General features: G+C 50.6%; 7 protein-coding genes across 11 annotated transcripts in view; 3 read left to right on the plus strand and 4 right to left on the minus strand.

Moving 5' to 3' along the window:
* Positions 1 to 6,263: 6,263 nt before the first annotated feature.
* Positions 6,264 to 16,324, minus strand: CUNH1orf116 (chromosome unknown C1orf116 homolog). 3 transcript variants are annotated; one of them, XM_039699423.1, is made up of 4 exons: positions 16,166 to 16,324; positions 12,964 to 13,093; positions 9,136 to 9,298; positions 6,264 to 8,168 (listed from the first exon to the last, which is right to left on the minus strand). In XM_039699423.1, the coding sequence occupies exons 1-4, from the start codon at positions 16,189 to 16,191 to the stop codon at positions 7,027 to 7,029; spliced, it is 1,461 nt and encodes a 486-aa protein (XP_039555357.1). In that variant the 5' UTR covers positions 16,192 to 16,324; the 3' UTR covers positions 6,264 to 7,026. The 3 variants fall into 3 exon arrangements, with proteins under 3 accessions (XP_039555357.1, XP_039555359.1, XP_039555358.1); XM_039699425.1 differs by lacking the exon at positions 16,166 to 16,324 and adding an exon at positions 15,990 to 16,159; XM_039699424.1 differs by lacking the exon at positions 16,166 to 16,324 and adding an exon at positions 15,887 to 16,159.
* A 5,623-nt stretch (positions 16,325 to 21,947) lies between these two features.
* On the minus strand, positions 21,948 to 24,022 carry YOD1 (YOD1 deubiquitinase). The gene is made up of 2 exons (XM_039699356.1): positions 23,751 to 24,022; positions 21,948 to 23,300 (listed from the first exon to the last, which is right to left on the minus strand). The coding sequence occupies exons 1-2, from the start codon at positions 23,956 to 23,958 to the stop codon at positions 22,594 to 22,596; spliced, it is 915 nt and encodes a 304-aa protein (XP_039555290.1). The 5' UTR covers positions 23,959 to 24,022; the 3' UTR covers positions 21,948 to 22,593.
* A 706-nt stretch (positions 24,023 to 24,728) lies between these two features.
* Positions 24,729 to 38,895, plus strand: PFKFB2 (6-phosphofructo-2-kinase/fructose-2,6-biphosphatase 2). 3 transcript variants are annotated; one of them, XM_039699353.1, is made up of 16 exons: positions 24,729 to 24,921; positions 25,420 to 25,545; positions 25,635 to 25,731; positions 26,057 to 26,123; positions 26,252 to 26,326; positions 26,435 to 26,491; positions 26,918 to 27,042; positions 27,467 to 27,674; positions 27,845 to 27,991; positions 30,430 to 30,534; positions 31,848 to 31,977; positions 32,919 to 32,981; positions 33,491 to 33,564; positions 34,902 to 35,144; positions 35,663 to 35,726; positions 36,821 to 38,895. In XM_039699353.1, exons 1-15 carry the CDS (start codon positions 24,858 to 24,860, stop codon positions 35,687 to 35,689), a joined length of 1,608 nt encoding a protein of 535 aa, XP_039555287.1. In that variant the 5' UTR covers positions 24,729 to 24,857; the 3' UTR covers positions 35,690 to 35,726; positions 36,821 to 38,895. The 3 variants fall into 3 exon arrangements, with proteins under 3 accessions (XP_039555287.1, XP_039555288.1, XP_039555289.1); XM_039699354.1 differs by having other exon boundaries at positions 34,926 to 35,144; XM_039699355.1 differs by lacking the exons at positions 34,902 to 35,144; positions 35,663 to 35,726.
* A 2,399-nt stretch (positions 38,896 to 41,294) lies between these two features.
* On the plus strand, positions 41,295 to 59,379 carry LOC120497637 (complement receptor type 1-like). The gene is made up of 19 exons (XM_039699382.1): positions 41,295 to 41,459; positions 42,283 to 42,428; positions 43,554 to 43,745; positions 44,699 to 44,798; positions 45,318 to 45,403; positions 45,829 to 46,041; positions 46,712 to 46,894; positions 47,462 to 47,650; positions 48,029 to 48,226; positions 48,866 to 49,048; positions 49,477 to 49,665; positions 50,721 to 50,900; positions 51,017 to 51,186; positions 51,601 to 51,751; positions 54,662 to 54,835; positions 56,666 to 56,845; positions 58,091 to 58,273; positions 58,730 to 58,918; positions 59,267 to 59,379. The coding sequence occupies exons 2-19, from the start codon at positions 42,341 to 42,343 to the stop codon at positions 59,377 to 59,379; spliced, it is 2,961 nt and encodes a 986-aa protein (XP_039555316.1). The 5' UTR covers positions 41,295 to 41,459; positions 42,283 to 42,340.
* A 195-nt stretch (positions 59,380 to 59,574) lies between these two features.
* On the plus strand, positions 59,575 to 65,442 carry OLFML3 (olfactomedin like 3). The gene is made up of 3 exons (XM_039699410.1): positions 59,575 to 59,745; positions 63,743 to 64,028; positions 64,445 to 65,442. Exons 1-3 carry the CDS (start codon positions 59,638 to 59,640, stop codon positions 65,230 to 65,232), a joined length of 1,182 nt encoding a protein of 393 aa, XP_039555344.1. The 5' UTR covers positions 59,575 to 59,637; the 3' UTR covers positions 65,233 to 65,442.
* A 12,600-nt stretch (positions 65,443 to 78,042) lies between these two features.
* On the minus strand, positions 78,043 to 113,822 carry SYT6 (synaptotagmin 6). The gene is made up of 7 exons (XM_039699426.1): positions 113,492 to 113,822; positions 94,543 to 94,876; positions 90,659 to 91,217; positions 86,333 to 86,453; positions 85,310 to 85,481; positions 84,419 to 84,569; positions 78,043 to 79,090 (listed from the first exon to the last, which is right to left on the minus strand). The coding sequence occupies exons 1-7, from the start codon at positions 113,643 to 113,645 to the stop codon at positions 79,019 to 79,021; spliced, it is 1,563 nt and encodes a 520-aa protein (XP_039555360.1). The 5' UTR covers positions 113,646 to 113,822; the 3' UTR covers positions 78,043 to 79,018.
* A 17,327-nt stretch (positions 113,823 to 131,149) lies between these two features.
* TRIM33 (tripartite motif containing 33) overlaps positions 131,150 to 138,737 on the minus strand; it is a 43,142-nt gene continuing 35,554 nt past the window's right edge. The window contains exons 17-22 of the mRNA XM_039699383.1: positions 138,251 to 138,597; positions 137,280 to 137,403; positions 136,276 to 136,350; positions 135,242 to 135,394; positions 133,526 to 133,576; positions 131,150 to 133,443 (exon numbers count right to left, since the gene is read on the minus strand). Coding sequence (XP_039555317.1) covers positions 133,231 to 133,443; positions 133,526 to 133,576; positions 135,242 to 135,394; positions 136,276 to 136,350; positions 137,280 to 137,403; positions 138,251 to 138,597 — 963 coding nt within the window. The 3' untranslated portion in view covers positions 131,150 to 133,230. The remainder of the gene's footprint in view (positions 133,444 to 133,525; positions 133,577 to 135,241; positions 135,395 to 136,275; positions 136,351 to 137,279; positions 137,404 to 138,250; positions 138,598 to 138,737) is intronic.

The raw sequence follows: 138,737 nt of genomic DNA on the forward strand, positions 1-138,737 counted from the left end.
TTGCTTTTCTCTTGATGTCTAATTTTTTTTTTTTGTATATTGATGTGTAGATCTTAAAATGGGTGCACTAAAAATCTTCAGAGGGCTTGATGTGCATTGCTGAGCAAAGTGGAGATGATCAAAATGCTCAGAGGAGTGGCAGAGATGCCTCAAAAAGACCCAAAATGGTCTTTTTTAGCTATCTAGGGATGTGATGACACCATGGAAGGGGGGAAAAAAGGGTGAAGAGGCCAGGAGCAGAAACTGCAGATTTGGGAGGAATTCCCCTGCTCTACAGACAAAATGCTTTAATATAAAACATGCAGTATGTCACAAAATGCTGTTTGCTGCGAGCCACTTCCAGGCAGAAGTTCCCACCAAGAACTTGGTGGAAGGTTCCTCAGACACCTGTGGTTTGGCTGGCCCTTCACTGAGCTCATGTCTGTGTTTTCATCCTGTTTTGGGGCCAAAAAAGCAGATTTCTGCTTCCATGTTTGCCCTAAACCAGTCCCTGAAACGTGAACAAGGTGGGTTCAGACCACGGGGTGTGAAGCTCTGCAGAACAAACAGGGGGTGAAGAACAAACTCAAGGCAGTTTGTTCCAAAAACACAATTCCTCTTTTGCACCAACCAAAGATTGAGAGGACTTTGGATGTGCTGATAGCTCCAAAGCTCCAGAGGCATTCCAGTTACTGCCAGGGACTTGGGGCTGCTTTGCCTTCCATTAAAAATTGATTAAAAATTGATTAAAAATGAAAAATGCCCTCCCGTGGCACCTCTGGGCTGGCCCCAGCACCCTGAGTGTCCCAGGACCTGCAGGACAGCATTCCCTGGGTGATGTGTGACTCCTGAGCTCTGAGAGGAACCCATCCCACCCGAGACAGCTCTGCTGCTCCAAACAGCACAAAATCAGCAGGACGGCTTCTGAGGTAGTGCTGGGAACAGAAAAAGGTTTAATGAAAGGTGAAATAACAAAGCTCTTATAGAGAAAAACTGAGCCAGGGGCAAGAGGTCCTTGCTCCTGCTAAAACACCCCACAAAATTATTTCCTTTATTATTATTTCCTTTATTATTATGTCCTTTATTATTATGTCCTTTATTATTATTTCCTTTATTCTCTCCTTTTTCTGGTGAATTACCCAGGCTGGACCTCTTGGCCTCTGTCCAACGGGCAGCCCCAGGTCTGAGGTGAAGTCCCAAAGGTCCTATGAGGTGTCTTTGTACCAAATTAAGGAGAGAAACTTCTGGGATTTTTACCTTTTTAAGCAGACACAAAATAATTTGGTCACTCCATCAACAGGGGGCACATTCCTACCCCTGGGTGAGGAGTGGGAAGGGTTCAGAGGGAGATTTAGAGGAATCCTTTTCTTCTCAGTCCTGTGGTGTCCAGGGCCTTGATCTCCCCTTCTGGGTCAGATTGTTTTCTGTGTGAGACAAACCCTGAAGCACTTTGGAATCTCCCTGGCTGGGGATAAATTTCCACGGAGCTGTTAATGGTGATATGATTGATCTTGTATTGCAGTAATTGTTGTGTTTTGTACCAAACCTGTGCCATAAATTCCCCAATCTTGGCTGGGCTCCAGCAGAACTGAGGGCATTTACTGCCCTGAGAGCAGCAAAACACCAGATTGGCTTTGGAGGAGCAATAAAATGGGATACAGGTGCTGGTGGGAACCCCCTGGGAATAATCTGTTATTTCAGAGAATCATAAAAGCATGGAATTCCAGGAGACCCTCCTGGGGCAGAACCACTGCCTTGCACCTTCCACTGCTAAAGAAGCATTAATTTAATTAAATTTAAGTTTTAAAAGTTTAAAAGTAAAATTTAATTTAAAATTTTAATTTTAAACGTAATTTTAAGTTTAAAGTTACATTTAATTGAGATAATTAAAGGAGAGTTAAATTCTTCTGGGCTGTGCTTGTAAAGGAAATTCCTCTTCCTTGCTCTGACAGAGGTGCTGGAGGGGGAATCTCCTCCCCGGGAGGCTCCATCCCACCAGCTCCATCCCTGGGCAGATCTGGAGGTCTCTGCCAGCACCTCAGCCCAGCCTGCCTGTGCTCAGAGCTGTAATTAATTAATGAGAACAACCCCTGGCTGCTCCTCGGTGCCCAGTTAATGATTAAACCCCTGCTTGGAGCCAGCCAGGGATGGCTCTGCTGCACATAAACCTCTCTGCAAGGAACAACACTGCCCCTGTCTGTCTCCTCCTGGACTCCCAGACCCTGGAGTGCTGGGAAGAAAAGAGATCTCGGGGAGGTGGGGACCCTGCAGGGTGATCATCCCAGACCCACCAGGATTTAGGAGCAGGAACACTGCTAGCTCTGATTTAGGATATTATCAGGTAAATTTGCATCACTGGTAAACAGAGGAAAGCAAAAGCCAAGCCAATAAAATCTGGTTGCTCTAACACAGCAGTAAAGGTCTGCAATGCCCTGGTGGGGCCTCTCTTTGCAGGCTCTTGGTCCTGTGGGGCCAAGCACAGCTTGGGTGGGAGCTGCAGCGATGAGGTTGGGCCTTTTTCATTTACACTTCCACCAGAAACAAAGAACAGGGGCAAAAAAAGAAAAAAAATTAAAATTGAGAGAAGCATAGTGGGGTTGGAGAGGATCCTTGTCTCCTTGTGGGCAGGGAAAGGGCAGAGCCTCAGCTGCTGGTTATTGCCCAAACTGTGCTGGAACGGGGTTAAAAACCCTCAGACACCTCCAGCATCTCCCACAGGGCTGGAGAGAGCCCAGCTGGATCCTGGGATGAGCCCAGCTGGATCCAGAGTGATCCCAGCTCCATCCTTGAGCCCAGCTCCATCCTGGAGAGAGCCCAGCTGGATCCTGGAATGAACACAGCTGGATCCTGGAGAGAGCCCAGCTGGATTCTGGAGAGAGCCTAGCTGGATCCTGGAGTGATCCCAGCTCAGTCCTGGAGAGAGCCCAGCTGGATTCTGGAGAGAGCCCAGCTGGATTCTGGAATGAGCCCAGCTGGATCATGCAGGGAGCCAAACTTGATCCTGGAGTGATCCCAGCTCCATCTTGGAGTGATAACAGCTGGATCCTGGAATGAGCCAAACTTGATCCTGGAGCGATCTCAGCTGGATCCTGGGGAGAGCCCAGATGGATCCTGCAGTGATCCCAGCTCCATCCTGGAGTGATCCCAGCTCCATCCTGGAGTGATCCCAGCTGGATCCTGGAGTCAGGTTTGGTGTTCCCCACCTTGGCTCAGCAGCATCCCAGCCTCACTCTCAGCCCCAAGGCTCCCCTGCTGCAGCCCCAGAGGGGCTGTAATTAGCTGTAATTAACACAAATGATTTCTGCTGGGGCCTGGTGCAGCTGCTGCTCGCTGACACTGCCAGAATCCCACCAGCCACTGCTCCTGAGTTTGATCTTTGTAATGAAAGATGTGCACAAGGATGTTTGTAACTGGGACAGGAGGTCTTGACAGGCTCACGTAGACATGGAAATGACAGGTCTGAGCCAGGGTGGGACTGATGGCTGGGAATTAGATGAATATTCTGTGCAAAATGCAAAGCTGGGTGTTTTCCTTGTTGTTTTTAACATTGTTAACACACAAACTCAGTCTGGATAATCTGCCTGAAGACACTGAGGGTACATTTACCAACCCTTCTGAGACTTGTTTCTTCTGCAAGGCTGTGATCTCTCTTCATGGCTGTTTTGTGTCTGGGCTCTGCTGGGATTTTGCCTTCCAGGCACAAATCAAGTTAAATATGCCCAGAATTAGATTCCCAGAATCACAGAATGGTTTGGATTGGAAGGGCCATTAAAGCTCATCTCATTCCTGCCAGTGTGCAGCCTGATTTTGATTTCAGGGGTCCCCAAACAAGACCCCAGGAGTTCTGCTGGGCTCTGCCTCAAGCTGGGGGGAGATTCTGTTTGTGTTGCCTCTACCCAGACTTGCAGCAAGCTGGGATAGTGAAAGCGGATGAAACTGGAGGCCTTTAAGGTCCCTTCCAACCCAAACCATTCCATGATTTTATCATGATGACAAAGCAAGAGCCTTTGTTCCTTACAGGCAATTTAATTTCCAAACTAATGCAGGCTTTCTTTAGAGGGAGGGGCTGACCTGTGGAGGCAATTGCACTGAACAATTAACTGCTGTTAATGAACTGCTTGCAGCACTGAGCTGCACTCAATCCTTGCCATGGCTGACCTTGCAGCAGCAGCACCTTTCCAGGCCAGGCTGTGAACACCAAGCAGGCTCAGGCTGGCACAGCCCACGCCAGGCTCAGTGCCTCTGCAAACATCCCCGGAGCTGCTCTGCCTGGAGAGAAGGGCAGGGCACCCTCCTGAGAGCTGCACCACACCAAAGGTGGGCACAGGGTGCTGACCCTCGGAAAGAATCCAAGGAATGGAAGGCTCTGAGGCAGGGGAAGGAGCAGGGAAATGCTGGATTGTAGCTGAGCAATGCATCCAGTCATTGTGGGGCTGGCCAGCCTGATGCCAACCCCTGCACCAGCAGGAGAAAAGTGCCCAGCAGCAGCAGCAGCAGCAGGAGGCACTGCAGGGGCTCCAGGGGAGCTGAGGTCGGCAGGAGAAAAGTCCCCAGCAGCAGCAGGCACAGGAGCAGCAGGAGGCACTGCAGGGGCTCCAGGGGAGCTGAGGTCCAAGATCCCTGCAGGAGTAGAGTAGGAGCAGGAATAGGAACAGGGGCAGGAGAAGGAGCAGGGCAGGAGCAGGAGTAGGAGCAGGGGAAGGAGTAGGAACGGGAGCAGGAGCAGGATCCCTCTGCCAGGAGCAGGAGTAGGACAGGAGCAGAGTAGGAGAAGGGGAAGAAGAAGAAGAAGGAGCCTGGGAAGGAGCAGGAGCAAGAGAAGGAGTGGGAGCAGGAGCAGGATCCCTCTGACAGGAGGAGCAGCAGGATCCCTCTGCCAGGCGCAGGAGCAGGAAAAGGAGCAGGATCCCGCTGCCAACAGCAGCAGTAGGAGCAGGAGCAGGATCCATCCTCTGCCAGGAACAGGAGCAGGAGCGGGATCCCTCTGCCAGGAGCAGGAACAGAAGCAGGAGCAGGATCCCTCTGCCAGGAGCAGGATCCCTCTGCCAGGAGCAGGAACAGAAGCAGGAGCAGGATCCCTCTGCCAGGAGCAGGAACAGAAGCAGGAGCAGGATCCCTCTGCCAGGAGCAGGAGCAGGATGCCTCTGCCAGCAGCAGGATCCCTCTGCCAGCAGCAGGGCTCAGCTCTGGGTGGCACCAGGCACAGTCATGGGCCTGCTCTTGCACAAGGCCCCAGCCCTGGGGCACAAACAGCTCAGTTTCTAAGGGCTACAAACACATCCAGCAGGTAAAATTCCATATTCCCCTGGCAGGATTAGGCAGCTCGTGGAATGGGGCTTGCCTGTGGTGAGTGATTCAGCCCAGAGCAGCTGGCAGCTCCAGGGAAGGCACAGAGATGTGGAGTTCATGCCCAGAGGAATGACCCTGCTGCTCTCTGGCTGTTGCTTTAATTTGTTCTCTTTTGTTTCCACTTCATACCAGCTCCTGTTTGTGAGCACCACCACGTCACAGACTGGTAAGGGATCTTTGGGAGTGAGAGTTCTCCTTGGAAATCTGAACAAAACTCAGCCTTCGTGACACCAGCACACAATGGCTCTGACTAAAGCCAAGGATTGGAAGAGAAGCCTTTTGTTTCCAAAACAATCTGGTTTTAAGAGATATTTAGGTTCTATTTCAGGGCAAAAATGCTTGGAGAGAGTCCTTAATGCTCTCCTCCTTTCTCATGAGATGAACAAGGTGAGGTTTCCCCTGGGACTTGCACCATGCAGGTGCTGAGCACTCAGGCAGTAAACAGAGAGGTCAGAGGAGAGGAGCACAGGGGTGAAAACACAACTTTAACCCAGGCAGGGGCTTGGCTGACCCTTTTATCTCCCCCTCCTCTCCTCACGGTGCTCCTACTGCCTTTAAAATCAAACTTTTTCAGCTGGAAGTGCCCAGCCTGAGCAGCTGGGGCTGGGGGAACCTCTGGGGCTGGCAGGAATTCCATCTTCCCTCTTTGTGCCTGCAGGGAGAGCTGGCAATTACAGACCCATGGAACACTTTGGGTTGGAAGGAACCTTAAAAGTCTCCTTGTTCCTGCCCTTGTCACAGGCAGGGCCACCTTCCACCATCCCAGGTTGCTCCATGGAAGAATTTGCCTGTGCTGATCAAATAATTCCATTTTCTAGGTGGGACAGACCTGACCTGGCTCATCTTTTCTCTCAGAACTCTTTGTTTTAAACCCCACTATTTAGGGGCATTTATTATTTACCTGACTGTGACATAAATCTGTACCACATGGCACTTTCTGATCACACACAGGTTTATTAGGGACATCAGCCACCTCTGTTCCCCAAGGTGAGCAGCAAGGTGTTGGCAGCATCAGCTGGGCCTCAGAGGTGCCAGGACAGCTCGGAAGGGAGGAGCTGGAGCTGTCCCAGCCTTGCCTCTGCCCCATTTTGGGCAGCACTTCTGGATCTGACACCAGCACAGCCTCTGGCCTCCTCAGCTGTGTCCTCCTGCAGCTCAAGCCTCTTCCAGGTGCTGGGTGCTGGTGGTCAGGGCTGGGTGGGAGAGCAGAGTGTGCCAGGGAGGCAGTGGGATGTCTGGACAGCCCACCCAGCAGGCAGTGATGGTTTTGCAAGGCACTTTCACATGGCAGGTGAGTGCTCAGGCCTCAGAGGCTGTGATAAAATCATTTTAAAAACCCCAAAAAGTCCTAAAGGAGCAGCAAAGTCCAGCAGTTCTTCCCAGAGACGCTTTATCCACAGGCAACCCCTTTGAAAACAAGCCAAACCCGAATTCCACGGCTTCCCTGTTTTGATGAATCCCCAAATGCAGTAAAGCCCTTGCAGGAGAACACACCCCATCCACGCTGAGAGATGCTCTGTATAAATAGCTCATGTACATCTGCTATATACAAAATATTCTGTACACGCCGCCTTCCTTTATTTGGTGTGAAGCTCCCCCGAGCCGCTGGGGCAGCAGCTGGCAGCAGATTCTCATGCCCAAGGCAGTGCAGGCCGCTGGATTTGGGGTGAAAACCCCCTTTTCCACCAGCCCCACGAGCTATTCCTTCAGCAGCCCCAACTTCTTGAGCGCCTCGCGCCGGTTCTCGTCGGCCGCGCCCTTGGGCGAGATCTTGACGCTGACGGCGGAGCGCGGCGGCCTGGGGAAGCTGGGCAGAGGGTGGGATCTCCTCTTGCTGCTCTTGTCCTTCTCCTCCTGCTCCTTCAGGCCGCCGAAGTCCTTCCCTGCGGCGAGGGAGGCGGGCCGGGCGCGGCTGCGGAGGAAGCTGGGCGCCAGGCGCTCGATGAAGGACATCTTGCCCAGGGAGCTGCTGCTGCTGCGCCCGTTCTGCTCCTTGGCACTGCCCATGGAGCTGCCCAGCCCCACCCCAGAGCGCTCCAGGGTGTTGGATTTGAAGGGGATCTGGCGGATCCCTGGCACGGAGCCCTCCCCAGGCTGCCCGGGGATGGGCAGTGGTGGCTCCCCAGGGTGGGGATGGAGGTGGGCGCTGGGCTCCCTCCTGTCCTGGGACAGTCCCAGCTTCTCCAGGGCCTCCCTTCGGGCCTTCTCCTTCTCCCTGGGGTCCAGGTGGCCTGGATTCCCCTTCTCAGCAGTGCTGTCGCTGGCAGGGCTGGGCTGGGAGCTGGCTGGGGCTGCAGGTGCTGCTTTCACCTTCTGGTTGTGCTCCGGCACGGGGCTGCTCCTGCTGGTTTTCAGGATGATGTTTGGTGGCAATTTCCGCGGTTTGGGGGCGGTTGGAGGCCCACGCTTGGCATCGGGGTCCTGAGGGGCCTCTTCCAGGGTGGGTTTCTCCAGGTGGTCCCAGGAAGTCCGAATCTTGGTCTCCTTGGCTGCTTCCCCCTTGGCATCTGAGCGATGGCTGCGTGACCACTCCAGGTCCTCCTGGAAGGGGTCTGGAGGTTGGATGATCACGGACTTGGTGTGGCTTCCTGCGCTGGCATGGTCCAGCCTGCCCTCCCTGGGCACCTCCTGGGCAGGTTTTCCTGCTGGCACCGTGTGGACACCTCCTTTGCTGCCAGAAGCTCCATTTGCTGCAGGGATGTTCCTGGGAAGGCTGGAGTAACCTGGGCCTGGGGCAGCTGCTGGGGTTGAGCTGGATGGGGCAGAGATGCTTTTACCACTCCTCTGTTCAGCCCCACGCTGCTGATCTCTGCTTGCAGGGGGAGTCCTGCTCCCCAAATCTGGGAAGAGAGGGAGTTGGAGTCATTCTCTGGACACAGAACACCCCTCACCCCTTGTGGGCCAGCACACCCAGGGCTCCCCCAGCTCCTCTGATTGTGGAAACCCAGGGCACCAGGAATATTTCTCTGTCTGCTCTGGGATGCCCTGACCCCCAGGGGAGCTCTGACTTATAGATTCGTTCCTGGAGAAAGTTTCCTAGACTTCAGATAAACTAGAATCCACAAAAGTGTGAAATAGATTCTAGAGAGTGGTGTAGGTGCGTCACTTGTGAGAAATTGAGGTTTTGGGATTTTCAGTGTGTTGTGGACAGAAGCAAGATGGAGGGCACAGGGTGCTGTCCTGGGTTTCTTCTTCATGCTGCTTCTTCCTTCCTCTTCTTGGGTTTGGGTGGCACTGTGTAATTGGGCAGAACAGTCTGCACTGGGGCTCTGTGGGATCAGTTATTGGGTTAAAAGGGAAAACAATCTAGGTGCCAGTTCTTATTTGGATGGTTTAGTCTTAAAAGACCTTGTAACAAGAGATTTTTGGCCATTTTGTGCCTTTAATGAAAAGCTGCAGAACTGACAGCAGTGAGACTGTTTTACTGATAAGGAATAATAAACACCTGAGTCTGAGCATGAACTGTCATCTTCTGTGCCTTCAATCCAGAGCCAGAGAAACCCACAACTGGTACCCCCATACTCTGATCCATCACTGCTGGGGAAATTGGATTCTTTGGGCCCTGTTAATCTGTGTGGTTACTGACACCAAGCAGGATCCCTGCAAGATATTTATATATTGTAGGATTTCGAAGCCATTGAGTTGTGGTATCAGAAAATTCCGTAAAATATTCATGCCTAGGTAAGGCGTGTATTCTACATATCTCTACTTGAGAGTAAGGCCTGTATGAAAGTATTTTGGGGAAGAAACAAATAGATTTTTACGTTTTATGCTAAAATCTTATCTGCAGAAGGGTTTCCAGCTCACCCCGGGGCACAGGGCCTCTCCTGGGCTTGGAGGGCTCCCCGTAGTCGGTGTCATCCGTGGACACCCCACTGTCCCCCTCTGCATCCAGGGAGCCAATGGTTTCCTCCAGGAACATCAAACACTCCTTCTCTTCCACAGATAAATAGTCATAGCTGTTGTCACTCTGGAAAAAAAAAGATAAAGCAGAGCAGGTAAGAAAAAGTGGTTTACTTTATACTACATATATATATACACACACACACATATATATATACACATATATAAATATCTATGTAGTGTGTATATAAATATATATGTATCTATTTATTATATATACATATAGAATCTACAAATATATGTATATATTTATAATATATATGTGTATATAAATATATATAAAAATATATAAAAGTTTTACTTTATACTACATATATACACAAACAAAAATATATATGTAGTATATATAGTAAATATAAATATATACAAAGTGGTTTACTTTATACTACATAGATATATACACACACATATATATATATACACATATATAAATATCTATGTAGTGTGTATATAAATATATATGTATCTATTTATTATATATACATATAGAATCTACAAATATATGTATATATTTATAATATATATGTGTATATAAATATATATAAAAATATATAAAAGTTTTACTTTATACTACATATATACACAAACAAAAATATATATGTAGTGTATATAGTAAATATAAATATATAAATATATATTTATATATTTATTATATATAAAAATATATTTAAGAAAGAGGTTTACTTTATAGTACATATATATAAATATATATCTAGTATATAAATATTAATATATATTCATATATATGTATATATTTATAATACATGTGTATACAAATATATAAAAATATTATATATTTTTAAATGTATTATATATTATTTTAATCTTTAAATATATATTTATATATTTATTATATATAAAATATATTTAAGAAAGAGGTTTACTTTATAGTACATATATATAAATATATATGTAGTATATAAATATTAATATATATTCATATATATGTATATATTTATAATACATGTGTATACAAATATATAAAAATATTATATATTTTTAAATGTATTATATATTATTTTAATCTTTTATATATTTATATTTAATTTCCAGGTGGTTCAGAGAGCCTGTGACAGCTGCTTGGCCAGTGGCTGTTCAATGATGAGCATTTACAGCTCCAGATAACTAGCCAACCTCCTCTAAAAATAAGAAAAAGATAGATACTTAAAGCCTTTTATATTCGCCTCCTCTATGGGTCAGAAGGTGGATTATTCTGCATTTGGGAACTTGGCCTCTAACTTTCAGTTCTTTAAACTGAAATGTGAGCAGATGTGTAACAAATCTGTAGGTACAGACACCTTCAGCACTGCTGAACCTTAGAAAACACCACAACCCTGAAGGGCTCTGTGCAGGTGATGAACTCTCCTTGTTCTCCCCTCCATTCCTGAGCCAGAATTGTTTGATTTTTGTTGTATTTTGAGCACCAGGAGATGTTACTGCAATATCAGATATCAAGGTGATTCCTGCAGTCTGTCATGAACAGAGGCACAGGACAGGCTGGAATGTGCATCAGATCAACAAGCACGGGGCAGGAATTATCCCAGGTGGAGTTGTTTTGCAGAGACACCTTATCCAAATCTTTTACCATGCAGTATCACAACCAGTTCTTCCATCCCCATTAAACTGCGAGGGTTTGGTTCTGGTTTGCAATACATCAAATGGAAAAGCTGCCAGGGCTGAGCTGCTCTCACACGTATCAATTATGCTCCAAGTCGGGCAGGATGTAATTAGCCCATCAATCTTGGGATCAGTGTTGGGACACAAACAAGCTTTAATGGACAGATAGTGAAAAATTACACATCTACACCCATGGTCCAAACTCATCCCTGCCTTAACTGGGGAATTCATCTGGTGCCAGGCAGGAGGAGCTCAGCTCGCTGTCTCCTGCAGGTGTTGTCACTGCTTGGGGCCGGCGTGACCCAGTTCCCCAGCTGCTCTGATCCCTGCACCCCTGGCAGCACAGGAGCCTCTCCAGGGACGGGATCCCCTCTGCAGGGACAGGATCCCCCCTCCAGGGATGGGATCCCCTCTGCAGGGACGGGATCCCCTCTCCAGGGGCAGGATTCCCTCTCCAGGGTAGGATCCCCCCTCCAGGGACGGGATCCCCTCTGCAGGGACAGGATCCCCCCTCCAGGGATGGGATCCCCTCTGCAGGGACGGGATCCCCCATCAATCTTGGGATCAGTGTTGGGACACAAACAAGCTTTAATGGACAGATAGTGAAAAATTACACATCTACACCCATGGTCCAAACTCATCCCTGCCTTAACTGGGGAATTCATCTGGTGCCAGGCAGGAGGAGCTCAGCTCGCTGTCTCCTGCAGGTGTTGTCACTGCTTGGGGCCGGCGTGACCCAGTTCCCCAGCTGCTCTGATCCCTGCACCCCTGGCAGCACAGGAGCCTCTCCAGGGCCGGGATCCCCTCTCCAGGGACAGGATTCCCTCTCCAGGGATCCCCTCTCCAGGGCAGGATTCCCTCTCCAGGGATCTCCTCTCCAGGGATCCCTCTGCAGGGACAGGATCCCTCCTCCAGGACAGGATCCCCTCCCCAGGAATCCCCTCTCCAGGGATCCCTTCTCCAGGGACAGGATCCCCTCTCCAGGGATCTCCTCTCCAGGGACGGGATCCCCTCTGCAGGGACGGGATCCCTTCTCCAGGGACAGGATTCCCTCTGCAGGGATCCCCTCTCCAGGGCAGGATTCCCTCTCCAGGGATCTCCTCTCCAGGGACGGGATCCCCTCTCCAGGGATCCCTCTGCAGGGACAGGATCCCTCCTCCAGGACAGGATCCCCTCCCCAGGAATCCCCTCTCCAGGGATCCCTTCTCCAGGGACAGGATCCCCTCTCCAGGGATCTCCTCTCCACGGCAGGATCCCCTCTCCAGGGACTGGATCCCCCCTCCAGGGACTGGATCCTCCCCAGGGATCCCCTCCCCAGGGATCCCCTCCCCAGGGACAGGATCCCATCTCCAGAGATCTTCTCTCCAGGACAGGCAGGGACGGGATCCCCTCTGCAGGGACGGGATCCCTTCTCCAGGGACAGGATTCCCTCTGCAGGGATCCCCTCTCCAGGGCAGGATTCCCTCTCCAGGGATCTCCTCTCCAGGGACGGGATCCCCTCTCCAGGGATCCCTCTGCAGGGACAGGATCCCTCCTCCAGGACAGGATCCCCTCCCCAGGAATCCCCTCTCCAGGGACAGGATCCCCCCTCCAGGAGAGGATCCCCCCTCCAGGGACAGGATCCCCTCTCCAGGGACAGGATCCCCTCTCCAGGGACTGGATCCCCCCTCCAGGGACTGGATCCTCCCCAGGGATCCCCTCCCCAGGGATCCCCTCCCCAGGGACAGGATCCCATCTCCAGAGATCTTCTCTCCAGGACAGGATCCCCCCTCCAGGGCAGGATCCCTTCTTCAGGGACAGGATCCCCTCCCCAGTGATCCCCTCTCCAGGACAGGATCCCCGCTCCAGGAATCCCCTCCCCAGGAATCCCCTCCAGGGATCTGTCCTGCCCAGAGCAGCCCCTGCAGCACCGAGGGCTCCCCACACACCTGGCAGGGTGGGAAGGCTGGGAGTGCTCTGGAGCAGCAATTCAGGAATCCACCTGGTCCTGCTGCTGCCTCAGGGCCTCCGGCTGCCCCCAAAGCACCAGCAGAGAGCAGATTTGGGCTGAGATCTGCCCCAAATCCTTCCCCAGCCCGGAGGGGCGAGCTGGGCTGGGCACCCGGGGTTACTCACCCGCTGTGAGTGGTTGGAGGCCGTGCTGACCATGCTGTCACAGCTGCCAGAGTTGTAGCCAGCCATCCCCAGCTCCTTCCTAGGCATAGCCCGGGCTGCCCTGGAGGCTGGCACGGTGGGAATGTCCCGGCTGGAGCAGGAGAAAGGAGAAGCATTTAGTTGTGAGGTTCCCCCAGGGGTGACTCAAGCACGCTGGGAGGGAGGGCAGGCAGGCTCTGAAGCTGCTGGATGGGGGAATTGTGCTCCATCTCCAGCTGCTGTCTCCAGGAGAAGGCACAGCTGGGCTTTTAAAAATCATCCTTGAAGTTTTCCTCAAAATAACTGGGAATGGGGTAACTTCTGCACGGCCAGCTCATGTTGGTGGCTCTCTGCTCACCTCAGAGGGGTGGGTAAGGCACAAGAAAAGCTGTGAGCCTGGCTCAGAAACCCCAGCACAGCCCCAGCCCCGACTCGTGGGACCTCTTTCCTCTGCCACACCCTGTGCCAGCCCTGCAGCTTGAACTTGTGAACTCTCTGCCCAGCCAGCTCGTGTTGGTGGCTCTCTGCCTGCTCACCTCAGAGGGGTGGGTAAGGCACAAGAAAAGCTGTGAGCCTGGCTCAGAAACCCCAGCACAGCCCCAGCCCCGACTCGTGGGACCTCTTTCCTCTGCCACACCCTGTGCCAGCCCTGCAGCTTGAACTTGTGAACGTGCTGGCCCAAAACGCTGCTGGTTACTCACATCCTTGCTCTGTCAGGAGCTTCCTCCTGGCACGGAGCTGCCTCTGCCACCCTTCCTTGGGGGCCCCGGGGAGGTGTCCCCAGGGAGGTGTCCCCGGGCCTTTGGGGCACGCCTGGGTGTGTTTGGGCACACGGCTGGCACAGGCTGTGGGGCTGTGCCCAGGGGGGGTCAAGCAGCACCCCAATGTCCCCTCTGCTCACAGCAGTGTCCCCCTGATGCAGCCCAGACCCCACATCACCTGTGGGAGCCCAGGGTGGCAGCAGCTGCCCCAAAACCAGCCTGGATTTGGGTTTCCCACACTGGGACGGGGCAGAGGGGACAGTTATCCCTGCCCAGAGCTCTGCTGAGCACCCACAAAGTGCCATTACTGAGGGATGCAGAGCACCGAGCTCCCAAAATTCCTGGCACCACCAATGAGTCTCCTGTTCTTGGGGAGGGAATTCCTGGCACCACCCTGTTCTTGGGAAGGGAGCTGGGCTGTGGGGGCGAGAGGGAGCAGCAAAACCATCACCAACACCCCCTGCAAGACACAGGGAGCAGCAAAACCATCACCAACACCCCCTGCAAGACACAGGGAGCAGCAAAACCATCACCAACACCCCCTGCAAGACACACAGAGCCACGCGAGAGGATTTTCTCCTCGGGAGACAGAGGAGCCCTTTGTGCTGTAACCTGCAGGCAGGAACACACTGCTGCTTTTTTCCCCCTTGTAGCAGGATCAGGGAATTAGATCCAGTGATAAGTGAGCAGAACTGGCTGCTTGTTCAGAGCCTTAGACCCTGAAAGAATTCCTTTGTAATTGGAATACGCCGCAAAAATCAGATTTCAACACCCACGCCCTGACAGGCCTAATCCTTCCACGCAGGAGGAGTTCAATATTTCAGTCTCAGCTTTGCATTATTTACTGCTTAAGTGACGCTGAAGTAAGTGGTGGCTCTGGAACAGCAGTTCCCTGGATTCTTTGGATTCAGATCTCTTCATAGCCAGGGATGTGAGCTGTCAGGAAGCACAGCTGAGCTTGGGGGACTTCAGGCCTCTGCAGGGTTTTGCTGTGCACTGGAACATCCACAGCGTGAAATTTAGATTTCTATCAAAAATAGAGATACAGATCTCTAGGTTTACATCGACTCCTCAGTAGCAGGAGGCTTGGCCGTGGTTGTTGTGCTGCTCCTGGCTGCCTCCCTCCCAAATTTCAGCAAAACACTCCTGGGGAAGTGAAAACCTTGCTGGAACTGGGTTGTGCAGCTGCTTGGGGCCAGCAGGGAGGCATTTTCTCTGTGAGGATCCCCCCCACCACCAGCCCACTAAAGAAATCATTTTCTCTCATTCAAAAGCAGCATTTGCAGGGACCTCAAGCAGCTGCCCAGGCTTTGGCACCCACCGAGCCCCAGCTCATGGGAGGCAAAGTCCAGCCCGAGCCCGCCGGGCACTGCAGAGGATCTGCACCGAAACAAGAAGTTCCTTTTCCTGCCCATTGGTTCTCTGATGTGATTACGGCTCCAGCACACTCATCCAGCTCAGGAAAGGGGGAAAAAAATCAGTGTTGAAACCCCCAGTTTTAATGGTTCAGAAGGATTTTAGTTCCTTCTTTGTGGTGAGTAACAGCCACAAACTAAAAACGTGACTGAGCGTTTAATTTAAAAGACACAGTACTCAAAAAGCTGTTTTATAGCTGGGTTTCAGTGGTGTAGCTCTCTTTCCCAACTAAAAACATATTTGGAAGAAGCTATTTTTTACCAAAATCCAAAGGCCAGGTCCCTCAGCTCTTGTGGCCGCTGCCATAACTGTCCTTTAAAAGCCCACGGGGCCATCCAAGAGGCGCCGGGTAGCAATTAATGCTAATTGCTTCAGAGAAGAGGCTACTTTCTTTCAGCCAGCACCACTCCAAGCTCTTCATCCCGGCTCAGAACACCTCGGTTTTGCTGTCTGGGGCACAGCAGCCAGACCCTCCTGCCTGGAAAGGCTTTGTCCTGGCCAGCCCCAAACATGAACCCCTCTCTGCCCATCCCAGCTCTGAGCAGCCCAGGGGATGATCCCAGCTCAGGGGCAAGGGGTCGGGGGCAGATCTGAATTTCCTCCCGTCTCAACAGGTAAATGAAGCGCCCCAGCAGCTGCCTGAGCTGTTTGCTGTCCCGAGCACAGGTTTCCCCAGCTTTCCTCCCACCACTTCCAAACCAGCTGGTGAATCCCCCACCACATCTCACCTTTACACAGCAGAGCCCTGCAGGCACCCAGAGCCCCCCAGCAGGAAAAGCAGGAGAGCAAAGCAGGAACAGAAATTATTATTAATCTATTCCGTCGCTTTACCAGGCTGTCCGTTGCTCCGTGCTGCCCAACTCCTTGTCCCGGCCGTGCCTATCCCAGGACTTCTTTGCTTTTCTGGGCTAACCAAACACGGCCGGGTTACACATTAACCCCGCTGCGCTGCAGATAAGGCTGCGCTGCCCAGGTGGGCGCTCGGCAGGTGCTCCCTGGCCCCTCACCTGCAGCCAGGACCAGTGCAATTCATCCTTCCGTGCCCGGGCCCGGCGTGGCTGAGCCCCCAAGGCTGGGTGTGAGCTGCGGGCAGCCCTGCTCGGTGCCACCCAGCTCCCTCACTTCCCTGCTGTCCCCTGCTGTCCCGGGCACGGCTTTGGCCGCAGACTCCTTAATCCGGCATCCTGTTCTGCAGCATAGCTGCTCGCTGACAGCGGAGCCCTGAGCCCAGCCTTGCACACGGTAATTATTCCCCAGCCCCAGCAGGTTTCTGCTCTCGGTGGTTTGGCCGGGATGCCGCAGCTCGGCTCTGCAAACAGCCTGGCCCGGGACAGGCTGCTGCTCGCATTTCACCGCAGCTTCCCAGGGGCCAAAAGTTTGCTGCTTGCAAAGGAAGGAGGTTGGAAAGACAGGCAGAAAGTGTTTTGGGAGGGAAGCTTCGGCACAGATTTATTGACGTGCTACAGGAAGCTTTTTCTTTATTTTTAATTTATTTTTTTTTTAATTTACGTGCCCAGGTCTGTGCAGCTCAGAGGCTCCTTTGCCTGTCCCGACCTGCAGCTGCTTTTGCCCCACTTGGCACCAAAACCCTGCAAGCTCCTTCCCCGTGCTGGGGACTCCTTCCTGGGGCTCTGGTGAAAGCTGAAGCCCCCAAGGTGCCCACCAGGCTCATCCTCACACTGGCACCGTCTCAGAACCTCTGCTGGGGCATTTCTCCAGCAGCAGCTCCTGGGGCCACCTCTGCTGCCCAGGTGTCCCCTCCCTGTGCAGGGTGACACCGACCCCAGCCCGGGTGGGGCTGCAGGGGCAGGCAGAGAACAGCAGAGCCTCCTTCTTACTCTGCCTTTGGGCTCTGTTGTTAAAATTGGAGCTTTTCCTGCTGATTAACAACGCTTTGGCCATTCCCCGCACACAGCGTGGACTTGTACCTGCTTGACAAGGTGCTGCTCACTGCAAATCTACAAACACCCTGCAGGAAATTTCCAGGGCTGACACAGCTGCCGGATTCATTCACATTTCCACGCTCCAATGATTTTTTTTTTTCAATTGGTATTTTTAGCAAAAGGATTTGTTACTACACATGTTCCCTGCTCCACAGAACAGAGAAGTGGAAACATCAGCTAATTAAAGCCAGGGGAAGATGGAGAGAGAGCAGATGAGCCAGAGGCTCCCAGTGGCAGTGCTGAGCCCAGCCAAGTGCTGCTCCAGAATGTGCTGGAGAGTAAATCAACAAAGCAGAGGCTGCTGAGGGTCCCAGCCTGCCCCAGCCCCAGCCCCAGCCCTCCCTGCTGTCCCACACTGGCCTGCAGCACGTGAGGGATGGGGATGCACCAGAGCTGCTGGAGCCTTGGGACAGCCAGGGATTGAGGGCAGGATTGGTGCCAGTGCTTCAGGAGCTGTGCTGGCACAGCATCGGCAGAGTTTAAACGTGGTATTAATGAATGAAGTGGGTTTGATTGTAAACTAATGAATTCGTTTTAATTTGAAGTGGAAGCTTTAGAGCTGTGCGGGTTTTGTCGAGTTGTGCCCGGTGCTGAGGTTGCTCTGAGAGGGAGGGAACCAGAGCTGGGGTAATTTTGTTCTTGCACTGCCAGCAGGGTGTGAGTGAGCAGCAGCACAGGGCAGGGGTGTCCTGACAGCAGCAGGGCTCCAGTCTGGGCAGTCCAACAGGCAGAGCTGGCTGCCTGCAGCCCCCGTGGGTCAGGAAAGTGTCAGCACCCACCAGGAGAAATCTCCAGCTCCTCTGAATCAGGAGCCCAGAAAGAACCTGTTCTTTTTCCACATTCCTCTCCCTCCAACAAATATAAATAGCTGCAACCCAAAATAAGGTGTGATTTCACACAGATGGCATGAAGGATATGCCAAGAGTCAAATGATGCAGAGAAAACTTCCCAGTGCCCTGGAAGGACTTTGGCAGCTTCACAGCCCTGCTGAGCCTCACCCTGTTCCTAAACACGAGGGCACAAGTGACTCAGGCCTGGCCCTGAAGGAAAAGCATCCACACGGCGTCACTGATAAGATTCCTGTCAAGGTAAGGAGGTTTTTTTGACTCTGTGGGACTCCTGGGCACTTTCCTTCACCCAAATTGCAGGCACAGCCTGTGTGCTGATAAATCAGTTATGGAAAATAGCTTGTAGTTAATGGCTCCTGTTGCACAGCACTCATCAAACCTTCCTATGATCAAAGCAGGCTCTATTTATTTATTAAATAAATATTTATTATCTATTATTTATATAGTATTTATTATCTCTGTTTCACAGAAAGGGGCTGGAGAAGGGAGCTGAAGTGTTCCCATAGCTTGCTTACTATGAACACCAGAAGTGAGAAGGCAGCTCTCAAGCTTTAATAGTTCCCCAATATTTTCCTCAAGACTTTAATTTAAAATAATAGACAAGGGCACTGGGATCTTGGACAACCTGATTTTGTTAACTGCTCTGCTGTATTCCTGTTTCAGGGAGGAGCTGGTGCTCAGACAGCTGAAACAGCAGGAGTGATGTCACCCAATTTGAAGGAATTTTATTTGGAGCAAACCTGATGGCAGTTTTAAAGCTGGATGCAAAGTTTGATTTAAAATGCAGGCAGACATTTAATTGCATGGCAGCTGCAATTTTCCAAACAGCAAGCTGTCAACTTTTTAGTTCCTCTTCTGGAGAGTTTCCTTGGCAGGGAGAGGCTCCCAGGGCTGGCCCATGGGTGGGTTCTGCAGTGAAATCAGCCACACACAGATGATTCAGCACTGGTGTGTCAGTCTGATTGCTCAGAACCTCCCCCAGCTCCAGGCTCTGTGCCCCAGGCAGCAGCAGCAGAGAACTTCTGCTCTCCTTGCTCTCCTCCTCCTGCTCTCCTTGTTCTCCTCTCCTCCTCCTGCTCTCCTCCTCCTCCTCTCCTCCTCCTGCTCTCCTTGTTCTCCTCTCCTCCTCCTGCTCTCCTCCTCCTGCTCTCCTTGTTTTGTTCTCGTTCTCCTTCTGCTCTCCTCATTCTCCTCCTATTCTCCTCGTTCTCTCCTCGTTCTCCTCCTCCTGCACTCCCCATTCTCCTCCTCCTGCTCTCCTCATTCTCCTCTCCTCGTTCTCCTCCTCCTGCTCTCCTCCTCCTGTTCTCGTTCTCCTCCTGCTCTCCTCATTCTCCTCCTCCTGCTCTCCTCGTTCTCCTCCTGCTCTCCTCTTCAGCCCCAGCCCCTCCCCAGAGGAGAAGGGCAAACCCCACACTGCGGGGTCAGAGAGGTTTCAGCCTCCCTGGGGGTGGCTGCCCCAGAGCAGATCCCAGTTCCAGAGCTGGATATTCTCCAGGAGAGCAGGAGGGGCACAGGACAGTGTCCCCAAAGTGTCCCAATGGCCCCCCCGTGCTGTGCTCAGGGAAAGGTGCTGACTGGAGATGTACCACGGAACAGGATGTTCCTTTTCTCAGCGCTCTCCCCAGAAACTGCTCTTTTGATAGGAGTTTACTCACAACTTCAGAATTAGGTTTGTCCTTCAGAAATTCCAGTTATTACTGATTTTCTCCCCAGACTGCTCTTTCAGTCTACTGCATCCATGGAAAAGATCTGTGTAATACTGGACAGAAATATTTGTAAAGTCAGCTTAATAACTTGTATATTTCAATGCATGAAAGATTCTGAAGGGATGTAAAACTCTCTTTACAGCTGAGTCCTGATATCTCAGGTACCAAATTTCATAGAATCCCAGAGTGGTTTGGCTTGGAAAGGATCTTGAAGCTGATCTCATCCCATTCTGATATTCAGAGTTCACCCCCACACTAGAAGGATGCCATTTTTTGGATCATTCCCTGACTGTGTCATTAAGGGCAGGAAAATCCTAGTTAAAACATACTAAAAACACTCTAGTAAGAATTTTTAAAAGGGAAAATAGTTGTACTTTAAATCTATCCAGACTTTACATTTTAAATAACAGAGATAACTTTTTGTTTGGGAAAGTTTAGGAGAGTAAGGAGAAATTTTTCTTGCAGTCAAGGAGTTGTTGTTTGTCAGCCTGTAACAATATCAACTTTTACAACCATGAATTACAGGTATATCTTTTTTATCCAAAGAGATTTTATTTTCTAGGCAACAAAAGAGAACATCCAAGCAGTGATAGTGACACGTCTCCCTCCAAGGGAACTGATTCCCTGGTAGCAGATTCCCAATGCAAACATGATCTAGCAAAGCTCAACACTCTGGATTAAATAAAGCTCATTTTTCAAATACTGCAACTGAGAAATACCAGGGGAAAAAAAAAAAAAAAAAAAAAAGGAAAAGGTTTCACACACTTTGAGAAATCCATCCAGGACACAAAGCTAAAATCTAAGGGTTGCTCCCCAAAGTCAAGGCAGACAATAAATATGCATCTTCCACTTGTGTTTCAGAGACACCTGGTGCACCTCTCTGAGGTAGGTATTGTGTCCGTGTCAGAGGGCAAAGGGGAGGATCACTCCTGGGCCCAGGCAGCCCCTGCTCCCCTGGGACAGCCGGGAGCACGCCTGGGCCTTGCCAGTCTTGGTCTCGTTCCTAGCCACAATTTCAGCTCAAGTAGTTATAACACAGTGTCATCTTCAAGTTCCTTTGAACTGTCAGGTATTTCTGGAGGTTTTTAAGCATCAGCTTCTACAGGGCTGGGTTTAGTGTTGGGGTTTGGGGGGTTTTTACCTTCCTTTCCTAATGACAGGCTAAAAGCAGAGTGGGGTTTAACACTGGAAGCTAAGTGGCTTTCTACAGGGAACACCCAACAGTGCTAATGTGTGTTTTAATACTGAATTAAAAACAAACCCAGGTCCACAGTGCTCTGGGTGATCCTAGGCTGTTTAATTATTCATGCCTTAATTCAGCAAAGCACTTAAGTAATTATGTTCTTTCTTCAGTAAAACCCTCCTGTATTTCAAGGTCCAGCTGGGAGCCTCTGCTGAGAACTGGAAATATGATTTTTGCAGAAAAGGTGGTGTTGCTGCACCAGTTTGGTCAGGTGCCTGAGGGAACAGAGCCCTTCCAAACTGGGTTTTAGGTTAAACCCACGTGCAAAGTGGGTTCATTTCTGCCTCAGTCTGAGGATGCCCCTTCTTGTTCCCCAGTCTAAAAGTGCAAGGAAGGTCAGTCCAAACAGTAACAGAAGAATGGCAGGCAAAGGATATTTTAAAATTCAAGAAACAAGGATATGTTGCAGGCATTTCAAAGAAAAAAAAAACAAAAATCCCCTTCAGTAATATGCACCTTTACAGCACCTTTTAACAGCCCTCAAAAGCACTTGCTGTTAAGCTTCACAACCCCACTGTGAGGTAAAATATTCCAATTAAACCAATTTCATCCTTCCCTGATTCTGAACAGTCCAAGGAGTGGGGCACTTCCCCCAGCTTATTTTCATCTGAATATTCAGCTGTGATATTTCATTATCACAATGAAAGTCTTGCTACTCCACAGTCAGTGGTGACAAATCAAACACATTAAGGCAGAAAGCAGATGGAATTTCAAGCCTCCCTTCTGGCTCTGGCCTTCAGAGGGCAAAACATTTTACCAGCAAAGAGTGAGAACTCAACCTTAAAGTGCTTATTCACAGTATTTGGAAACTGGAACAGCTTAGTAACACCATGGCCGTGATTGGCTCTGCTCAAGTAAAATATTCAAAGTATTTAACAGATGCAAATTAAGTCACTTCCCTAACTACTCACTTCCCTCTTGCAGGAATTTCCAATGCTATTATGAAGAAGAATCCCAAGTATTCCAGGAAGCATGCTTATGCTCTGATGCAGTGTAAACACCAGGGGGTTCAGAGTTATTTTTCAAGCAACTAAAAACTACCTACGGAGGATTAATAAGTTTTATTCAACACTTATCCATCTAGTCATTAATTTAAAGGCTACCTTAAAGCTTAGAGGCCATTGCTTTCCCTAAAGTTCTCTGCACACAAACTACACAGTCTATTCCTGATGGTGCAGGGCAGCTCAGAGATCCTCTTTCCACTACAAACTGTATTTTGACTTTGTACTTGGTATTTCCATTACCAATCATGCACCACACGAGCAGTTTCCCCTCTGAGAGCTGCACATATGTGCAGAGCCCAGTTCTCAGTGTAAGAGATGATGTGTGTGTGTTTCCCAAAGCCTCAGGTTCATTGAGTTACCCTGAAAACGAACATTCAGCACCTCAGAGGTGGATTTCACACCAGTGCTGGACGAGCCTGGCTGTGTGTGTCTGCTCAGATCACTCACACGCACACAGAAGGTGATGCAATCAAGGTGTGGCTGCCACTGTCCACCACCAGCCCGAGTGCCATCCCTACTCCCCACCCCTACCCCCAAACCTGCGCGTTGGCCACCACGAAGCTAATTCGCTTTTCGAGCTCTGTGAACGGAATTTTATCATTACAAACAGCTTATCTGGGACCCCAGAATCTGATTCCGGAGCGCTGAGGTAGTCGATGGCACCCTCCTCCTCCTCCTCAGGCCGAGCTCACACCTCCCCGAAGTTGGTGTGCCCCGTCTCCCTGGCGTGCTCCCTGGCCTCCAGCTGCCCCGTCAGTCCCTTCTGGCACACCATGCAGCGCAGGGCGAAGCGGTTCACGTCCGTGAACTGCCTCTTCCTGCGCGCCTCGTCCGCCAGCTCCAGCGCCTGCGCCAGCACCACGTCGTCGCTGCTGGGGAAGATGGTCTGGGGAGGGAGGTCGGAGCCGGGCAGGCGGCGCTCCAGCGGGTCGTAGTGGATGCCGTCGTAGATGAGCAGCACGCGCCGGCTGTAGCCCGCGTCCTCGCCGAAGCGGTCGATGCGCACGGTCTGCGTGTCCACCACGCAGATCTCGCACTGGTAGAACTTGGAGAGGATGGACACCTCGATGGCGCCGCCCCACGTCTCCTCCCTGCGGATCCAGTCGCAGTACTCCCGGTTGCTCTTGCCCAGCACGGCCTCGCAGTACGACTCGGGGTCGCTGGCCACGATCTGGGCGATGAGGTTGCGCATCTCCGGGGCGCAGCCCGGGTCGTACACACCGCCCTCCACCACGTAGAACACGCTGGTGAACAGGCAGGAGTTGTCTGCTGGCACCACCCTCCTGGCCAGCACAGGCACGGCTTCCCTCACGGGCTGGGACATGGCTTTTTTGGCGACCACCGGCGAGCCGGGCTCGGGTTTGGAGGTGTCCTCTTCCACTATGAGAGTGTCACCTGCCAGAGGGGGGGAGGGACACAAAGGGGACAACTGAAGCCGCTGCTGCTCCTCCAACGCAACAACGCGGCCGTGCTGTCATTGCCGGAGGTCACGGAGGAGAACCGTGGAATGGTTTGGGGTCTTAAACACCACCCAGCCCCGCCCGCCCGTTTTTACCCCGGCTCGGCGTCCCGCCGGGAAACAGCCCCGGCCAACAGCCGCCGGCAGCACAACGGCCCCCGCGGGACTCACCTGGCGTGGCCCGGACCCCGTCCCCTCACGCCCCGCGCGCCTCTCCCTCGGCACCCCCGGGACGCGGCCAAAGCCCCGGCGGCGCCGGCAGCGAGAGCACGAACCGGCCCGACGGCCGCCCGAGGAGGGGCGTGTGCGCCACGGCCTCTTTAATTAACGCGATTGCAGGCGGCGCGGCCCGCAGAGCGCCGCCCTGCTCCCCGCGGGGCCCTCACCCGAGTGGATGCCGAGCTCGCCGAGCCGCCGCTCGCCGTCGCTGAGGTCGAGGCTGCGCGGCGGGAAGCCGTGCAGGAGGCGCTGGGCGGGCGCGGGCACTCCGGTGAGCGCGGCGAGCGCGGCCTGCATGTCGCGGAGGCGGGAGTGCGGCGACAGCCCCGGCAGCGCGTGCGAGCCGCTCCGGGCCTTGCAGCGCAGCCGCAGCATCCTCGGGGCCGCCGCCGCACCGGCCGCCGCCGCTTCCGCTTCCGGCCGTGCCCGCCCCGCTCTCGCGAGAGCACGCCGATCCCACCCCCCCCACCAACCCCGAGCGGGCGGCCAATCAGAGTGCGGGCGGGGCGGGGCGCGCGCGGCGCCCGCTCATTTGCATAGCGCGCGGCTCATTTGCATAGAGCCGGGCGCCGCGGCCGCGTCATCGGCACGGCACGCCGGGCGTCTGATTTGCATACAGGAGCTGGCCCCGCCCACTTAATTTGCACGCAGCCGGACACCCCCTGCCGTCTCATTTGCATGGCGCGAGGCGTCGCCGTGAATTCCCGCCCCCTCCCTTCCCCGCTGATTACCTCCCGTTTGATTTGCATAGCCCGCCTGAATTTGCATAGAGGCGCGAGCTCTCCCGTCTCATTTGCATCGCGCGCGCGCGCTCCCGTTCCCCTCTCGCCCCGCCCACCGCCCTTTCGGCCTCATTTACATACAGCGCGCGGTTGCCCTGCCCTCCCGGTCTCATTTACATACAGCGCGCGGCTGCCCCGCCCTCCCAGTTTATTTACATACAGCGCGCGGCTCTCCCTCCCTCCCTGTCTTATTTGCATACAGCGCGCGGCTGCCCCGCCCTCCAGATCTCATTTGCATACAGCGCGCGGCTCTCCCTCCCTCCCAGTCTCATCTGCATACAGCGCGGCAGCTCCGCCCTCCAGATTCATTTGCATACAGCGCGCGGCTGCCCCGCCCTCCCGGCCTCATCTGCATACAGCGCGCGCCCCCGCGCGCGTGACGCGGGCCCGTTTTCCCGCCCCGCCGCTCCCCTCTTCCCGCGTGTGCGGTGCCCGCTCCCGGTTTCCGTTCCCGCTCCGCCGCTCTGCGGGCGCGGGGCGCGGCGCGGAGCCATGTCGGCGGCGCCGCGGGGCTGCGGCGGGGCCCCGCGGGGCCGGGCCGGCGACAAGCAGTGCTGTGAGTAGCCCCGGTGCGGAGGGACGGAGCCGGTAACGGGAGGGGGACGGGGCTGCGCGCGGTGCCCCCGAGCCTCCTGCCTGTCCCCTCCCGCCGCTCCCCGGCTGCCGCGTCCATCCCTCTCCCCTGCTTTTCGCCCCAAATCCGCCTGTCCCGGGCGCTTCGGGAGCCGGCTCGGGCTGCTGGCTGGGGGAACGTGACCGCTTTGTTAAAAACATCTTTCGTTCGCCCTTGGCGGCGCTGCCCGGCGGTGGATGCTGTTAACGCTGCGAGCCCCGTTAGGCAGCGGTGCTGCCGGTCCGCCTCGTTAGCGGACACCGGCAGAGCACAGAGTGCTCGCAGCCGGTTATTAACCACGGGGACACACGGCGAGCCCGTCCTGCGATGCTTTATCCCGGGGTGATGCTGTGCTGGGTGACACTTTATGCTCTGCAGCGCCCCTGATGCTGTTTTGGGGTGGTTTGGGGTTGTTTTGGGGTGTTGTTTTTTTTTTTGCAGCATGGGCTTCCTACATGACCAACTCCCCGACGCTGATCGTGATGATCGGGCTGCCTGCGAGGGGCAAGACCTACATGTCCAAAAAGCTCACCCGCTACCTCAACTGGATCGGGGTGCCCACCAAAGGTGGGTGGGTGTGCGGGGGGACACCCCTGCCCCGTGCTGTGCCACCTGCCAGTGGAACGCCCTCACCCTGTCCTCTCCTGTGTGTGAAGTGTTCAATTTAGGGGTGTACCGGCGCGAGGCAGTGAAGTCCTACAAGTCCTACGACTTCTTCAGGCACGACAACAAGGAGGCCATGGAAATCCGCAAGTGAGCCCTGGCACGGGCTGGGTGGCTCCCTGCAGGGCTGGGGTCTTGGCAGGCTGCGTGTGAGGAGCAGAAAATAACCCAGAGTCCCCAGGGAAGGGAGAAGGAACGGCACAGCCCGTGCAGGCATCCTGTGTGGGAGTTTGGGGCTGGCACAAAGCTCAGGGGCTGCAAGGGTCGGGTCACAGCGAGGTGCCCCAGGATCTGTGGGGCTCTTAGGGCAGCTCAGGGTGTGAGGGAGGTGTTTGAATCCCTCCCTGCTGGCTCAGAAGCTGTGCTGTGGGAATGCTTTCCATCAGCTGTGACCATCCCTATTTCTGTCCTGCAGACGCTGTGCCCTGGTGGCTCTGGAGGATGTGAAGTGTTATCTCCTGGAGGAGTGCGGGCAAATAGCTGTAAGATCCTCTGCACTAAAAATAGTCTTGTATCAGTTCAAAGCTGCCGGCAGCGTTCAGGGACCTGATTTGGGGTGTAAAAGTCTGAAGATAAACTTGCTCAGTGCTCCTTCCTCGTTTTCTGCCAGGTGTTTGATGCGACCAACACGACTCGGGAGCGCCGGGACCTGATCTTAAATTTTGCCAAGGAAAATGCTTTCAAGGTAGTGCTTTAATTGTGTGTGGGATTAATTGTGTGTTTAATTTGTGGCTCCCTGGCACAGGAGCTCTGGAGTTTGCCTCTGAAATGTGCTTCCTTGCCTCCTCCCTAGGTGTTTTTCGTGGAGTCTGTCTGTGATGATCCAGAGGTCATCGCTGCCAATATCCTGGTGGGTGCTGCCCTTCCCAGGCTCAGCTTGGGCTCTCGGTGCAAGGTCGTGGGCTCGGGGAGCTCCTGGGGATCTCTGCAAACGCCTCCCTCTCACGTTTCACCTGTGGAATAAGCAGCTGGGATTTGCAGGTTTATTAAAAGCCGGAGATGCCGTTATGTGAGAATGTGGAAATCGAGTGGAGCCGGGAATGGGTGACCTTGGAGCGCTGTGCTGGCCAGGGAGGGAGGGCAGAGCTCTGAGCCAGCGGTGTCTGTCAGGGCCAACCACTTCAGTGCCTTAAGAGTCGCCCTTTGTTTCCTCTCCAGGAGCAGGTTTTTCCTCAGGGCAGCGTCAAACAATGCGGATTTGTTTCAAAAGGGGGGGAATGTTATTCATCTTTTGTTCCCTCTTCAGTTTGCTTAACTCACAAGGTCTGTTGGGCAGGAGGTGAAAGTTTCCAGCCCTGACTACCCGGAGAGGCACAGGGAGAATGTGATGGACGATTTCCTGAAGAGGATCGAGTGCTACAAGGTCACCTACCAGCCTCTGGACCCTGATGTTTATGACAAGTAAGCAAATCCCTTTGTCCTTGGGCACATGAGCTGCTTTGCTGTCAGGATGCTCCAACACCTCTGCTCTCCCCAGGTGTGGCTGTGTGCAGGGAATCACAGGTCCCAAGTGAGATTTGGGGGGATTTTTGTCTGTGTGCTGCAGAATCACAGGATGGTTTGGGTTGGAAGGGATCTCAAAGCTCATCTGTGACAGCCATGGGCAGGGACACCTTCCACTATCCCAGGCTGCTCCAAACCCTGTCCAAGCTGGCCTTGGTCCCTTCCAGGGATCCAGGGGCAGCCTCCCTGTGCCCACCCTCCCAGGGAAGGATTTTTAAGCCCAGCAGTCCTAGAGGAGCAGTAGCTGGGTGACACCCCCAGGTGCTCGTGCCTCATTTTTCAAACCACCCGTGTGGGTGTTCTTATTTTATGTCCACTCCAGAGATCTTTCCTTCATTAAAGTGATCAACGTGGGCCAGCGGTTCCTGGTCAACCGAGTGCAGGACTACATCCAGAGTAAAATTGTCTATTACCTGATGAACATCCACGTGCAGCCACGCACCATCTACCTGTGCCGGCACGGGGAGAGCGAGTACAACCTGGTGGGCAGGATTGGAGGGGACTCTGGCCTCTCAGCCAGGGGGAAGCAGGTATGTGTGTGCCCAGCAGCCCCTGGGGGCTGTGCCTGTGCCTGGGAGCCAGGCCTGATGCCTTGGGGTGGTTAATTAATACAGATGACGCCTTAAGTTTTAGTTTTGGTGTTTCTCAGAGTCTGTGCTCGGTGTGGGACTCCTGACCTCCCCGGGGCTTTTCTCCCCAGTTTTCCCAGGCACTGAAGAAGTTCATTGAGGAGCAGGAGATCGTGGACCTGAAGGTGTGGACGAGCCAGCTGAAGAGGACAATCCAGACAGCAGAGTCCCTGGGGGTGCTCTACGAGCAGTGGAAGATCCTCAACGAGATCGATGCTGTGAGTGAGAGCCTGCCTAAAAACCTCAGCTTTTCTAGGTGGGGAATAATGCTTAAAACCAAATTAACCACCATAAACCCTGATTTATGTTGGAGCCCTGGATGCTGAGAGTTTCCAGCGTTCTGTGCAGAGCACTGCATTTGAGCTGAGGCTGTGGAGAAGGCTTCCAGAATTGGTTAATAGCACTGGGATTGTGGGTGTGCAGTTGGTTAGAAGTGTGCAGTGTCACAGAGTAAAAAACTTAAAGTTTAGGGTTTCAGAATATAGAAATAAATATGAAGCAAGAGGTTTTGGGGCAGAGACAGGTTGTTCTTTACCTTATTCTTCCTTCTTCTTCATGGGTTTGGGTTGGGGAATAATGTTTAAAGCCAAATTAATCACCATAATCCCAGCTGATTTATGTTGGAGCCCTGGATGCTGAGAGTTTTAAACTTTCTGTGCTGAAGGGCACAGACCCACAAGAGAGCACTGCATTTGGCCTGGGGCTGTAAAGAAAATTTCCAAAATTGATAAATAGCACTGGGATTACAGATGTGAAGTTGGTTACAAGTGTGTAATATCACAGGGTGGAAAATTGAGAGTTTGGGATTTTAGAGTATAGAAATAAATATGAAGCAAGATGGAGGTTTTAGGGCGGAGACAGGTTGTTGTTCTTTACCTTCTTCATGGGTTTGGGTGGGGAATAATGTTTAAAGCCAAATTAATCACCATAATCCCAGCTGATTTATGTTGGGACCCTGGATGCTGAGAGTTTTAAACTTTCTGTGCTGAAGGGCACAGACCCACAAGAGAGCACTGCATTTGACCTGGGGCTGTAAAGAAAATTTCCAAAATTGATAAATAGCACTGGGATTACAGATGTGAAGTTGGTTACAAGTGTGTAATATCACAGGGTGGAAAATTGAGAGTTTGGGATTTTAGAGTATAGAAATAAATATGAAGCAAGATGGAGGTTTTAGGGCGGAGACAGGTTGTTGTTCTTTACCTTCTTCATGGGTTTGGGTGGGGAATAATGTTTAAAGCCAAATTAATCACCATAATCCCAGCTGATTTATGTTGGAGCCCTGGATGCTGAGAATTTTAAACTTTCTGTGCTGAAGGGCACAGACCCACAAGAGAGCACTGCATTTGGCCTGGGGCTGTAAAGAAAATTTCCAAAATTGATAAATAGCACTGGGATTACAGATGTGAAGTTGGTTACAAGTGTGTAATATCACAGGGTGGAAAATTGAGAGTTTGGGATTTTAGAGTATAGAAATAAATATGAAGCAAGATGGAGGTTTTAGGGCGGAGACAGGTTGTTGTTCTTTACCTTCTTCATGGGTTTGGGTGGGGAATAATGTTTAAAGCCAAATTAATCACCATAATCCCAGCTGATTTATGTTGGAGCCCTGGATGCTGAGAATTTTAAACTTTCTGTGCTGAAGGGCATAGAGAACACTCCACTGGGGCTGTGGAGGTTTCCAAAATTGATAAATAGCACTGGGATTGTGGGTGTGGAGTTGGTCAGAAGTGTGTAATAATATCACAGGCTGGAAAATTTAGAGTTTGAGGTTTTAGAATATAGAAATAAATATGAAGCAAGGTGGAGGTATTAGGACAGAGACAGGTTGTTCTTCTTTACCTTTTTCCTTCTTTTCCATGGGTTTGGTTAGTATTTTACAATTAAATAGAAAAAGTTCACACTATGGGCTTTGAGAGATCATTTATTGGGTTAAAAAGGAAAATAATCTAGGTATCATTTCTTAATTAAATAGTTTAGCCTTAAAAAACCTTATAACAAAAAATCATTTACTATTTTATACCTTACTAATAAAAGACTACAGAACTCATGGCTGTAAGGCTGTAGCACTAATAAGAAACAATAAACACCTCAGTCTAAATGTCTCCAGTGCCTTCAATCTTAACCCCAGCAAAAGTAGGAAAAACAAACAAAACCCCACAATCTCTGTTGATTTACAGCCATGTTTTTGTATCACAGACCTCAGCCTTCCAGGGTGGGGTTTGGGGTGGTTGGGTAGAGGGCTGGGAGTGTTGAGAGCTGCCAGGTGTTGCTGGGGACATTCCAGGTGGTGTGGAGGAGGAAAAGAACACTGAGCATCCCAGACATCTGTCACACCCTCCTGGCTGGGCAAAGGTTGCTGCTCCCACTCTGATTCCCTCAGGAAATTGCAGGGTGGTTGCTGGGGAAGCAAGGGCTCATTTTTCATCCCTGGCAAACACCAGGGATGTCATCCTTTTTAGTTCTGAGATAAAACCAAAGCCCAGCCTCTTCAAACCACCCTGGAACCACACTGGGGGCAGGGCTGGGTCAGATGCAACACCTGAAATTTCCATGCCATAAAGGGAACCCTGATCTCAGCCTCTGCTGCTCCTTCCCTCTCTGTTTGCCCTCTGATGAAATGAGGTTTGTGGTAACCAGTTTTTGCTTCCCTCAGGGGGTCTGTGAAGAAATGACCTATGCAGAAATTGAAGCCAAGTATCCAGAAGAGTTTGCCATGAGGGATCAGGAGAAATATCTTTATCGTTATCCTGGAGGGGAGGTGAGGACCCTAAGAAACAACAACACACAGTGCAGTGAAACAAACATTTATGTGTGGGGTTGAAGTTAAAACTGACTCACTTTGAGGTTATTCTGCCAGTGTTTGTATGCAAAATTGCAAATTTTAATCCTGATGAAAACATTAGGATCCCCAGTTCTTTTCTGGGGGAAATGTTTCTGCAATATTTGAATGCAAAATTGAAAATTTTCATCCTCATGAAAGCATTAGGATCCTCAGTTCTTTTCTGGGGGAAATGTTTCTTGATTTTCCTCACTGGGGATCAGGAGAAATACCTTTATTATTATCCTGGAGGGAGAGGTGAGGACCCTAAGAAAGAGCAACACACAGTGCAGTGAAACAAACATTTATTTGTGGGGCTGAAGTTAAAACTGACTCACTTTGAGGTTATTCTGCCAATATTTGAATGCAAAATTGCAAATTTTCATCCCGATGAAAAAATTAGGATCCCCAATTCTCTTCTGGGGGAAATGTTTCTTGATTTCCCTCATTGGGGTGTGCAGATGGTGCTTTTCCATCCATTAATTTGGCCTCTTGCTGGGCGCTGCCCTCAGACAGCATCAGGGGGTTTCTGCATCCCAGGCCTGAATTGTCACTGAGAAACCATCTGGGGAGCAGAATTACCCTGGGTGTGGCCTGGAGTCATTGCTGGCTTCACCTCACAACCTGTTTAAATGAATCATTTACTATTTTATTTGGTTTTTTTCCTGACTGCACTCATTGAGCCAGTATTTGAATGCAAAATTGCAAATTTTAATCCTGATGAAAACATTAGGATCCCCAATTATCTTTTGGTGGAAATGTTTCTTGATTTCCCTCATTGGGGTGTGCAGATGATGCTTTTCCATCCATTAATTTGGCCTCTTGCTGGGCGCTGCCCTCAGACAGCATCAGGGGGTTTCTGCATCCCAGGCCTGAATTGTCACTGAGAAACCATCTGGGGAGCAGAATTACCCTGGGTGTGGCCTGGAGTCATTGCTGGCTTCACCTCACAACCTGTTTAAATGAATCATTTACTATTTTATTTGGTTTTTTTCCTGACTGCACTCATTGAGCTCCCAGTAATCTGAGCCCTCCCACGGTCTGAGGTTCTGACACTGAATTTCACTTTCTGCTCTTGCCTTTTTTTGGGTCTTTTTTTTTTTTTTTTACTATTTTTACCACCTGACCCATAACCTCCTTTAACTTTCTGCTGCTTTAACTGATATTTCCCTGAAAGTGACGCTGTTAATTGCCACCTCTGTTTAACCCTGTGTTTACACAACCCCTTGACCAGTTCCTGTTTGGTTTTCCAGTCCTACCAGGACTTGGTGCAGCGCCTGGAGCCAGTAATTATGGAGCTGGAAAGGCAAGGCAACGTCCTGGTGATCTCCCACCAGGCTGTTATGAGGTGTCTCGTGGCTTATTTTCTTGACAAGAGTGCAGGTACAAAAATAAAGGGATGGCTCCTCTCCCTGCTCCCCCTCACGGGGTTTTTGGGAGGGTGGTTTGGAATGACTGGGTGGATTTTAAAATTTTTTTTTTAACAAGGTGTTTTTTTTAACAAGCTGTTTAAAAAAAGGAGGAAAGGAAATGTTTCAGCAGTGCTTTAACCCTTGCACTGCAGCAGTGCAAGGAGCTCCCTGGGGATGTGTTTTGCTGCCCAGATGTTGTTTTGGAGCTGTTTTCAGCAGCAGTGCTTACAGAATGTATAAAGGACTGGTTTTTAATGCAAAGAAAAATAAAAATTCATCATTTTCTGATAAATTAAAGAGCCTCAGTGGCCTGGAAAGGCTGGCAGGAGTGCTCCACCCCAGGGAAATGCTGATTTCTTGCACAGCACACACACCTGGAAGGTTCCAGTCTGCTGCAAGCTCCACTGAGTGGCACTAGAGCTTCATAAAACTTCTAATGACATTAATAAACTTCTAACAAACTTCATAAACTTTTCAATACAGCTCTGAATAAATCTCCTGTGGGCCCATGGCAGCTGTTGCTGAGGTGCTTTCCCAGTCATGTGCCACTGGAGAGGTTCCCTCTGGCTGGCCCTGAGCACTGGGAATGGAATTATGGAATTATTTGGGTTGGAAAAGCCCTTTTGGAGGGTGGAGTCCAACCCCTGAGCCAGCCTGGCCTCCATTTCCAGCTGCTGCATTTTGATTTTGTGTCTCAGGCTGCCAGCAGTGCCTGGGTGCCATCCCCTGGCTCTCACCCCCAGGACAATTCCCTTCAATCCTGGAATGGTTTGGGTTGAAAGGACCCTTAAAAGGGTTCAGTCCAACCCCTCTGTGCTGGGTGGGGACATCCCACTGCTGCCGTGGGGCTGGGGAGGGGACAGGGGGGCTGTGGCATCCCAGGTGACCCCAGAGCACCTTTCTGTGCCCTAGATGAGCTGCCCTACCTGCGCTGCCCCCTCCACACCATCCTCAAGCTCACACCTGTTGCCTATGGTAAATAACTGCTTTATTTTCATTTTTTAATTTTCATTCCTCTCCTGGTTTGTGTGTGGGGATGTTATGGGCAGGTTTGGGTCCATGTGTGGCAGCACCTGGCCGTGCTCTAGAAGCTTCTGGTAATGCATAAAAAGGTTATTTCCTGGTTAACATATAAAAAGTTAGCACAGAAAAGGGTTCTGGAGGGGTGGGGGAGCAGATGTGGAGGTGCAGGGTCTTCTCCCCTGGCCTCTCTTTTAAACAATTGGATTTTTCCTGTGGGTGAGGAAGGCTGTGCCTCCAAATCTGGGGTGCAGTCAGTTAAAATTGGCTTTTCTGTGCAGCCCAAACAACTCAGGGTTGTGCTCTCACACTTAAAAACCACCAAGTGTAAAATTCTCTTTGTGGGGTGAAGTGTGGATTTATGAGCTGGGTTATTTTTATAAATCAGAGATTTATTCCTGTTCATTTCCCCGCTGTTTTTTAAATAAATCACTCACATAAACCTCTCTTTCTCTTGGGTGAAGGCTGCAAGGTGGAGACAATTACCCTGGATGTGGAAGCAGTGAACACCCACCGGGACAAACCCTCCCTCATCTCAGTAAGTTTTGCTGCACCCCAGGTTTTCTTTATTTTACACCAAATTTTAGGCCCACAACAAGCCTTTAACTTGCCTGTGAATAAGTTTTCTGGCTCCACCTTTAACAGAATAAGTCACAAACCCTCATTTAAACACTTGCTGGAACTGCCTGGTGCCTTTCAGTGAACAGAAGGATTCTCTTCAGAAACAACATCAAAAAGCAGAATTAATTTTAAGGTGCATTAGTGCTTCCCAAGCCAAGGAAGATGTTTTTCAGAGCTGTTGTAGGGACCAGAATGAGGAAATTTTGGGCATAAGATTTGAACTCCAGGTCTTGTTCTCAGTTTTCAGTTCAGTGTTTGTTGCTGATGCTTATTGGTGATTTCCAAAAGACTTGGCAAAAGGGTTAAAGTGGATTTTTCTCCTTGTCTTGATGAGTTTTCTCTTTCTGAAATCCTCTCTCTGCCATTATTTAAATTACTGTTGACCATCCACCTTGTAACCACCCCCTAAATCTGGGGGAGCTGCTGACCTCTGAGGGCTTTGATTTTGCAAACCCTGTTTTCCAAAGGGACTGCCAGGGAAAGCCTCAGTGATTGCCTCTAATTAATCCCCCCAATTAGAGAGCACAGACCAGCTCTGCTGCCTCACAGGAACTCTGAGTGCATCTGATTTTAGGTTTTGTCCATTTAGGCTTTTTGCTGTAATTTATGAAGATCCCTTGGGCTGGGATCTGGTTATTCTTGTGTGCTGAGGGACTGGGGAAACTGGGAACCTGCAGCTGGAGGATTTGTGGAGCTGCCAGATGCCAAACTGAGGATATTGGACATGATTTGTGTGGATCCTCCTGGTTCCCAGCATGTCCCTGCTCGCCAGGGGTTGTTTTAGGTGATGTTCAAAGGTTCTTCCAACCCAAACCACTCTGGGATTTATCACTTTTCCAACTTCTCTGTGACCCCTGCATGGAAATCACTGCTGCCCACTTGGAGGCTGCTTCTGTTCTTTGCTTTGCTTGGGTAACACAGCTGCTTTGGGGCAGAAGGAACAGCAAGAAGGGAGAGTTTTCTTTTGCTTATTTCTTTTTCACCCTAAATTGATCATGCAGAGAGAAAAAAAAAAGGCAAAAAGAAAAAACCCCTTAAAAAAAACCCAAACAGAGCCACCTAAGCAAAACAAAAGTCCCAAAGGGAAGTAAAACTGCTGAAAAATCACTTTCCAGTTGTCTCCAAGGTGGATGAAGTTGTTTCCCAAGCTGGTGCAGGGCTGGGGAAGGCACAGCCCCATGCGGGGTCGCTCAGGGTGGGGTGCTGGAGGTGTGTGACGTGGCTTTAAACTGTGGTTCCCCCTTTTCGTTCCTGGTGATTCCCTCTGTGTGGGATCAGCACGACCTCCCCAGCAGGCAGAGCCCTGTGAGGATGAGGAGGAACAGCTTTACCCCGCGGGCCAGCGCCGACACCGTAAAGCGCCCGCGGCACCACAGCCTGGGCAGCAAACCCCTCCATCTGCTGGGGCCTCTCCCATCCCTGGAAGCTCGAGGGCCTTTCCCACCCCTGGAAGCTCGAGAAGGGGCTGAGCAGCCACAGCTGGAAGTCACTGTCCAGGTGGTACCTTCCCTCTGCTCCCCTCCCCACCATCACCGGGGTCCTTCCGAAATCCACACCCTGCCCAGGATCCTGAGCAGGGGCTGTTTCTGCATGGAGATTAGCCAGCCTGGATTGGATTAAGGACAAAAAAAACCACTTCAAAACCAGCCCCAACACATCAAAATCCCCCCCATCCAACTGGAGTTGTGGTGCCAGTCTGTCAGAGTCGGGCTCCACGCAGGTTTCCATCAGTGCCACAGGGATTTGGCAGGGGGTTTAATTCTGGGTAGGATTTTGCTTCTGGGCTAAAACCTGATTGGAAAAGTTACAAATGCCCTCTTTGTCCCAGTTTTTTACTGCAGCCAAGCGCTGTCCCTGCCTTCTATCACCTCCTGCTGCCACACAGACCTGCCCTGGGCTAACAGGGAATTTCGGGGCTGCTTCACTCCTCCCTCATTGGCTTTGCTGCTTTCCCTATTTCAGTCTCCTTTAAGATGCACTACGAGCCCTGCTGTGCTTCTCTGTTTCCTTTGCAGCCTCCAGAGGGAAATGCTTGCCTCTGAGTACCACTGCAAGCAGCTTGGGTGTGCTCTCTTTGGGGTTAGTAAGTCGGATTTCTCTTGATTTGTGTTGCATGGAAACCACTCTGGGCAAAGACAAAGCCATGGAGCAGAAGGAATCTTGTGCTGAGATTCTGGGGGGCCTCAGTGGGGGCTGAGCCTGCTGATCCAGGGGCTCCAGCTGGGCTTGTGCTTGTGCTGGCTGCTCCAGATTGTGGTTTTAGCCCAGCTTGTTCCATCCCTGGACTGGGACATGGGATGGCTCTGAGCAGGGCAGGGTCCCAGCTGTGTCCCAGGACAAGGTGTGGTGACATTGAAGCTCTCAGGGATTTTGCAGGAGTCACTGGATTGTGGATTTATCTTTGTTTTTCACTGTCTTGAGTGTGTTCCTGGTGTCTGTTGGGCCCTGAGTGAGGCAGAGGAAGGAGTTTTGTCAAAGCTCTGAGTATTTATTGTGGTTAATTTGCAAGGTGGTCACTGTGGTGGTTCTTGGGTGGTTCTGGCAGTGTGATTCCCCATGGAGAAGGTAAATAAAAATAAAGGTAAATAAAATAAAAATGAGCAACCCTGAGTAACCAACCTGCCTCCTTACTCCTGAGCTTCTCCACCTCTCTGAGCTTGTGTGGGCTCAGGCTGAGATGGGAAAATCCTTCAGGGGGGCTTGGCAGGAGGCTGAAGGGTGATGTAAAGAGTGAGACAGGTCTTTGTGTGTCAGACAATGCCCTGACATAGAGATGGGGCAACTGAGAGGTGTTTTAAAAACTTTATTCCATTTTCAGTCTCCTGAGAAGGGTGAGACAATGCAGGTGTAATTCACACCGTCACAATCAGAAGTTAATTATTTCCTGATTACAATAGATCATAAGCATTTCTTGGCCTATCAGCTTTTTGCCACACCATGCTGTAAATGCCTTAAAGCCAATCATCCAAAACTCCCCCTCGTGGGTCCCACTACACCCAATTCCCACATTTCTGTGCTGGGATGGAAGGGATGGAGCAAATCCTCAGGTGGTTCCTGTTGTGGGCAGCACTTCCATGGGGCTGGACTCACCTCTCCACGAGCTGAGCTGCCTCCAGCTTTACCCTCTCCTGCCTTCCTTGCTGTGACCTGTCCTGTTTCTCTTTTCCCTGCAGAGAATGGCTGCTTGAGCAGTGTAGGGGTTCCTGCTTTCCCCTTGGATCCATCCAGCTGGGAATTCCAGGACTGGAGCACCCCTGGGCACCGTGAGCCACCCTGGCCAGTACTTGCCTTGAACTGTGATTTTAGAGCCTGTCTGTGTCTTTTCTTTCCAAATGCTGCAATGTCTGTCCACGGGGCTGGAGAAGATTTCCTGTGGAGATTTTTCCAAGCTGCTTTGAACGCTCGTAAGCCAACGCGTCGCCGGCTGTTGAAATAGTGTCCCACGTCTTTCCTCCTGGCCAGGAGCCAAAATTAACCACAGTGGGAGGACAAAATAGTCATGGTTTTACTCACTGAGGCAGCTTTTCTTCGGAAAAGGCATTTCCAGGCCAAATCCCCGAGGTTTTATTTCTCCATTTCCAAGTTATGTCCAAGTTATTTCCAAGTTCAGACTCAATTTTTTTCTGGTTTTCAGCCACCCAGGGAGCTCCAGGTAGGGTTTGACTTCCCCTCCTTGAGTGCTGGTGTGAATCCCCCAATCTGAGCCAGTTCCTTTTTGCCTGGGTGCTTGTTCCAGGCTTCTGCTTGGATGTGACACCCAGATCAGCACATCCATCCCACGGGCTGCCTCCTGTGAGGGGCAGATGGGAATGAACCCTCCTGCCCCTCTCTGGAAGCAGCACAGCTCCCAGTGCTTTAAATCCCACCTCAAGCCCTATTTTAGCTTCTCCTCCCTACCTAAATTCCATCCTCTCACTCATTTTTCCTGCATTTTGGGGGTGTTTTATCCATTTACCCCAGAAAATGGGAGCGTGGCTGGGACCAGCAGGGCTCCTGGGCATGGTTTGCAGGAAGCACAAGGTTTTTAAAAGGTTTCTTTATTTTACACCAAATTTTAGGCCCACAACGAGCTTTTAACTTGCCTATGAATAAGCTGTGAATGTTCCCAATGCTGCCTTTCATAGTTTTAAGCTGTTGTAGAGTTTGGAGCACAGGTTGGTGCAGCTCTGTGTCTTAACTGAAATCCTTCCCTTAAATCCCCACCAAACCCCAAATTTTCAGTTCTCTCCCACAATTCTTGACTTGCATTTTGCCAAACTCCATTTTACCCCACTCCAGCTGTTCTTGCAATAAGGGCAGCACCCTCAGGTTGGGTGAAGAAAGGAACATTTGGGTACAGAGCAGGAGGCTGCTCTGGACCTGCTGTTCCAGGTGACTCCAGGATTTCTCTGAGCAGTTCTGGGCCCCAGAAGTTGCTTATTTTAAATGTGTAAATAAATGTTGGATATACCCACAGCAGGGAAACTGTGCCCTGGCTGTGGAGGAGCTCAGCAACTCCAGAGTTTGAGGCTTAACCTGGCCATTTTGAGCTCTAACTTGGTTGTTTTAAACACTCCCAGAGCTGTAATTTGATGAAACTGAGATAGAGAGGACCAAGGCACAAATCTGGACCCCTCAGGATTTCTGAGGAGCAGAAAAATGTGTTGATCTAAAGCGATTGTGCCACAGAGGGGTGAAATTTGGTGGTGAGAAATTGAGTTTTTATTAGTTTTTCTCCTCAGGGTTTTCCTCCCCAGGTCTGGTTTTGGGTTTTAAATGTTTTTGTGCTTAAAAATAAACCAGAAAAAAAGAAATGTTGAAGGAAGAGATTCAGAGGCTGTCCATGGCAGTCCTCAGTGCCACACTCCAAAGTGCTCTGAACGCACAAACCCGTCCTTGTCAGGCTGGCTGCCCTGACCAAACCCCTCCTGCTCTGTGGAAAAAGGAGTGGAAGATGCACTGTAGGATGTTTACGCACAAAAATGCTGGGATAACTTGCTGAAGAGTTCATGAAGTTCATGTCACTGAGCAGTAAATGATTGTAAGGAGACAAAAATCTATATTTTTACCTGCTGGGATTTGTGAATGTTGCTGTTGATGTGTTGTTGGGGGTTGTGAGGGTTTTTTTTTTTTAATCACTGCTGAAAATCAGGTGTTCTGCAGTTTGGGTCAGTGGCTGGGGGTCCCTTTTGGGGCTGTGGGATGGAATTTCATCCTTCTCTGCAGCGTTTGTGCCTCAGTGCTTTAATTAAAGCTTTTTCCTCCTGCATTTTAGCCTCGAGAAGGTTTAAAGCAAACACGCCTGGGGCAGAGCAGCAGCAGATTTGGGAGCTGATCATTGCCCCGAGGGTCCTGCTGAGCCCTCGGGGCTGCAGGGCTGGGGTGCTGCCAGTGGGCATCTCCTGGCAGCTCCCTGTGCCAGGGATTTCCTTGAAACCACCTGATTTCCTTGGCACTGGGCGTGCAAACACCCCAGAACAAACAGACCTTGCACAACAGGGTTTTTGAGATGGCTTTGGTGGAACAGCTCAGCAGCTGACACACAGGGGCAGGCAGGTCCCACTGAAGGGGACAGCAGCCAGCTCCACCTCTGCTGCTTGAAACACAGGCACGGAAAGTCAGGGGGTCACAAAACCCCCCCAGACCTGGGGAAATGCTCAGGAAGGTGCCAGGCTCACCTCCACACCTCCAAATCCACCTCCACACCTCCAAATCTACCTCCACACCTCTAAATCCACCTCCAAATCCACCACCACAGCTCCAAATCCACATCCCCACCTCCAAATCCACACCTCCAAACCCACCTGCACCTGCCCAGCTCATGCTGTGAGTGGAATCAGAGGTGGGTTTGGAGGTTTGAAGGTAGATTTGGAGGTGTGGATGTGGGTTTGGAAGTGTGGAGGTGAGCCTGGCACCTTCCTGAGCATTTCCCCAGGTCTGGGGGGGTTTTGTGACCCCCTGGCTTTCTGTGCCCCTGTTTCAAGCAGCACAGGTGGAGCTGGCTGCTGTCCCCTGTGTGTCACCGCCTGCCTGCCTCTGTGTGTCACTGCAGAGAAAAAGGAGCACTTGGGCTAAAAACTGCTCCATCTCTGGGAAAAACTGCAAAATGGGGGAAAGAGTTCAACCCTGCCTGGCTGGCTGGTCTGTGTACACTGGCTCTGACCTCAGAGCTGTCACCTCTGCCTGGTGTCCCCTTCCTGGCAGCTGGGGTGGGTGACACTCAAGCCCAGCCTGGCCTGGCTGCCAAGGGGGAACTGAGGGAGGAGAGGCACCAGCCTGGCCAGAGCCACCCTGGGGTGTCCCCAAGCCTCTCCCCGTGCCCCTCTGAGGGCTCTGGGGAGCAGTGCCAGTGCCACCCCTGCTGTCCCCTGCTCTGCTTGCACTGCAGCTCTGCCTGGAGTGTTTGGCGAGAGGGATCTTACCCAGCTGCTTGTGAACTTTCCTGCTCTGCTGCCTTCTAAGTGGTTTTTTTTTGTTAGGTTTAAAAGCTGCAGTGTCTGTCAGCTCGTGCTGTGTGTTGTGTGCTCTGTGCACTTGAGCATAAATCTCTGTCAGTGTTTATTTACAATAAAGAGACTAAAAAAACCCCACAGATAATGTCCTGTGTTCTTTTCCATTGTTTGCTCTAACTCTGCACTGTGTGCTGGTTTTCTGAGGAGCTCAGGGAGTCTCTGGGATGAGTTTGGAGGAAGAGGGGCTGCAGGGGTGGGCAGGTGTCCTCTGGTTTGGGAATCTGAGTTGGAAATGGGGGCTCTTAAGCCCTACTGCTGTTCCCCTTCTCTCCTCAGTTTTAAGGCTGTTTTTCCTGCAGATCAGCATCTCGGGGTTTCCGTGGAACTGAGCTTTAAGGTCCTTTCCAAGCAAATTCTGGAATTCTGTGTGTGTTCAGCTCCGAGCGATGCTCCCGGGCCCTCCTGAGCTCCAGCTGGAGCTGCTCCCGTGGGCTTGGGTGGGGCTGGCTGGAAAAACCCTTTTGGCATGCTGGCCATGGCTTCCTGAGGCCACGGGATGAACTCAGGGTGGCCTTGCCCTGGGGCGAGGCAGCTCCTCTGAGTTGTATTTGCAGGGTCCCCAAATGCAAGAGGAAGGAATGATGAATCTGACTCCGTGTTCTCAGAAGGCTCATTTATTATTTTATGATCTATATTATAGTACAGAATACTAAACTAAACAATACAGAAAGGATACAGACAGAAGGCTAAAAGATAATAATGAAAACTCGTGACTCTCTCCAGAGTCTGACACACAGCCTGGCCCCAACTGGCCAAGGAGTCAAAACAATTCACATGAAACCAATGAAACAATCATTGAACATTGTTGGATAAACAATCTCCAAACACATTCCAAAGCAGCAAAACACAGGAGAAGCAAATGAATTAATATTATTTTCCTTTTTCTCTGGGGTTTCTCAGCTTCCCAGGAGAAGAATTCTGGGCAAAGGGATTTTTCCAGAAAATATGACTGCCACACCTGAGGACACCCCTCAGTGTGCCTGAGGTCCCAGTGGAGCAGCTCAGCAAGGATTATTTCAAAAACTTTGCACCTCCACGCATAAAAACCAAACAATTTCAACATCTGCTTGGGTTGCATTCAGTTTTGTAGTATTTTGCTCTGGGGGTGGAATAAACTCCTTGCTCAGTTAATGATTTATGGGTCAACGGGTCAGCTCTGGTTTCTGCAGAATTGAAGTTTCTCTCTGTGGGGCCAGATCTGGGCATGTGGGCTCTATAAAACTCCTGCTTTGCCTGGGGGGCTGGAGGAGAGCAGTCCCTGCTCCACCCTGCGAGTGCTGAACACGCCGGGGCTCTCCATCTCCTGCCTCCACAGCTCCAGGTAAGACAAATCCCAGCCTGGCAGCTCCAAGGGCTGCTCCTGGCAGCTGGGCTGGAGCTCCTGTGCAGCTCCAGCAGGAGCCCGGGCCAGGAAATTCAACCAGATTAAAGCAGGAGGAGGGAGAAGGGCTGAAGAAAGGCAGAGGAGTGAAGCAGGCATGGGAGGTGTTTGGTCCAGGGCAGGGAGCACCCAGGTCAGGAAATTCAACCAGATTAAAGCAGGAGGAGGGAGAAGGGCTGAAGAAAGGCAGAGGAGTGAAGCAGGCATGGGAGGTGTTGGGTTCAGGGCAGGGAGCAGTGAGTGGAACCCTCATTCTCAGGAGGGAAGGAGGCACTGGGAGATTCTGGAGCTTTGGGAGGGCTCAGGCTCATGAATGACCCTGGATAACGCAGAGAGGGCTCTTCCAGCTCCCTAAGGGTGCCAAGGTGAGTGCAAATTGCACTTAAATTCCATTTTGTAAAGCAGTTTGGTTTGATTGACCTGTGAGCCTTACAGCTTGAAATATTCCCTTTACTCAGGGAATTTTTGCACAGACTGATGGAACTTTTTGCTTGGATACTTCTCTCTCTCCCTGAGGGTGATTCATTGTTAGGGAACTCTTCTGGTGACCCCAGCAGGATTTCTCCTGACTAGGAATTTCATTCCAAGAGATTTATTACTGCAAATAAAGTGTTTCACTCCTAAGTTTCCAGAAAAGAAATTCAGCTCTTGCTCCTTCTGCTCCTCTCCTGTGACTGCAGGAACTGCTCAGGGGTGCAGAAATCAGACCTGTGCATAGAGCTGAGGATAAATACCCCCAAATACCCTTCTGCTGTCTTCACAGATTCTGGCCCAGGAAGGGAACGTGGTGACATCTGTGGGACCTCCAGGCAGGAATAAACATGTCAGCTTTGGAGCTGGGGAGGCAGAGGAGCTGTGCAGCTGTCCTTGGGTCACTCCTCACTGCTGCTCTCATTGTCACTGTCCACAGTAAGTGACCCCCTGGAGGAAAACCTTCTCTGGGTTTTACCAGGCTTGGATCCTTCTGTTTTCCTCATTGCCTGTGCATTTCAAGGGCTCTGTAAATCTTTGTGATCAGATCTTCCTTTGCCTTTTTTTCCCCCCCCTTTCCGTGGGAAGCAGGTACAAAACTGTTTTAGCTGGAAAAGTGCAATAATTTATACTAAGTGGGGAGAAGAAATGCTTCATCTGGACTTTGTGTCCAGCCTTTGAATCTGTGAGGAGCAGGACTGGAGGGGCAGATCCCTGCCAGCCACAGGCTGCACTTCTCTTTGCTTTGAGGAGTCTTTGGGGCACTGGGGGTCCTCCCCTGGAGCTCTGGGGTGAATCAGGCCTGAACCCCCCCTGGCTTTGCTGGCAGCATGTTTCTGATGGGGGTCAAAACCCATATTTTTATAATAAAGTTACTTTGACATTACACATACAAATCCATTTTCATATCTGTGCCAAGCCAATATTACAGTATCTTAACTTCTTCTTTACTAAATTTAACGTCTTCATTCTGTTCTTTTACATGCTTACATTTTGTTCTTTCTCTCACTCAAGAGAAGATTAAAGTGCTGAAAAAATTAACATCACACTTAGAGTCCACTTAACTCATTAATAACTTGTAACAAAAAACGGTAGTTGTGTTAAGATTAGCTTTATAGTTAGTCTTTGGTTTTTTTATACAAATTGCAAGAGTTTCTAGTCTCAGTAATGCTGAGGAAAAAAGATTTAATGATGAGATCTTCACAGCCACAACTAGTTTTGTTCTAACTAAAACTCAATAGCCTCCCCTTTCTTACTTAACAGCTATTAAAACCCAACCCAACTAAAACTGATTTTTAAAAAGCCAACAAGTAACTTCAAAAAAGAAAAAGAGCCCAGGCCACAACAAGACTACTTAGCCTAACCTAGTGTCACGAGGATTTTCATAAAATATGTCACGGTGGCATTTTTTTTTTTCTCTCTACCATGTGCGCTTCACCAAAGCATGTCTAATTTTTCAGTAGTTCAGGAAACTGTCAGTGGCACAAAGAACTTTCCATCACTGCCCTGAATGCCTGCCCTTCCCAGGCAGAGCAGGGTGTGACAGGGGCTCTGTGTCCCCAGGTCGCTGCGCCGCCCCGCCGCGCTCGCCCTCGGCAGAGCCCAAGAGGAAGCTGGATGGCATCGAGTCCTTCCCCTATGGCTACAGGATGGAGTTTGTCTGCAGGCCAGGCTATACCAGAAATGCTCGCGTTTTAAACTTCCTCGTCTGCGGGGTGAACGGGGTGTGGCGTGGATCGAGTGAAATCTGCATACGTGAGTGTGTCTGGGGGTCCCTGCCCGTGGGCGTGGTGGTTTCGGGGTCCCCGGATGGAGGAGGAGGGAAGAATCTGACTCCATGTTCTCAGAAGGCTGATTTATTATTTTATGATATTATGTGATATTAAAGAATGCTATAGTAGAACTACACTAAAAGAATACTAAAGAATAGAGAAAGGATACAGACAGAAGTCCACGAAGAATGATAATGAAAACCCGTGACTCTCCCGTCAGAGTCCTGACACAGCTGGCTGTAATTGGCCAATAGGCAACAACAATTCACACGCAACCAATGAAACAAGCACCTGTTGGTAAACAATGTCCAAACCACATTCCAAAGCAGCAAAACACAGGAGAAGCAAATCAGATCATTATTGTTTTCATTTTTCTCTGAGGCTTCTCAGCTTCCCAGGAGAAGAATCCTGGGCAAAGAGGTTTTCCAGAAAATATGATAGTGACACTTGGGTTGGTACAAGATCACCTCTAGGGTCCTTCCCAACCCCAACCATTCTGTTATTCTGTCCCTTTTGGTTTTGATTGCTGATGCAGCCAGCTCCTGCTGTTGAGCAGAACCCAAAGTGAGCCCTGGGGATGGTGGCAATGAGTGCCCTGAAGGGAAGCACCAGCTCTGTTCCTCTGGGTGCTGGCAGGAGCTGAAATCACCTCTGGTGCTGGCTGTGCTTCCCTGCTGACTCAGAGGATGTCCTTCTGCTCAGGCATTTTGAGCCCCTGTGTCTAGGAAAGCATTGGAGCTGCCCCAGGTCACTGCAGACCCCGGGGCAGCAGCTCACGAGGCAGGTCCGGCCAGCACCATCAACCACAGAATAACCTCGGGCTGGAGGGGACATCTGGAGGTCTCTGCTCCATCCCCTGGCTCAGAACTGGGCGGCTCTTTGGCTCTCCTGCCAAGAAGCTGAGCTGGGAGCTGACTGGAGCCCTGTTGTCCCCAGCCAAGGCGTGCAGCAACCCCGGGGAGCCGGCCAATGGCAGACTGGTCCTGCCTGGAGCGTTCACTTTTGGTTCCAAAGTGAACTTCACCTGCAACACTGGGTAAGCCAGGAGCACCTGGGCCACAGGGCTTCTTCCTCTCCAGACAGTTTTCCAAAGTTTTTTCCCCCCTTTGCTGTAAGGGCTTCCCCCATGTAGGTAATTGCAGACCCTGACTGAAATACCTTTTAAGCTTTCCTTTGGGAGCTTCAGGACTGACTGTGAGTGTCTTAATCTCCTGCTTTGAGGCAGTTTTGCCCAAACTCAGGTTCAGCCTCCTGGCTCTTTTCAAACCATTCCCAATGTTTCAGTGTCCTTTTGAAGGAAAGATATGACTACTGAGCTCAGAGCTGTAAGTAGTTGATGAAGTTTATTCATTTCCTTAGAAACGTGTCATTTTTTAAATTTAAAAAAAAAATGTTTTTGTCAAAAGCCAGTGTGTCCTTGAGAAAGTGACACTTTCTGACCAATTTCTGGTCTGCTGGAATTCTGACAAAGTAGCCCAAACCTTGCTGGTGGTGACATGGATAACACATCAGGACTGAGTCTGTGGAGTAATTCCCTCTCCTCTGTCTCACACAGGTACAGACTGATTGGACACTCTGAGATTGAATGTGTGCTCAGAAATGAAGTTCTTACATGGAACAGAGATATTCCCACCTGTCAGGGTAAGCAGAGTTCCTCAATTATCTATTCTGTAATTATCTGGGATGTGGCTGGGGCTGGATAAAGAGGCTGTTGTGTTGCTGTGCTGAAGATTTGACATCTCAGTGGCATCTGCAGTTTGGCATCTGCTCAGGATTTTGGCATGGTGGAGCCTAGAACAACATTTTTAATCTGTTTTTCCCTTCCTGCAGAAATGTTCATTCACTCTCTGGGAGTGAAGCAACTGCATTTGAGCTTGGGATATCCCAAACCCTCTCAGTGCAAGCCAGAGCTCGGGGCTGGTGCAGCTCCTCAAGATCTGCCTTTGATTCCTGACCCTTCTGCTACCTCCTGTTTCCACCTTTTCCTGGCCAGATCTTTGGTTTAAAATTAATTAATTTTTTTCTCTTCTTCTCATTCCCATGATGATCTTCCCCTCCTTCCACAGTGATTCCCTGTGCACCCCCTCCAGAAATAGCGAATGGGCAGCACAGCGGGATGAACAAGGAACATTTTGAGTATGGGGACTCTGTCACCTACCAGTGCCACAGCACCAGGAAGGGACAGAAATCTTTCTCCCTGGTGGGAGAGGCCTCAATTTTCTGCACCAGCAGGGACAACCTGAACGGTGTGTGGAGCAGCCCAGCTCCAGAATGCAAAGGTGAGCTGCTCCCACACCCCAGCACCAGCCCCTGCACTGCTGCCTGCTCCTGCTCTGCTGTTTCCTGCCTTGGAACCTCCTCTCCTCTTCATCCTGCTGGAGTGGAATCACCTCTTGCAGAGGGGACACTCTGAGTGTGACAGGAATTGGGGTCTCCCCTCAAGGTCACCGTGTCAGCAGGGAGGTGGGAGTGGGATTTACTGTGCTCACAGGGCAGGGGATCCCTCTCCCTGCTGTGAAGCAGAACAGCTGCAAAGAATTCCCAAACCTGCTCCCCTGGGCTCTCTTCATGCTTTACCTTAAAAAACCCCTGCTGTAACATGGGGCAAGATGTACAAAAGCACCACGTCACCCTGCTGCTGTCCTGGCCCTTTTCAGCCCTTCTGAAAAAGGTGATGGGGGCTTTTTCAAAACCCTCATATCCCATATATCTGTCTCGGCTTGGAAAGCCAGGTGTGTGCTAAGGAAGACAGGAGCCTCCCTTGAAATGGGAAATGTAAACCCCCTCCCTCCAAAAAACGAAAAACTAACTGACAGAAGATAACTGCCCCACCTCTAACAGATGGCAAATAGAATACATCCTGCCTTGCAATCTTGGACAATATCATAACCCTCATACCTCCTAGCTGGAGCCTAACTGCTGCTTCCCTGTGTGCTTCCCCCGGCACAGTGGTGACCTGCGAGCAGCCAACAGTGGAGAATGGGAAGCTGCTGAGCAGGTACCAGGCTGATTACAGCTTTGGGGACACGGTGGTGTTCGACTGCAACCTCCGCTACAGCCTCAGCGGCAGCCCAGCCTCCACCTGCAGGGACAGCGGCCTCTGGGAGCCCCCCCTGCCCCTCTGCCAGCGCAGTGAGTGTCAGGACAGCACCCCTGGGACCCCCCATGCTCAGGGAGTAGCGGCTTGATTGGAAATGACAGATTGTTATAAGAGTGAAAACCGCCGTGCGGTACAAAATTGCAGTCCTGGGATGGTTTGTGTTGGGAGAGACCTAAAGCCCAGCCCACCCACCTCCCGCCATGGGCAGGGACACCTCTCACTAGCCCACGTTGCTCCATGCCCTGTCCAACCTCTCCTTGGACATTTCCAGGGTTGGGGCAGCCACAGCTGCTCGGGGCATCACCCTCAAAGGGAAGAATTTCTTCCCAATTTCTGATCTAAACCCAACCTCCTTCATCTTAAAGCCCTTCCCCCTTGTCCTGTCATCCCGTGCCCTCGTGAAAAGTCTCTCTCCAGGGGAAAAAAAAAATCTGTATATCTTAATTTATCTCCTTTGCATTCCCTCTTTCCCCTTCTTGAACCTGGATGATTCAATGCATCTCAGAATGAGCAATGTGAGCCCGTGGTTTTCACACAAATTCCCTCCATGCCAGGCCCTGTGATGCAGCACTGTCCCTAAACTGCTGTCTCACCCCCAGGCAGCTGTGACGACCCCCCAGATGTGAGGAATGCCATGAAAACCAGGCTGGCTGGCAATCTGTTCCCTGTGGGCACCGTGGTCACCTACGAGTGCCAGGAGGGCCACCAGTTCAGAGCAGGGAAAACCGCCTGGAACATCAGCTGCCTGCAGGACTTTGTGTGGAGCGAAGCCCCAGCTCCGTGTGAAAGTGAGTGCCTGGGGCTTACTTTGTGACTGCCAAAATGTGTGAAGGAGCCGCACGTAGTGTGGGGACAGCCTGGGGGACAGGGGGATGCTCCAGGGCCCTGCTTGGTCTTTGCTGACCCTGGAATTCCTTTGATTTATTCCCCAGCTGCAGAGTTGGCTTTGCTTTATTTGCCAGCTCCTTGAACCTCTGGAAAACATCCACTATGGTCTTGAGGGTGCACCACCAACATTCCACCCGCAGAAAAACCCAGGAACGCTTTTGGAGCAGATTTAATGCCATTATGTGTCTATCCACCCATCCTTGTCTTCACAACAACTTTCCTGTCACCCACTTGGCTTTGCTGTGGTTTCACCCTTGCTGATGTTTGGTATTTCCCAGGAATTCCTTGCCCAGATCCACACATCCTAAATGGCAGGCCCTTGCACCCGTGGGAAGTGAAAGAGGTTTATGAGAGCGGGGACACGCTGGAGGTGACGTGCAGTGAAGGATTTGCTTTCAAAGGCCGTGGCAGCAACGTCATCCTCCACTGTGGCAGCGATGGTGGATGGCATCCAGCAGTGCCAGAGTGCATTCCAGGTGGGACAGAGTGGAGGGGTGAGCATGACAGAAGCCATGGGGAATTTTCCCCCACTCCAGGTGGCCCCAGGTCTACTTCTCCTGGGTTAATGTGGAATGTACAGGCAGCAAAAGGTCCAGAGGGACCCCGTGGAAAAAGGGCAGGGTTTTGGCAGGGCTGAGCTGGTGTCTGGGGGGTGCGAGGGTGGTGTGTTGGAAACTTCTAGAGGCTTGGGAGGTTCCTGAGGAACCTGGGGAGACATTTACCCAGCTGGAAGGGGATGTGGTTTTTGTGTTTGGGGCTGCTTTGCTGACATGAGGCTGGGGAGCAAAGGATGTTCCCACGGCATTTCCCCTGTCAGGAGAAAATGAGTAAATAACTGACACTGCTCATCTCCTACCACAGCAATATCCCCAAAAACTCGGGAAAACCTTGGCAGGAGGGGAAAACCTGCTCCACCTCCCAGGGCAGGCAGCATTAGAGCGTGGAGAATTCCCTGTACTGACCCTTCAGGGTTACAGAGGCAGCCTGAGACCTGCACCTGGGGGATGGTCACTTTCTGCCACGGTTCAGATTTGTTGGTAGCTGTTCTCCATAGAAAGCATGACTGGAGTTCTTTTTGGAATCACACAACATCCTTTCTTTCCCATTATTTCTAGAACAACGTTGCCCAAAGCCAGACATCCCTCATGGAAAGGAGGTTTATAAAAGCAGCAGTGACTACACGGTGGGGGCCCAGGTGAGGCTGGCCTGTGAGGAGGGCTTTGCCCTCAGGGGCTCCGAGACCATCACCTGTGGGGCTGATCTGAGCTGGGAGCCCGAGGTGCCCTTCTGTGACAAAGGTACGTGTGACACACGGGGGACAAGAGATCTCCTGCCACCAGTGGGTGAGCTGCCTGCAGCACCTGCTCCTGGGGACACAGCCTCAGCCAGGTGTCCCCTCCCAGAGCTGGAATTAGAATCACTAAGCTTGGAAAATACCTCCAGCATCATCAGGTGCAGGCTTTGAGTGAATCCCACCAGTGCCACATCCACGTGTCTCTTGAACACTTCAGGAGTGGGAGGGCCACCACTGGAAATATTCTGGTATTTCTGGGGCCCTGAGCTGCTGTAAGAGGCCAGAATCCAGGCAGCAGCTCCTTGTGAATTTGCCTCACACCAGCCATGAAATGAACTTTGTGCTGATTTCACAGAAACGCTGCTGGCTCTCACCTGAAGGTGCTAACTGCACTGCACGTGTCTTTCTTTCTCAATTCCCTTTTTTCCACAGTCTGTGGGGCCCCCCCACAAATCTCCTTTGGGCAGCACTCTGGCAGAGATGGCAAGGACTTCTACTATGGCACCAATGTGACCTACAGCTGTGCAGAGGGGCTGTCCCTGGTGGGGGACAAGGCCCTCTACTGCACCTCGGAGGATGGGGAGAGCCTGAGCTGGAGCGGGCCTGCCCCGCAGTGCAAGGGTGAGTGCTTTGGGGTCACCATGGCCTCAGGGCATGGCCTCAGCCCCTGGGGCACTGCCAGCACTCAGGACAACGGGGTTCAAGCCAGCAGGGCTGCCTGCACATGCTGCTTCCTCCACAGGAAGGGGGATTATGGCTGTGCTGGGAACCCCCGGTGAGGGGGAGGGACGATGATGAGGAGGACTCCATCTTATCAAAAGGCTAATTAATTACTTCATTATATTATTTCTATACATCTAAAACTGAAGCTGCCAAGCACTCAGCCCTGCACACGACTGCTCACACTGCACAGAATCTCGTGGCTGTCACCCAACAGTCCCCACACACACACTCTTGGCCCTGCTAGGCCAAGGAAACAGAACACCATGACTTTGGGTAACCAATCTCCATATTGCATTCTACTTTTGCACAAACGCAGGCACAGCAAATGATAAGAATTTTGTTTTCTTATGGTTGAACCAACAGGGGCTCCTGGGACGAGGGAAGAAACGAGAATCTTGACTCCACGTTTCAGAAGGCTGATTTATTATATTATGATATATATTATACTAAAATTATATATTAAAAACTATACTAAAAAATAGAAAAGAATCTATCAGAAGGCTAGAAAGAACAGGAGAGGAATGGATAACAAAAGTTTGTGACTCTCAGAGTCTGAGCCAGCTGCATCCTTGATTGGTTATTAAGTAGAAACCACCAACATGCACCAATCACAGATGCACCTGTTGCATTCCACAGCAGCAGAGATTTAATTGTTTACATTTCTTTCCTGAGGCTTCTCCGCTAGAATAAGAGAAAAATGCTAGCAAAGAATTTTTCATAAAATATCATAACTACATTTTCTTTCTCTGATGTTCAGAGAATGTGAAATCTGGAAATATTCTTGGGAAGAATTGGGCCTTGCTTTTCTCTGTGTGGGGCTATAGGGGATGATCCCTCTGGAAGTGGCAGACCCTGGTTCTCCTCATCGGGGGCCATCAGGGGGTCGGGAGGATCAGCCCTGCCCGGGCTCTGCTGTCCCCAGCCCCCAGAGCCAGCTCTGCTCTGTCCCGCAGTGGTTCGGTGCCCCAAGCCCGTGGTGGAGAGGGGCAGGATGACCCCACAGACGTTCACCTTTCCCTACGGGCTGCTGCTGCACTTCTCCTGTGAGCAAGGCTTCGGGCTGCGTGGTGCTGCCCAGAGCCAGTGCCAGGCTGATGGCACCTGGCACCCGCCCCTGCCCACCTGCCAGCCAGGTGAGTGCCAGCCCTGCCCTGCACAGCCCTGCCCTGCTCTGCTGGGTCACAGCAGGGTGTTTTCTCCTCCATGTCCTCCCATTATTGGGGTTTTTTTGTGTGTGTTTCCCCCTCAGTTCGGTGCCCCAGCCTCCCGAGGCGGGAGGACGTGATTGTTCAGTTCAACAAGCTGTGGTATGAGGTGAATGAAACTGTGCCCTTCTACTGCAAACATGGTGGGCACGCAGGGGCACCTTCCAGAACCACCTGCTCAGCTGATGGCACCTGGACACCACCACCCACATGTGTAAGTACCACCAGCTGCCCCGTTTTTCCTGTTTCTTGCCCTGTTTTTCCTGTTTCATGCCCTGTTTTTCCTGTTTCTTGCCCCGTTTTTCCTGTTTCTTGCCCTGTTTTTCCTGTTTCTTGCCCCACTTTTCCTGTTTCTTGCCCCATTTTTCCTGTTCATGCCCCATTTTTCCTGTTTCTTGCCCTGTTTTTCCTGTTTCATGCCCCATTTTTCCTGTTTCATGCCACATTTTTCCTGTTTCATGCCCCATTTTTCCTGTTTCTTGCTCCGTTTTTCCTGTTTCTTGTCCCACTTTTCCTGTTTTTTGCCCCATTTGTAGCCTGGAATAGCTTTGGTCCAGCTTCACAAAGATGGTTGCTTTGTCACCCCGCACTTGAGTCTCACTCTGCCTTTGTTTTGGTTCTTTTTAAGAGGAAAAATGAGGTGTGTGAGAGGGTTCTTCGAAACAAAGCAGCTTTCCAGTGTGGAATTCCTCTGTCGGACCTGAAAACCCAGCTGGAAATCCAGAAGCTCCTCCTGGAGATCCAGAAACTTGAAAAGGAGCTAAAAATCACCACCTACAGCTGACTGGTGGCACTGGGATTGTAAGAACCATCCTCTGAGTGTTGGATCATGATGCTGACTGAGGATTTTTATCACTTTGTAATTTGTGCTAATGCTGAAGTAGCCAGGACAAAATTTAACAATTGGCCATGGGTTTGGTCACATGAGGACTCAAAGACTTGTGAGTCAGTTTTTAGAGCTCACCAGGTTCAGTTTGTAGATCACTTTACCTCTCAAAGCTTCACATTCAGATCTGTTTGCTACACTGGCAGTGCACAGATAGGAAGGAACTGAGTGGGAAGTGAATTTTGGTGGTAGAAGCAGCCATGAAGGTGGTGAGAGCCACTCACTGCAGCTGCTGCACCTCTCCAGTCCATCCCAGTGCTGCCCAGTTCAGGCTGCACTCACTAATGGGAACAACCCCTTCACTGCCTAATTACTTTCCTCATCACCAAGAAAACTTCAAAGCCTCTGTCCTAGCAAAGCAAAAATGCCAGGTATTCCTCCCAAGCAGGATGGAAGTGCCACATCTCTGTGTGTGCCCCAAGGACAAACAACAGTGTACAGGAAGAAATGAATGGTTTTGAATTTTTTTCCCTTCACTATCCAATGAAGGGGAAGCACTGTGCGGGCCACGTGTCTTGTGATGGGACCAGAGATTAAAATAAACCTGAAATTGTAAAGGCAGCTCTGTCTGGGTTTTAATAATCTGTAGTAAAGGGAAGTATTTCTGTAATAGGTATGCAGTGCAGATAATATATAAAGTGTATATAACAAATAGGTTTATTTACAGTGTATGTAAATCAACAGCTCAGTGAGGTGCTGTTCCATGAGTGCAGGGGTTTGGGGGCTGTTTCCACAGCAGCTCTGGCTGCAAACCTGCTTCAGACACGAGGCCAGGCTGCTGCAGAGCAGTTTGAGCTGAAAACCACCTTCACCCCCTCTGTGCCCAGAGCACATCCCCTGCATGCACACCCGGGCTGGGGGTGGTGTCAGCGGCGTGTCCCTGTCCCCAACTTCCCACTGCTGCTTCCCCTTCCCTGGCAGGCTCTCGGGGGTGAGGATCTCTCCTTCCCAGGGCAGCTCTGACCCCACGCCATGCCCGGGCTCCTGGGGCCAGGGCAGCTCCTGGCAGTGCTGCTTCTGGGGCTGCAGCCCACGGGGACTCAGGGTGAGTGTCCTCCCCTCCCTCCTTGGCTTCTGGGGCTCTGCTTTCCTTCCACGGGGGCTTTGGGAAGAGCTGATAGAGCCTTCAGTGCCTGAAGGGGCTCCAGGAAGCTGCAGAGGGGCTTTGCACCCAGGGATGGCCTGGCAGGGAAAGGGGGATGGGTTTAGGGTGAATTAGGGCAGGGTTAGGGTGGGTATTAGGAAGGAATTGTTCCCTGGGAGGGTGGGCAGGCCCTGGCTTGGGGTGCCCAGAGCAGCTGTGGCTGCCCCTGGATCCCTGGCAGTGCCCAAGGCCAGGCTGGACAGGGTTTGGGGCAACCTGGGACAGTGGGAGGTGTCCCTGCCCAGGATGGGGTTTAATGTCCTTCCATTCCAACTTTAATGTCCCCTCCATAATGTCCCTTCCCTGATTCTCTGACTGATTCTGTGATGCCTCAGCCCTGGGGCAGCTGGGGCACGGCCAGGCATCCCCCAGTCTGACCTCAGAACTGGAGAAGTGCAAATCTGCTGAGTGCTGAATGTCTCTGGGAAGGGGAATAAGCAGCAGTTTCTGTCTGGAAGTTGGGGGGTCAGTTAAACCCAAACCTTTCCAGAAACTTGTCCAGGGTGCAGAGCCCTGCACCAGCGCTGCCTGTGCACACTGCTTTTATTCTTAATATTTATTGCTTTTACTTCCTGATGCTTCTCAGCCCATTGACCAAAGCCAAACATTGCTAATGAGGAGCCAATAATTAACATGGAGGAGACACAAACAAGATATTTCCCAAGATATTTTCCATGGGGATGGCACCAAAGGCAGCATGGGTGGCACTGCCCTGGTACAGTGCAGGTGTGGGATGCTGCAGCACCTGGATGTGGACCAGGATGTTCTGACATGCTTTTAACTCTGTCTTGGTGACCTGCCAGGCATGAGGAAACCCCAGTTAGAGCTGCTGGAGTTTTGGTTTCTCTGTTATTTGTGATAAGCCCCCAAATATTTCTCATGGGAAACATGGAAAGAGGAGTTTTTTGTGGGGACACCAGTGATGTGCAGGTGTGACAGAGGCCATGCAGTGGTTGCAAAGCCTCTTTTTTTTTTTATTTTTTTTTTTTTTTTTTTTTTTTGGGCAGGCTGCTGCAGATGGAGTCCCCCACCTGAGCTGAGTCACTAGTGCCTTGGCTGAGCAAGGGTCCAAGGGAAGGGCAGGGAAGGTTGTGATTGTGTGAAAAAGGAAACCCCACAGGTTTGGGGTCCCACTGAAGGCTGCTCCGGTGTTTATCAACCCCAAACCCCTGCCTCAGTCACTGCAGTCACTACACAGCTTTGTCTCTATGGACATTGACAGCCTGGTCAGAGAGAGAAAGCCAGATCAACTTCCCCAGGAATTGTTCTGGGGAGTTTTGAGAAGGCTGAAAGAACTAAAACAATCTTGCAGCTGGGGTTTGAGCAGTTATTTTCTCATAATGTGTTTACCAAAGGGTGTTTCCTTAATTAGCCAGTGGTGATGGGGTGTTGATTAAATGACCAGCCAGGTCCATCTGTGTCAGAGCAGTGTATAAAAGGAATGGGTTTCTAACAAAAGGAATGGGTTTCTAACAAAAAGGAATGGGTTTCTTGTTATTACCCTGCTGAAGAGAGTCAGAGTTTGTGTCACCTTCTCTTCTGTTCCTGACTCAGCAGTGCCACGTCTCCTCTCCCCACAGACAGAGCTGCTGTGACACTTGCTCACCACGGTGACATTTCAAGAACACCCCTAAAACCCCCTTTTTTTGTGCTCCACAGAGGCTCAGTGTCCCATCCCTTCCATCGCACACGGGCAGCTGATCTCTGCGGAGAACTTCACCCACGGCAGCACGGCCACGCTGCAGTGCGACCCCGGCTTCGTGGGCACTGCCACCACGGCACGCTGCACGCCCAGCGGCAGGTGGTACCCACGGGTGCCCTCCTGCCTCCCAGGTGAGCCCAGGTCCCCTGCTGGCCCCTCCACCTGCAGCCACTGCTCCCGTTCCCCCAGCAGCACCTGGAGGGGTGATTTGAGGAAGCAAATGAATTCCACCACTTTTGGGAAAGTTGTAAAGCCAGTACGTTTATTACAGTGCTGGACACATGTGGGGATCTCTCGGGTTCCCTGTGTCCAAGATGACCTGAGAGTCCCTTTTTCCCAGCCCCATGGTCAAAGAAAGAGTCGGGATTCTTCAGCTCTGCTTCACAAGGTTGTTTATTGTCCATTATCTAAAATACTTTTCTCAGACCTGCAGAGGTCAAGGGCACACTGGGCTGGTGTCTACATTTTATACTATGAACTACGTGTGCTTTATTTATCATTATTTCCCAATACCTATCACCTATGTCAGACTGTCTACTTCTCTTCTAAACCAATCCAAATGTGCCACCATGACCAAGAAGATGGAGGTTAGGAAGAAGCAGGAAGAAGAATAGGACAACACCCAGATCCCTCCATCTTGCCTCCTAGACCCCTATAGTAAAATCCCCAAAACTCCATTTTTCCCCTGGTGATTAATTCATTATTACTCTACTTAAACTTCTGTGACTTGTGATTCTTCATACAAGGTTGGCCATTTGCTCCATGGGTTAAGATGGAAATCCCAAGTGTCTCTGGCTTCCTGCCAGGACCCCCCTGCCAGGGGCACCCAGAGGGGTGTCCTGGGCTCCGACAGGGATTGTTCTCTTTAAAATGACACACGTGCCTCTGGGAACTCCAGATCCTTTCTTATCTCCCTCTCTAATACATGTACATGCAATTTCACAACAGGTTCATACATATTTATTTTACTGATTTCACATTATATTTGCTGCTAATTTTTTTTCATCAGAAAGAACTTCTAGGTCATCCTGCCTTGCCTCCTGCAGCAGCATTTCCATCTATTTCAGAGTTTAAGGGGCCCTCCCTCATCTCTGTCTTTGGCTGAAGCAGTTTCTCTGAGCAAAGGCTTTTTGCAAGAACAGACAGATTAAACAGCTGTGTTTGCAAGCTACAGACTTAATTCAAAGATGTGCATTTCACCTAAATCAAAATAGATTTCTACTCTGGAAAATTTTCACTCTGTCTCAGGGGGGTTGGAGGGTGGGCATCACCAGGAGTGCTGCTGGCTGGTGGGATCCAAGCTGCACCAAGGAAAATATGGGTTGGATGTTAGGAAAAAGTTTTTACAGAAAGGAGAAGTTGTTACAGAAGTTTTTTTACAGATAAAGTTCTGGAATGGCTGCCCGGGGAGGTGGTGCAGTCACCATCCCTGGTGTGTTTAACAAACCCTGGGTGTGGCACTGGGTGCCAGGGTTCAGTTGAGGTGTTGGGGCTGGGCTGGATTCAATGATCTTGAAGGTCTCTCCCAACCTGGTTATTCTGTGAATTCCCTCTGGGATCACCCTGGGGAGCGTGGCAGGGCTGTCCCTTCCTGCAGGGGACACCACGAGGTACCAAAGTGCACAAGAAGGAAGATTCTCACTCAGTTCACATTCTCTGGTGAATTTTCCCCACTCTTTTTCCCTTTCTCTTCACCCCACAGTCCAGCTCAGGGGTGCTGCGTCCCTCACTTATTTTTGGAGTTTTCCAGCAAGGAAAAGCTCCCAATGCTGAGGGTCTGTGTTGTCCCTTGCTCTGACCCCAGGGCAGTGCTGGGGCTCTCTGCTGTCCCTGCTCTGTGTCCCCTGCTGTCCCCAGGGCAGTGCTGAGGCTCTGTGCTGACCCCAGGGCAGTGCTGAGGCTCTGTGTCCCCTGCTGACCCCAGGGCAGTGCTGAGGCTCTGTGTCCCCTGCTGTCCCCAGGGCAGTGTCGCCACCCTCCCGCTGTGGAGTTCGCCGATTTCCAGCCCCGGCGGGAGTTCCCGGTCGGGGCCACGCTGTCCTACTCCTGCCGAGCCGGCTTCTCCGCGATCCCCGGAGTGTCCCCAAGCATCACTTGTCTCCAGAACTTCACGTGGTCCGCGGCGCCCAGGCTGTGCCGCAGTGAGTACATCACAGAGTGACACCGCTGTCACACCCCGTGTGACACATAAACCTTGAGGAATTTAGGAGTTTTAGAGGAGCTAAGATTTTAGTTACAGATAAGCTTTATTGGAGTTAATTAAAATAAATAGGCAGGCCTTGATGAAGTTAAGAGTTAGTAGTTAACTAATTAATAATTGATTGCTTGTTAACACAATGGTTAGCTGGGTTTATGATGAAAGATATAGAAACTGATAAACAGCTTTAGGAAAATAAGACAATTGTGGGCCTCCTCTGTTCTGAAACCAATCGAAGACAGGGAATGGGAGTTCTACCAAGGGTCCATTTGTCATATTTGCATTGAAAAGGTAGAAAGGTCAAAACGAGGAAGACTTCATTTACTTCCTCATTTTGGGACCCCTCCCCATGAAAGGGACCACTGACCCCTTTCAAGGAACAAACTACGCATTCTTAGTAGCTTTTGAAATAATTAGCCTACGAAGTAGGGAACGGGATGTACCAAAATGATGAATATGTATTTGTGTTTTGGGTATTCAATGGTTGTATGGATGACAGGACTCTGTAATCACCTGTAAATCACGGTGTGTATTTGGGAGCTATCCCACACGCTGCCCTGCCTCACAATAACCACACACTTTCTAACTTTAAACTGTTAGAGTCTTTGTCGGTCACAGTTGGATATCGGTAGATATCAATATCCATATTTTTTTAATAAATATGTGCCGGGCCAGCCAGGCTTTCTGCGGCACCTCCGGCTCTGCCTGGCAGTAATTTCGCTGCTCGAAAGGTGGCGTGCCTGGATAGGAAAAGCTGCAGCTCCCCCTGCTTATTTAGAGGCTCCACAAGGATTCAGGGATGCAGCCAGTGCCGAGCCATCCCTGTTTTTTTAATAAATATGTGCCGGGCCAGCCAGGGTTTCTGCGGCACCTTCGGCTCTGCCTAGCAGTAATTTCGCTGCTCGAAAGGTGGCGTGCCTGGATAGGAAAAGCTGCAGCTCCCCCTGCTTATTTAGAGGCTCCACAAGGATTCAGGGATGCAGCCAGTGCCGAGCCATCCCCCAGCGCGATGTTTGCCTGGTGGCAGGGCTCTCACATCCTTCTGCCCTCCAAGAGAAGCGCTTCTTTCCCTGGAATGGCCATCCCTGAGCCTGCCAGCTCTGCCCAGAGGTGTCTGGCAGCTCGGGAAAGCCTGGCTGCTGGCAGTGCCTCTGTGCAAAGCTCTGCTCTCTGCCGTGCTGTCCCCCAGAGGTGCAGTGTCCCAGCCCGGCCATCCCCCACGGGACACAGAGCAGCCCCAGCAGGGCCGAGTACACCTTTGGCGAGCAGGTGGAGTTCCAGTGTGACCACGGCTTCATGCTGCGGGGCAGCGACAGGGCGCAGTGCTCCTCCGACGGGATGTGGAGACCCCCCGTGCCCCACTGTGACAGGGGTGAGTGGCGACAGCGGCAGCAGGGCCGGGAATTCCGTCCGCGGGGAGGGACAGCAGGGACAGAACCGTGTGAGGTGTGAGGAGAAGGTGCCCCAGCCACAGCAGCGAAGGGCTTTGGCATTTCCATCTTCCGCCAAAAGTGGTGAAATGTGTTGGTTAATGGGACTTGCATTTCTGAAAGGATTCTTCAAGGGGTTTATGATGCTCAGCATTCCCCTGACCTTGCTTAGGAGCAGGATGGAAAAGAGGGAGAATAAAGAAGGGGCTGAAGGGGAGAGGACAGATGCTGCAGTGCTGGGGCTGGCTGAGGGTGGGATCCTCAGCCGGGTCACACTGGGAGCACAGGCACAGCTACCCTCGGCATGAACACAGAAAACCTGCCTCTCCTGTTACCTCCCTGTGTTCTGCCTCCCCCATGGAATGAGGAAAACCTGACTTTTCCCTTTCCTCTCACAGTCTGTGGTCCCCCTCCCACCATCAGCAACGGGCAGCACTCTGGCATGGGCTTCAGGAAGTTCACCTACGGCTCTGAAGTGAAGTACAGCTGTGCAGAGGGGCTGTCCCTCATCGGGGACAAGTCCCTCTACTGCACCTCCGAGGATGGGCAGAACCTGACCTGGAGCGGGCCTGCCCCGCAGTGCAGGGGTGAGTGCTTTGGGGTCACCCTGGCATCAGGGCATGGCATCAGGCTGAGCCAGCCCTGGGGGCAGTGCCAGCACTGCCTCTGGAAGTGGCAGACCCTGGTTCTCCTCCGGGCCGTGAATACCCTGCTTTATATCCGAAACACGACCCCGGGGCAGCATCCCTGTCCCTTCTGCTGGCTGGCACTGTCCCTGTCCCCAGGGACAAACCCACTGCTCTGGCACTGTCCCTGTCCCAGGGGACAAACCCTCTGGGCTGGCACTGTCCCTGCCCAGGGGACAAACCCGCTCTGCCAGCACTGTCCCTGTCCCAGGGGACAAACTCTCTGCCCTGGCACCCTCCTGTCCCCAGGGACATCCCTGTCCCCAGACCTGGACGTGGCCGAGGCTCAGGTTGGCTTTGGTCACCCCTGCGGACAAGGAGCCAGGGCTGTCCCCTCGCTGTCCCCAAAGTACGGCTCATGAGGGCCTGTCCTCTCGCTCGGGGCTCCTGCGGCTCTCCCCGCACCCCAAACTCCTGTCCCCAGCCCGTCCCCAGCCTCCTGCCCCATCCCCGCGGCTCGGGGGCAGCGCGCCGGGCGGGGCACGAAGGGGTTAAAGCGCCCGGGGCTGGTCTGCGGGGAAGGAGCAGCCTCCCCTCCCTGTGCACATCTGGATGCAATAAGGGCTGGGGAGGCCGGAGCATTCCTGAGCACTGAGCTAGAGGCTGCTCCGCTGCCGGCCATGGGGCCCTGGCGCTGCCTGCTGCTGCTGCCGCTGCTCGCCCCGGCCCTGCGCGCCCAGCAGCAGCAGTTCATGGAGTACGTGGAGCGCCGCATCACCCTCCTGGAGGTACGGCCCCGAGCGGGGCCCCGCAGCCGCCCCGCAGCCCGAATCGCCCCGTCCCAGGGCGGCCGACCCTGCCCTTCTCCGTGGGGCCGGCGGGGCTGGGAGCGGGGCGGGTGAGGAGGAGCTGGGCTGGGTGAGGAGGTGCAGGGTGTGGGGAGCTCTGGCAGCCCCTGCCGGGGTCCTGCACAGCCCAGCTGTGGATAACGGGGAGCAAGATGGGTGTGGGAGCACTGGGGACAGGCGGATCAGGGGAGCAGGGTCTGGGAGAGCCATGGGGACATCACGGGAACGGGAACATCAGAACCATGGGGACATCACGGGAACAGGAACATCATGGGAAAGCAGGGGCATTGTGGGTGTGGGAGAGCCATGGGGACATCACAGGAATGGGGACATCACGGGAATGGGAACATCACGGGTCTGGGAACATCAGAACCATGGGGACATCACGGGAATGGGAATGTCACAGGAGAAGGAGCATGGCAAGTCTGAGAACTATGGGGATATCACAGGAATGGGAACATCAGAACCATGGGGACATCACAGGAATGGGAACTTCACGGGTCTGGGAACATCATGGAAAAGCAGTGGCATTGTGGGTGTGGGAGAGCCATGAGGAAATCACAGGAATGGGAACATCACAGGAGAAGGGGCATGGCAGGTCTGAGAACCATGGGGAGATCACTGGAATGGGAACATCATGGGAAAGCAGGGGCGTTGTGGGGCTGAGAACCATGGGGAGATCACTGGAATGGGAACATCATGGGAAAGCAGGGGCGTTGTGGGGCTGAGAACCATGGGGAGATCACTGGAATGGGAACATCATGGGAAAGCAGGGGCGTTGTGGGGCTGAGAACCATGGGGAGATCACTGGAATGGGAACATCATGGGAAAGCAGGGGCGTTGTGGGGCTGAGAACCATGGGGAGATCACTGGAATGGGAACATCATGGGAAAGCAGGGGCGTTGTGGGGCTGAGAACCATGGGGAGATCACTGGAATGGGAACATCATGGGAAAGCAGGGGCGTTGTGGGGCTGAGAACCATGGGGAGATCACTGGAATGGGAACATCATGGGAAAGCAGGGGCGTTGTGGGGCTGAGAACCATGGGGAGATCACTGGAATGGGAACATCATGGGAAAGCAGGGGCGTTGTGGGGCTGAGAACCATGGGGAGATCACTGGAATGGGAACATCATGGGAAAGCAGGGGCGTTGTGGGGCTGAGAACCATGGGGAGATCACTGGAATGGGAACATCATGGGAAAGCAGGGGCGTTGTGGGGCTGAGAACCATGGGGAGATCACTGGAATGGGAACATCATGGGAAAGCAGGGGCGTTGTGGGGCTGAGAACCATGGGGAGATCACTGGAATGGGAACATCATGGGAAAGCAGGGGCGTTGTGGGGCTGAGAACCATGGGGAGATCACTGGAATGGGAACATCATGGGAAAGCAGGGGCGTTGTGGGGCTGAGAACCATGGGGAGATCACTGGAATGGGAACATCATGGGAAAGCAGGGGCGTTGTGGGGCTGAGAACCATGGGGAGATCACTGGAATGGGAACATCATGGGAAAGCAGGGGCGTTGTGGGGCTGAGAACCATGGGGAGATCACTGGAATGGGAACATCATGGGAAAGCAGGGGCGTTGTGGGGCTGAGAACCATGGGGAGATCACTGGAATGGGAACATCATGGGAAAGCAGGGGCGTTGTGGGGCTGAGAACCATGGGGAGATCACTGGAATGGGAACATCATGGGAAAGCAGGGGCGTTGTGGGGCTGAGAACCATGGGGAGATCACTGGAATGGGAACATCATGGGAAAGCAGGGGCGTTGTGGGGCTGAGAACCATGGGGAGATCACTGGAATGGGAACATCATGGGAAAGCAGGGGCGTTGTGGGGCTGAGAACCATGGGGAGATCACTGGAATGGGAACATCATGGGAAAGCAGGGGCGTTGTGGGGCTGAGAACCATGGGGAGATCACTGGAATGGGAACATCATGGGAAAGCAGGGGCGTTGTGGGGCTGAGAACCATGGGGAGATCACTGGAATGGGAACATCATGGGAAAGCAGGGGCGTTGTGGGGCTGAGAACCATGGGGAGATCACTGGAATGGGAACATCATGGGAAAGCAGGGGCGTTGTGGGGCTGAGAACCATGGGGAGATCACTGGAATGGGAACATCATGGGAAAGCAGGGGCGTTGTGGGGCTGAGAACCATGGGGAGATCACTGGAATGGGAACATCATGGGAAAGCAGGGGCGTTGTGGGGCTGAGAACCATGGGGAGATCACTGGAATGGGAACATCATGGGAAAGCAGGGGCGTTGTGGGGCTGAGAACCATGGGGAGATCACTGGAATGGGAACATCATGGGAAAGCAGGGGCGTTGTGGGGCTGAGAACCATGGGGAGATCACTGGAATGGGAACATCATGGGAAAGCAGGGGCGTTGTGGGGCTGAGAACCATGGGGAGATCACTGGAATGGGAACATCATGGGAAAGCAGGGGCGTTGTGGGGCTGAGAACCATGGGGAGATCACTGGAATGGGAACATCATGGGAAAGCAGGGGCGTTGTGGGGCTGAGAACCATGGGGAGATCACTGGAATGGGAACATCATGGGAAAGCAGGGGCGTTGTGGGGCTGAGAACCATGGGGAGATCACTGGAATGGGAACATCATGGGAAAGCAGGGGCGTTGTGGGTCTGGGAGAGCCATGGGGCCATCACAGGAACCGGAACATCAGAACCATGGGGACATCACGGGACCGGGAACATGGGAAAGCAGGGGCGTTGTGGGTCTGGGAGAGCCATGGGGACATCACAGGAACAGGAACATCAGAACCATGGGGACATCACAGGAATGGGAACTTCACGGGTCTGGGAACATCATGGAAAAGCAGGGGCATTGTGGGTGTGGGAGAGCCATGGGGACATCACAGGAATGGGGACATCACGGGAATGGGAACATCACGGGTCTGGGAACATCAGAACCATGGGGACATCACGGGAATGGGAATGTCACAGGAGAAGGAGCATGGCAAGTCTGAGAACTATGGGGACAGCACAGGAACGGGAACATCAGAACCGTGGGGACATCACAGGAATGGGAACATGGGAAAGCAGGGGCCTTGTGGGTCTGGGAGAGTCATGGGGACATCATGGGAATGGGAACATCAGAACCATGGGGACATCACAGGAATGGGAACATCATGGGAAAGCAGGGGCATTGTGGGTCTGAGAACCATGGGGACATCACAGGAACGGGAACATCACGGGCCTGGGAACATCATGGGAAAGCAGGGACATTGCAGGTTTGGGAGCTTCACAGGGTCATCACAACAAGGAATGCATCAAGGATCTGGGAGCATCATGGGAGACTGGGGTGCTGTTGTGGGTCTGAGAACCATGGGACATCACAGGAATGGGAACATCAGAACCACAGGGAGATCACAGGAGTGGGAACATCACAGAAGAAGTGACAGTGCAGGTCTGAGAACCACGGGGACATTGCAGGAATGGGAATATCAGAACCATGGGGACATCACAGGAACGGGAACATCACGGGCCTGGGAACATCATGGGAAAGCTGGGGCATTGCAGGACTAGAGCTTCACAGGGTCATCACAACAAGGAATGCATCAAGGATCTGGGAGCATCATGGGAGACTGGGGTGCTCTGTGAGTTCAGGACCATCATGGGGGCATCTTGGGGTTGTCACAGGAGAGCAGGGCCTTGTGGGTCTGGGGGCAGCACAGGAGTGGGGGTATTGTGGGTCTGGGAGCATTGCAGGAATGGGCATCACGGGTCTGGGAACGTTGCAGAAGCAGCACAGGAGCATTGTGTGGTTGGGAGCACCACAGGAGCAGGAGCAGGGTGGGATGGGACCCAGAGCCATGAGCCCCGTGTGGCTCCGGGGGCTCCCCCAGCCCGGGCAGGCTGGCACAGCTGCCACTGGTGAGGTTTGGAGATCTCAATGTCCCCTTGGCCACCCCAGGAGAGGATCTCACAGTGGCACGACCAGAGCAGCCGCTACTCCACAGAGCTGCGGGACTTCAAGAACCAGGTGCTGGGGATGCTGGAGGCGGCCGAGAAGGAGCGGGAGGCGATGAGGGCGGAGGCCGAGAGCGCGGCCGTGCGCGTGGACCGCCTGGAGCGGGAGGTGGACTACCTGGAGACACAGAACCCCGCCCCGCCCTGCGTGGAGGTGGACGAGACGCTGATGGACAAGCAGGTGGCCACAGCCAAGCAGAGGAAGAATGAGAAGTACACCAAGCTCACAGGTGAGGGGCTGCCGTGGCTCTCCGGGGGGATGGTCCTGTCTGAGGGTCACCCTGACCCTTCCCAGCCTACCCCAGTCCAGCTGTCCCTCAGCCACGGGCTGGGGCATTGTGTCTCAGATGTCTCTGGCACAAGCTCCTGCATCCTCCTCGGCCTGGGGGCTGCATCCAAGCCCCAGGCTGGAGCCCTGTGTGTCCCCAAAGCCTGTGGGGCAGGGCTGGGGTGAGGGTGGCTCCTCTGCCCGTGGCATGGGTGCACTAGGGGACTTCTCAATGCCACCAAGGATGCACTTAAACCCCTTCAGTGAATTTCCAAGGCAGTTGCCTGAGGGTCTGGGTGGGACAGGGTGAGAACCCAGCACGGGGCAGCAGCAGTCCCTGGCTGTTCCCAGGCTCTCACAGCCGCCCCTCTCTCACAGACTGCAGTGACACCATCGCCAGTGTCAGGGCCATGAAGATCCTGAAGCGTTTCGGCAGCTCCTCGGGGCTCTGGACCAAGGACGCCGCGGGGAGCTCGGAGAAGATCTACGTGTTCGACGGCACTGCCAACGACACGGTTTACGTCTTCCCCCGCATGCGGGAGTTCACCCTCTTCTCTGCCACCCGCAAGGCCGCCCGCATCAAGCTGCCCTACCCCTGGGTGGGCACCGGGCACCTCGTCTACGACGGCCACCTCTACTACATCCGCCAGCAGGGCCTGTCCTTCCAGGTGATCAAGTTCAACCTGGCCAACAAGACGGTGGTGGACAGCTCGGTGTTCCCGGCCGAGGAGCAGATCCCCGTCTTCGGCCTCTCCCCCTCCACCTACATCGAGGTGTCGGCGGACGAGGAGGGGCTCTGGGCCATCTACGCCACCAAGGAGGACGAGAAGAACATGTGCCTGGCCAAGCTGGACCCCGCCTCGCTGGACATCGAGCAGATGTGGGACACGCCGTGCCCGCGGGAGAACGCCGAGGGCGCCTTCGTGGTGTGCGGGGCGCTGCACGTGGTGTACAACACGCGCCTGCCCAGCCGCGCCCGCGTGCAGTGCGTCTTCGACGTCAGCGGCACGCTGGCCCCCGAGGACGCCTCCCTGGTCTACTTCCCCAAGCGCTACGGCTCCCACGCCAGCCTCAAGTACAGCCCCCGCGAGAGGCAGATCTACGCCTGGGATGACGGCTACCAGATCATTTACCGCATGGAGATGAAGAAGAAGGTGGAGGTCTGAGGGGTGCTGCCAGCCCGGCCCGGCCCGGCCCACGGGACGGCGTCTCTGCCCCTTCTCCCATCACTGTGAAATGAGGAAATGCTGGATCCCCACCCCAGCCACCCGCCGGCACTGGGTGTCCCCGCCTGGGAGCAGCCAGCAGAGTCCTGGACTAATTTAATGAGGTTTTCTTTTCTGATATAATGAATAAATACTACGCAGCGAAGTGCAGCCGCCTGCCTGGGGGAGCGTGGGGTGCTGGGCAGGGCTGTCAGAGCCCCGAGCTCCACCTTGCCCCTGAGACAGCCCAAAAAACACTTCCCAAGGGTGGGGTGTCCTTGCAGGGCTCAGAGCAGCGAGCACAGACAGACCTTGGGTGGGTGCCTGGGCAGGGGTTTGTGCTGGGGGCTTTGGGTTTTGGAAGGGCTTAGGGCAGAGATGGAACACGAGGCTTTGAGCAGGCTGCTGGTCAGGGCCAGCTCGTTTTACATGTACAAAACTGTGAGCAAACAGCAAAATCCTTTAATCTGGGAGGACAACAGGAGATTTCCCTCCCCTGCCGGGGCGGTGCTCCAGCCAGCAGGCCCCAGATGTTGCTGATTTACTGAGTTTGTTTCTAACAAAGCACAGGCCCCTTCCCCCTGCAGCCACAGAATCTCCACTTTATGTAAGGCCCCGGGTTGCCCCATCCCCTTCCCTCTTCCCCTGGCACTGAGTTCCTGCACAGAGCAGCCCCAGAGGGGATGGGGCAGGACAGGGCAGGTGCCGGGAGCCCCTCAGGGGCTGGGGACAGCCCCAGTTGTCCCCACACCGTGTCCTTCCTGCCCCCGTGCTCTCCCTTACCCCACACCCCTGCAGGGCGCAGGATTTGCCCCGTTTCTGTCCCTAAAAACCCAGGACTGCCGTGATTTGTTCCCATCACAACATCCTGGGAGCACAGAGGATGGATTAGGAGGTGTTTTGGTGCCATGAGCGTCCCTTTTTCCCCAGTTCTGGGGACAAGAAGTGAAGCCATTGGCCAGGCTAGCCGGGTCAGGGTTGCATCCTGCTGGTGCCAGTGCCAAGCTGCCTTTTGAACACCCCAGGGAGGTGCCAGCCCTGTGGGGAGCACCATTGCCAAGCACCTGAGTGGGACCACCTGCTCTCCCAGGCTGTGGAGTGGCCATGCCACCCCCCTGCCACCCTAAATCCCATCCAGCTGTGCCCAGCTCAAGCCAAACTGTTCTGCAACATGGAGGGCACTTGATATTTGCCTCAAGTTCTTTGGTATTAAAATCAAATTTGTTGCATAAGAAAAATCTTCAAATACACACTTTGAATGACTGTAATTGGCTGGTGCTGAAAGTTCAACACACAGTGCAAGTCAAGCAGAGAAATTATCCAAGTGTGAAGGACTCTGTGAACTGTCAAGTTAATTTATGGCCCTTTTCAAGATCAATAAGAGCAGTAACAGAAATATAATTTTCAGAAATCTCACAGTAGTAAATAATTACACCGATGATTTCTCCAGCTTGAATTAAAATTGATGGGGCAGTAATGATTGTGCACCAGAAACATCTCATAGCCTGGAACATGTCTTGCACTTCCCTGTGACACCTGGAGCCTTCTCTGCTCTGGGTGAGCACCCCCAGCTCTCCCAGCCTGGCTCCAGAGGGGCTCCAGCCCTGGAGCAGCTCCGTGGCTCCTCTGGAATCTCTGCAGCTCCTCCCTGTGCTGAGCACATGGGCAGAGGTGCCACTCACTGAGCCAGGTCAGCCAGAGCCCCACGAGCTCCTGTGGGATTTGTTTGGAACAAACTCTTTGGGAATGAGGAGGAAAAGGAACAAAATAGCTGCAGCACCCTATGGGCTCAGAGCACAGCACTTATCTCACACTCCACATCTTCAAAGTACTTCAGGAAACATCAACTAATTAATCCTTGGAATAACTCCCGTCAAGCAGAGCAGCCTGATCTCCATCTGCTGGCAAACAAGAGACAAGCCCCACGTGTTAGATCAGCAGGGGTGGCTCAGCTCTGGGCTGGAAGCACATGGTGACACCGGTGGGGACCAGGGCCCTCCAAGCTCTGGGTGCTCCCAGATCCTGGAATCAGGAATGTCCTGAGCTGGAGGGAACCCACAAGGATCCAAATACACCCCCAGATCCCACCCTGGGCATCCCTGGAGCACTGTCCAAACTCTCCTGGAGCTCTGGCAGCCTCAGGGTTGTGCCCATTCCCTGGGGAGCCTGGGCAGTGCCCAGCGCCCTCTGGGGCAAGAACCTTTCCCAAAATCCAACCTGACCCTCCCTGACACAGCTCCAGCCCTTCCCTGGGTCCTGTCCCTGCTCACAGAGGGCAGAGATTGTCCCCAGGCTGCCACCAGGATGGGGTCACCCTCTCATCCCACCAGAGCTGAGTCCCTGCCATCCCCCAGTGCCATGGAAGAGTGTGGGGACCTCAGAGAGACCTGTGTGGGTGATTCTGCTGGGGTGGGAGAGAGGAGCAGCAGGGCTGCAGGTTCCTGCTGGCCATGGGATGGACACCCCCAGCCCCACGGGCTCTGCAGGTGCCAGAACTCCTCATCTCCTGCTGGGGCCATCAATTCCTGCTTTTACTTGTTTAAGTAAAAACAGTTTCATTATTTATTGGCCCCGTTTGGAGAAAGCAGAGGTCATGCCACAGCTGGGGGAGTTGCTGTCAGAGCCCTTGGTGCCCTCAGGGGTGTGGATTGTCCCCACCAGCCACCCTGGCACTGCTCAAACCCAGGCCCTGCCATGTTTTTAAGTAAAAACACCTCCAGCCCTGCCATGGGACCCAGGGACCACGGTGGGATGCAGGGACCCCAGAAGGATGCAGGGGCTTCCAGCAGGTTCCAGGGATCCCAGTGGGATATAGGGACCCCAGAAGGATGCAGGGACCTCCAGCAGGTTCCAGGACCCCAGAAGGGTACAGGGACCCCAGAAGGATGCAGGGGCTTCCAACAGGTTCCAGGGACCCCGGTGGGATGCAGGGACCATGGCAGGATGCCAGGAGCCCTGGTGGGACACAGGGACCCAAATGGGATGCAGGGACCCTGGCAGAGCTGCCTCAGCTCCCTCTGTCCTGTGTGGAAATAGATTTTTGTGGCTGTTCCCAGCTGCCCTGCCCTGCCTCTGCCCTCCCAGCCATTCCTGCTGCACTGACAGATTTTCAGGAAAACTCAGCCTTGGCTCAGGGTCAGCAGAGGCAGAGGCTGCCTGCTCCTGTGCAGGTTACCTGGGGCTGGCATGGGCAGCCTCTTCCCCACAGAAGGCTGTGGAAAACCTTCATTCCTTCATTCCCCTGCTCGTGGTTCTGTTCAGCCCCCAGTGGGAGCAGCTCCGGGGCCAGGATTGCTCCTGTCCCTGCTCCTGGGGCTGCAGCAGGAGCTGGCCCCACACCCGGCCAGGGGCACTGGGATCATCCTTTCCAAAAGGAGGGATGAGTGGAAAAGATGCTAATGGGGCTGCTCCAGCGTTCCCCGGGGTCTGCAGCTCCCTGTGCTTTAATTGCCAAATATTTTATCTCTTTAGAGAAGAGCCTCTATAAGTAATAATCCCTTTCATCTCTGCTCCTCTTGAAAAATACTCCTCTTTGCAAGGCAATCTGGTCAAGTAAATTGAGAAGTTGTGTTATCAGTGGGAAAGAGAAACTCGGATCTTTGGGCTAATTTTTTCTCCTTTGTCTCATTCTCAAGGATATTGACTTTATTCCCCTCTCTGACTCTTTTCCAGCTCACAGGAGCTATTGATAAAGTGAAATGGCTCAGCGTGTCCTGTTGGAAATGGGGGAACTAAAATTAAAACCAGGCAACTTAAACAAGTGCATTATGAAGCTCCCATTGTATTGAAACAGGAAGAGGGGGATAATTCTCCATTTAATACTTTCTTAATGGCTGGTTGGCAACTCTAATCACTGGCTTTTAACTCCAAATAGCTTCTCCTACCCACGGAACATCTGGCTGAGGTGTAACTCATCAGACACCAGCAGCAAAGGGAGGCAGCAAATCCCCCCCAGGGGTTCCCAGCAGGGCTGGGAGGCCACCAGGGCTTGGGGACACACCAGGAGGGACACGGGGAGGCAGCAGCTCCCTGCCAGTCCTGGGCATCTCCTCATGGGAGTGCAGGGGAAGCAAAACCAGATTCAGCCAAAACGCTTTCTGCCATCGTCCCTGTGGCAGGGGATCTGTGGTGGGGCACAGGGGCTGGGGGGTGGCTCCAGCCCAGCTCTGATGTTTCTCTTTCTGGCACCCAGTGAGCCCAGGGAGCTGCAGAGCACTTTGTGGCTTTGGGGACAGGAGGGCCCCGGGGCTGTGGGTGCCAGGGACTGTGGGGTGTCCCTCACCTGGAGCTGGCCTGGCCAGGGACAGAGCCCTGGGGGCCTCACCACAGCCTGGTGGAGGTCCTGGTGCTCTGGTGAGGTCTGAGGATGGGCACATTGTGCCCCAGCTGGGTCCAGCCTGTCCCCACCTCCCCCTGCCCCACTTCTCCTGCTCAGACCCCAAACCAGCTCCTGCCAAATCCTCCGTGGCAGGATTGACCCCTTCAATACCAACATCAATATCAATATCATTAATATCAATATCAATATCAGTGTCAGCTGCCACCTCCCCTCATTGCTGACCTGGGCTTGCCTGGGAAATGGAAATGTTCAATTTGTTAGAGAATAAATGAAGAAGAAATAAATATAATTTAATCAAGAGACATCAGTACCAATAAATGCCATGAAATGTTGCACAGCTGGGTGTAGTGTCGTCATCAGCTCCCCTGCTCCCACCCCAGCCCCCCAAACCCTCCAGACCACTCACACCCCCTGCACTCCCCTCTTCCTTGGGCAGAGATGTGCTGCACCTTCCCAAAGGGAGGGACACAAGCTGAAATTCCCTTTTAAAAGTTGCATTTTGCAGACTGAAAGGAGCCCTGCAGATCTGGATCCCCGCTGTCCCAGGCAGCCTGGGGATGCCCAGGCTCCTCTCATCCTTCCCAGTGTTGTCTACTCCTTCCTTCCCTCTGAAAGGAGGAATAAAAATAAAGCCTTCAAAGTGGGACTCACAGCCCTGTCAGGAGCACTGGCTTGTGACGCACCAAGTTTCAAGATTTTCTGGACAGTTTCATTTACTAACAGAATTTTCTGCTCTTTTGGCTCTTTGATCAAGATGGATTATTGTCCCTGAGCTGCTCCCATTGGTGCTACTGTGTCTCCATCCCCTCCAGGAAGGATTTTGCTGACACGAGGAAGACCCACGCCCCATCCCAGGGATTTCACACATCCTGCAGCCTCTACATGCTTTCACCAGGATTTTCTTTGGGGTGTTATTACTATTAATGCTGTTATATCAAAGTTGTTTCCTGAGGACAGAAAAATACCAGCTCAGCTATTCAGCTAAGCACTTCTTTAATTTCTTGCCTCTCAAAACCAGCTCCCCAGTGCCTTTTTGGAATGGATCTGAATTTTCTGCTTTAATCCCTCTTCCTGAGGCAAAAGTGCTGAGGGGTGAAGTGACTCTCCCTGGGAAAGGAGGGTTGGGGTCTCTTTCCCAGTGCTGCAGCTCAGGAATTGTGAGTCAGCTCCCAGAAATATCAGGGAGAGATTTTTTATTTCTTTGCCCCTGAATCCCTCATGCCCAGCTGGGAGGCAGCAGCAAATTTGGGGTTCCCAGCCCTCCTGACTTCTCATCTGCTGGCTGGGACAGGGGGAGCAGTGCAGGCAGGGCAGGGGAGGCTGGAGTGGCCAGGGATGCAGAATTTGGGGGGCTGGAGCAGTTTCCCCCCAGCAGAGCAGCCCTGGCTCTGCCCATGCTGCTGTCCTCCTGCTGCAGGTGTCCTGGAGGGAGATATAACCATGGTAACTGGGATTATCCAGGAAAATTGCTGCCATTGCTGCAGAGCTAGGGTCAAAACAAACAGAAATTATCAATTTTTCCCTTTTCTAATAAAATGCAGAAGTGTGTTATTGACTCGTTAATTGCTCAGCTAAATGGATTTCTCCTAAATTACCTCCTAACCCTTGTAAATGAAAATGGTGCAAAGATTAGCACTTCCATGGATTTGCTCAGGGGAGGAAAAATGAAAGGTCTGATTCCCTGCCCATGGCAGGGGGGCTGGAGCTGGATAATCTTTACAGTCCCCTCCAACCCAAACCATTCCATGATTCTATGATTCCCTTTCAACCTAAAATTGCTCCAAGCTCTGCAACCTGGGGGATTCTTGGCACCACACAGGCCATGGAGCCACAATTGGCTTTGTGAGCAGCTCCTGCAGGAGATTGCAGCTCTCAGCTCAGCTCTGAATTGTCAATTCTCCCCTGAGTGCAGGTTTTCAGGAAATCAGAGCTTTAAATGAGAAGTATTCCTCTCCAACCGAGCCCCCTCCAGTATCAGTGTCAGCTGCCACCTCCTCCCATTCCTGACCTGGGCTTGCCTGGGAAATGGAAATGTTCAGCTTGTTAGAGAATAAATGAAGAAAGAAGTATAATTTAATCAAGAGACATCGGCACCAATAAATGCCGTGGAATTTTGCACAGCTGGGTGCAGTGTCATCATCCCCTGGGATGCTCAGCTGTGTGCTGGCAAACCACTGAGCCTGCTCCTCCATTCTCCTCCCCACTGCAAGAGCCACTTCCAGAGGCTTCCAGGACATGCAGGCTTAGGAAATAATTATTTTAATTGCATCATCAGCTCCATTCCTGCTGCCAGGAACTTTTGTTTGCATCCAAGAGAACCCCAGGGCAGCACAGCCCTCACGAGTGGCATTGTCCTGGAGGGATGAGCTTGGGAAAGTCCTGATCCACGGCAGCACCACCCCTTTAGTCTGGAGAGTCCCACACAGCTGGGTCTGCACTCCTGGGGTGGCACCTGAGCAGCCCAAGGCACCACAGTGATCCCAATGAGCAGCCCGAGGAGGAGAATCCCCCACATCCGTGTGGGATCCTGGGGAAGGGGGGGAGAATTCCCTCAGCACTCCGGGAGCAGGTGGAGCATCCCTGCAGAGCCAGCAGAGCAGCAATTAGAGGTCAAGAGGCACAGCCCAGGTCATGCAACAGGCAGGAAGGTGCTGCTGATTCCTACAACCATCATGTTCCAGAAAAATCCCATTAAGTCATCTCCAGGAGGTGGGAGCTGCTCTGGGTGCCTTTGGAGCAGAGGTGCTCAGGGGGTTTCACCCTGCCCAGGACTGGAACTGTGGCACCAGGGTCCCCCTGGGCTGGTGCAGAGCAGGGATGCTTGGTCAGGCAGGGTGGTCTCCAGGAAATCAGCAGCAAAATCCTCCCTTGTTTCTCAGACATGCAAGAGGAACGCCAGAAAAGCGACTTAATTAAAAAATTACTGCTCCTCCACTCGGTCCCTGCCGACAGCCACAAACCCTCAAGCACGCAATTTGAAATGGAGAGGGATGTGCAGCTGCTAATGGGAGATTAGGAGAAATCTTCCACTTTGGAAGCAATTAACGAGCCAGAAAAAGTATTTGCATGTGTGGATTGGATGGCTGGGTCGCACTCCCATCCTCTGTTCCCTGCCAAAGCCCCGTGCCCAAATCCCCCCAGGCTGCCCCAAGCCCCATCCAGCCAAGAAAAAATAAAACAGTGAGGAAGAAAACAATTGGGGGTTTAAAAGGGTTTAAGAAATAAACAAATGTGTATCGGTGATATTTTTCCCTGACATCCAGGAGGAATGACAAGGAGGACTCCATGGATATCAGAAGGCTAATTAATGACTTTATTATACTATATTCTATACACTGGTTCTGTCCTTTAATCCCATTTTCATCCAGGAAAGGCCGCTGGGGTTGGGGCTGGGGCTGGTTCTGTCCCCTCATCCCCTTTTCAACCAGGCCGCTGGGATTGGGGTTGGGGTTGGGGTTGGTTCTTTCCCCTGATCCCATTTGCAGCCAGGAAAACACTGCTGGGATTGGGGCTGGGGCTGGTTCTGCCCCCTCATCCCTTTTCCCGGTATTTCGGGTGCCGCGGTGCTTTGGAGCCGGCTGTTCCCACGGCAACGGAGCAGGCTCTGTTTGTCCTGGCCCGTCCAGGTACTTCATTAGCTTTAACCAACTGCATCTTTAATAGAAGCCTACATTGGATTTTTGAGATGTACATGCTTTAAATACCACGTTTTTAATTAAAAATGACACGGGAACGTAAAATACATAATTACATTTGCATGACTAACACACTGTCTTAAATGTATATATATATATTTTAAAAAGCTGTAAAATATAATTACAAATTATCTTTGGAAAAAGTCCAGGAAAAAAAAATTCTTGTACTTCTAAGTAGCACTGCTGCTGAAGGCTGCAGGGTTTGAGAGCCAGGCTGGGCTCCTGGGATGCCTCTGGCTCTTGGACAGAAATCCAGAATATCCAAGCCTGTGCATCTGCAAAGAGGAGACAAATTCCACTTCTCCCAGGCTCACCTGCAGCTCTGGCTGCTTGTCAAAGTGGATTTTGGAGTGATGCTCACCCCAGCAAAGGAGCAAACTGCATCACTTCTCATTGCCAAATGAGTCACAGAATCACAGACTGGTTTGGGTTTGGGTTGGAAGGGACCTTAAAGCTCATCCAGTTTCAACCCTGACACCTTCACAGTCCCTGGGTGCTCTATGCCCCATCCAGCCTGGCCTTGGACACTGCCAGGGATCCAGGGGCAGTCCCAGCTGCTCTGGGCACCTGTGCCAGGACACAGCCAAGAATTCCTTCCTAATACCCAAACTAAATCCCCCGTCCTTTATTTAAAGCCATTCCCCGTTGTCCTGATCCAGCTGGCATCTCCTGCACCGTGCAGAGACAGCCCAGCTCTCCTGGCACACCCAGTGCAGGGAGGAGCATCCCAGCCCCTGTGCCCCTGGGCTTGTTGGTGCAGGAGCTGAGGCTCCCTGGAAATGGCAGCCAGGGTTTACAGGCCCAGGGAGAACATCCTGGAGGGAGGAACTCGCAGCAGAGATGAGATCCTGACCTGGCATTTAAATAAGTGCACAACTGTACTGATGGGTAATCTTAATGGCAGGAAGAACAACGAGGCCCCTGGGGGAGAAAACCTCTGGCAAAATGAGATTGAGAAGTCTGGGGTTGCCTAATTAGAGACACAATTAGGAGGGCAAATAATAGAAGTAGTAAAAGTGAAGAACAAACAGAGGACTGAGATCAGGATCTCGAGGATCAGGGCTGTAATTTTCTCCAATGAGCTATATATAATTTGCTGTCTAATTTATTATCTTGCTAGCAAAGATAAAATTATCTGGCCTGACATTACTTGAACTAAAGACTGAAGGAGGACTGGGATGTGTTTGGGACTGAGCCCATTGACTGAGTGCTCTTTACAGGCTGATCAAGAATTATGTGTAAATAAAAGGTTTGTGAAGAAATAAAACAAAATAAAAATCAAAGCACTCAAAGCTGCTCCTGCCAGAGAGCTGGGCCCAGGGAGGGGCAGGGCAGCTGGAGTTGCCCTGTGCCCACAAAGCTGTGTCTGTCCCCACTGTGTCCCCCTTGGGAGTGGTGGGATCCAGGAATGTCCCAAGTGTCCCTGCACTGCCCTCCCTGCTGCTCCCAGCACCCCACCCAGCTGGGTTTGTGACCCCAGGACCCCAGAGCCCATCTGGCAGTCCCTGTCTGCAGCTCCTGGCATCCAGGTGGCCTTTGCCACTCTTCTTCCCAAAAGGTTCCTGTAGGATAAGGGATTCCCAGCATGGGGACAGCCTTGCTGTGGCAGCTGTGACACACCCCCTTCAACACCCAAGTTGAAGTTACATTTATTTCTCAGCTGCTATTTTTTCCCCTAAGATAATTAAAGGACACATTTGTTTATTCCTTAAACCCTTATAAACCCTCAACTGTTTTCTTCCTCACTGGCTTTTTCTTTGTGGCGTGTGTGATTTGCCAACCTGTGAGTAGCATCCTGTAATTAGCAATGAAAGGCCACATTTGGAGACTAAATGTCAATTGTTATGACAAGATTCTTCACTTTGCCAAACAAATGTGTTGCTGATGTATGAAAAAAACCCTGATGACACAATGATGTGATCAGTGGGAAGGCAGTAGTGGAGAATATCACCCTGGCTGGATATTGGGCAGGAATTCCTCCCTGGGAGGGTGGGCAGGCCCTGGCATGGCTGTGGCTGCCCCTGGATCCCTGGCAGTGCCCAAGGCCAGGCTGGACAGGGCTTGGAGCAGCCTGGGACAGTGGAAGATGTCTCTGCCATGGCAGGGGTGGAATGAGATGGATTTTAATGTCCCTTCCAACCCAAAACATTCTGGAATTCCATGTTTGGAACTCGCTTCCCACTTTTTTTCTCAGATACAACTTATTTTGTTGTCCACTTGGTGGGAGGGAGCAAGGCTGGGACAGTTCCCAGCCCTCTGACCCCTTGCAGTGAGCTGGACCCGTGGGATTTTCCTCCCCCCTGAGTCCCACATTAAACCAACCCCGGCCACCCTCCCTGCAGTGTCCCCTGCAGCCAGCCAGTCCTTGATGGAAATGGAGCCTGGGAGACTAAAACTGAAGGGAAAGGAGGGGAAAAAAAAACGAAAGGAAGGTCTGGGAATGCTCCATGTGTTTATTTTGCTTGCACTACTCAATAAAACAGACTATTCATTTGTGGCTGCTTGCAGCAGCTTCCTCCCCTTTGCAGGGACTTTCAAAGGAGCCCCAGCATGGCCAAGCCTCCTGTGGGACGTGGCCCTGGGGTGACCCTCCTTATTTTGCTTGGAAATAATTGAAATGTTTCTATGAGTTGCTATTACAGGGTCAAGAGCAGCAAGTGAGGAGCAAGAAAACAACTCAACAAATCTTGGCGTGGCACTTGTGCTGGGCTCAGCTCCTTCCCAGGGCTCTAATTCCCCCCTGGATGGAAGGGAAGTGTTTGCTCTGGTGTGTGGAGCTCGTCCCCGTGAGTGTGACCAATCCCCCCCAGTGACACACACACAATGGGCTGATTATCCCCTGGCTGAGGGATGTGGCAAAATCTCAGCATTTAAAATATAAATGAAGGGGGGGTTGAGCCGACCAGGCGTGGGTGTTATTCACTAACGTGAGATCCAGATTTCCAGCAATGCAAGTGACAGCCAGTATTGAGTGGAAATTGATTATCTGTGTGAAGCAAGGATTAAAAATAGCAGCTTTGTGTCAAACCCCACGTATGTTTTGACTAAATCCTCGATAACAAGGAGAATGGATAAAAGATGGAGATTATACAGAGAAAGCCAAAACCCAAAAAGCCTGGATTAGAGAAGAAAAGGATTTGAGTGGGTTGCTGCAATTAATGATTGTCAAGTGCCACCAGCTGGGACTGCTGTGGCTTCTTCTGGGGACGTCTTGTCCTTTGGTTTGCCAACCTGCCAGAGGCACTGCCAGCTCATTGCCCTGCTCCCCTGAGGCTCCTCCAGCTCAGCCAGAGTTCCAGGGGCTCGTGGCCAGTGTTTGACCCACCCAGTCAATCAGTTTTAATGGCCAGAAACTCATCCCCTTAATTAACCACGGGACATTCCCAGAAAGGATGATGGGCTCAGGAAAGCTGTCCTCCCCTTGCTGCCCAGCAGAAGCTCTCAGAACACTCTGTGCTGGGAAACCAATGCAGTTTTGTCACTTTTTTTTGTGGCAGTGTGCTTGGAATACGCTTTTTGCTGCTGCAGCTGGTGCTCAGGGGCTGTCCCTGGGGTGTGTGGCTGTCCCAGCCCAGGCAGGAGCTGCAGAGCTGAGGTCTGCCCCAAATCCCACCGTGTGCCCCTGCCCAGCCCCACTGTGCCAGGCTCTGCCATTGTCACATTTTATGGCACCCACTGTGATCACTGCACCCATCCAAACCCACACAACACACAATTCCTGCTCCCACAGGAGGAAATATTCCACCAGACAGGGCAGCACTTACAAATCAAATCATTTTATTGAGTTTCTGCTCCTATAGCATGTGGCACATAAAGAGAATTAAGACACAAGGTGTGATGAGGAATGATGTATTTACCCTTCACTGAACAAAGGATTCATCTCACCCAGGAGCAATGCAGACACCCCTCTGTGCCAGCCCTGATGTGCAGCCAGGGGTGACGTGGTGACATTTGGGAAAATGGAAACTGGAGCTGACCTGAGGATTGTGGCTGATGAGCACAGTCCTGCTAACCTGAGGGGAGGAGAGCCGGCTGCCTCGCTCGCAAATTCTACCTCCAAACCAAAATATTTGCTTTTGCCTAATTTAATTAGGGTGGAACAAACAGCACTAAGACACTTCTTAACTCAGAGAAAAATCCAGGATGAGAAAATGTCCAAAATCCACAGCTGGCTGATACAGATCAGCTGATTTAGCTGTAAAGCCAGTGCTTGGGATATTCTAACTTCATTCCTGGCCTCTGCAGCCAAGGAACCAGCAAAGCTTCATTTTTTTGTTTTTTTTCCAGAACTTGACCTTCCTTCAGGGCTTGGGCTGAGAAACTTTATTCTTTAAGAAAGTGCTGACAGTCTTTAGCAAAAAAGTTTGGAAGCTTTTTTTAGCATCAGTCATGTTTCTGTATTTTCCTTTGCCCCTTGGGTCACCCTTCATTACTTGGATGAGATAAGAAATAGAGACCCCGTGCTCATGCAGGGCTGTCACCCATTTCTGTGACATCTTTCCCCTTTTTTTTTCTGAATCCCACCTGTGGCCACGCCGTTCCCTCCACTCCAGATAAGGTGGGGATGTCCTGGGGGATGAGCAGCAGCTACAAAGGGGGCTGAAGAAACTGTTCATGCAAATAGCTCTTGGGAGATTTCAGATACAGGGGAAAAAACCCAGGGTTCACCTCCTGAGGAATCAACAGCATTTTTTAAATATATGACAAAAGGAATTATGGAGGAACCAGCAAAGCTTCATTTTTTTTTTTTTCCAGAACTTGACCTTCCTTCAGGGCTTGGGCTGAGAAACTTTATTCTTTAAGAAAGTGCTGACAGTCTTTAGCAAAAAAGTTTGGAAGCTTTTTTTAGCATCAGTCATGTTTCTGTATTTTCCTTTGCCCCTTGGGTCACCCTTCATTACTTGGATGAGATAAGAAATAGAGACCCCGTGCTCATGCAGGGCTGTCACCCATTTCTGTGACATCTTTCCCCTTTTTTTTTCTGAATCCCACCTGTGGCCACGCCGTTCCCTCCACTCCAGATAAGGTGGGGATGTCCTGGGGGATGAGCAGCAGCTACAAAGGGGGCTGAAGAAACTGTTCATGCAAATAGCTCTTGGGAGATTTCAGATACAGGGGAAAAAACCCAGGGTTCACCTCCTGAGGAATCAACAGCATTTTTTAAATATATGACAAAAGGAATTATGGGGTACACACTGCACAAACTTCTAAGAGCTCATGGACACCTCTACATGAACAGGAAACCCAGGGACACTCTGCAGGGCTGGGGCTGACCACGAGGATGGAGCTGCTGGTGGCTTGGAAGAGTCTCTTCCATCTTCTGCCACGGCTTTCCAGTGGCCACTGTCCCCTGTCCCCTGTCCTGGCCACCTCTGCTCCCTGCAGACACCTCCTCGCCCCTTTCCAGCCTTCACACACACTAAAAACTATTTTACACGTTATTTTACAGACCAAACTCCCAGCACATGTCTCAGTCCACCTTCTCCCTCTGGAAACAGATCCGTACAGCAAAAGCCACAAAAATAACATCACCTTGGGAGACATATTAGACAAAAACATATTTGACCACAAAACGGGTTTCTACCTTTACTTACGCAGGAACAACTAGACCGGAAAGTCCCGCTGCCGCCACCGCCCCTCAGCAACCACTGAGACTGAAGGCCAAGTGCAAAAATTACTTGGTTTAGTCCCATTTTGCTGTCCCTGCTCCGGATCACGGCGTGGGGGGTGGTTTGGGGGAGGGACAGGAGCCCTGGCTGTCGAAGCTCGCTGCCCGGCCGTGCCACTGGGGACAGAGGAGAAACCAAGTTAATCCAACAGGAGAGGTTGTCTGGGGTTATTCCCAGTCCTGCATTGTGTTGGCCATCTCCTCTTCCTCAGGATTCCCATCCCATCCCATCCCATCCCATGGATCCCATCCCATCCCATCCCGTCCCATCCCATCCCATCCCATCCCATGGATCCAAACCCATCCCATCCCTGCCCAGCTCCTGCCCTGCTGTGCTCTCTTCTGCTCTACAAGTTCCAATTTATGCAATGCCCGTGTTTAACCACTCAGGAGGGATTGCTGAACAATTTACTTTATTGCTTTGTAAATCAATTCCCAATTGTGAGGATTCCTCACCAAAAAAAAAAAAAGGAAAATAAACAGTGTCTGTGTGTGCTGTGAAGACAAAGTGCTCTCAGCTTTTCCCTGCTTTATTGCTGTTGTCTTTTTGGTTTTAAAATACTGTCTAAGCTCAGAAGTACTTGAGTCTTTCCAGTCTGGTAATTTTACTCCACAGCAGCTCTGTCCACAGCACCAGAGACATTTCTCAAAGGGAAAATCAGATCAGAGACTCGGTAGATGGAACAAACATTTTTTTTTGCCATACTTAAGGGATCATAAATTATTTGTCATCTGCCTTGGGGGCTATTATCATAATTCAAACCCATTATTCCTGAAGCTTTTGAGCACTTGCCCATCTCACCATCTTGTTTTATTAAATTCCAGTGACAAATGATAGACATCTCCCAGAGACAATGGGAGAAAGGATTTCCACTGCCTGGATCAATTCCCTCCCCTCCCACATCAGCAGAACCTCTTTGCTGGCTGATATTAATGTTTAAGCATGTATGGATTTAATTTCTCTGGGTGAAAACTCACTTGGGGAACCAGACCTCACCCTTGCCTTGGCAAAACCATCTTGAATGAAAACAAGAGAACACACAGGGAGGCTGAGCAGGGCAAGCAGGCCCTTGCAGATGCTCCATGGGTTTGGAGAGGTCAAAAATTTGGCCAATTTCACCAATTTTCTTCCCCAAAGAGACCAGTCGGTGTAAAGCACCTCACTGCATGGTTGGCATGGAACTGCCTGTATTTCAGCAGGGCTGAGCAGAAATTAATGAATGAAGAAGATGAGAACCTCATCCTGCCAAACAGCTGTCTTAAGGTAAGGAAACACTTTCCTCTCTGTTTCTCATGTCAAAAAAATTGCCTAAAATCCCTGAGGAATTGATAATACGGGTACAACCTCCCTATGAGAATTGCCAGAACAGATTGCAGAAATTAGAACAGAAATGGGCTTTTGGCAGAGCCTTCCCCATGCTCTTTGCCTCGTGCTGTCTGCATGACAAGGACAGCATTGCTACTCCAAAAATGTGATGAAAACTCTTCCAAAGATAGGTCCAAATGACCAGAGAGGAACCTGGAGATACTTTTCCTTCCTTTAATTGAAAAGGTGAGCCATGCATTGTGTAGCCAACAGTCAGAAACTGGGACCAGTTCAATCAAAATCAAACAGGCCCAGAAGGCTGGAAGGGCTTATCTTTAAAAACAAATTATTGTTCTTTATTATGGGCATGACTTGGCTCTCAGGAGAGTTACCAGTTTTTATCTGGAGCAACGTTTTAAACAAATAAATGCTGGATGTCAGAGGCACTTGGCAGCATCAAAGATCCGTTTTGCATCGCTGATGATGCAACTCCGCGATTCCACGGTTTGTCTTTCACAGATCCCAGGGAAAATCCCTTTTTTTCAGAAGTTCTCTTCAAATCCTGGAAGAACGAGCTGGAATTTTCTGTTTCCCTTTGTGCACACGCCCCTGAACTTGGCTGGTGGGTGGAGGAATGCTGGAGGAACAGGGGCGGGGTGGCTGAAGGACCTGGGGAGGGATCAGCTGCCAGGAGGGCCTTGGGGCTGAACACCAGGAACAGCTTGTGCTGAGGGGAAGAATTGATTGTCAGAATAACCCCACAAAGAGGGATTCTCCCTTCCTGCTCAGAAACGCGCCTTCTGAACATCTGTGTGAGGAGGATAGCGCTTAAAAGCCTGTAATTAATGATTCATTTGCACATGTTCTCCATGTTCCCTCTGTAATGATGATGGTCATTAGAGAAGTGCAGTCATTATGGTTTGTTATTCACTGTTGATAAATATGGAGCAACCAAAGACATGATGTGCATCCGAAGTGTTTCCCTTTTCACTGGAGCCTTTTCCAGCAGTGAAAGAAAAGAGGGAGCGGCACCAGCTCGTGGAGGAAGGGCCCAAGTGGCTGTTGGCACAGAAATGAGGGGCTGGGCCATGTTAGCCCAGCACTGTGGCTGCTGGGACAGGCTGGAGCTGCCCAGGTGCTCATGGTGGACAAAGAATCGTGGCCTAGCACAAGAGAAGGCTGTTGGTCCAACACCATGGACACAACCATCCATCCACCCATCCATCCATCCAACCATCCACCCACCCATCCATCCATCCATCCATCCATCCATCCATCCATCCATCCATCCATCCATCATCCATCCCTGCTGTGGCAGGGTGAGGGGCTCAGGGCTGGGCCATCCTCTTGAAGCAGCACAGCTCTGGTGACGTTTTCCTGGTAAATTCACCAGAAATTGTGACTCTGAGCTGTAGCCAAAACATGGTGGGAGCTCATTCTCCTGGCCAAAGCCTTTTCGAGGTACACCAGGCAGGGTGTTGGTTAGCAAAGAAATTCTATATTCCCACACTTTTCTCCCCCTTGAGGGGTGGGGAGGGGGGTGGGACCCCAATCACAGCAAGGGAGATGGCAGTGCCTGGAGCAGCTCCAGTCACCATCCCTCCATTTAGACATCAAAGGGACAATTCAATCCCAGCTCCCTGGCCTTGGTTGGAGGTCAAGCACTCAATCAGAGAAGATTTGGATGGAGCCAGAGGCTGTTACTGATGGTCAGAGCACACAGAGACCATCACGAGGATCAGCCGGGAAGCAAACGCTCCCTTTGCTGCTGCCTGGCACAAATGTGCTTGGAGAAAAAGGAGACAAAGAGGAAGATGAAGAAGAGGAAGATGGAAATGATGGCTCAGGATGCCAGCACAGCCCGAGTTCACCCCCACAAAGGTGAGGAAGGCATGAAGGGCCAGCAGTTCTCCCCCAGCATGCTCAGGACAGACAGACAGACAGCCAGCAGCAGGATGGAGCAGCTGCACAGAGACCCAGAGCTGGGATCACAGGACCAAACCCCCACATTTCTTTTCAAAGATGCCCAAAAACAACATGGAAAAGATGATACAATGTCTTGTAACCAACAAATACCATTTCCCATTAATTTCTCTCCAGGAGCCTGTGCCTTTTCTGTTTGGTTTTTCTTTTAGGCTGCACTGGGGATTTGCAGACAGCAGTGCTAAAACCTAAAAGGGCAAATAAACACAGGGACCATTTGCTTACTGGCCCTCTGCACCAGTTTGTGGCAGAAATACCAGAACAGATGATCAGAGGGCTTTTTCTTTCCTTTTAAGCAGAGCTCCTGACCTGTGCATTGAGGGGTGAAATGATTCACTCAGGTTTTTTCCAGAGTCTTGGGGGCTCAGCCATGGTTTTCAAAGTATATTTTAGAAGGTGAGTCATCTTCCATGTCTTCCTTGGTTTCTTTGTGTTTCATCATAACAATAATGCCTTTTTTTACTTTTTTTCTTAGCGATTTTCAAAAACTTTACAGGAGTTTTTCTTTCAAAACCCCACCTGCATCTGAAAAATAGTGCAGTAAAGCCATAAAAATTGCAGCCTGGAGAAGGAACTCCTGTCCCTGGGTCAGCCATGGCAGCTGTGTCACATTTTGAGGTGCTACAGATGCCAAGAGATGAAATGAGAGATCAATTCCATTTCTGCTGGAACCTTGTGGCTGCTGGTCCCCAGCTCCCCGAGGCAGTGGGAGGTGACACATGAAGCCTGCCCAGATGTGGCTCCTGCCCAGGGCCAGCAGGGGAAGGGGAATGAAGTCCTGGTGCTGCTCAGCACCCAAAGGCTGAGCTGGCACTGCACACAAAGTGCACAAGGGTTTAATTCTGCTCTGAGTCACCCCAGCCCTGCACAGCTGATCCCTGTGCTGATTCAGGGTGAGCTCACAGATCACCTCAAACAAGGCAGGGAAAATTTTCAGGTGTCCATTGTCTGATATATCCATTCCCACTATGTCTTAAGCTAAAATATCAACTGCCAGCTTTTCCTTTGTGTGTAACCAACCTGGGCTGGGACAGTGGGCACTGAGCACAAACTGACTTCTTAATCATGCAATGGTTTGGGTTGGGAAGGAACTTAAAGATCATCCAGTTCCAACCCCCAGCCATGGGCAGGGACACCTTCCACTATCCCAGGTTGCTCCAAGTCCCATCCAGCCTGGCCCAGGGATGGGGCAGCCACAGCTGCTCTGGGCATCTTGTGCCAGACCTTCCCCACCCCTTCTTTTTTGAGAAAATAGCAGATTTCAAAGAAAGACAGGGTTTATACACTAATTCACTACTGTGGAGTGTCAGCAAGCCCAGTGTCTGCCTTTCAGCACAGCTCAGCACTCAACTTCAAGGGGAAAATGAGATGCTTTTTGTTAAGTACTTATTCTGTGGCTTTGAGGGAAAATACCTCCTCAGCCCCAGATACAGTGGGAGGCTTTATTGCCTTTATTATCGTATCACTGGCCTCAAATGCTGGTGCTTTTTTCTCATACTTGAAGTGTCAAAGGCATGTGTGCCCTTTTCCACATCTCTGTCCTCCAGAAATTATGACCTAAATCAGGCAAAGGCAAAGAGCTCCACAGAAGCGTGAGAAATTGGAGTGCAAGGGGGAGGAAAATGCCAGAGATGGTCGAAATGGTACCCAGGCATTTCAGCCCTATTTTATCATCCGGGGCTGCATCAAGTCAATCTCTCTCTCTGGAGATGCTTAGAGCAATTACATTTGTTCTATTTATTCTCCCTCAAAGGCTGAGATGAGTCAACAGAAAAATCTTTTAGGATGAAAAATTGAAACTTGAAATAGGCAATATCCCTGGACAATTTGTTCTGCAATCAGAGCAGCATTCTCTTTCCTTACTGCTCTCAATTTCTAATTTAAAAAGGAAAAGGAAAAAAAAGAAAAAGAAAAGAAAAAACCTAAAATGTAACAGTCACATCTGTAAATACAGTTCTTCTCAGTCTTGCTTGCAAGCTCAAGGAGCTATTTCGAGGCGATACAGAAGTGCTTGTTTTCTAGAGTTCATTTCTGGTGAGAAAATTCCCTCAGCTCTGCTCAGAAATTCCCAGGCGAGAGCAGGAGCTCTCTGAAAGCCTGGAGCCAGCCCAGTCCCGCCCAGCACAGGCACGGGAAGGGAAGGACACCCCACACACCTCTTTGAAGGATTTCTTCACCTCCACCAGCGGGTGCCAGTGGGCGATGGGCTTGCGGGGGTAGGCCAGCATCTCGTTCCAGTGGTCTCTGCCCAGGCCCTCGGCGTTGACCCCCACGCGGCAAACCCCGATGATCTCGTTGTGGCCCACCCTGAGGGACAGCAGAGAAGGAGCACCATCATCATCCTTCCTTCCTTCCTTCCTTCCTTCCTTCCTTCCTTCCTTCCTTCCTTACTTCCTTCCTTCCTCCCTCCCTCCCTCCCTTCCATCCATCCATCCATCCATGGATTCCATCCATCATCCATCCATCATCCATCATCCATCCATCCATCCATTATCCATCATCCATCCATCATCATCATCCATCCATCCATCCATCCATCCATCCATCCATCCATCCCTCCATCCCTCTGGCTGCCCACACCTGGCAGGCAAAGCCTGGACCCTGCCCTGTGGTGTGTGCCCCAGCCCTGCCATCACCACAGCAATTACAGCAGCTTTTAAATTATTTCTGCAGGTCAGCGCAGACACAGAGGTGCTCTACAGCAAGAATAACCCCAGCTTCAGTAATTCATAATTCATACACCCAGTGCTGCTCGGGCTGACATTATTTGCTTTCTAAAATGGGTTGCAGGACAATAAATAACCAAGGGGAAATGGCACTTGCTCAAGGAAATGCCATAAAGCAAGGACCAGCCTTGCCAAACTCGTTATTTTTCCATAACCATAAATATCAATGTCACTGTAGCAATATATCAGCAGAGGCAGGTGGATACCACTGAGCTCTGCCATGGAGGCTGTGGAAAACACTGTGGAAAATTGCATTTGAGCTGGAAAATCTGCACCCAATGGGATGCTCTCCCCTCCAGCTCTCCAGAGCCTCCCACCTACCGATCATAATCCATGACAGAGATAAGGAGGCTGACTTGATCCATGTTCTCGGGGGGAATGTCAAAGATTATTGCTTCATTGTAGGTGGGATTAAGCGTGTTTTTCTTTATGGTGGTTTTCTTCTTTTTCAGTCTTCGCCCGTCACAGAGCAAAGACACTTTGACATATGGATCTAGGGAGAAAGAGAGAGAAGACCTCTTGTTGATGAAAATGTGTTTTGTTACTTTTGCAATATAGAAACAGCTTTATCAGAGGATGGGCTGTGAGTTCACATGAGCCAGAGGTGCTCTTCAAATGGACTTTTTTCTAAAAGTTTATTTGCAGACCAGTAAAGTCCTCCATTTCTCATACTGGTGTGGGTGGTGACTTGAACTTCAGGCACCAGAGAACCAGCACTGCATTATTATTATTGCTGGAAGGCTGAGCTGGCTTCACCTGAAGTCTCAATTCTCAGACATTTCATATGGCATTAAGCTCCAGCTGAGCAGAAACATTTTCTGCAAAGGTCTCTGTTGTTACTGCTTTTTGTACAATGAAATTCAAGTACTCTGAAGTTGGTGTCTGGAAAATAAATTGGATTTTATGATGAAAACCAGAATTTGTGCATGCTACATTTGCAAGTCAGCTCTTTGAAACTGCAAATACAGTCTTTAGGTGGCTGTGATCCTCAGGTTTGACTACTGGCCACTGCACAGGGGAATGCACATTCCAGTGGGATTTATCCAGGTGGGTCATGATCCTTTCCTGATCTTGGGGTGAGAGAGTTGATTCTGGCTATAAAGGGTTCCATGAGATCTAAGTGTGCAGGCCAAGAGATGGATCAGAGCTCTGACCCTGCAAACCCTCCAGTGGGATGGGAAACAAGTGACAAATTGCCTACTTTAACAATTGTGTTTGCATTTGAAACACAGACAAAGCTTCTCAGGTACTCCTGGGATGGTTCACCCACCATCTGCTGAAGGTACAGCGAGGGAAGAGGAGATGTGGCTGCAGGGGGGTCCTCCTCAGCCACCAAACACCCACCTGAGTAACCAGTGATGTCCATAGCTTTGAGATTCCTGCATTTAATGACTGTTAAGGTGAGGCGACCTGCAGTTGGCAAATAACAAAGGGAAAACATGATCTCGCCCAGGTCCACGCTTTCCTTCAATAAAGCAGAGAACAGATTTTATTGGAAACGTGCAGAACCAGCCAGGTGCCTCCTCCTCCACCCCAGCATTTCCTCTGCTCTGCCATTTGCAGCAAAGGGTATTTTACTTGATTTAAGTGCACCCCAACACAATTTGCTAAAAATGAATACAGAGAACAGGAAAAATAGGTTACACCTTCACATCTTAGTTAAGGACAATCTTCCTCTGCCTCAGTGGAGACTGTGCTTCCTAATTCAGCCTCTCAGCTATGCACAGCCAATGCACAGCACTCCTGCTCCACGGCTCACACAGAGGAGATGGGATATCTCACACCGAATCAATGCAGTGAGGAAATCAAATTAGTATCAAGTCTTGTTTGAATGTACTGTACATGTCTCTGGTGCCTGGTTCCTCCAGAATGTGACAAACACAGTGAGGTGACAGAAAGATGAGCTCCTGACATGCAGTGGTGCCGTGTTCTCCAGTTGTGCACTGCAGAAATCTCCTCAGAAACTTTCTGTGACAGCCAGTGCCATCAGTTCTGAGGGTACAGAACATCACAGACTGGTTTGGGTTGGAAGAGACCTTGAATATATTCTATTTTCTACCCCCTGCCGTGGGCAGGGATGAATTCAGCAATGAAGGTTTGTGACTGACAGTGCCCAACATTTCTGCATAAAATGAAAATGTCTTTGAGTAACACAGTGGTTTTCTCTGAAGGTGAGTGTGAGTTTTTGGGCAGTTACCAACTGGGGGGGGGGCGTAAAACTTTAAGCCAGAAGACAAGCAAGACGGTTCTGTTGAGCTTTTATTTTGTGACAATTCTACATTTGGACCACCAAGCCCTTTGAGATGCCCTCAAGGAGCTGGCACAGCGTGGGGCTGTGTTTTTGTGAGCATAAATGGGGAATTAACCAGCAGATGGCACTCAGAAATGTTTGGTACTTTAGGATTACACAGAAGCCAACACAATTTACTCTTTTAGTGCCCCATCAAATAACTTTTATCTATGGCTCTTAGCACTTCTTGTACCTGCAGCTTCATTGACTACACCTCCTAAAAGCCCTTTCCATCATGGCCTTGCCCATGGGAAGTCAGGGAAAAATAAACAAACCAAATGTCTGATTTAAACTAGAAAGCATCATCATCCGAAGTCAGCAAAAAGATTTCCAAACACCTTCTAAAAATGGATTTTTAAAAAAATCTTATTTTCTACATACAGATCCCACATCTGTAGAGCAAACAAGCCATTTATTTTGGGAAACAGTGTGTTTGATTCCTTTCAATGTGATATAATGATCTGCTGAAGAGAAATTGTGGCTGTTAGGAGCAGAGTGATGGAACCAGAAAGACAAGTAAATGCACTTAAAGCTTTGCTAAGTGTTAGGGGAATAGATCTTGTTGATGGATGAGGTTTTTGCCAAATTATTTCCTGCTCATTCTCAGGTAAGGCAAAGATTAAATCTTTATTCCACTTAGATGTGCAGAATACTAATGAATATTACATAAAATTTTGATTGGGTCTGTTCTTTCATGCATTCTTTGTTCTTAGTTGGTGTGGGAGGGACGAGGGCAGGAGACCTTGGACAAGATGTCAGAAGAGAGCAGCCCTGTGTGAGATGGTGAGAGCACCCTCTGGACACTATCTCATCTTCTATTCCTCTCCTTGCACTGAGAGGACCCGTTCAGGGTATAAAATGAACATAATTTATTCTTTGACCTCATTGTATCAGGTCAAGAGATTTTTCTTTGCAACCATAAATACAAGAGAGCAAAGCGTGTCCTGTGGGTACATTATTTTCTTGCAGATTATAGACATTGGGACATTTCCAAAATTCATATCAGTACCTTTTAGGAAATAATGGAAGCTCTGAATCAATAGACTTGAAACCAAAGATGTTTCCCTGATTCACAAGCTGTACAGTCATTAATTAAGTAGCTGAGTGCTGGCTACTTGAGCAGAGAAGTTCTTAAGTGTGTTCCTACCCTCTTACCCACACCATTGATCTCATGCATTATTAGGCACCCAGAGCTTTCTTGGGGTTTTATGCAAACTGTATTTACCCTTCTCAATTTTGATTAAACAGAGATGTCCTTGGGTGTGCTGCAGGTGGCTGAGATGTTCCAGGAGCAGCACATTCCTTAAGAATGGCACGGAGAGGATGAGGGGATGGGCCAAAGGTGGTGCTGGATGTGTCTGTGGCAGCTCTGCCGGGCTCCTGCTCTACACACCTTGGGCATGGGGTTGGCTCTGCTCCCCTCACACCTTCTCTGGAGGCTCTTCCTTCAACAACCCTTCTGCTGGTGTATCTCCACCTGCTTTTGTGGAGTTTTCCCCCACTAAATGAGATTATTTAGCCAGGAAAACATCCATTATTGCTTGCAGAACCAACAGGCAGGTTCCTGCAGGAGGCATGAGCACACCAGGTGCACTTTGCTCCCCTTCCAGCAGCCCCTCTCTGGATGAAGGATGTGCCTGCTGCCGGCTTGTCTCTCTGCCAGCATTTCTGCTTTCATTACCACCCATCAATCACAAGAGCCGTGGCTGTTTGCAGGTTGGAAGCCAAGAGCTGTGAGCACCCTGCTAACTCCAACTGTTGCTTTCCTCATGGTTGATCCTGTGCCTCCTTCCCACAGCCCTCCCAAGCACGATGCTCAAAGGGCAGCACAGCAGCAGCTCCCAGCACGCTCCCAGTGCTGCCCCAGGGTGCCTCCAGGCACCACCTCCATCCCTGTGTCCTCAGGCTGGCAGGGACAATGCTCTCCATGCCCTCCCAGGACAGCTCCAGCCCCTGAGCCACCTTCCAGGGCGATGTGCTGTGTGTCCCCTGAGTGCCCTGGGACCCTGTTGGGCACAGCAGCACAGGACACGGGGCTGTGCACACCTGCTGGGCTTCACAGAGCTGTCAGAAAGTTCTGGACACCCTGCAGCAGGAGCATGAGCACTGGTGGAAGTCACCAAGAGGTTCAGTTGGTGGGGAACATGGTGCTGAGAAAAAAAAGCACCAGAGTTACAAAGCAAATGTCTTGTGGCAGTGCTGGCCACAGTAAATATTTGTGTTTGACAGTTCCCTCCTCATCACAGAAAGCAGGCAAGCAAAGGTATGAGATGAGCTATAAGGGAAGCTGCAGGACAGATTTTTGCAAGTTGTGGCATCCTGCCAGTCACCAGGAATGATGTGACAGGGCCCACGCTTCCAGCCACAGGGGTGGGGATGTCTCATCTTTCAGTCTCAGGAATAACAATGTGAAATGACAATGACAATGGCTGATTTAGTGTCCAGCTGCAGAGCAGTTCAATCATTCATTCGCCCTGAGGACCAGCCAGATCCTCCTGGGAGGGCGGTGGAGGAGCAGACAGCTATTATGGAGAGGTTAATGTCACTGCTCTGCACTCAGTGATCAATGTGAGCACTTGGCTTCTCCTGCCAGCTCTGTGTGACATGGAAAGGGCTGGGACTTTTCCTCTCTGGGGCTTGGTTTCTTTTCCAGAGGGAATTCAATAGAACTATTAAAAGATCCAAATCCAGCTCTGGAAGAGTTGCCAGCAGCGCATCCAGCACCTCTCAGCACCAAGGGGCTGGTACTGGCCCCACCGAGCTCTTCCTTACTGTGATCATGGGGTGCCTTAAGTTTTTAGCTTTTATATTTTTCAGATCCTGTACTGCATTAGTGTACAACTCTGAGCCCCATATAGAGTGTTAGTAAGCTTTCTTCATATTTTTGCCAGACAAAACAATCCATCCAGGCCTGAGAACCAAGGTCTCCCTCTGCCTCAGGCCCCAAAATTATAAACAAAAGTGAATCGTGGGGCAGAAGCAAGCCAGAGGAATATGACTTAGTTACCTGATGGTATACTTGGACAATTAACCCCTGATATGCAAACAGACCAAACTTTTATCTGTCTTAGAAACTCGTGACCGTTGTCCACCTTGGGTGTAGTCTCTGCCAGGCTTTTGACTGCCCATGGTGGGCAGTCAAATAAATATAGATATCAATAGATATATTGAATTCAATAGATATATTGAAGGCCTTTAATAAATACCCACTTTAATCTGTCTAGCCTCTGTCCTGGGTAGCCACTCCAAGGCTACACATGGCAGAGAGCCGGGCCATGGCTGCTGTTCCCTGGGCTAACAGGAGGTGAGGAACCATCAGCTGGGATCCACGAAGGATTTACCCCTGTGGAGAAGCCCCACCCTGCCCAGCAGCTACTCACCGTCGTGGCGTACTGGATGTCCCTCCAGATGGAAGTCTCCCGCGAGAGGTCCGAGTCCTCGAACAGGTTCTCCAAGATAACTTCTCCAATCATGTCGTGCCTGGAGAACCTGTCAAAGTCAAAGACGCTCAGGTGGAGCTTCCTGCTCGCCAGCTCCTCGTGGGGCACGGGGAAGTGGAAGGACTCGTCGAAGGTGGGGTTCAGAGTCTTCCTGTGCACCCGCGTCTGGAACTTGCGCTTGCGGTCGGGCAGGAGGTAGATCTTCACGTAGGGATCCGAGCTGCCGCAGAAGTCTTTGGCTGGCAAGTCAAAAGCCCTGAGAATTCGGACAGTCAGCGTCTCGTTCTCGTAGTCGTACTTGAGAGTGAAGTTGATTTTCCCACAGGTTTTCTCTGCCTCTTTCTTGGGGTCCTCGGTGTCCACAGTCTTTTGTTTGTAGAGCTCGGGCTTGATGCGGCCGATGCTGGTGGGCTGCTCGGCCACGGCCGGCGGCTCCAGCCCGTAGTCCATGCTGGACACGTGCATCTGCCGGGGCAGGTGCCTCTTGAAGGAGATGTGCCTGCAGGAGGGAGACACCAACAGCTCGGTGGGTTTCCAAGGACATGGCTTTCATGTCCTGTTTTCCTCCCTGGACTCAAAAAACAGCGCAGAATGAGTTCTATAGGTGCTCCTGAGCTCTGCACTGAAACCAGGTGTGTTATGGAGGGAACACGTCAAAAAACCTTCAAGGAACCAATCCAGCAAATTTCTTAAATTCCAGAGCATTTGCCACAAGCTGTGTTTTCTCACCTGTGGCCCGAGTCACAGCCCACAGCTGAACAGATGGGTCCCAACAACTCCTTACCCAAACCACAGACACGTGGAGACTTTCCCCACCTCAGTCCTTACACTTCCAAGATACTGGCACTAAGCTCTCCCAGACAAAAAAACCTTTTTTTTGGCTTTTTACTTTTGGTGAGAGAACCTCAACCAGTTCAGAAACGGAGGCTTTCTTCGTAGAACCAAAGAATGATTTGGGTTCAGAGTGTTTTAAAGCTCACCTCATTGCATCCCCTGCCACAGGCAGGGACACCTTCCCCTAGATCAGTTTGCTTCAAGCCCTGTCCAGCCTGGCTTTGCTGGGTATTGCTGCTTCCAGACTTTTCCAACAGACTCTTCAGACACTGATAGATAATTGTTGACAGGGAGGGAGGCACAGCCTCGTCGGGAAGAGTCTCTTGCCTTGAGCTCTCCTCCAGCACAAGCTGTATGTAAGCAAAGCTTTATCTGAACAAAGCATAAAAGCTTTCTGTGGACTGAGGGCATTATTTCAGATTATCTGGTGTTTACAAGAGCAGTTTATAGAGTTATTTAACCAAACTAAAAACTCTACAGCCAGAGCATTAGCCTTCAGTGATACGTGGTGCTTGGAGACCTTGGCAGGCTCCTCAGAGGTATTTTGGACAGGGTTAGGCTGGGCTGTGAATCAGAGGAACCTGCCAAGGAGAAAGTGTGTTTGAAACCTGCCCACGTACAGCTAAGTCCCACTTTGTTTGTCCTAATTCAGACTGGCTGAGGATTTTTTTCTCCTCTGTTGGAAAGGTGTAATAAAAGCAGAAGGAGAGTGTGCATGCAGAGAGGGAATCAGCTGCCCAAAAAGCAGTGTGGATAAATAAAAGAGTGTGGCTCACAAATGCAGGTGGCACCGTGCTGATCTAACTCAGCTCCTTCAAACAGGGGGCTGCCATCAGTGCCTCACTAATCCTGCAAAAGGGCAGCCAATTTTCTGAGCAGTGCCTGATTTCCCTGCCACACTCCTGCGCACATCCCAGGCATGGCCAGCGAGGCAAACAGAAGTGCTGGGGCACAGCCAGGACCCTGTGATCCCTCTTTCCTGTCCCTGTTTCACCTCCTTCTGTGTCAAGGAGAGATGCTGCATTTCACAGAATGGTTTGTGTTGGAAAGGAGCCCCAAAGTTCACCTCATTCCACCCCCTGCCATGGGCAGGGGCACCTCCCACTATCCCAGGTTGCTCCAACCTGGCCTTGGGACATTTCCAGGGATGGGGCAGCCACAGCTTCTCTGGGCACCCCGTGCCAGGGCCTCACCCCACTCTGAGTAAAGAACCCCTTTCTAACATCTAATCTAAATCTCTCCTCAGTGTCCAAGCTGAGAGAGTCTCAGGGTTCACACAGCCTTTCCCTGACTTCCTGAGGGTGATGTTGATGTCTCTGTCCCCATCTGAGCACAAGCACCGAGCACAGCTGGTTCAGGGCTTGTGCAGAGACCGATCCATCAATTGTGCTGATCTAATTGTTTCTGCCAGGAGCCACAAAAGAGAGAGAGCCAAAAGGTCTAATTCTGTCTGACAGGGTACATCATTGATACTTCAGCCTGCCTCTCATGTTGGAACAAAATTAAAGTGGCCAAAGCGTGCGGGTGACTTGACACAATGAGGTCAAGTTGCAGTAATAGGGCTTGAATCCCTGATTTTTTAAAAGAGCCACAGTCTTAACATATTCATTGGTTAATGGCCAAGCTTTGGACAGTAATCTGCTGGGTAGGTGCTTTCTTTAGTCTCCCTGATGCTATCTGAACCTCTGGCTCCATCCAACAATCCTCCCACCTCTCCAGCTGCTCACAGAGCAGTGTCCCTGCTGAGCACCTCAGCCTCACCCAGCAGAATCATGGAATATCCTGAGCTGGAGAGGACCCACAAAGAGCATTGAATCCAGATCTTATCCCTGCACAGACACCCTAACAATCCCCCCTGTGCATCCCTGGAGTGATGTCCAAACTCTCCTGGAGCTCTGGCAGCCTTGGGGCCGTGCCCATTGCCTGGGGAGCCTGGGCAGTGCTGCAGTTCTGCCCCCCCTGGGGGAAGAACCTTCCCTGATACCCAACCTAAACCTCCTCTGACCCATCTCCAGCCATTCCCTGGGTGCTGTCACTGTCACAGAGAGCAGAGATCAGAGCTGCCCCTCAGGAGGAGCTGCAGCACCTGAACAACTCCAACCTCAGGCTCCTCCAGGCTGAGCAGCCTATGCCATGCCATGCCATGCCATGCCATGCCATGCCACACCATGCCATCTGGGGGAAATGGATTTGTAGATACTTTTTTAAACTAATAACATCTGTATTGCTTCACCCTTCACATGAGACTGAAAATAGAATAAAAGCTTTTAAAACACCTCTCAGTTACCCCATTTCTAATTCAGATAAAGTCTTAATCTAACACCCATCCCATCATCACAATTGAGCCAGGAATTCATCTCTAAGTCAGATAAAGTCTTAATCTAACACCCATCCCATCATCACAATTGAGCCAGGAATGGATGAATGAGTGACACACTCCAGGACTCTTCAGGAGGCTAATAATAATTTTATTATAAACCCATTCCTTTTTATACATTGTTCCAACACAGGTGGACCTGATTGGTTATTTAATCAACACACCTCACATGACTAATTAGGCTAATTAGGGAAACACCCTTTGATAAACGCCTTATGAGGAAAAAACTGCTCAAAACACCAGCTGTAAGATGGTTTTAGTTTTTTCTCTCAGCCTTCTCAAAACTCCCCAGACAAATTCCTGGGAAAGTTTTTCTGGCTTTCTCTCTCTGACCAGGCTGTCAGTATCCATATCCCATCCCATCCATCCATCCATCCACCCATCCATCCATCCATCCATCCATCATCCATCCATCCATCCATCATCCATCCATCCATCCATCCTCCATCCATCCATCATCCATCCATCCATCCATCCATCCATCCATCCATCCATCCTCCATCCATCCATCCATCCATCCATCCATCCATCCATCCATCCATCCATCATCGATCCAATCCCACCTCATGGATCCCATCCCACCCCATGGACCCCATCCCACCCCATCCCTCACCTGGTGGAGGAGGCTGGCTCCGTGGTTTGCCTCTGGATCCGCGTGCGCCTCATGATGTGATCCTTCATGGACATCTGGACCTCTGCAGGGATGTCCGGGGAGGTGTGGCTGATCTTCACGGCCGCCTCCAGGAAGCTGATGGCCCCCGTGTCCTTGAGCTTGTCTGCCATGCTGTCCTTGTGGCCTGCCTCGCTGCGCAGCACGGCCAGCTGGGAGGAAAGGGCCTTGTTCCTCCAGGGAACCCAGCACAGCTTCCAAAAGAGAAACACAAACACTGCCACCAGGGCCAGGCCACACACAATGACTATCACTGCAAGGAGGCTGACGGAGAGCTCTGAGGGAGACAAGGACGGCGACAGGGAGGGGTGGGAAAGAAGAAGAGAAGAGACAGATGGTGAGAGGATCATAAGTAAAAGGAAGAAATGGTCCAAACTGACTTAAATCACAATTAATGGAGAGCTCTTAGCTCAGAGCCAAGCCCAAGAGAGCACCCCCTGACAGGCTCAAGACACACCTGGGGAGAAAATGGGTGTCTCCATATGGACAGAGCTGTGAAGTTTTACACCCTGATGCTTAAATTGGCTATAAAATACCATCCTTGGTTTGTTCTGCAGCATCAGCAAACTGCTGAGTCTGAAATCAAGAAGATCTGTACAATTCCATGATAGAAACAAGCTCGGTGCTGTGTGCCTTTTTGCTTCGTGTCACAGCTGCTCAGGCACAGGAATGAAAAAAATCCATCTACCAGGGTCCTGGAAGTGGATTGTTATTGTACTATCAGCACCCACATCTTGTCCAGATGTACCCGTAGGGAATATAAAATAAATACCAACACCAAGGAAAAAATAATCACAAGCTGCTGATGCAGAGAAACCAAACATAGCAGGAGTTTGTACAGCAAGTGCTACACAGCCTCGCTCACTCTGAACAGCACAGGAGCTGCGTGTGTGCTCCGATGCTCTGAGACACTTTTACCTCATGTGTGCTGAATTTCAGTCTTTTTCTGGAAAGAGCTTCCATACGTGTGGCTGACGAATCAGGAAAAATGGAAAATTCAGATATATATATATATGTGTGTGTGTATATAAAAATATATATATACACACATCATCTAGGCTGTGAAATGATTCACAGCACTGCACAAAGAGAAAACATTGGCTATTTTTGCTGCCTTTCCTACAGTGTATTAATTCCCAGTTCCTCATCCAGACCAAAACTTTGAGAGCTCAGGATTCCAAGAAATACCAGTCCCTGATGGTGGAGGCAGGATTTGTTCTGGAGATAAGTCTGCAGCTTCAGGACTGTGGAGAATTCCATCATGGATTGCTTTGAGCTCATGGACAATTCCTTGATGGTTGTGTTATTTGTAAAGCCACATTCCTTAAACTACCCAAGTGAAAGTGAGGACAGAAAGACAACCAAAAAAACCACCAAGACCTGCAAAAGTTTACATGGAACAAGCATTACCTCTTACCCATCCTATTTATGTCTATTCCTGGACTATGAGTGTTTTGTGTGAGTTTGAATTCCCTGCCTGAGCCCCAAGGAATGGGATGGGTGCCCTGAGCATTTCTGAACTCCCCTCTGGGCTGCATCCCAGCTGCTCTAAGTGTGAATCCTGATGTGCTTTACCTTAAACAGGAGCCATAAAACACCTCCTGATCCCTTTGATCGTGCACTTTAGTTTTGTAAAGCTGTAATAAGACATTTAATCATAGAATCACGGGATGGTTTGGGTTGGAAGGAACCTTGTAAATCATCTCGTTCCACCCCCTGCCATGGACAGGGACACCTTCCACCAGACAAAGTTGCCCAAACCCCCATCTAACCTTGCCTTGATGAAAAATCTGTGAAATATGAGGAAAGACTTGATTTTTAATCTTGAATAAATAGATTAATTTTTTAATTATGGGGGAAAAAACCCCCACAATCACAACCAAACAACAAACCCCCCACATACCACTGGTGAACCATGACAGCAAAGTGTTCAGGAGCACATTTGTACCATCACATTTTGCTCAGGTCTCTCAGGGAGTGCAGCAGCCACTGCAAATTTGGGATAAGTGAAATCTCCAGGCAGCACCAGCCACAAAATGTGACATCCACACCCGAAGAAGCCAGCCCTGCACAGTGCCTGGAGCCATCTGTTGTTCCTGATATCCTGGAGGATTTTGTTTTTCCACAAAATTACTGAGCCCAGTAAATCCAGCAGGAGCTCCAGGCAAAGCTCCCTGGCTGCCTGTGGGTTTTTGACTCGAAGGAATGGGATGGGAAGGATAAACATCACCCAGAGGTTTTTGCAACTTTTCTTTCCCTTCCCAGCCTCCTGTACAGGTAATTTATTTTCTGTTGTAGCTCCGAGGTGGAAACACAGATCGCTGCTGGGGTGAATAAACAGGTCCCATCTTACTCAATAATAAATAAGGTTGTACAGCAGCACAGCTTCCTCAGAGATTTGCCTAAATGTATTCTCACCAAAGCTGAGAGCACAGGGGTTCCACTTCGCTATCCTTTGAGTTAAATCTTGGAATTGTGCCCAGGAAACTCAGTGTCAAATATTCATAAGAAAACTCAAGAACCTGGACTTTTTGCAAATACCTCTCTGTTGGTACAAAGGAAATCATTGCAATGCAGAATCTCTCACTGCTGGGAATTGCTGCGTGACAGGGAAGATTTTTTAAAGATATTTCCACCCATTCCAAGGAGTTTTATAGGCTGCATGTCTCTGCCAGCACACCAGGCTCATTAATGGGAACCATCAGAAATAATCAATTATCCTTTCAGAAAACCTGTTGCCAGCTTGAGAAAGATCCTGGTTCCTGTCACTCCTTGCAGGGCTGGCATTCATAATGCATCTGACAGGATTCACAGATACTTTTATGCATGACCTCCTACTCCTTCCTCTGACAGCTGACACAGAGCACGAGTGGAAGAAATCAGGATTTTACAGACAGTTTTTAAGCATCTGCCTGCTTAGAATATTGGGTTGTTTGAAGATGACACTGAATTCTTCAAGGCTTTTTTGTGACTTATTAAACTTAAATATCAATTGGACAGAGTTGACCTTCATTGATTTAATGAGCTTTCTCTTATGAATATGAAAATACCTGTTACTTTCTAAAAAATACCTGGTATTGAAAATGTTACGCTTTAAATGTCCTTTAACTTACAAGAAACTGTAAAAACAATTCCTCACCTAACAGAAAATGTCCCGGAGCCAGAGGCTGCTTTGGTTTTCCAGGCACAGGTGGAGGTAAGGCCAGTTCTCCCAAAAGGACACCTCAGCCCAGGGGAAGAATGAGCTCCTTGCTTGCTATTATCCCCCCTTTTTCAAGGTTTGGATCCAAGATTTGGGGAAAGAGGGAAAAGAAAAGAGGGAAAAGAGGGAAAAGAGGGGGAAGAGGGAAAAGAAAAGAGGGAAAAGAGGGAAAAGAGGGAAAAGAGGGGGAAGAGGGAAAAGAAAAGAGGGAAAAGAGGGAAAAGAGGGAAAAGAGGGGGAAGAGGGGGAAGAAAAGAGGGAAAAGAGGGAAAAGAGGGAAAAGTGGGAAAAGAGGGAAAAGAGGAAAAAGAGGGAAAAGAGGGAAAAAAGAGGGAAAAGAGGGAAAAGAGGAAAAAGAGGGATGTGCCTGCGTCCAGCAGTGAGGAAGGGCTCTGTCTAAGGCAGGAACAGCTCAGATCCCAACTGCTCACAAGGGAGACTCACATCATCATTCTGAGCAATGTCCCACCTGGGAAAAACCATGACAAGAATTATGGTTTTGTTCTGTTTCCCTCTTAAAAATTCACAGTTATTTGCCACTTTGTTATCGGGTAGGTGCTGTGGTACAAGTGCAGAGCAGCTCCAGCCCTTCCTCACCCCAGCCGTGTGGAACTCAATTCTGCTCCCACATCCTCACCCAGTTCCCTTGGGAGACAAGGAGGAAACTGGAAAATTGGTCTTATTACAGCTTGTAATTGAAAAGATAAAGCTTAAAAGGAGAAGGTTACAAACACAAATTAACATGGCTGTTTTCCAGCCTGACTCCCTCTGGGAGCAAGCGCTGCTTCCCTGAGGAATCTTTGGCTGGAAAATGCTTTTGGCTGCAGGGCAGCAGTGACAGAGCTCCCTCCTGAGCCATGAGGAACAGGGATGGGCATGGACACTGACAGGATCCACCCCTGGATGTGCTCAAAGCCAGGCCAAGACTTTGAGCAACCTGGTCTAGTGGGAGGTGTCCCTACCCACGGCAGGGATTTGGGACCAGATGATCTTTAAGGTTCATTCCAACCCCTCAATATTCCATGATTCTGTGATTCTGTGATCTACCTGCTTGAGCTGATATGTTTAGGATAAGCCATCGAGCTTGTGTATTTATTATATGCCTGTTTTATATCCTACTTGTTACCAAAACATCACAGAAAAGTCCTTAAGCTGACAGCAATGGGGACACCAAGAGCACAAACAAGACTGAATTCCCTCAATGTCACCCAAAAATGATCCCATTTCTCCTTTGACTTGACTTCTTGGTTTGTGTTTTTAGTGATTTTGTAACACCCGAACCCCTTGCTACTGAACCACACCAAAAAGCTCAAACCTACAACATTTCCAAGGTCACTGCTTCCTCCTGCCTTTAAATCAAAGACAAACAGCCCAGGGCAGGACAAAGGAACAGTGGTTTACAGTTTAAAACTGTGAAGCTAAAAGCAAACTGAGGAAAGGGCAAACACTCCTTGGTTAATCCAGCCCTTCCCACCACGGTGTCCGTGGATCACAGAGCTGCTCCTCAGCACAACCCCCTTTGGTTTCATCCTGGATGGGAGCTAATGAAGAGCTATGGTCCGACTGCCTTTCAGCTTGATGTCCCTGCTGACTTCCTAATGCCTCAACTGAGTTACCAAAGGGGATAATTAGCAAAAGTCCAACCCAAAAGCGATTAATAATATGACAAAGTCATGATTAGAGCAGTCTATTAACTGCAAGACAATAGTGGTCTAATTGTGGCAACATTGACTTTTACTGCTGTGAAGTAGCTTGTGCTGTCATTAAAGAGATTCATGGATAACTCAGAGTTTAATGTGCAGAGTTATATTTAATATCCCAAGATGTAATTTAGCTTTCCTTCCACCCACTCCCCACAGAGAAAACACAACATGGTTGATGGCTCTCTCAGCACTCCAGCAGCCATTAGTCATTCCAGCTACCTGTTGCATTTAAACAAAGTTGGAATAGTACAAGTGGAAGCTGGAGAGGCTGGAAATTCTCAGTGAGGTGCAGTGTGGGACCAGGCTGATGCCACCAGCCCCCAGGACCTGGCTGTCCCCTTCTTCTCTTGTCACCTGTGAGGGCACAGACATTTCCTCAGGCCCTGGAGCCCCTCACCAAGGCAGAGGTGACACTTACTGACCTTCTGCCACCTTCTGCCAGTCACAGCCACCAGCCTGACCCTGCCAAGACCCCAGGGACATCTTCCTTGTCAGAGGTTCTTTGTCCTAATCTCTTTGGTGGTGAATGGAAAATCTGGACATAAGGGAGAGCTTGGGATCCCTTCAGCTGTAAAAGCAGCTCCTGGCTGTTCTGAGCTGCAGCTGGGGCATGGAACATCCTCCCACAGCCAATGCCCCTGGCAGGGCAGCTCCAGGAGCTGGCAGAGCCCAGAGCAGGGTGACGGCGATCACCTCACTCACGCTGGCTGCGTGACTGCCTCCCCAGTGCCACACAGCAAGCATCACTCACACCAGCCCAGCAGACACTCCCAGGCTGCTCTGTCCATTTTCTGCTAGGTTTTTCTCTTGCAGGAGCATTTGTGAGGATATATTGTTCTCTTTCTGCAGGGCTTTGCAGGGAGCACGCACTCAAGTGATGGATTGGTACAAGAGGTGCTGCTGGAGGAGAGCAGCAGCTCTGGGGCTACAGCAGACCACGTGAGGCTCCCACCAACTGCTGATCTCATTTTCTCTCGATTGAGGAGCATCAGAAATGTAAGCCTGATTAGCTGAGGGCTGGAAATTGGGCACGGGGAGCTGTGGTGGGTCTCAGAGGTGAGGGCAGGGGGGAGCACAGGGCAGCAGCTGCAGAGGAGGTGGAAGGGTTCCATTAAAGCCCAGCCACAGAGATGTTTATTTAGCAAAGCTGCTCAGCTTTGGAGGAAGAAACAGGGACTGGATGGAATGGAAATCAAATATTAGAACCACACAGTAGCATCCAGCAGCACCACAGAGACAAGAGGGAATGTCCCCTTTGGGGACAGCACAGAGCAAACCCTGAGGGGCAGCAGGGAGGGCAGCAGCAAGCAGAGCCCTTTGCAACAGGGATTGTGGAAAGGAAGCTGGCTGGCTGATAAACCCTGGCATGCTGCACTGGGGGAGAGGTGAGCTGCAGTGCAGCAGTCCTCAGGCAGCTCCTCATCCCCCTCCAAGCCTGCCATGGCCTTGGGAATGGAGGCAGAGGAAATGGTGCAGTACAGATCAGAGTGTCCCTGGCCCCACAGCCCCGGTTCCTGCAGCAGCAGGCTCTGTGCTCCCAGATCTCACAATCTGTGGGCACTGGGGCTGCACAGGGCATGGCAGAGACAGGGAAGCACTGCAAGCCCACTCTCTGATTATCCCCCTTTGCTGGGGTTGTGTCCAGTGTGCCTGTCCCCTACTGATGGCTTTGTTGTCACATTTCAGGCCCCCTCACTGCCATTTGGCTGCCATTTGAAACTTCATCAAGTTCTTGATTTGCTGGTGGTGTTCTCCAGGCAGGCGGGAGCTACAGGAATATGCCCTGAAATATTCCTGAGCTAGACGAGTCATTAGGAGCTGTCACTTCAAAGTCTGGCTGCCGTCAATTGGCTCTTCACAGGCAGCCTGGCAGCGGGAGTGCTGCTCCAGCAGCAGAGCTGGGTCCTGGCGAGGGGAAATATTCCATCAGCTTCTCAGCAGATGTTACAGGGCCAGGTCAGGACACAGTTCTGGGGGGGCAGAGCTGCGGCTGCCCCTCAGATGTTCTCTCATGCTGTGGGAGGTGGGAAGGGCTGCAGGGCCCCCCTGCAGCAGCAGGCCCCAGCCGTGTCACTGCAGGTCCCAGGGTCACAAACACGGCTGGTGGGGCCCTCAGAGCTCCTGCTGCGAGTGCTGCCAGCAGCAGGAGCAGGCGTCAGCTGTGAACACCCTGCTCAGAGCAGCCAAGCCCTGCTGCTGCTCAGGCTGCCCTGGGGACAGGGACAGGGACAGGGCCCAGCGCTGCACCCAGAGCCTGGGCAGAGGGAGATGGAATCACAGCAGTGCTTGGCACCGTGACCCATCCAGAACAAAGCACAGAATCATTGAATTACAGAATATCCTGGGCTAGAAGGGAACCATAGGCATCATCCAGTCCATCCCCTGCCTGGCACAGACCCCCCCAAAATCCCACCCTGGGCATCCCTGGCAGTGCTGTCCAAATTCTCCTGGAGCTCTGGCAGCTTCAGGGTTGTGCCCATTCCCTGGGGAGCCTGGGCAGTGCCAGCACCCTCTGAGGGAAGAACCTTTCCCAAAATCCAACCTAAACTCCCCTGGCACAGCTCCAGCCCTTCCCTCAGGTCCTGTCCCTGCTCACAAACGAGGCAATGAAAGTAAAAAAACCACTGATTGTTCCTCTCAGCTGGCCAGGGCTGCACAATGGTATGGAACACCCAGGGAGACCCTGACAGAGCCCTCCCCACTCCCAGCACATCCCAGCACATCCCAGCACCACAGGACAGGTTTCTCCAGGTGAAGGCAGTCAGTCCCAGCTGCTCTGGACATGGCCAAGCCTTGTTTTGCTATTCCATACCAACCACAAAAATTCCACAGAAGACAGCACAGGGAATGGGGTTGAAAACAAGTTCTCACAGTTTGCTGAGCACTTTCACACTCAGCTCACCACACAGAGCTCAGTGGCAAAGGTCCCTCTCAGAGCAGAGGGCTGGGAATGCTCAGGAGGGGAGTGTTCTGAGAAGAGACATTCAGAGAATCATGGAATACTTTGGGTTGGAAGGGACTTTAAAGCTCATCTCCTTCCACCTCCTGCCATGGGCAGGAACACCTTCCACCTTCCAGGTTCCTCCAAGCCCCATCCAGCCAGTCTCCCTGGAAGCTAAAATGAGATTTTTCCTGTTGCTGTGCTTCCCCTGTCCCTGGACACTGAGTCTGCACTATCAGCTCCCACCAGCTTCCTCCTGCCAGCACAGGCTCCCCAGGAACCCTGAGAGAGCTCCTCATCTCCTGCACACACTCAGCCATGGAATGTATCCTGGGAAGGTCAGGACAGGAATGCTCCAAGTGGCTGTGCCAAAGTTTCAGTTAGACAGCAAAAAACTTCTTAAAAATTAATTTGCTGCTACCACAGGGTTCCTGCCATGCAAGAGCTTATCAGAATGCAAACTATAAGCTTCAAAGGGGAGGATGAATCAGAAGCTATTTTGAGAGTAATTATATAAGACTATAAAACTCAAACCATCTCATTATTGCACGTTGAGGATGGAGACAACCCCTCATATGGAGACCTCGCAGGGATCCAGTGTTTCCAGTGGCTGCTCCATGCCCAGGAGCAAACAGCAGCCTCATCCCTCCCAGCCAGGCAGAACTGGCTTCACTGAGCAGGGCCAGGGCTTCCCTCACCACTGGCTGTGCTCCTTGTGGGGATGTGGTTCTGCAGCTGGGAAATGAACTGGAACAGGAGACAACTTCATCCAAAGTGGTTTCCCTTAACTGCTGCATAATTTAGAATATCCTGAGGTGGAAGGAACCCACAAGGATCATCCAGTCAATCCCCTGCCCAGCAGAGACACCCCCAAAATCCCACCCTGGGCATCCCTGGCAGTGCTGTCCAAACTCTCCTGGAACTCTGGCAGCTTCAGGGCTGTGCCCATTCCCTGGGGAGCCTGGGCAGTGCCCAGCACCCCCTGGGGAAAAACCTGTCCCAAAATCCAACCTAAACTCCCTGGCACAGCTCCATCCCTTCCTTTGGGTGCTGTCAGTGGTCACAGAGAGCAGAGATTTCTCGGAGGATTTGCTGTCCTGGATAGCAGCTCTCAGCTCGTTAGTGCAAATACTTGCAAATTCCCCAATTTTATAAACTCCAAGTTATAATGAAGGAGAAAATGCTTAAACCATAAATCTGCACATGGAATAAAGTTCTATTCCAGCATCCCCAGCCTCGAGGCTTTCCCATGTCAGCCTGGCGCCTGGGGCACCTCAGAGCTGGGAGAGGATGAGCTCCTGGGACACCCAGAGCTGTCACCTGCACTGTGCCCTGCCTGCAAGCAGCAAAGAGAGTTGTTTTTATCCTTGCCTACTTCTCCAGGCTGAAGCTCCTGCTGTGTGCTATAGATACGTATTATAATATTGGCTTTTTGCAAATATTCAAATGGATTTTATATGTGTAAGGTTAAAGTAACTTTTTTATAAATACATAGTTTTTATTTCTGTTGTTAATTAAGCTCAGTGAAATAGCTGATATGTGTGTGCTGGTGTTAAAATGCCTGTTTGGATGGGATAACACTCAATGAACACACCTGTACAGATCTGCCAACCATCAGCACTCCCTGTCTGAAGGCAGTGAGGACCAAGGCCCAAAAACTGGAGGTGATAAGAATGGACTAAAACCACAACCAAAAAATCCACATGCTCCAAAAAGGTGGATCCAAGGAGGAGCCAGGCTAAACAATTCTTGGAACATGTAAACTAGTTTGGGGGAAAGTTTGCTATGCATGAGGGTCTATGAGTATGCAACAGGCTGGTGTAATTAAAAGGTATTTAAGGGGTATCCCCAAAGATAACAGGGTGCCCTTGGCTGAGTGCCAACCCTAATAACCTTTGCTCTATGGTCCTCATCTCCCATTGTCCTTTATTAAACTTTTCACATTTTCACAGGAGAGTGAAGGTGTTTTTCATGTGTGTCTTGGCCCGGAGGAGGCAGCACAGAGATGTGGGTGATGCCAGTGCTGACCCCATCCCCTCTGTCCCTGGGTGGGGTCTGTCACACCTCATGGGCTGATTAAACCAGTGCATTAAACAGACACTGTCACACCCTTTGTCACTTGGTGCTCTTCAGTTCATGGTTTGGTCCTTCCTTCACCAGGGAACAGACAGCAAATGCTCTTCAGAGTGGGAGCTGCTCCAGGCCCCAGGGGAGTTTAAAAACCAGAGGGAAATCTGAACAGAGTAATTCAGAGGGACACATCAAAGGTGATTTTCAAATGCAGAGTCAACTGTGAGGCACTTCATGTCCCTATGTGAATATGTAACAAGAAAAAGGAAAAATAAATCAACACTTACAAATCCCAGAATCACTAAGGTTGGAAAATGCCTCTAAGATCATCGAGTCAACCAAATGGAAGTGCAGAATGCACCAAAGAAAGGGTTGTGAGGTGAAATGAGAGTCTGGTGTCCTGGAGCTTGTGCTTTTCCCACTGAAACAGAATGGAGAAAGAATTAATTGCCCAAAAAGAAGGCAAAAATCCTGAATAGCTGAGGAGCACTGCGTGGCTCTCTGGGCAGGAGGAGCCTCCAGCATGGCAGCCAGAACAGAGCTCTGGAACCCCACAGAAGCTGCATGTCTGCAGGGCTGCAACTCCAAATCTGAGTATCCAACATCCCAGGTTCCCTCCTGGACCCTGGCTCTGCCCATGGACAGCCCTCAGCCCATCCTCAGCCTCATCTCCCCAGATGGACCTGGAGACAAAACTCCCCTCTCCCACCACCAGCCACAAACCCCACTGCTGACTGTGGGCTTCACACGGTGCTGAGAGAGACCATGGACAAGAACTGACCCACAGTGAAGTGGCTGGGCTGGAGGAGACCCATCACAGGCTCCTAAAGACAAAAAAAATGTTGGTTTTCAGCCATTATTGACCGATTTGGGTTTTCCCTCCAGGCTGCAGATTTGTCACTGAAACTTCTGCTGGCGTGTGCAACCCAAAGGGGAACTTTGTGCTGTCAGAAATGCAGCATTTCTGTTATCAAAAGTGACAAAAAAAGAGAAAAAAACTTTTCCAAGCCGAAGGAAACATTCCCTGGTGATTTATGTCACTTTGTGACTTAATCAGCTGCTCTCTAGAGCATTATAAATGTGATAGGAAGAGTTGTCATTGCTTTCTGCCTAACTGATGACAAGCTAATGAACTATTATAAGCCACAGTGAATGCAATTATGGCACAAGGCTGTGTGCTAATCCCATGACATTTTATCACAATATGCTGTAGCAACATCTGTAAACAACCCAGTGGTGCTGAACACACACAGTGGCCAGGGCTGGGGTTAAATCCCTGCTGAGCATCCTCATCCCCCGGGCTGTGACCCTGCACTGCTGAGCCCTGTGTGCCAGGGGAGCCTCTGATCCAGAGCTGGAGCTGAGCAGAGCCAGGCAGAGAGGAAACCATGGGAATCCAGACCCTTCTGGGATGCAGAAATCCAACTGCGTTTCAGGATGCAAAACGGAACAAGTAAAAGCTTTTCACTCTCTCTCCCTCTTCCTTGAGCAACCAAAAAACCCTGGAACTTGAAATTTCCTTTTAAAAACTTGATCAAAGCTGTGTCTGCTGCGAGACACCAGGCTCAGCACAGCCTCTGTGCCCAGACTCTCCAGCCTGGAGCTGCCACCTTGCTGCCCCTCACTTCCTACAGTGGGATCCAATTTTGGGGAGAGGCTTCCCTGTGTCTCCCTCTCAGACCCCATTTTGGCTCAAAACCCCACTAAAACCAGGCTGCCTTGAAAAGATCTCAGAGTAGAACTTGGCGGGGAGCAGAACTGGGGTCTCTGCCCATCCCACTTCTGGAAGTCTCCCACCCTGGGATCCAGGCTCCACAAGAGGACACAGTCTGGGGACCCCAAAACCCTTGTCCAGGAGGAGCAGAAGACCCCAAGCATGGGACAAAGCAGCCCTGAAAAGCTTCCCAGAGGCTTTCCTGAGTGCCCCCTGCCCAGGACATGGAGCCCCTCCATCACCAGGGGCTCCTTGAGCTCCTGAGATGTTCTGAAAGCATTTATTGCCTGGACCTGCCCCATGGGACACCCAAAACTGGAGGTGCAGGATTCTTCCAGAACTGCCCTGGCCCCAGGTGCTGCAAAGCTGAGTGATGCCCAGCCTGGTGCCCTGGAGCTGCCAACTGGAGCCACCTAGAGCCAAAGCAGCCACACAAACCCACAGCAGTCCCTCTTCCTCTGTGCCTCTCAAGCAGTGCAGAAGGGGCAGAGCAGCTCTGGCAGACCCAGAGCTGGGTTCACATGGAGCAGCCAGGAAGGACTCGCCTGCCTGGAGCCCCCACAGGGTACAGGGACCCTGCACTGAAATGCAGAGGTTTGGAACAGAGCATTTCTTTGTTCAAGCTGCCCTGAGTGAGGAGGGAACTTCCTCCCATGGCTCTGCTCCTGCCATCAGCAGCTGCTGCTGCTGCTTCCATTAGCTTGGAGCAAAGACAGGGATCTTGAACCCCTCCAAAGTGCTGCAGTGAGCAGGCTGGGCTGCCTGATCCTACTCATTGATTAAATGGATTCTGAGATGCCCTTTTCCAACAGCTCCTACCACTCCATCCTCTGCAGCTCACGATTCTTTCAGCATGAGTATTTTGATCAGAGCTCAGATTCAGAGCTGGGATCAAACAACTCCAAGTAAACGCTCACCAGCATCCAGGAGATGAAGTGCTGCATCTGGAGAGAGAAATTGAGGAGGTGGCACCTCACACTGTGCCACACAACTGTATTCATTTCTTTGCAGCAGCTACAAAGGCACAGAAAATCAGATTATTACAACACCAGGGACTAGAATTCCTGGGCAATCATTATTCCAAACGGTCCAGGGCCGCGTACCCCAAGGATGGTTTGGAGAGGGCTGGTGTGAAGGGAGCTCCTGGCGTGCTGCCTTCAGGCTTCGCTGCACAGTTTGCTGTGATGTTGTCAAACATGAACCTGCTACAGCACAACAAACTGAACTAAACAGCGAGACACCCTCAGCCAGCAGCTGCGGCTCCGCCGCGCGCAGGGCTCCCCGCCGGAGAACTTTCTGTTTCCCCCAGGCAGGGAAAATGTACATTTAATAGACAATCACTCCCAAAATCTCCTCCCTGACCCTCCAGGATGCCATTTTGCAAGGTACAAATATAATTAAAGACAATACATGGCAGAGGGACTTAATTGCATCTCTCCCCAACAACTGCCAGGGCGATTGCTCTGTCAAGGAGTCCGCTGGATGGAAACACTGACAGACAAGATCCCTGATTTTCCAACACACAGATGGGAAGGGGAAATATAGACTGTCGTCTTTGAAAGAGAAACAGCAAATATTAAAGGTAGAAAAAGCTGCCTAACCAAGATGAGAAAATCTAGGGTCCTGAGAAAGAATACTCGATTGTAGCTGGAAATGTGAGCAGTGAGAAGAAACAGTTATGAAAAACAAGGGGAGCTGAGGCTATAGTTAAATAAAACAATTGGATCAGACACGAGCCCCGTTCTGGGTCTGGTTTATCCCTGCACAATGAACACATGGAGAGGATCCGGCTGCACACGGTGAGTGCAGCAACTCCAGCACAGCCAGGATGCCGAGCAACAAACACCTGCAAACCCAGAAACACCAAACACCTTCCCGGAGCCATCCCAAAAAACCGCGGGGAAGATCGGGCTGTGCCCTGGTTTGAACCAGCTCAAAGCACACGCCGGGAGAATCCTGAGAGCAGGGGGGAAATGTTTCAACAGCAAAGGCGTTTTGCTGAAATTATTTTCATTTAAAGCACGAAAACATGCTTCGTATTATGAAAAGAAAAGGCAAAGAATGATTAAAGTAACTTGAGAGACGTGGACTCACCAGAGCGGCGGCAGCTCCTCAGCGCGGTCCCTGCTCGAGCATCAATTAGCGGCGGCAGCGATCCCGCTGCTGTTTCTATGGAGTTGGGGATGCTGAGCCCTGACTATGCATGAGCTGCTGCAGCTGCATCGGAGCAGGCTCCGGGTCCGCACGCATCCACAAACAGCAGCAGCCTGCCCGCTCTGCCTCGGGAATGAAGCGAGCAGCGGCAATTAGGCGGCTGCAAAGCTGCGCCTATGCAGAGAGGTGCTCACGGAACACGCACACTCCACTGGGCTCCAGAGGGGCATTTTATTTACCAGGAGCATCGCAGAGCGTAGCCAGAGGCAGCTGGAGAGCCACGGATCCGCACACAATGCACGAGCAGAGACACATGGCTGGAGACAGGCGATTTAATCCGGTTTTTCCTCGATTTACTCGGCCGCTTTCAACCTTATTTCAACACCAGTTTTACAAACCTTCCTCTGACAGCAAGGTTTGAAGCTGATACCTCCAGGATCCCAGCCTGGTTTAGTTGGGCTAAAGAGCAAATCTGCTGCACGTAGCTCTGGCTGGCTTTTTCCTGGGAGGAAAGGCAAGATCCATTTTGCAAGTGCATTACTCTGTGATAAAAAAGATATTTGCCCCAAGGAGCTGCTCCTCACATGCTGGGCCTCTGGAAACTCAAGCTTCAGTGATTAATATTAGCTTTGCCTGGGTGGCTTGGAGCATGTTTACTATTATATTGACTTAAAATGCACTTGAATGGCAATTCAGAAAAGTGTGTTATTACGCCTAGTGAGTAAATTCAAGACATGCCCATATTTCACAGGTAGTGGCTGAAGGCATCCCATAACCATGAATGAGGGTGCCATCAGTTCTCCCTTTAGTCAAGCTAATCTATCAGGGGATAGGTGTTTTTTTTTCCCCCAGAAAATACTCCAGAACCAATTTCTCAATAAAAAAAGATCTTTCTGCACCAATGTTCCACGATGAAAAATCCTCTATTGCCCAGAAATTCCCTTTTTTCTGCCTGCAGCAAGAACATTTCTGTGCTTGGTTTAACATTTTAATAGTCTTTGCCAAGTGCCAGGAGGGTGTTCAGCGCTGTACAAGCTGTACTGCCTGCACCAGGACCTTCAAAAAGAGCAGTTCACACGAGGGGCAAAGCAGTAAATGTGCTCTGAATTGTTGGGGGTTGGAACACAGGCGAGCTGACGCCGTGTGCTGGGGAGCACGGATTACCAGGAGGTCTCTGACTCTGTGCCTTCCCCAGCTGTCCTGTTCCCTCCTCTCACCCCAGCGTTCTCCTCCTGCAGCAGGAAAGCACAGGACATTTAGCTGGATCAGTACATGAAGGAGGGTTTGAGGAGGGGTCTCACTACACGGAGATGAGCAGGGTTTGCTGGCGACAACTCTGCACATCAGCCTCTGCCTCCTGCCCTGGTTCCACTGGGCAGCAAAGCTTTGTTCAAATGGATCACTAAGGCAAAAAACCCCCAACTTGTTTGGTTGCTTAAAGAAAGCTGCAGCACTGAAGAGCTGAAGGTAGAAATCAAACCCAGAGGCTTTCTCCTGGATGTGCTTTGATCCCAGGATAGATTCCTTCCTGTACCCAGGCACTGTCCTTTAAATCAACATCACCAGGTGCTGGCTCCAGAATCATGGAATCCCAGACTGGTTTGGGTGGGAAGGAGCTTGAAGCTCATCCAGTGCCACCACCACACGGCAGGGACACCTTCCACTGCCCCTGGGTGCTCCAAACCCTGTCCAGCCTGGCCTTGGGCACTGCCAGGGATCCAGGGGCAGCCACAGCTGCTCTGGGCACCCTGTGCCAGGGCCTGCCCACCCTCACAGGGAGGAATTCCTGCCCAAATTCCCATCGAAACCTACTCTCATTAGTAACTCTCTTCAGCCCTGCAGGATCATTTCAGGATGAGCAGAGCTTCCCTTTTCTCCCACAGGATCTCCTGGGGTGGGCTGGCAGCCTCTGTCCCAGCCAGGCTCTGCGAACCAGGGGAGCAGGACCCAGCTCAGGGGGCTCAGAGCAGGCTGTGGGGAACCCCAGGAGCTCCTGAGCTGGGAGGGACCAGCAGGACCACTGAAACCCAGCTCCTGGGCCTGCACAGACCCTGTGTCCCAAAGAGCCTGGAGCTGCTGCAGTTCCACTCCCATGCTCCACTCCCGCGGGCAGAGGGGACAGATCACTGTCCCCACGGTCCTGTGGGGTCCTGACTCCCCTGCTCCACAGCCAAGGACTTTGCCCTTCAGTACAGCTGCACCACAAACCCTCTCAGCTGCACCCAAGGGCTCTCACTGCCTCTCCAGGGCACAGAAAGCATGAGCCCATCCTCTGAAGGGCCATCACCTGTGGTAAATGCTGTCCCCACAGCACGGGTGACACTGCCAGCATCCCTGCCTGGCAGGGAAGAGAGCGATCAGATGGAGGCAGCTCCGGGGGAGGATTGGAGACAGGCACAACAAAGGGATGCTGCAGCTCGCTCCATCTCGGGCCAGCCAGGAGATCAGCTCTATTCCTGGCACTGCCACGGGCCCGAGTGCAGGGAGAGCTCCCCCTCACAGCCCCCTGGCAGTGGCACCAAAACCTTCCCCAGCCAAACTCCTCATTTTTCTGACAGGTTTGGCTGCGGGCGAGGCAGCAGCCTGCAAAGCTCCTCTGTTGGGTGTGCACAGAGAAATGCTGCAGCTCGGCTGCTCTTGTTGGCTGTGAGGAGGAGATTCAGCTGTTACATAACCAGGGAGTAGAGGGGCATCCACTCCATCCACAGCAGCCCTTTCAGCCACTCAGTCCAGAATGGTTGAAAAAACATTAAATCACCACACAAAAACTTACTGTTACATAAACTATACAGTAATATTTTTATATTCACAGTTTTTTTCCACTCTTGGATGCAGTTCAAGAAGGCTGATGATACCTGGTTCCACACATTCCCTGAGGATACTGCTCCCCATCCACACATGAACCAGCAGAAAAGACCAAACTGAACCAGCAGAAAAGACCAAGCTGCCCCTGTGCTGAGCTGTGCAGGAGCAGCCTGACCCAGCTTTGACAGTGCTTCCTTCAACCTGAACTCCAGCAGGACACTCCACAAGCCAAGCTGGTCCAGCCAGCAGTTAATAGATTTATCCAGGAGGCAACAAACAGCCCGAGAAGCCGGAGACTCCACATGAAGATGACAAATAAGGCCAGTTTGACTCCAGCAGATTTGGCGTTTGGCTGCTGGGGCAGTGCTGCCCGCACGGGGACACTCCAGCAGGAGCCAGGGCTCCTCTGCCCTGCTCCTGACACAGCACCTGCCTGGTGCCATCTGCTCACCTCCACACAGCCCCACCTGCCCCTGCCTGCCTTTGTGAGGACAGGTTTGCTAGGTCTGAGCACGGGACCACAGCCAGCCCAGAGCAAATCTGCTCCACGTGAGACTTCAGGATAAAATGGACAAAGCATCAATGCAGATAATTAGATAAACATCCACTGATGGGGAAAGCATCGTACCTCTGTGATGTTAGTAAACACTTAATGCAAACAGATTTTCCCCTTTGCTGGAGCAGCTTTACAGCCAGGAACTGAGAAATATTGGTACATGTCAGGCCCAAACTGTGTCCTCTGTGCTGTCTAGACATAAAAATGGGCCCAGTCGTGCAGAGCAGAGACAACAGCCCTGGCTGCTCGTGCAGCCAGCCCAGCCCAGGGGCTGGTGCTCAAACCACAGCTCAGAGCACACAGACATTCCCCCTGCTAAAGGCAGATGATGATGATGATGATGTGATTCTGACACGAACATGAGGTCCTGCACAGGCTGCACAAACAAATGCAGATCTGTCATATCAGGGTGGACAGAACAAGAGCAGCGTGGAGTATCTCTGCTGCAGAGTCGGGAAAATGTTAATTTTAGTGCAAGGTAAAGAATCCCAAATGGATGCAATAAGTTTGCAAGCTGTTTGCTCTATTTGCAATAGCTGCACGGGATGTGATGTGTAAGGACACAAGCAGCCATGGTAAGAGGCCTCCAGAAGAGGCAGGTATAAAACAAACTCACTTAAAGAGGAGAATTAAGTTATAGACAAAGTGGGATGTGGAAGGAGGGTGTTTGCCTGGAGCTATGAGCCAAGCTGTGCTGGAAGCACCACTGCAAACCAAGGGCTGGCAGAATCCTGGTGCCCTGTGCCCTGGGGGTGCCAGCTGCACCCCAGCACGAAGTCCTGGCAGAGAGGGGCAGGAGAGAGGGAGGGAAGGTGACACAGAATGCCTGGGACAGGATTGATGGGCAGCTGTGTGCACAGTGTGCTCAGCAGAGGAGTAGAGTTTGTGAAAACTCATGGTGTAAAAAACACTGAAATCCACTGGATTTACAGATCATTACCTACAGAAACCTCACAAGAAGGCCTCTGTGAAAATGTTGGACTCCACAAATAATCAACTTTCAGCAGGTTACCAATACTTCTAAAAGCTTTGAGATTTGGGGGTTTGCTCCTCAGCACATGAGCCTGGGCTCCAACTGCCCCTGCCAATGTCTTCTGAAGTGACAGCAGGAGATCTCTGGGGTGAGCAGCTGTGAGAACAGGTGTAGGGACAATTCCCCACTTTGCAAACAGAGCAGCCCCTTTGCTCCTAGAGCAGAATTCCTGCTTCTGACTTATCCCTGGCACACCAGAGTCCCCCCCTGGCTCTACAGCCTGACCAGGAACAGCTCAGGCAATTCTCAGGGAAGGTAGAACACACACAGGAAAGTGCACCAGGATCCCTTATTGAAGAACAGAAATCCATGCAAGCCATGGGATTCCCTCCATTTCTCAAACACCAACCAGTTCCTGCCATCCCAGTAGCTTCAGTAGGCTCTTTACTGCTTTTTCTTGGTTTGGTTTTGTTTCATACAGGTCAGGAGTCTGTGTTTTTGAAAAAGGAACTTTCACAGGAACTTTATCTCGGGATCTTTATCCCAGCTGTCCCCCCGTGCAGCCATCCCATTCCACATCAACAGGTGAGGGAGAACTTGACACAAAACTTCACCATGGAACATGTGGAAAGGGAAGGAACCCTCCCAGAGGGGTGCCAGGACCAACCCCTGGGTCTAACACAGGGGTCCCAAACATTTTCCTCCCCTGTAGGGGATGGATGTCCCTCCTGCCTTCCACGAGCACCCTCCAGCAGACGGGAGCAGGGGCCGTACCTGGCTCGGAGATAATCAGGCTCTGGTCAGAAGGCAGCAGGAGGAACTCCCTGCAGGTGTCCAGGTCCAAGCTGGGCAGGCTTTTCTTCTGGCACAGCTCGGTGAGGATGCTGATGGCCCTGCGACAGCGGCCATCCTCCCTGGGACCGCTCATCGCCCCGTCCGCATCCTCGGCTCCCTCTGCTCTCTAGAAACTCAGCAGGAGGAGAGGCTGGGCTCGGGGCTCAGCACACGAGCAGCTTCACTCCAGTTCCATCCCCTGGCGCGGCAGCACCTGCTGGGACACGCGGGGCCGCCGCTCGGAGCCGGAGCCCGCAGCCCCCGGTGCCTCATCGCCTCTGAGATCACAGCTCTATTTACTGCCAAGGCTGCTCCAGACAAAGAACCTCCTACCAAACTCAGTTTCGTGCCCTCCACACGAGACGCATTAAAGCTGCAGCCCAGATAATTCCTTTTAACCCTTTCGCTGCTGCCCTCTCTCCAGGTGCAGAGTTCATCGTCCCAGCCCTGGATTTTGCAAATAAAATGAGCGGTGGAACCTCCTGGCTGAGGACAGCACATCACCAGAGAGGAGGTACCGAAGTGCTCCCACAAACACTGCACAAACTACTCCCAACTGCTAAAGGCAGCAGAAGAAAAGCTGCAGGTTTTATTGATTTGTTTGTGCTGTCCTAACGCACCAGGCTGCAGGTGGCAATAGAGATTGAGAACGCCATTCTAGTTCATAATTAGATTTTTTTCCCTTTTACTTTCTGCAGTATTTTTTTATTCCCGTTGCAATTTAGCAGGCAGGTCATGCCACATGACAGAGCATATATTTGACAGGCAATTGTGGAGCAGGCAATTAAAATTATGTACAGCAGGATGACTTCTTGCAGCTTGTACAAACCTAATGAGCATTGTGGAGAGCCAGGGCTGAGGCTGCACAGGTCCCTCAGCCCCACAGCACAGCAAGGCATGCTCAGATCGTGTTTGTGGTTTTGTTAATCACCTGCTGGAGCACTGGGAGCTGTCACAGCAGAGTGTCCCAGGGGTGACACCAGCACCCACGACAGCTCTGGGCACAGAACCTGCTCCACACCCCATTCCTGCACTGGACAATTCCTCCAGCTCTTGGGCTGGTGTGACACAAAGGGTCTGGGTGGCACAAGGACATAGCCCAACACCCCTGGAAAGCTGCATCAGGGCCTTTTTGGCCAACCTGGTCCCTCCTTGGGCAGACCAAGGTTTTTTGGACACCTCACCAGCACATCCCTGCTGTCCCCACGTGGCACCTGTGCCTGGCAGAGCCAAGCTCCGCTCCTCCCAAAACTTCTGTTGCCAGGACAACATGAGTGAAACCTTGTAATAACCCAGAAACTGGTCACAAAGAGAGACTTTTAATGAGACACCCCTGGGCTGGGGGTGCTCCATGAGCTGCTGCTGTGGACAGGCAGAAGTGCAGCCTGAGAACTCTTCCTGAAGGTGTTTGTGCCAGGTGTCACCTGGCACCTGCAGCCAGCACCAGCAGCCCCAAAGCTCTGTGTTTACTGGGGAGAGATTCAGACACCGGGAGCTAAACCAGAAACTGCCCAGAGATGAAGCTCAGGTGGAGTTTGCTTTACATTTACTTGACAAACTCCCTAAAGCCTCTCACCCATTTATTTTTTAAGAAACTTGAGGCTCAGATGATGCCTCAAACCTGAGATTTGGGTCCACACAACATCTGCTTGGTTGGGGAGGGAGGAGCTCCTGTTTTCTGCTCCTCCTTTCAATGCCTGCCCTGGGGCATTTGTGTCCCAGAGTCCCAAAACCAAAGGATTTGTACCCAAGGGGATGCAATGAGCCCCAGGCATCACGTCATATCTCCAGCACAGTAACAGTTTCTGCCTGAGCCACCAAAACTGGCACCAAGAAAGGAGTTCCTGGAATATATCAGTCAAGTCTTGCATTTGAAATTTGAATTTATCTTAAAGAGATTTCAACAGACAAAAAAACACCACAGCTAAACTCTTTGAAAAAGGTTAATGCCCAATTGAGAGCTTGTAACACAGAAATCAATAATAAAATTCAATTATTTGGGGGAAAAAAGGGTAATTTTATTACAAGGGTAATACCAAGAACTTTTACTTTTAAATTTAAAGTCACCTTGGGTCAAATATTCACCTTGATTTACATATCAGAGGATTCCAGCCTCGCTGGATACCAATAACAGAAGATCCTGTATCCATACTCTCAACAAATATTCCTTCAGAACAAAAACCAGACTTTTTTACACCTTGTACCTTTGAATTTATGTCACACACACTCTTTATTGTCCAGCCCAGGGAAAGAGCCAGGTGGCAGCTGAAAATCCAAACGCTGCTTTTCCCAAGCAGGAGCTCTGGTTCCTAATTCTCCTCTGCCACCCCCACACACACCCAGCAGTTGGGGCACAGATTTTCCCTCTCATGTCCTGATGAGAAGCTCCCACTTTGCCCCATGGAGCAGCCCTGGAGAAGTCAGATCCCCATCCCCAAACCCTGCAGCTCCTTCCACCCCTCAGGGCAGCTCCTGGGCTGGCCAGAAATTCCTTTTTCCAGTTGCCTCAGACTGAGCTGGCACTTGGAGACCAAACTGCTCCCCAAGCTGCGTTTCCACCTCCCAGCATGAGAAGGAGAGACAATTTCCCAAATCCCAGGGAGCTGGCAGAGCTGAATCTCTGCAGGGGCTCAGTGGTGGTGTCTCATCCACATCCCCCCTGGCATTTTGGGTTTCCTGTGTCTGGCAGAGCTTTCCCTGCAGCTGCCTGCCCTTGGCATGAAGGGAAGTGTGGATGCCTCTCCCCTACAGGGCAGCATTTATCTCCCCCCTGCTCCTGTCCAGGGGCCTGGTGTCACACTTGAAGAGGCAGAGGCAGCAGTTAAACACAGCAGCAGCTACCACAGAAGGGCTGGCAGTGGAGTAAACTTCGGGAGACAGAGAAATGTGTTACAGGCAACACAGCAGCTCTTGAATTACCTCTGAAACAACCCCCGAGGACAGGAGCACAAAATGAATGAAAACTGCAAGGAAAGAGGCAAAACTGCAGCTTGTGGCAGCTCGAGGCTGCTCAGTGAGCAAGGCAGGGAGTGGGAAAATTCCTAAAATCTGAGAGGCACGAAAGAGCAACATTTTCCCTGCAGTAAAGCAGAAGCCAAGCACCAGAGACAGCATTACACAAACATTTGAGGAACTGGGAGGTTTCATAGCATGCTGCAATTGGATTAATGAGGGTGTTGTGCTCCAGACATATCCACTGGAGGGCATTTATTTCAGGGCTGGAGCAACCTGGGCTAGGGGGAGGTGTCCCTGCCCATGGCAGGGGCTGGAAGGGGATGAGCTCTGAGATCCCTTCCAACCCAAACCATTCCATGATTCCATGAATGTGCCACTAAGTTGGAATCCCTGATACATTTGTCCAGCTGAGACAGAACATGCTGTTCATTTAATCCACATTAAGATCTATTTGAAGCTGATATTTTTATTTCTTAATAATAACCAAGTCTGGAGAGGGAGCAGCAGCATTTATTTGTGCCAGCTCTATCTAATAGCATGGCATTGTTTACTTTCCCAGTTAATATAATAATTGGAAACAGCTCACAAAGGATCCAGAGCTTCTTGCCAGGAAAAATGACGCGGATCTGGATCCTTTGGCAACAGCGCCGAGTCATCTGTGGATAAACACAACATTTGGGCATTGCTGTGCCCCTCCACACACTTCTTCAGGGTGTGTGAACAGAGAGAAACTCAAAATCTGCACCTCATTCCTGCCTGCACAGAGAAGGAGAGCACCTTATCCTGTGGAAAGAGTGAGGTACATTTAGTTGACGTCCAACACAATTAGTTTAAAAAACAATTACTTTGTGCTAAGTATCAAAACTGCTGCACAGAGCAACAGCAGAAATATAAAGGAGATGCTGGCTCCCTCCTCAAGTGCTCGGAGTCCCTCCTGGCTGTTCATTCCCTGTGGAAGTTTGGGGGCTGGGAGGAATTATTTGATTATAGACACTCCACTCCTTGAATATCCAGGAAGGAAGGAAGGAAGGAAGGAAGGAAGGAAGGAAGGAAGGAAGGAAGGAAGGAAGGAAGGAAGGAAGGAAGGAAGGAAGGAAGGAAGGAAGGAAGGAAGGAAGGAAGGAAGGAAGGAAGGAAGGAAGGAAGGAAGGAAGGAAGGAAGGAAGGAAGGATCATGCTGAATTTGTAGGCTAAAATGAAAATCCCTGGACTGCAGCAGGAGCACACTCTGAGATGAGGAGTTTAAGGATAAATAACACATTTCCCTCCTGGGCACAGCCTGGGAGGAAACTGCTCAGCCCAAAGGCCACAGTGGCAGGGGGTGGCAGTCCCTGCTGCCAGCTCCTGTCCTGCAGTGCCAGCGAGGCATTCTGTGCAGGGCTGGCTTCAGTGGATTCAGGGCAAGGAAATGTGGCTCTGTGTCCTGAAAAGCTCTGATTCCAAAGGCATCTTGGAATATGCTGTGTTGCACACAAAGCTGGAGCCGGGGCCAGGGGGAATTGGAGCTCTGTGCATCCAGGCAGGAAGAGTTCCAGAGGCAGGACTACCACCAAAAGCTCTTTCCTGCTGGTGAGGCTTCTGAAATACATTTTATTGACCTGGAATCTTTGCATATCCTCAAGGTTAAGAGTCAGAGCCTGACTTGGCAGGGCTGGAAGCTCTAAAAAGCCATTTCTGCTCCAGCAGCATCAGATGGCTGATGGTATCAGCTGAGCTGGGCTCAGGAGGCAGAGGATGAGCTGTGCTCAAAGCCATTGTCCAGAGAGCTCGGGGAGCTCTGACCTTCTACAGCTGCCTTTGATATGAGCCACAGTCTCAATAAAATGAATGAAGTGAGAGCCTGGCCTGGCTGAGGTACCAGGGACACAGGGAAGGGCTGGAACTGGGCCAGGGCAGGTTTAGGTTGGATTTTGGGAAAGGTTCTTCCCCCAGAGGGTGCTGGGCACTGCCCAGGCTCCCCAGGGAATGGGCACAGAGCACTGCCAGAGCTCCAGGAAAGTTTGGACAGCACTGCCAGGGATGCCCAGGATGGGATTTTGGGGTGTTTGTGCAGGGACAGGAGCTGGGCTGGATGGTCCTGGTGGATCCTTCCAGCTCAGGGTGCTCCATGGTTCCATGACTTGGCAGCCTGGTGCCACCCAGGGCTATCAGCCTCTGTCAGCCTGGCAAGCTGGGCTGATTTAGGACATAAACTTCAGGAAGATTATGGCAGCAAATCCCTCGAACGAGCATTAGGCTGGGATTAGACACGTTTCAGTTCCTCTCCCTGACTCAAACAGTTAATCCTGCCTCCCCAGGTCAGAGTGGCTGCTGTTGGTCCAGGGCTGTCAGGAGGCTCAAGCTGGCCTTTGCCTAAATGTTAATGATCAATATTAACACATCCTTTCTCTGAGAGCAGATGAAAAACTGCTGCTTTTAGGGTCTCATTTCAGCCTCTGTGCCATGGACACCTCTATCAGTATCACTGCATAATTTATTTTTAAAAGACTGCACCTTCTTTGAAGGCCAATAAAGTGCTGGTGTCAGAGCCCAGAAGAGAGATTAAAATTTGTCCTTGGTTATAAAGTGCTAAAGATTCCTGGGAAGCTTTTGCTCTCACATCCTGCTCAGCCACTGCAGCTCAGGGGAGCAGGAGGAGCCCTTTGACATTTAATCCCAGCAGGCTCCAGGTGGCATTCAGGCTTTCCAGAGCAGGAGAAGGCTTTGGCCATTGATCCCCAGCTCCAGCAGCCATGAAATGAGGGATCTTTAGGTTTGAAACGTTCCCAGTCCACACAGCATATGGCTTTGTCTCAGCACCATTTCCATCAGGAAAGAAGAGAGGGGTGGATAAAAGGCCCTGGATAAATTCCATGTGTCTGCACAGTCAGAGATTGAACACATCCATCTGCAGCCACCTTCCAGTAACACCTGGCAGGGAGGGCAGGAGGTCCCAAGCCCCACATTCCTTGGAATTAACCCAGGCTTTAAACCATGAGTGTTTTCATAGAAACCAAAAAGCAAAGTAGGAGATCCTTAATCTCAACCCTCTGGAAGAACCACTCTAAATTGCTGTCTGTAATGGAAAATAAGGAGTTATAAGCTGGGGTTTTTCCCCCCACCAGTGTGCTAACAAAGTATTTGCTGTATTCTGGTTATTTTTATCTCTCCCAGTGGAAATACAAGTAATAAAAATAGCAGTATTTTATAACAGGGAAAACAAAACCTATGGTGCACAATTGTGCCTCGGAGAGAAAACGCTGTAATGTTTTTATTTCAGGAGAATATTAACATGTGAAAAGAAACCTGAGAGCTCCTTGATTAACCTGCTCCAGCAGCCTCCAGAGAGGAGCATGGCTGTGCAGGAGCTGCTTTTCCTGGGCTGATGCTTCCCACCAACACCCTCAAGGAGCCAAGTCTTTGGCCAAGTCTCCTTACCCCTGTCTCTCCTGCTCTCCCAGGCACCTTGCAGTCCTTGGGAGTGGTGTGGGTCGCAGCCATTCCCAGCTCATCCCGTTCAAGCATCCCACACCTCTTTCACAAGATCCACAGCCAGCAATGCCAGTGTTTTTTCCTGGTTAGAGGCGTGTGGATGTGTGTGGAGGAACTGTTTACACATCCAGCTCACCCTCAGAGTTTCCTCTGCAGGGAGCTCCCCTGGGAGCCCAGAGCAGCATTTGCAATACTCCTATTAATAAAAAGAAAAAAGAGAAAGCCCTTGTCAATCACTTCACTACTTAATAATCTCCTTCCACAGGTGACAACAGACAGAATCCTAAATGACAGATGTGCTGGCAGTCATGTCCCCAAGGACCCTCGTGGAGAAATAACCGGGTTCAGCTGAGCCATGCAGCACGTGGGCCTTTCCCAGCTTTGGCTCCTGCTGCATCTGCTTTCCCAGAGCTCCATACCCCCAAAAGAGGGGCAGCAGGCTGGAATAAAGCTGTCCTGCCCATGGGCAGAGCAGGAGAGCCCACAGCAGTGGGATGGTTTGGGAGGGAAGGGCCCTTAAAGCTCAGCCAGTGCCCCCCTGCCATGGCAGGGACACCTTCCTCTCCCCAGGCTGCTCCCAGTCCTGTCCAGCCTGGCCTTGGACACTCCCAGAAGAAAATTTACAGGCTGCAATCCCAAACACAAAGGTTCCAGCCTAGGAGGGCTCACCCTGGAGAAAGGCTGGGATGGTGGGCAAGGGGAGGGATGGTGCAGGGGACTCTCTGTGGGATGTTGGCTGCTCCTGCCAGCATCAGATCCCAGAGCCAAAGGAGTTCACTGGGATTTTTTTTTTTTGTTTAAATGTCTTTACTTACTGATAACATTATTTCCCAAGGCTCTAAATGACAAGAGACAAGGGCACCCTGCTGTTAGCTTTGGCAGAGAGCTGTTTGCTGAGTTCATCTGCTGTCTGACAGTCAGACACCCTCCCAGCACTGCCTCAGAGCCCAGCACCACAGCAGGGCTGCAATGGGATGGACTCTGAGGTCCCTTCAACCCAAACCACTCTGTGATTCTGTGACTCTGAGAACTCAGGAGCAAACAGGAAAGAACATTGTTGAGTCAAAAGGAAGAAGTAACTCATCCGGGAACTGGGATACAGGTCTTGATTAGGATGAAGCTCTGCCATCTTACAAATATGGCCCCCATAAATCACATTTCACCTGTGATTCTGCAGCCAGAATTCCTTCCTGTGGAGCCACTTGCTGTGCCCATCACCCAGGAAAGGCAAGAAGGAGAGAGATCTTTGGAACCACAGGGCAGGACAGAGTCTCCAGACCCAGCATAACTGAATTACTTTCCACAGAATTCAGTTTTCAACAGCCAGCAGCAAATAAGGTGGCCTGGCACAATGATGTTCTGCTCAGCCACTAGAAGGACTCTGGGTCTGTATCTGCAGGAGAATTAGGCTGATTATAATTGGCAGGAGATTAAACTGGTTTGACATGTCCACAGTCCCCCCTGAACCAGCAGCACCAGATCTCCTGCTGGGAAAGGGAATTGGGAAATGGAGGAGTTAACAAAGAGCAGACTGAGGTTTTTCTGGACACCCAGCTGGGAAAGAGAATTCCCAGACAGCACAGCAGAGGGTTGAATGCTGACTACACACTCTGATTAATCAGGTTTTCCAGAGGGCAGGGGAGCATGGCACAAGGCTGGTAAAACCAGGAACACCCTGCAACTTCATCAGGAGACCCAGACCACACACAGGAGCCCACAGCCCCATCAGCTCTGCCAGTGAGCAAGGAAGGAAAAGCCAAAATGTCTCTGTATGTCCAATTTTGGCTCTGCTTGTTGCTTAACTCATTCCAGGTGGTTATGCCCTAACTTTCTGTTCAGTGCAGGGCAACAGGACAAGAGGTGGACACAGGGAACTCCACAGCTGTTATTAACACTCGATGTCCTGAGCTCCAAACAGGATCAACACACCCAACATCCGTTGTCCCAAAAATCCAGGGCTGAGACCCCTGGCAGGCTGAGACTCCCCTGACCTCAGCTCTGCTCAGCACCAAGAACACACAAGCCCAAAAGGAACACCAGATCCAGGCCCTTGCCTGCAGGTGGGCTCAGATCTAGGAGCAAATCCATGCAGTGACTCCCTGGGTACTGCTCTGCTCATGGAAAGGAGCTCAAACCAAAACTTTGAGAGATAGAAAGTGGCTGAGGAGCATCTCCTTCCTGGACAGGTGTCAGCAGTGCAGAGAGCACCCAAAGCTACGCTGCAGGCCTGGCTCAAGCCCAGGAGATTTCAGATTGGAAGTTCCTTGGTGGTGCTCAGCCTGGAGGAGACTGAGGGGAGACTTCATTACAGTTACAGCTTCCTCCTGGGTGGAAGAGAAGGAGCAGATGCTGATCTCTGCTCTCTGTGACAGTGACAGAACCCAGGGAAGGGCTGGAGCTGGGCCAGGGGAGTTTAGGTTGGATCTCAGAGAAGGTTCTTCCCCCAGAGGGTGCTGGGCACTGCCCAAGGCTCTCCAGGGAATGGGCACAACCCTGAGGCTGCCAGAGCTCCAGGAGAGTTTGGACAGCACTTCCAGGGATGCACAGGGTGGGATTTTGGAGTGTCTGTGCAGGGCAGGGGTTGGACTGGGTGATGCTTTTTGAGTCCCTTCCAGCTCAGGATATTCTGTGATGTGTGATTCTGTGATCTGTGATTCTGTGATTCTGTGACTCTGTGACTCTGTGATTCTGCTCCTTGGCACTACCTGGTGACATTCCCACATGAGGTTTTTCACTAAGAATGGTTCATTTCCACTTGCCAGAGGCAGGGGACAGAGCTGGTGACCTGCACAGAGCTCCTGCTCGCTGGGAGCTCCAGCAGAGCCCTGTGGCCACAGCGATGAGAGGGGACACAGGGGCCATTCCCACATCCCATCCCCAGCCCTGGTGCCCACAGAGCTGCCCAGGGCAGGAGGCAGAGAGGGGTTGGATCATGCTGCTGCCAGCTGTGCCCAGCACAAACATGCCCAGCTTTCCCCATCAGCTCTGCTCACACATCCTAATCTCTGGGGCTGGGATGGAGAGAAATGGATGAGACTGAACCCACAGGTCTGCAGTGCCCTTCCAGCAGGGACCAGTGAGGGGGCAGATGGAGCAGGGCCAAGCCCTTCACTCCGAGTGAATTTCCCTTTCCAAAGCTCCTTCCCAGCCATTCCATGGGCCATACTGGGAGGTCTCTGGGGGTCACCAGGGCCCTGTGAGGGGGGCAGATGGAGCAGAGCCAAGCCCTTCACTCTGAGCGATTCTCCCTTTCCAAAGCCCCTTCATGGCCATGCCATGGCCCACGCTGTGGCATCTCTGGTACCCCACAGGTTCCCTCAGCAGGGCTCTGTGAGGGGGAGCAGATGGAACAGGACCGAGCCCTTCACTCTGAGTGATTCTCCCTTTCCAAAGCCCCCTCCCAGCCTTTCCATGAGCAACACTGCAGGATCTCCGGGGGTCACCAGGGCTCTGTGAGGGGAGCAGATGGAGCAAGCCAAGCCCTTCACTCTGAGTGATTCTCCCTTTCCAAAGCCCCTTCATGGCCATGCCATGGCCCACGCTGTGGGATCTCTGCTACCCCACAGGTGCCCTCAGCAGGGCCCTGTGAGGGGAGCAGATGGAGCAAGCCAAGCCCTTCACTCTGAGTGATTCTCCCTTTCCAAGGCTCCTTCCCAGCCATGCCATGGGCCATGCTGGGGGATCTCTGGGGGTCACCAGCTCAGCAGGGCTCCATGAGGGGGAGCAGATGGAACAGGACCGAGCCCTTCACTCTGAGTGATTCTCCCTTTCCAAAGCCCCCTCCCAGCCTTTCCATGAGCAACACTGCAGGATCTCCGGGGGTCACCAGGGCTCTGTGAGGGGAGCAGATGGAGCCTGGCCGAGCCCTTCACTCTGGGCGAATCTCCCTTTCCAAATCCCCTTCCCAGCCATTCCATGGGCCACACTGGGGGATCTCTGGTACCCCGCAGGTGCCCTCAGCAGGGCTCTGTGAGGGGGGGCAGATGGAGCAAGGCCGAGCCCTTCACTCTGAGTGATTCTCCCTTTCCAAGGCTCCTTCCCAGCCATGCCATGGGCCATGCTGGGGGATCTCTGGGGGTCACCAGCTCAGCAGGGCTCCATGAGGGGGAGCAGATGGAGCAGGGCCGAGCCCTTCACTCCGAGTGAATCTCCCTTTCCAAAGCTCCTTCCCGACCATTCCATGGCCCACGCTGAGGGATCTCTGTTACCCCACAGGTTCCCTCAGCAGGGCTCTGTGAGGGGAGCAGATGGAGCAAGGCCGAGCCCTTCACTCTGAGTGAATCTCTCTTTCCAAATCCCCTTCCCTGCCATTCCATGGCCCACGCTGGGGGATCTCCGGGGGCCACCCCGCAGGTGCCCTCAGCAGGGCCCTCCCCACCTGCAGAACCCAAAGCCGAGAGTTTCTGCCCCAGAACGGCTGCGGCTCCCCCGGCGCCCGGCGTGCTCACAGCACCATCTGCTGCCGCCATCCGGGCAGCAGATTTTAAGGCATGAGCAGTTAATTTGGGGATGGTGCATGAATTACACGCCATGGTCCCTGCCTTCACGGTTACCCAGAGCTCTCCGTGCTTCCCACCCCATCTCTGAAGTAGCAGCACCTTCCCTGAGCTCCTGAGCTGACCAAACCCCGGGCTGGCTCCACTTCTGACTCCAAATCTGACTCGAAATCTGTCTCCAAATCTCTGATTTAGGAAGCAGAATTCACCCTGAGCCTGGGCCCTGCTGGTTGCAACATCTCCTTCCTCTGGAAACATTTAGTGCAAATAGAGAGAATGAAGAATTTACATTTGGGATTGCCTGGAGACACAAACTCCGAGAGGAAACAAGACTCCGTTTGGAATTTTGCACCTCCTTCTGCAGTCAGCAAACCCCCTGTCAGATCCAGGGCACAGACCGTGTTTCTGTGCCTGGTGGCAGCTGCAGAACTGCACCAAACACGGCTCCAAAAGAAAATTCCAAATGAATGGAGGTTCCAGGCACTTTCAGAGCTCTCTTTCCTGACAGGAAGCTGATCTGAAACAGATGCACACTGCAATGCAGATCCCATTGTCCACAGCCCAAAGGTGTATCCCAGCTCCATATTCCCACAGTGGTGGAAATCTTCAAAAGATGAGATTTCCAAACACTTCTGAGCAATTCTTCCACCACAAAAGGCTTTTGGTTTTGTCTCTGATATACAAGATAAAAAAGTAAAGTTACTCTGAGCCAGGCAGCTGCTGGGCAGGTTTAGTTGGGGTGGCTCATCCTGCCCAGCCCCAGAGGTTGTGGCTGTGAGAGGGCAGGGGCTGAGCTGCACAAACAGCAGCAAGTTCTGCCCCTGGGCAGTGCTGGGGGTGCAAAAAAGGGCCAGTCAGCAGATCACAGAATCCCAAAATAGTTTGGTTTTTAAGGAACCTTAAAGCTCATCCCATTCCACCCCCCTGCCATGGGCAGAGACACCTTCCAATATCCCTTCCACTGTCCCAAGCCCTCTCCAGCCTGGCCTTGGACACTCCCAGGGATGGAAGATGAACATCAGTGCCAGCAGCAGATACAGCCCAGCACTGTTCCTTGGTGAGGGTCCCCCAGCACCCCCAGCCTTGTGCCATCTGCTCGCTGAGGCTCTGTGCTAAATGTGCTCATCTGATGTGTCAATGAGAGGAGCAGGAGTTTATATCCCTGGTATTAAACCCTGCTAATTTAGCAAACATTTTGCTGGTTCCTAAGTATTAACCCAGGTGGAGATCAGCCAGCACTGTGCTGCACCCCATGGGAGGCAGTGGAAGGTAATTTGGCCAAGAGCTGTTTGCTCAGCCTTAAGTGCTTTGTTCTGCTCCATCTCCTCCACCAACACTGAGCAAAGGACACAGGAGCAGTCAGGAGTGCAGCTCAGCCCCTGTGAGCCTGTTTATAGGCACTGGAGTGACCCAGAGCTCACATGGGGAGGGACATTAATCAGGGGAAGGAAGGCCAGTGCTCTGGAGGAGATTCAGACCCATCATCTCAACCCTCAGACAGCAGTAACTCCAAAACCATCTGTGTCTGCAGAGATATCCACACCCCTGAAGTGTCCAAGGCCAGGTTGGATGGGGTTTGAAGCAAGATGGGAGAGTGGAAGGTGTCCCTGCCATGGCACTGGATGAGTTTAAAGCCTTTTACAACTCAAACCATTCTGGGACTCTGTAACAGATGTGAATTCTACAATAGCAGCAAGGGGTTGAACAGTTTAGCAGCCGTTTCTAATCCTTGGTAGGATTTTGGGATGGGATTTTTCACCCTGGGTTGAAGTGAAAATTGGCAACTGTATGATGGGGTGAACAGCTCGGTGTCACTGGAGCAAGCCAGGAGAATTAATTAAAGCCAGGAGAATTAAACCCAGGGCATTAAGAGAAAGAAAATCCAAGCAAGCCTGAGCGGAGTCAAACAGAGGAGCTGCAAATGCCAGATGCCAGCCCAGCCACAAAGGCCAACTGCAGCCACCCAAAGAGCTGGAGCAGATGGGCTGGCAGGGCTGCAGCAGATGGGCTGGTGGAGCTGGGACTGCTCTGGACACAGCCAGGCAGCACCTGGCAAAGAGAAACAACCCCCCTGAGACCTTGATGCCTCAGGTTTAGCTTTTCTATTTTTCAGACTCTGTGCTGCTTTAGTGTGTGGGTCTGGGCTTCGTATCAGGCTGTGGTGAGCTCTGTGCACAGAGCAGGGACACAAAACAATTCCGTCTCTTGCTGGGGACCAAATGATCCAGATCTCAGGCCCACAAATAACATGGACTGAAGAGAGAAAAACCAGAAGGACGGACTGCATGGGCTGGAGATGTAATTGGACAATGAACTCCAATAGGCGAATGGAGCAGAACTGATAAAAGTGAGAGACCCCGTGACCAGTCGTGCATTTTGGGACCATTTTGGTTCATCTTGGGTGCAGCCCTGGCTGGGCTCTTGTGCTGCCCGAGGTGGATCCATTGAGGATCCTTTTAATAAATCCCTGCTATATTCTTTAACTCTGTCCAGCCTCTGTTCTAGCTCAGCCTTCTCAAGGCATCCTCCTCCTCACTGCTGCTCTGGCAGCTCCCAGGAGGCTGAGCAGGGCCCTCACACCCCTGGTGCCCACGCAGAGCCACATCAGCTGTGCCGCCAAGGTTTGGGCTGAAAGTGCAACAGTTCGGGTGCAAACCACCTGTGGTGAGTTTTGCCTGGGTCCTGGGTCTGCAGAGAGACAGGAGCAGCTGTTGGTTGGTGTAAAGTTGTTTATTGTATTAATACATCAGCCTCGAAGACAAGCAGTTCATATTATTAAAGTCTGTAGTAAAAAAATTAAAAATTTTCTGCCATAGAGTCCTGATGTTCTGAGCAGAAGCAGCAGAAGCTACTCTCACTTTTTTTTTTTTTTTTTAGATAACACTGTAAGCACAGGTGTGTTCTTTGGCTGTTGGAAATGCATTCGTAGAAAAATTTTTGAAACTTGTTTCCAGTTCCATTTCTCTCTCAGCAATGTCTGTCTCATTCCGAGGCATTTCTAAGTCAGCATTTCTTATCTCAGTGTTTGCATACAGATGCACACTGTGTGAGCCTTCTGTCACGTTTGGAGAATTTTCTACAAATCCATTTCCCACATTTCCCCCTCTTTCTTGAACGGAAAAAAAAATGTTCTTTGATGCTTTAGAAGACTAAAAATAGAATTAAAGGTTTTAAAACACCTCTCAGTTGCCCCATCTGTGGGTCAGAAAAAGCCGTAATCCAACCCTGGAGTTTTGTCTCTTATTTTATCCGTTTTTAAACTTTACAAAAATTCTTTAACCTGTTTTTCACAGGTGCAAACTCAGTCCCCTTCCTCCTGCCAGGTCAGTGCTCAGCTGCAGGAGCTGCAACCATTCCTGGCTCCTGTCAGAGCAGTCCCTGCTCCAGCTGCTGAGCTGGGCTGGGCTGGGCTGGGCTGAGCTGGGCTGGGCTGAGCTGGGCTGGGCTGGGCTGGGCTGGGCTGCTGAGCTGAGCTGGGCTGGGCTGGGCTGGGCTCTGCTGGGCTGGGCTGGGCTGGGATGGGCTGAGCTGGGCTGGGCTGGGCTGGGCTGGGCTGGGCTGAGCTGAGCTGAGCTGGGCTGGGCTGGGCTGAGCTGAGCTGAGCTGAGCTGGGCTGGGCTGGGCTGAGCTGGGCCCAGCCCAAGACCTGCAAAGCTCAGTTCTACCTCTGGTTCTGAGCAGGGAAGTCAGGACACGGCTCCAGCAGCACCATCCACACAAAAATTGGGATTTTACAGCAGTGGGAGCAGCTCAAAGCACATCCACCAGCTCCAGGTGAGGGAACACAGCAGAATTCCAGGTGTGCAGATTTTTCACTGCATGCAAAAGGTCCAGAGACCTCCCAGCCCTTGTGTCCCATGCCCAGGTGTAGATAAATGTGACAAATCATGTTTTGCAGGCTCATCTGGGCTCCTGCAGCCCGAATTTCACCCTATTTCCACACTTCAGGTGTGGTCAGGAAAGTCTTGTGCCACGTGTGGATCCGTATCTGATGATGTGCAAGAAAGAAGCACAAATTGAAAGAATGATTTTTCTAATTTAATAGAAATAAGCAACCAAAATGGGTTCCAAACAATGCTTTAAACTGAGCTAATACAACTTCTACAGCACATTCCAGAGCACTTAACAAGAAATATTTACAGGCAGCTAAAATATTAAATAACTAGGGAAAGAAAAAATTGATTTTAATTACACACCAGCAAAAAAACACAGGAACAGAACAATTTGAAACAATAACTTTAAAAAAAAAAGTTAAATAGGATGATTCAGATAATACAATATCACAGAAACAGCACTTGGGGTTTTTTTAAGAATCATATTAAAAGATGAGGCAAGTTTATTATGTGCAAAATGAGCCAGCTCCAGTACTGGAAGCAGGAAATAATTGAAGAATCAAAGAATGCCATGATTTAACCCTTCCAGGAGAATGTTTACATGTCAAACAAGCTTTGCACTGCACAAATCTGTATAGGATTATTTACATGTGTCCTGGTGTTCTGAGCCTAAAAATCCCTCAGTGCCAGGGGAGCTCACTCCAGACTGAATCCTGCCACAGTCCAGCTTACAAAATATTCCAGTACCTCTCTTAAATAAATTCTAAAGCCAGCAGCCTCCAGCTGTGATTTCACCCAACAGAAAAGGCCCAAACTGCATTTCGTACATTTCTTAGTCCACTTAAAACAAAGATTCCCAAATGAACTGCAATTTTGGAATGCTCTTTCAATCCTGATGCATCAGAAAGCAGAGAAAAAAGGATCCCCATAAGCCAAGTGGAAGTAGATGGAAGAGTTACTGCACACACACTTTGAGAAGACAAAATAAATCATCATACCCAAAGACACGATCCATACGTGCCATCTGTGTAAACTGTGGCATTTACATTTTTATTTTAAAAAAGTACCTCCATTATTTGCTCAAACAGCTACTTCTTAAAAAAATATGGAACTTTCCCCAATTTTTTAAAATAAAATGCCACACTCTATATTGTCAGGAGCTGCTGCAGACTTTGTTTTTAAAAGCTAGGCTTTGTGATTTGCATACAAACTTCCCTATAAAATCCTTATCCTAAGGAAAGGATTCCTGTCATGCTGACAGGCAAATGCCAAAGCAGTTTTATTGCTTTTTTCTGAGGAAGAGAGTGAGAAAAACAAGGAAAAGCCAACTGGGAAAAGCCAATTCCCAGTACAGCACACAAACAGATTCAAAATACTCTTGCAATAACCTAAACTTTTCCAGGTCAGCCAAAACCAGGCAATAAACCAGAAATTTGGGCTCATTTTAGGGACTTTTCCAGTCACTTGAAATGTTTGATCCAGCATAAAGTGTGTCACAGTGACACCCCACAGAGGAACAACATCTCCACACTTAACTGAGCATTTCTGTTTGCAGAAGTTGGGGAAATCCCCTTTTTTTGGACAATAGCTCTGCCTCGTTGTGCTCTAGGCCACTTAATTCCAGGGCACAGCCAAATAAAAGCCCTGAGCCCGTTTAGCTGCTGAATTCCCTCTCACCACCAGGAATCCATGGCAGGACAGCTGCTCACACTGGGCACCTGGCACTCTCATTTCAAATTGCTTTTTCCTTCTTTGGATTAACCTAAAACTTGAGGGACAACAAAAATTCTCAGCCAAAATGGAGACACAAAAGACACAAATTTTTGGGAGTATTTTAAATGAGAGCAGAGCTGCACCAAGTGCCAGATTCCTCCTGCCACCCCAATTTTACAGATTTCCTGATGTAAACTGAGCTCTGATTCCCCAGGTAAAGCCACTGACAAATTGCACACCCAGCAGCTGGCACGGAAAAGATGCCCAGAAAATGAATGTGCCTCATTAATACAAACCCAGTAACGAGTTACACCAAAAATTGTTTCCACTGAGCAAACCCTTCCCAGCTCTGTGATGAACACCCAGCCTGCAGGATCAGGGAAGGGATTAGCAGAGCTTATCTACCCTTTCAAATCATTTCAAATAGAACTTTGCTGCTTTCAAAACAATCACTGAACTGCTGCTTTGGGAGATCAAAAATGAAAGGGGAAGAAGAAGAGAATGTTTTGTTTCCTTGTATAAAGGAAACACTTGAGATTTCTTGCACACATTCAAAATTCCACATAATCCTACTGAGCCCTGGGGATGGATGGGAGGAGCAGCTCTGGAGGGTCACTGGGGTCTGAGCAGGGGAAGAACTCAGGCTCAGCAAGGTCCAGCTCAGCTGCACTCCTGCTGTCAAGATGCTGAGCATGAGCTGGCCAAGTTCTCCACCTGGAGTGAAGTGTTGGAGAGGCCACCTCAAAGAAAAGGCTGTCCCAAAACACTGGGAACTGCTCTGGGGTCTGGCTGGGGAGCAGAGGGTCCTGGTCCTGCAGCAGCTGTGGGGCACGAGCCTCCCTGGAGGGTTTGGGGTCAGTCCTTCCCACTGTGCTCCATCTGAGATCCCCTGAACTCTGCTGGAGCCCCTGAGCTCCATCTGGGACCCCCTGGGATCTCCTGAGCCCCACCTGGGATCCCCTGGGCTCCACCTGGGATCCCCCATGCCCATCCCATGCTCTGGCTCATCCCCAGGGTCTCTGCAGGATCCCATCCCCAGCTGCTGCCCAGGGAAGAGCTCAAAAGGTGAGGCCTGAAGGTACCAGAAGTGCCACAGAAACAGGAGCCCCGAGTGAAGAGAGTTCACAGAATCTTATTTTCATGATAATTTTAATAATATTCCTTTTGCAAAATGAAGCTGAGAAACTAGAAATGCATAAATAGGCAATACACAGAGCCATGAAATGATCCCTTGTCACTACCAGTGTCCTATTCACACATCAGCTTTTCCACAGGCAAAGTTGTCACTCTTTGTCAATTTAATATGTTGAAGTGGAATTCCTTTTCCTTTCACATACAAACTGGTAAAAAATAAACTTAAAACAGCACTGTTAATGTCTAAGAAATTTAAAAAAAACAACCAGTTTGAGTTTGAAGTGTAACATTTGAGTGAAGAAGTGAGCTGGAAGTTAAAAACATTTTCAGTCCCCTCATTTATTGCAAGAGGGAGAATCCCAAGGTACACAGACCTGGTTCTTATAAAAGAAACCAGTGATTTGCATAAAAACTGCTGAGAGCATTTCTCTATTTGATATTGTGCTAAAATATTTCTCTTTACCATGATGGTAAAGCATGTCCAATGTCACAGGAATCGTTGTGCTGAGCACACCAAACCCCCAGGGATCTCCCACAGAATTGCTGGATCCACACAAACAATGGCAAACTCAGGGGCTGCCATCTCGAGCTCATTGCTTACATGAATTCTTCAACTTCCTTTAACAAGATCAACATGAAGGCCAGAAATTGCATTTATTTCTAGTACCGACTCGAGTCAGTAAAGAAAACAACTCCCGGAGCTGTAAGTCCTTGTGATTCCATGATTTCCTACCAGGAATGCTGGGATGGAGGCAGTGCAAGGGAAGGCACTGCAGAGGTGCCCCAAGGGTTACTGAGGGAACTGGGAAATTGTTCTGTTCTCACTCTTTGACCAAAAACCACTCAAGGCCAAACCCTGTGCAAGTGTTTTGTTCAGTGGATGGACAGGCAACCCAAACTCAGACTGATTCCAATCTTCCTGCACATTTCCCTCACAAGCTGCTTCTGAAGAAAGTTCTGAGAAGTACTCTAAGAAAAATAAGACGGAACCTCAAAATGAATGCAATGTTAGAAATAGCATATATTACAAATCTTTTCTTGATAGGAACAATCAATAAGAATACATATTAGCTTAAAAACAGTTCAGCAAATGTTGCTGACCTGCAAGAAATCTCAATTCACTATTTACAAATAAGACAAAGTGAATACAGGAAATTTTACACATTTGGTAGTTAATAGGTTATTGTTTGCCGAGTGGTCTTATTAGAAACTGATATTTAGGAAGACTGGAAAAACACCCCAACCAGTTATTACCTCTTCAGTCTACATTTTAAGTACAGAAAAGTAGAGAATGAATACTGGAGAGAACATTCTGCCTCGTCAGGGGGTCAGGGACAGATGACAACGCTGAGACTTCTGCCATGGATGCCATTAAAATGTTCTGGGCACAGGAGTTTAATAAATACACCTTGTCCTACTGAAAGGGATTGGAGCCACCAGCTTAGCCTTTCATCTGCCTCCCATTCCTGCACTCGCCCATTCAGAACAGTTTAATGATTTTTCTTTCTTCTTCCTTTTGCTATACATGAAATGGAGTAAAGAAAGCAACATGTCAACGGTTGGATGGACACAGAAGATCAAGTTATTCACAGTCCTGCTTCAATGAGATGATCAAAGCAACGACCAACACACACTTGAGTGGACACAGAGGGGGTTTCAGGAGCTCTGCTCACAGTTTACACTGCAGTGTAAAGCAGGACACAGTCACTGGGTGGGTCCAGTCCTGCAGGTGGTGTCACTACAGTCTGATCTGTACATGGAACATCTCCTATCAAATCTGCTTCTCTTCAACATGCCTCCACCTCTGTCTGTGAGACCAGCAGGAGTGTGTCCCCTCCATCAGGAAAAGAAAGAATATAGCAAGTAATCAAGGAAAAAAAAAATACAAACCACCAAAAATTTACAATACAGGTTTTTTCCCCTTTTGATGCGAATGTTTTTCTGTACAAGTGTTTTGTTATCTAATACTGTTTAAAAAGCTATCAGCTTCTGCAAGATGGCCACTGTAGGCATGATAATATTCCAGGAACACTTAAATAACAGTTTTTACAATAAATTTTAGGTCCATATCATTAGATTACTTTATATGCACTGGTCTCTCATCTGATTTTAGGCGTTTTCTACGTGGTTGTATAAAATCTTCATCGGAGTCCTCAGTTATTTCACCATCATCCTCTTCCTGCTCAAATTCAGGCAAAGGCTGGAAGGTCCTGTCTGAGTAGATCTCTGTAAGTTTATCTTCAAAGTACAATGCAACTGCCTTCCCTGCCTGTGCTACTTCTGAATCAGCCTGTGGATGAAAGAAGACAGGAATATTCACCTGTTGGAAATGCACATCCCTTCACCAAGTGTGCATGGTCTGAAACGCTTACCTTCAAATTAATCTCTTGTGTTTCTGCATAAACTTGAACAACTTTCATCATCTAAAAAGGATACCAGAGTCAAAAAAAATGAAATTATAATCCTTTCTAAAGTTACGAGATCGCACAGGATTGGATGACTAAAGTCAGCCATAACAACAACACAGTTTGTTATGGTTTGTTAGCTTTAGTTCCCAAACTTAGGCAGCAGGTTTAAAACAGTCTTAGGTGGTAAATAAACCTTCAACAGAACACACAACTTTTGTACAAGCGGCTCCCAGCCATTTCCTACTCACGACTGCTTTCCTCACAATAAACTGGAGTTGCCTGGACATGCTTGTGGGAAATTCTCCTTTGGAGGGAGGAGCTCCAGGAGATTTCCTGGGGATTACCCCACTGGGATTTCTGCTTTGGAAAAGCATTTGGCTTAGAGGCACTCGACATGATGCTGCTGTGAGAGGTCAGAGTGACTCAACTTTTGCCATGAGCCAGGCAAGATGAAACACTTTTTTATTTTTTTTCTTTTTGAAAAAAGTATGAAAAAAATCACCACATCCCTCAGTCCTTCCTCCCTTGTTGTACTCTGGTCTCTAAGAGCTGCAGCATGTTTTCCTCTAGAGTGGATGCTTCATTAATTCCCCTGATTGAGAAGTTCACATAATTAAATTACCTCATGAACCTCCCCTAATGCGGGGACATAAAGGAGTCAGGGCTGTCAAAATCCCAAATGCTTGTGAGCAGTTCCAGCATCACATCATTGACCCAGATTTTTTCCTAGGGAGGTTTTAATTGCAGCTTTATGCAGTTCCTTCAGTTTCCTTCTGCACAGGGCCAGAAATGCAGCCCAAACACTGCAAATCCAGGTTACATTTTGCAGAGAAATAAGAAATATTGGCTGCTTTCTGCATTTTAAGGTCAGAAGAAAGCCATTCCCTGTGATGCCTTTTGTCATTCTTACTTTAAGGCATCTCAAAGATTAGAAACTCCCTTAGCTCCCACTCAGTTTCAGCACAATATCACCGTTTTTTTTCAGGATATTCAGATTATTTTTTACATTGCTCAACCCGCAGTAACATCCAGGTCATTTATCTCCCCAAGTCACTTTTCAGGTGTAAGGGATATTTCATTATCAGATGGGATCATTGCAAAATTAGTTACAAGTATGACCCCATACCCAAGTTATCCACTGAAAACTGATTTCCATGAGAGCCCAACTACCAAGGGGCTCAAGCAGGAAGGTTAATAAAAGCCATAATGGCCACAAAGCTTTGTTGGATTCATTTGTGTGGGGTACTAAAACCAGAATAACTTCAGAAAGGCAGATTTCTCCTCAGTAGAGGAAGTTTCTCAACAGATTCTACCATGTTCCAAGAGTGCAAACCAATTACCTGGGCAGCTTGGGACACTTTAAAGGACTCTTTGGTTGTCTTTAGGGCACTTCCTAGGCACTTCTGCAATCAATGTGATGCACAGTAACCAGGTCACCCTTCTCCTCAGTCACAGATACCACTGAATGCATTTTAATATGTCCTAATTTAACTAAAAATGAGAAGTTATCCTGCAATTGCCTTGAGTTTTGTTTGGTTTTTAAGAGTCTGATTCAGCATCTGCTCCAAAAGCAGAAGTTACAGCTGGAAGCAGAGCTGTTCAGGGGAGAAACTGCACAATCAGGTTGAAATAAATCTTCATTTAAAGGACAAATGGAGCTCAGATTGGAAGTTAACATACTTCATTAAACCTTTCACAGTTCTTGAAGATCAACCGGACGTCGGCCACGAAGTCCTCGGGGGTCTGGTAGTGTTGGGAATGTTTCTTCTGCAGTTTCTTCTTCACCGTGGATAAATCCATTGGCTTCTTTATGATTTTATAGTAGTTTGGTATCTGTAAAAAACCAACAGTGATTTAGCACTGAATGGCTACAGAGCTGACAGCTGAATTTCCACACTGAAGGTTAATTCCCTTATCTCATTTCAGGCACATTCAACAAAGCAGAACAATTTCCTTTCCCCACACTGAACTTTTTTAAGTTGTTTATAAGAGTATGGAGTGACAGGACAAGGGGCATTGGTTTTAAATTGAAGTGGGGTAGATTTAGATTGGATATTGGGGAGAAATCCTTCCCTGTCAGGGTGGGCAGGCCCTGGCACAGGTGCCCAGAGCAGCTGGGGCTGCCCCTGGATCCCTGGCAGTGCCCCAGGCCAGGCTGGGCAGGGCTTGGAGCAGCCTGGGACAGTGGAAGGTGTCCCTGCCCCTGGTAGGGGTGGCACTGGATGGGCTTTAAGATCCCTTCCAACCCAAACCACTCTGGGATTCTTTCTAACCTTCAGTGTCTCCCACAGCACAACAAAGCTTTTCATTACAGTTACTTCTTTTACAGCTGAAAACACAAGAGTAAAAGCACTTTATTCCCTCCTCTCATTCACAAGTTTGTCCAAAACAGCAACAAAAAGCCCTCCTAAAGCATTTTGAGTTTCACGAGTAGCCTGAGACATCTTGTTCCAATTCAATAACTGCTAATTGGAAGTATTTTTAAATATCTGGTTTTGAGACTGGGAGTGAAGCATCTGCCTGGAGCAGCTCCAGAATCAGCTGCTCTCCCTCTCAGACCCATGAAATGCTGGATGACTGCCAGAACTTTTAGACTGATCCTGGTGAAAGCAGCCAGCTCCTTCCCAAATTCAGCTCCAGAAATCCCCAGGTGTTTTTCAGGAGACTTTTTCTCTTTTTCAGGAGACTCTTTTTCTCTTTTTCAGGAGACTCACCGAGGCTGGGACTGGCTCTTGGAACTCAATGCTCAGCTCGTGGCAGTACAGGTAAAGCAGGAGGCGTTCACATTTCTTAGAAAGAAACAAACAGGGTCAGGTTAATATTCTTAATTTATCCCTAGCCCAGAAATTCATACATCCATACTTTAAACAGGCTTCTAATTTAACAGCACAGTACTAGAAAATTGAAATGCAACCCCCCCCAAACTTAATTTTATAAGTTCTTAGGAGGGCAGAGTTGAGAGGCAGAACCCCATTTACTGTTCACAAATTTCCTCTTTTTTTCTCCCTCCTAACCAAAAGCCTAGAGCTGAAGTCAAGCATGATGAGACATGCTAACATAATGCAAATTAAAAAATAAAATAATAACAACCACCACGTTTACTGCTTTTGTCCAACACAACCACATGTAACAGGAAAGGACTGAGCTGCAGACTTTTTCCCACAAGACAAAATTGAAGAATCTGAAAGCAGAGCCAGAGTGTTTCTACAAAATTCCTGTTGAAATATTTTTCCTAGCTTGCTTGTAATTCCTTTAGAGGATTTTGATTTGATAATACTCCTAACACTACACAGAGGCTGACTGATAAAGCTAAAAATAATTCTGACTGTCAAGGTCATTAAAATTCCCCACGAATGCACCTGAACACTCCCAGCACCTCTCACAGAATGCACTTCAACACACCAAGCTCACAGAGATGTTTTATGAATGCTAAATGCAAAGGACTTTTAATCAAGTGCATGTTAAATGATGCATTTAAATACAGAATTTGTGTTCATGCTGAATTTTAGCTCCTCAGTGATTACAGTCCCAAGGCACTGAGGCACTCCCACAGTCAGAGATGTGGCCACAGCAGGAAAAATCTCATTTGGGTTGTTTTGCAAAGCCATAGCTACATTTAATTTGCTTCAGCCAAAGCAAACCCCTCTCCAGTCAGTGGGGGGAGCTGAGTGGGAAAGCATTTTCCTGGGGAGCACATTCCTGCAGGTCTGACACCCACCCTTTGGTCCACGGGACTCAGGCCTTGTGCTGTCTTGCCCTTCTTGCTGTGCTGGGAATTGTCACAATCATATTCCACTTCAGGTTTGCTCAGGTCTCTGCAGAATGTACATATCCACTCTCCACTAAAGAGAAAACCACAATTATTCCAGACATGCAGGGATAAATTCTCATCAGTGATGACTACAAACAGTTTTTACTCACTCTTAAAGATTCACATTCTACTGCAGTAAAGACTTGGATACCCAAAGCTAAGGATTGATCCTTAATGCTCACAAGAATTCTGCCTGTCAAGGCCATTTTTCCTGCCCTCATATGAAGCTTTAATACTTTATAAAGTATTAACTTTATAGTACACCCTTCTCACCTTGCCTTAAAATGAACTTTACACAACAGAATTGCATTGTGAGACTTGACACAAACAGATAAACAGAACAGGATTCTGTTACCAGATAAACACTGATCAGCTGCACACCAACAACTCAGCCAAGGCCTGATGATACTTTTGTAGTATAAGAATATGATATTTTTGCAGTATAAGAATATTATATTTTTGTAGTATTAGAATATTATATTTTGTAGCATAAGATTATGATATTTTTGTAGTATTAGAATATGACATTTTTTAGTATTAGAATGTTATATTTCGGTAGTATTTGAATATTATACTTTGCAGTATTAGAATATTCTATTTTTGTAGTATAAGAATATTATATTTTTGTAGTATTAGAATATGACATTTTTATAGTATAAGAATATGACATTTTCGTAGTATTAAAATATTATATTTTCATAGTATAAGAATATTATTTTTGTAGTATTAGAATATAATACTTTTATAGTATAAGAAGATGACATTTTGTAGTACAAGAAACCAGCTGATTCACAGCCAGACCAAGCTGATTTTGGAGGAAACACCACTTTGGGCTCCGTGCACCCCCCCAGCCCACCCGGCGACGCTGCTGCGGGTACCTGGGGAAGCTGAGCAGCGTGGGGACGTGGCAGGTGAGGTGGAACACCTTGGGGCACTTCTCACAGCACAGCAGGTCCCCCCCGTTCTGGCACACGGCGCACCAGTCCTCGTTGGGGTCGTCGTCCTTGTTGCTGCCCTCTCCTGCCCCCCGCGCCGAGCGGTGCATGAGGCTGCGCACCGGCGACTTGCCGTTCACCAGGCTGTGCCCAGGCTGCTTGCAGCTCTCGCTCAGGTCTGCTGGCTCTGTCTTCACGTGGTTTTCCAGGCTTCCCAAAGCTTCCAGTTCGCTCTCCAGGTGGAGGTTGGTGGATAGTGGGGGTGTCAAGCTGCTCTCGGGGCTGCTGAGCTGCAATGGAAGCGGCGCATGGAAAATCAGAGTTGGTTTTGCAGCAGGATCTTTCTTCAAAATCCTCCCATCATTCAAAGGTTACCATGCTCACATCCCAAAAACCACGAGAAACCATGAGGAAGACCTGAGCTGCAAAC

The sequence above is a fragment of the Passer montanus genome, unplaced genomic scaffold, assembly GCF_014805655.1.
Source record: "Passer montanus isolate IOZ18808 unplaced genomic scaffold, ASM1480565v1 scaffold132, whole genome shotgun sequence".
NCBI lineage: Eukaryota > Metazoa > Chordata > Aves > Passeriformes > Passeridae > Passer > Passer montanus.

Excerpts from the sequence above, each read along its gene's own strand:
- CUNH1orf116 (XM_039699423.1), bottom strand. The coding sequence starts at position 16,191 with ATGAATTGCACTGGTCCTGGCTGCAG. Across the intron at positions 9,299-12,963 it reads CCTCCAACCACTCACAGCGG|AGTGACAACAGCTATGACTA; the intron begins GTGAGTAACCCC and ends TTTTTTTTCCAG. Across the intron at positions 8,169-9,135 it reads GAGAGGCCCTGTGCCCCGGG|ATTTGGGGAGCAGGACTCCC; the intron begins GTGAGCTGGAAA and ends CTCTCTTCCCAG.
- YOD1 (XM_039699356.1), bottom strand. The coding sequence starts at position 23,958 with ATGCTGCGGCTGCGCTGCAAGGCCCGGAGCGGCTCGCACGCGCTGCCG. Across the intron at positions 23,301-23,750 it reads CGAGCTCGGCATCCACTCGG|GTGACACTCTCATAGTGGAA; the intron begins GTGAGGGCCCCG and ends CCCCTCTGGCAG.
- PFKFB2 (XM_039699353.1), top strand. The coding sequence starts at position 24,858 with ATGTCGGCGGCGCCGCGGGGCTGCGGCGGGGCCCCGCGGGGCCGGGCC. Across the intron at positions 27,675-27,844 it reads TCTCAGCCAGGGGGAAGCAG|TTTTCCCAGGCACTGAAGAA; the intron begins GTATGTGTGTGC and ends TTTTCTCCCCAG. Across the intron at positions 30,535-31,847 it reads ATCGTTATCCTGGAGGGGAG|TCCTACCAGGACTTGGTGCA; the intron begins GTGAGGACCCTA and ends TTGGTTTTCCAG.
- LOC120497637 (XM_039699382.1), top strand. The coding sequence starts at position 42,341 with ATGTCAGCTTTGGAGCTGGGGAGGCAGAGGAGCTGTGCAGCTGTCCTT. Across the intron at positions 46,042-46,711 it reads CCCAGCTCCAGAATGCAAAG|TGGTGACCTGCGAGCAGCCA; the intron begins GTGAGCTGCTCC and ends CCCCCGGCACAG. Across the intron at positions 58,274-58,729 it reads CGTGCCCCACTGTGACAGGG|TCTGTGGTCCCCCTCCCACC; the intron begins GTGAGTGGCGAC and ends TTCCTCTCACAG.
- OLFML3 (XM_039699410.1), top strand. The coding sequence starts at position 59,638 with ATGGGGCCCTGGCGCTGCCTGCTGCTGCTGCCGCTGCTCGCCCCGGCC. Across the intron at positions 59,746-63,742 it reads GCCGCATCACCCTCCTGGAG|GAGAGGATCTCACAGTGGCA; the intron begins GTACGGCCCCGA and ends TGGCCACCCCAG. Across the intron at positions 64,029-64,444 it reads GAAGTACACCAAGCTCACAG|ACTGCAGTGACACCATCGCC; the intron begins GTGAGGGGCTGC and ends CCTCTCTCACAG.
- SYT6 (XM_039699426.1), bottom strand. The coding sequence starts at position 113,645 with ATGAGCGGTCCCAGGGAGGATGGCCGCTGTCGCAGGGCCATCAGCATC. Across the intron at positions 85,482-86,332 it reads GGACATCACTGGTTACTCAG|ATCCATATGTCAAAGTGTCT; the intron begins GTGGGTGTTTGG and ends CTTTCTCCCTAG. Across the intron at positions 84,570-85,309 it reads TCTGTCATGGATTATGATCG|GGTGGGCCACAACGAGATCA; the intron begins GTAGGTGGGAGG and ends GCTGTCCCTCAG.